The sequence below is a fragment of the Mytilus galloprovincialis genome, chromosome 4, assembly GCF_965363235.1.
Source record: "Mytilus galloprovincialis chromosome 4, xbMytGall1.hap1.1, whole genome shotgun sequence".
In the NCBI taxonomy this organism is placed as follows: domain Eukaryota; kingdom Metazoa; phylum Mollusca; class Bivalvia; order Mytilida; family Mytilidae; genus Mytilus; species Mytilus galloprovincialis.
Window position 1 is genome coordinate 47,684,107 of NC_134841.1, and position 103,737 is coordinate 47,787,843.

The 103,737-nt window shown below is 31.8% G+C and overlaps 1 protein-coding gene and 2 long non-coding RNA genes across 8 annotated transcripts; 2 read left to right on the forward strand and 1 right to left on the reverse strand.

Moving 5' to 3' along the window:
• Positions 1-31,066: 31,066 nt before the first annotated feature.
• On the forward strand, positions 31,067-41,775 carry LOC143070641 (uncharacterized). Its single transcript, XR_012976615.1, has 6 exons — positions 31,067-31,178; positions 37,517-37,625; positions 39,045-39,169; positions 39,673-39,784; positions 41,022-41,140; positions 41,512-41,775. It is a non-coding gene; the product is annotated as an uncharacterized LOC143070641 (long non-coding RNA).
• Positions 41,776-44,764: 2,989 nt separating this feature from the next.
• On the reverse strand, positions 44,765-72,368 carry LOC143072293 (uncharacterized). Of its 5 annotated transcripts, none has more exons than XM_076247158.1 (9): positions 72,037-72,368; positions 64,733-65,284; positions 62,128-62,691; positions 60,020-60,118; positions 56,259-56,561; positions 55,191-55,385; positions 49,947-50,219; positions 47,824-47,967; positions 44,765-47,201 (listed from the first exon to the last, which is right to left on the reverse strand). In XM_076247158.1, exons 2-9 carry the CDS (start codon positions 65,265-65,267, stop codon positions 46,387-46,389), a joined length of 2,928 nt encoding a protein of 975 aa, XP_076103273.1. In that variant the 5' UTR covers positions 65,268-65,284; positions 72,037-72,368; the 3' UTR covers positions 44,765-46,386. The 5 variants fall into 5 exon arrangements, with proteins under 5 accessions (XP_076103273.1, XP_076103270.1, XP_076103269.1 ...); XM_076247155.1 differs by having other exon boundaries at positions 64,733-71,067; XM_076247154.1 differs by lacking the exon at positions 72,037-72,368 and having other exon boundaries at positions 64,733-72,013.
• Positions 72,369-92,498: 20,130 nt separating this feature from the next.
• LOC143070642 (uncharacterized) lies at positions 92,499-101,433 on the forward strand. 2 transcript variants are annotated; one of them, XR_012976618.1, is made up of 6 exons: positions 92,499-92,587; positions 93,424-93,544; positions 94,308-94,435; positions 95,091-95,202; positions 96,548-96,670; positions 101,372-101,433. It is a non-coding gene; the product is annotated as an uncharacterized LOC143070642 (long non-coding RNA). The 2 variants fall into 2 exon arrangements; XR_012976617.1 differs by lacking the exon at positions 101,372-101,433 and adding an exon at positions 98,031-98,255.
• The last annotated feature ends 2,304 nt before the right edge of the window (positions 101,434-103,737 follow it).

Below are 103,737 nucleotides of genomic sequence, written 5' to 3' on the forward strand. Positions count from 1 at the left end.
TTGACCGGTGTGAGAAAAATATTTCTCCTCAGTAGTGAAAAAGCGGTTCTCGGCAATTGATTGGTTGAAATTTCATTGTGACGTTAAATTTTCTTGTTTTCTTTAGATTTTTTTTATTGTGACATCATGAAAAAGGCGACCATGCCTGATGACATCACATCAAAAGTACACAACTTTCCTCAAATCTTTGCAAAAGGAAGGACAAAAAGCATTAGAGAAACAGATTCCACCACTGTAACTCGTGTATTACGTTATTTCTCCACTCTCAACAGTTAAATTTTAAATAATAAAATTTAACTGTCTTGAGTGGAGAAATATCTCTATACACTTGTTGCAGTATTGGAATCTATATTTCTATTATGAATTCGCACCCTTGTAAATATGCTTTCTGAAGTTCTTACATTAGTGAGAGTCAGGCATTTGTATTGACACTTCTGCCTAAATTGTAAATAACTTGTGTCTTATTCTACCAGTGGAGTTAAAGCGAGTATTCTCAGTCAAGTGACTAGGTTCTAGTCTCTGTCTATCGTTAGCATCGCCATTTTCTGCAACCGGTCGACGATTGCAGCTCGTTATCATTGTTAATCCATTAGCCTGTCTCCCGGTTACGTTTAATGTTTGTAAAATTTGTTAACCTTATTATTATATAATCCTTATGCTTTGTCAACCTGTAAACATCGTCTATCTTTATGGTTTGTGGACTGAAGTCAAGTCTTAAGTCAGAGTCAGCCTTTTGAAATCACACCATACGTTCTTTTAAAGTGAACATCAAATTCCATATTTAAAGTCATCGTTAGTATTTGCTCAACAAGTCTGTTCCGCCAGTAGGTTTGTGTTTTATAGACAGAGAAGTAGTCGTCGATCACTTTTCTTTGTTTTTGTATCTTCGCCAGTTTCAGAACATGTTGCACAGTATCAAACATTCCAGTAACAACATCATTGTCACAAGTGCTCAACAAATGTATAACGTTAACAAAAAACTGCACCTTTTTACTCATTTATTATCACCGAAAAATATTTAATAACGATGTCTGTTCGTGCGCAATGTTAAACATTTGAGAGCAATACAAATCATAACAGCCATACTGGAATAGCCAAGTGTAGCTTCTTATTTCATCAAACAAGAGAATCGAACAGATTTGCCTGGTTTTCAAAAATCATGTTATCATTGAAAATATTCTTTTGGGAGTTACATTAGTGTTTCAAATTTTCAACTGAACACCAGTTAAGCAAAGCTCGCTTTGATATATATATATATATATATATATATATATATATATAGATCCTTGTGTCATGTCGTTAAAGTCACATACTAGTATTAACAAATGGGTAAGGCTATCCGAGGATTTCAAAAATGGCTCAGTATAAATAAGATGTGGTGTGATTGCTCTCTACCAGAGAGAAAATGACATGTATAGCAACGATGAAAAACCCATACCGCATAGTAAGCCATAAAAGGAACCGAAATTACAAATGTAAAACAATTCAAATGGCAAAATCTAACGAACTTATTAACATGAATGAACAAAACAATAATTTAAACGAAAAACAACCATAAATACTGATACAAACGACAACCACTGAACTACAATTAAGCTCCTAACTTTGGACAGGTATATTTAGAATGTGACGGGGTTAATCATGTTTTCTAACGCCAACATTGGACAGTGGTGTAACAGTACGACAGTAGCAAACCTAAACATTCAGTTGCAAAAGACTAAACTCACCATATCTATACAAAGCACATAAACACCATAACAAAGTAACAAAAGACACAAAGTACAGTCATACAAATACTCGCATTAACTGGAAGTTAGTTCAATGCCAGTACTCACTAATAAAAGTAGAAACATGTGTCTAAACGACTAAATATAGCATTCAGTACATATCCACCATCCAATAGATTTAGTAGCTCTTCAACGATTTTCGGTACTTATCCATCTTCGGATTTCAAATTTTTGGCTTTGGGCGTTCCTGATGAAGGTAATTTATATAAAATCCAGAAAAGCGCTTCGGACGCAATAAATTATTAAACGTGTTGTTTTCCATTTTTTATTGTAAAACGTATACTTCGTCTCGTTATAACGACATGCCATGGTTTGTCTAATACATAACATAAATATATAATTTTACGGTGGCACCAATCGGCTTCCATTTAAAATAGAAATTGCCTTGATTAAGAATTCATATATGAGCCAATTAGATTTTTATAATAATGACAAACAGTCTTTTCATTTCAATTATAATAACAAAATTTATTACAGTTTTGGGATTTGAGACCTTTACAACGAATATTAATTTAAATGTCACTTCAATAGTTTTGTTATTTGCTGTTCCCTTAGGGTGCAAATATTAATAAAATTCACACTTCCATGCAGAATAAATTAAATAAATATGTGTCTGTCTAAATATCAGAACTAATCAATTAAACAAATATGAGATACATTTCTGTTTTGAAATTTATAGAATTGCAGAACTTAAGTGATATAATATATTATTACACCATGACCACAGTTTAGTAATTAACTTAAAGGAATATGCTTTAATTTTGTCGAGGTTGTATTGTTGACACTACAATATATTCCATTGCAATACATTATTTACGTTTCATATAACTTATACAAATATACAAAACAATCACAAAAAAATGTAATATTTGTTATACAGATGCGAATATGTTCGGATTTATGAGTAAAATAACATTATACTTAGAGTTACAAAAATATACAAAATAAGAGTGATTTTATTTTAAATTTTAAACTACTTCGACTTTTAGACAGAATAGATTTCACGTTTTGTAACAGTTCCATGTGGTGAAGTTTAAATTACTCCTTCGAAAATTTAACGTACGCTATCCGAGTTGATTGACAATTATGGAACATTTGTTTCACAGAAGACGACGGATAATATGTTCAAAATTAATTGTCGTGTCCATAGTCCTGTCCTCAATTCATCGAATGTACCTTACAAAATTGGATTATCATTATTCTGGTACTTATATGAACAACACGACTGGTGCCATTGAGGATCTCCCCCCTGGTTTTGTGTTGTTCAGTCTTTGTTTTTTATGTGGTGTTTTGTGTTTTGCGCATTGTTGTTTGTCGTTTTGGCGGTTTCCGTTTTTTACAGGGAATTTCCGACTTATGGTTTTCATTCATCATTTGGTAAATTTCGTCTCTCTTGAAGCATACATATATACAGTCATACCACATCTTCCTATATCTATTAATCTAAAAATATTTTGATTCTCGAATACCACTACTTTATACTGATAGCTAGTCTGTAAGAATATTAAGCGTTTTATCAATTTAAGAGATTCTGTAAAACATTTTGTTAAAGATCATTAGAAACAGAATAATGAAAATACCTTTGTATTCATCTTCAACAACATTAAAACAAATAAACCAACAGTTCTCTTCAAATCGCAAAAATTTATACCTCCAAGTTCATAGATGAGAATTCAACCAATTTCAAGGTTGTAAGTTAGCTTTTTAATTTTTCAGCCTAGATTAAAACTTAAAATGTGTAACCAATGATAATTCAGATTTAATATGTTATTATTTCATGCGTGAAAAAAATTGTTATATAATTTGTTAATTAGCTAAATCAAATTATATAAGTTCATTAAGGTATTTATAAATGCGTGTGCGAAATTTTATGGAGATTAGGGAAGTAAAAATACAGACATCCTACACCACAAAATAAATCTAGAGGTAGCTATATTCAATATTTGTGTATCAGTCATCGAACGTGTTATCTAATGTCTTGTCTTTGTTCCGTTTCAAGTATAGTCGTCAATGCTTATATGGTGGTATTCATACATATTCCGAATCACGGATTAACTCCGTGCATACTAAGTGAAATAAACAAATGACGCACCATGTCATCTTTCCAAGTCCCCATTTGTCCATTTTAAAATACTTATACACTCTCAATGTAGTCCTAAAATATGTGTCTACATATCTCTCGAACAGTTTGATCTACCATCGACTGTTAAATGGGTTAGCAAATTTCAGAGTCATTTTATGTGTTTATAAATCTGTTGGATACGTTTTGTCTATTTTTTTGTTCTCTACAAATAGAAACTGTATCTATCGTGTATTCATTTCCCACGAAGAGAACAAACATTAGCTGTAAAAATGCATAACCTTTAAATAGACTTATTAAGAAGGGATATAGTTACGATACTGTTGTCAGGTCATTAAAGATTGCATATTTTGGCGTTAATATTGATTCACTTATAGGGTCTGTGCATCGGAACTAAACACATTTATTCTTAATAAACTAGTTGTTGGCATGACACGAGTTATGTTCTTCTCATATATGTTATGATGGTATGATACTAAACCCCTCACGGGGAGGATTGTGCCTGAAATTCATATGATGAAGACATAATTTTTCAATCAGTTTAATTGAGGTCCGGAGCTGGCATGTCAGTTAACTGCTAGTAGTCTGATGTTATTTATGTATTATTGTCATTTTGTTTATTTTCTTTGGTTACATCTTCTGACATCAGACTCGGACTTCTCTTGAACTGAATTTTAATGTGCGTATTGTTATGCGTTTACTTTTCTGCATTGGCTAGAGGTATAGGGGGAGGGTTGAGATCTCACAAACATGTTTAACCCCGCCGCATTTTTGCGCCTGTCCCAAGTCAGGAGCCTCTGGCCTTTGTTAGTCTTGTATCATTTCAACTTTTAGTTTCTTGTGTACAATTTGGAGTTTAGTATGGTGTTCATTATCACTGAACCAGTATATATTTGTTTAGGGGCCAGCTGAAGGACGCCTCCGGGTGCGAGAATTTCTCGTTGCATTGAAGACCTGTTGGTGACCTTCTGCTGTTGTCTGCTCTATGGTCGGGTTGTTGTCTCTTTGGCACATTCCCCATTTCCATTCTCAATTTTACTACGCTACGTTGACTTCTTGGTAATATCATTAGTCAGAATGGAAATTTTATTCATTCAGCACAAGAATTAGCCAAAAAATCTATGAAAGTAATGTATTCTATAAAAACATATTGTAATTCGATTCAACAGACTCTGTATAATCATTTATTTAACTCATGTGTTAGACTATTTACCGGATTTGTTATCACATAAGCAACACGACGAGTGCCGCATGTGGAGCAGGATCTGCTACCCTTCCGGAGCACCTGAGATCACCCCTAGTTTTTTGGTGGGGTTCGTGTTGTTTATTCTTTAGTTTTCTATGTTGTGTCGTGTGTGCTGTTGCTTGTTTGTCTTTTTCATTTTTAGCCATGGCGTTGTCAGTTTGTTTTAGATTTATGAGTTTGACTGTCCCTTTGGTATCTTTCGTCCCTCTTTTGTAAATATCGAATCAGTGACCACTGTTTATTAATAGAAACTGGTAGATACAGGAAAATTCCCAGAGATTTAAGACCATGTACACATTGTGATGTACTAGATGATGAGTTTCATTTCTTCTTTAAATGTAAAATAAATGAACAATTAAGAAAAGAATTTTTAAATGAAAATAAATATAATGACTTAAATGATATAGATAAACATATCCTCAATCCTGAAACAAAACAGGACACATGCAAATTAGGCTCCTTTTTAAAAAAGTCACTAAGACTGAGGGCAGGGAGTCCTTAACATGATTTAAATCTCTTGTATATATATATTGATTTAAACAAAAGGACAAGGATTATAGTTCAAAGTGTCTGCATTGTTAATTTTCATTGCTTTATATATGTAAACTGTATATTATGTATCATGTTTTAAGCCATTGGCCCATACGGGCATAAAGTGCTTTTTCAATAAAGTTTAAAATTTAGCGAAGCAACGTCACTATTGTTTCGGAGTTTATATCATTCAAAGTATAGTCGTCGGTATTTATATATCTTCCGAATTAAGCATAAACAGTTAGTACAATATCCATAAAAATAGATATTTATGCTTTTTATATTTCACCCAAGCTACCACTTACTTCCAAAATCGACTGACCCGGGATGATTATTTAAACAATTGTGAAATGCTGATTAGAAAACAAATAAATGGAAATGATTATTACAGTGTTATGTCTGATCAAAGCATATATTGCAAATATTTGTATTTGTTTAAAACGGAAATCGTATTTTGTTGTAATAAAAGGAAAAACCAGAATCATTACCATTTTGATATGTCATAATGTTTGAATTTTAATCTAAGTTCCATATTTGCCAATGATTAGGGATATTTAAGGACGTGTCTTTTACGAGCCGACAATGGTGTATAATGTGTAGGCATTATTCCAAAATAGATTTGTTTGGTATGAATTAAGATCAATATGACAATCCCCTAAAAAATCCAATTTTATTTGAAATGGTCATTTTGATTTTATGATTTTAACAGCCTTTACAAACTGAACATTACATTATAAACATGATAAAATCATGTTCAGACCTACGATTATTTTTCGTACTACGCTAAATTTACTCGAAAGTATTATTCATATATTTCGCTCGCAGTATACTTTTGAAAAAAAAACTATATGGAAAGCTTTTGAACAGAACTCAATTGACATTGAGCAAATTACAAAAATACTGAACTCCCAGGAAAATGCAAAATTAAGTGATAAAACACATCAAATGAATGGACAACAATTATCATATTCCTGACTTGGTACATGCAGTTTCAAATGTAGAAAATGGTGGAATGAACCTGGTTTTATAGCGCTAAACCTCTCACTTGTATGTCAGTCGTATGAAATTCTATTACATTTACAACGATGCATGGACAAAACAGACATTATAGGTAAAATTGTCAAAATATGGTTACAACAGTCATCACTGTGTCACAATCTCCAAACAAACAAATATTTAACAAAGAAGCACAAGAAACATCTATCAAATTTAACAACCACATTCATTGTTTCGCGTGTTTAACGTCATGTTCAAATAAAGACACCCGTCATGAAAATACTTTGTGTGCAACATAGTAGTGGAATCGTAAAGGGGTCTAGTGTATAATAGTTAAAAGACTGAATATGACGTAATATATCATCAGATGATGGAGATCAAAATAGGTAAAGTTAATGCCATCTGTACAAAAGTTTTACTTTCGCCCTTATTATGTGGGTTGATGTTAATGGTCAGATCAGCACAGATAGGTTTCATATATTTTTGGTCGAAACCATGCCGTCCTCCTTGCCTTGTGTGCTACATCAACATATGCAACTTATTGTAGAAATGTGTATTGTTATTAGCAATAAGTAAAGAAAGTACTATTAACAAAACACATTCGTAAATCCCTATTTTAGTTTTAAAGAGATTCGTGGTTCACTTAATTTGGATTCGTCTTTTGTATTTCGTTCGATTGTTTTTTTCAATTCATGTTCACGTGTTTTTAACAGTAGATAACCGTTAACTGTCTTGAATGTAAAAAAAAAAACCAAACTTTTCCTTCCAAATGTTCACATTCGGCAAAGTTTTAGGGTTAGTTAGAGTGCATTTCTTTCTAACCAAAATTTTGTAAACGTTGTGTGGCGTTTGTTGTTGTTTTCTAAACGCTACAAAAGTAGAAACAAATACACCGTTTAATCAGTGTTTATTAACCCTGTTTGGACTTTCAATAATGCATGCATATGGGCTATTTCAAAAAAAATGATGCCAAAGTGTGACAAACATGGTAAAAAATTAAGTCATTGCTAATCTTTTTTCTATCATTTTTCTTTAATCCAGAGACATTCAAGTTTACAAAACTACCAAGGGTTAATGCAAAATAATAAAAACAAAAATTTTAACAACATTTTACTCATAAGAATTCATCCACTTTTCAAAGGAAACAACAAAATAATAATATCAACTGACAAACATAAATAAGAATATAGATATCAATGTAATTTTTTTGTTTGTTGCAATAAAGGTACTAAATGATTTTCCTGCAATTTTTTTTTACTTATAAACAGTTTGTTTTTTTTTAAATATGTAAATTTCACCAATTTTTAGTGTATTCTTTAATATCTTATTTCAAAAGTTTTTATATCTCTTTGCAAAAGCTTTAATTTTATGTAAAAAGTATAAGGAAGCAAACACATATGATCTAATTACATCCTCTGAAAATTTCACAACAATTGCTTCAGTCAATTCTAAGTTTTCTTCATTTAAAAAATACAAACATGTGTTTTTTATCCTTTTGTTACACTCCTGACATATTTTTTCAGTAACTGTAAGACTGTTTTTTAATGGAATGTTTAGAAAATCAGTAATGATATCTATTTTAAATTTACAATCTCACAAATGAATAAATTTATTAGATATTTGATTACATATTTTTTTAATTTCAGAGCAAAGAGCAAACTTTTAACATGTTTAATGAGAATTACATTTTAATTTTTAAGAATCTTTGGTGAATAGTGAGCAGAAAAATCACTTTTACAAGACAGATCGGCTTTCTCATTACATTGTAAAGATGTTACAATTATTTTAATAAAGAATCATGTTGAATTTTGTTATAGATAAGCTACATCAGAAACTTGTCAGGAGTGTAACAAATGTTACACTCCTGACCATAATTTATTGCTACCATATTTTAACCTGAAACTGACCTGAAATCATGTAGAGTCTTTATATTTCACATATTATTTTAGTGCAAATTAAGAACAGGTTAAAAAAAATTATATACTTCTTACATATTTACAAATTTTGTTAATTGTCTATTTAAAAAAAAAGATGGCTTTCCTTTAAACCTTGTTCAGTCTCTTGTTTGATACTATATATATGCTGTTTTTATGTCAGATAATGTATTATGATAAGTTTGTTCGTACTACCAAAGATGGTAGCAGTATGTGCTCTGTATATTAAAAATTGTCCAAAAATGTACCCAAAAATGTCAGGAGTGTAACGCTTTAAAATGTTTAAGTGTAACATTCATGTTATTTTTTATAGAAACAATGTTGTTATTATTGGTTTTCTTTTCTGGAATTTGAGTGTGAACACCATCTGTTGCATATTTTCAGTAACAAACATGCCATTATTATGGCCTTTATTGCTTGTTTATGCTCAATACTTGTATGTCAGGACTGTAACACATTTAAACAAGCTAGTTCAATTGCAATTTTAGTTCAAAAATTTCAAAAGTAATGATGTAGACTGGTATTCTGTGTTAAGCTGAGGTGTAGTAATGTCATTTTATAATAATTGTCAGCTTGTTTTTCTTCCAATAACTTACCTTTGCTAATAAGATTGAAATAAGGCATTTTTTTGTGTTACACTCCTGACATTGAAGTATTGAGCATACAAAAGCAATGAAGGCCATAATAATGGCATGTTTGTTACTGATAAACTGTAACAGGTAATGTTCACTGAAATTCAAGAAAAAACAACAACTATAACAACATTGTTTCTAAAAAAAATACATCTTAACCCAGTTGTTACACTCCTGACAGACCTGGGTAGACATCTTATTGTAACCATAATATTCCAGTAGTAGAACTTCAGGGTCAACTAGATGCACCTGTGCCAAGCTATGATACTTACCAAAAAAAATAAACCGTGCAAGATGTACAGAAACATGTTATTTCACCAACAAAGACATTTTCTGGCAGCATATTGACTTTTACTAACATTTTTTTTTTTTACACAAACTTATTTGACTTACCTTACGAGGCTCATAAAAATGTAAATATATGGAAGAATTGAACAAAAATCATAGTCAAGATATAATAGTTGGATGAAAGATATTTTTTTGGTATTGTATCTGCCCTTATTTATTCTATATCATCAATGAATGCACATGCTTTCTTCTAAATGTCACACTAAAAGCGTTACACTCCTGACATTTTGAGGTACAATTTTGGACAATATTTTTTAAACAGAGCACATACTGCTATTATCTTTGGTAGTTAGGACCAACTAATCATAATACATTATCTGACCTAAAAACATTACAGATATAGTATCATACAAGAGACTGACAAAGGTTTAAAGGAAAGGCATCATTTTTTTTTGAAATAGCCCATATGTTGTTGGTAAACAGACTTTTTTTACAAACGTAGAAACAAATATATTGTTTAATCAGGGTGAAGTTAGAAACAAATGTAGCGTTTGTTCTTACAAAAGATGAGCGACAAACTGTAGACGCATATTTAGCGAGTGTATAGTTTATGTAATCTTTGCAAACGTATGTTAGAAACAAATGATCAAAACATGTGAGCTCTTCGCCGTTTGCATCGTTTGTGTTAGAAAGAAATGCACCCTTGATAAACATGTATCGATGGTTTATAAATTGTGTTATGTTTTAAGGTAAGACAAGACCAATTTATGATTCCACTACTATGTTGCACACGATGTGTATTAACCCGATATAACTCACGAAGTATTAACATGAAGGGTGTCTTTATTTGAAAATGAACTACTGAAAATTCAGATCACCTTGGCTCTCGGTTTTATTCAGTAGGAGTACAAAGTTTGATATCATAAACACCAAATCCAGTATTTTGATTGGTTGATTTAAGAGTCTGTGTATGGTAATCGAGCTCGTAATTCTGACGACCACAATGTATGATTTGTGTTGCTGAAATTTTTCTTCCCATGCAACATAAATTATTTTGCAAAAACATCTTTATTGAAGTAGGAATGGCGAATAACATTTGACAATATCAGTTAATCGACAGATAAAAAACCTCAATTGTGCGGCAAAGACAGAATACCTTGTCGATTTGGTATCTCTTTTCAACGCAAAACTATGTGTGACATTCTACAGATTATGCAAATTCAAGGTACAGAAAGTAAACAGGAAAATGTTATTATTATTCAGTTTCCAAACCAATTTACTTAAAAACATTTCGAAAGGTCGGTTAAATTAAATGGCCAATTAAAAAGAGTAATTTAGTTGTTAGTTTACGTCAAAATACTTATTTTAAGAGATTCAAATGTTGTTTGTTGCAATAAAAAGAAGAAGTGACATTTTTAACACTTTATGTGTCTATAAATGCTCAACTGTCTTATTAATGTTTCGTTATGAATATATATGAACTATTTGTCACAAAACATTAAGCACACAAAAACTAATCGTTGAACTATACTTGTTTTTCCATCTGGTCAATCAAGGCTCTGGAGTTGAAAAAACATGCCTTTCGGATGTGCATGGATAGAGTTTTTATTGAATTGCTCAGTCTTTTATTTTTTTCGTCTTGTCTAGACGTTATATATGCGAATGTTATTGTAATAAATGTCCACCAATAAATACAATGTTGTTGTAGATTTGTTTAGAGGTGATACATGTATGTTCTAAAATTAACCGCCAAATAAAACTAAATCTGATGATATCCGTTCTAGCAAACTTTGTATGATAATGAAAAACATAACATTTTCGTTTATTTCGACTATGAATTGTAGCACATATTTTTCGTACATGTCTTTGACAGCGTATGGAAAGGTAGAAAATAATTTATTAATTCTCCTTTTGACCATAGCTTGTATGTTAATAACGTCAAAAGATAAAAGATAGTCGATTAAATTATAGAACGTCGTCTTCGTGCATAGCGAGTGTTAATAGAAAGTAATATCACAAAAATACTGAACTCCAAGTACAATTCAAAACTGAATGTCCCTAATCAAAAGGCCAAATCAAAAGCACAAACACATCAAACGAATGGATATCAACTGTCATATTCCCGACTTCGTACAGGCATTTTCGTATGTAGAAAACGGTGGATTAAACCTTGTTTTATAGCTAGCTAAACCTCTCACTTGTATAAAAGTCGAATCAAATTCCATAATATTGACAACAACGTGTGAACAAAACAAACAGACATAATAGGTAAATAGGGGTGCAGCAGTCAACATTGTGTTATAATCTTAATTCTTAATCATTACAAAAACTCCCAAACGTGTCCATCCCCCATACGTGTCCGATTCCCCCAAACGTGTCCATAATATTCATTATTGCTATTTTGTGCATTTTTCCTTTGATCTTTTTTTGTGATAATTTTCATATCATGCTACTCGCTTGAAATGGAAAATTATTGGTAGATACTAAGCAGGCACGTAACGTTGCTATCAAAATTGACATGAAATTGACAACGTCGTCATAGGTAAAATAGCGATAAACAGATTATAATTGTTCATCTCAACTCGATTGCCTTTCTCGCTTTCGCCGTCCCGTCAATCAATCAATCTTTTAAGGTCAAGTAACAGTAAATGAACGCCGTCTAGCGGATTCCGCGAAATATTGCGATGTTTTGTACGAATTACGTCCCTTTGACCAGATTTTGCAATGTTAAAATTTCACCCGGCAACTTTTCGATGGGACAACGTCAACGGTAAATTTGACGGAAAGTATGTTACTTCTAGGAGAATGAACTTGTTTTTCTAAAATTAAAAATTGAAAATTAATATGAAAACAGTCATGAAGACGATCTTCAAAATGAAAATCAGGTGTTTGACTGGCGTCAGGGACGTACAATGTAGGGTGGTAGAGTTTGTATATCTGCCGACCAGTTAAAACAAGTGTGAAAACTGTTGCTCACTACTATTTCTACATAATTGTGATGAGAAAAAACAGTGTGGTCTCGGAAGTATTCTATATGTAGTATGTCAAAACTGTTCTTACAAAAACCCTATATTCACTGGGAAAAGACATCGTCTAGTAGAAAATAAGCAGAAGGGGGTGCAAGTTTGGGATAGTAATACTAAAGTTAAAACTTAGTATTGTACAGTAAGACTATATATATCCCGTATTTTGAAAATTATCACACCAGTCGGAACAAGTAAAAATATTTTCAAATTAGAGAAAAGAAAATGAACCACATAAACTAATACTGGTCATAAATTCGTCGCTGCTGTCAGTCAGTCATAGATGGCACTAAGTATAATAAACTTAAATTAATTAACCTTGTTCACGGTTGGAACGACAGTTTAATATTTATACACAGTTTTAAGACTATAACAAATTAAAAATAAACAAAAATGATATTTCACGATCATTAATCCATCGCTACATTTTGTATTCTAACGTTGTTGGTTTTTTTTTTTTTTGTAATGGTGCTTTCTTTCTAGTCCGCAATTTCGATGCTAAAAATAGAACACAAATCCTTGAATAGATGTATATATATGTATAAATAGTATATGGTTTGAAGATTTATACATGATTAGTATCCTAATAGTATTGATTCGTATGGTTGTCTCCTAAAAGGAAATTGTTATATATGGGTAAAAATTAACCGAATAAAAAAATGTACCCTAGCTGAAAGTAGCATCTCAAATATAAAATAAAACTGTTCTCAATTCTATTTCACTCATAAAACTTGAAGGTTGAGAACGAGATTATATCGATCATCTCTATATCATGCTACTACTATATATACACCTACTGAAAAATATGCACAGTGTCACAGACTTTCAGTACCTAAAGTAAAATGTAAAATCCCGTAAGTAGTCAGTACTTCAATAAGACAGCAACCAGACAACAACACAAGGCCAAAAGAAAATTAAAAAGGAAAAGACATCTTATGATATGCATTTGTAGGGGGAATGGGGGCGCAGGGGTCCTGATCCCGAAATCCCGGACTTGAAAACATGAAATCCCGAGGTCCCGAATTTGTAGACATTTAAATCCCGCCATCCCGAAATTCGAAAAAAGAATAGCCGGATCCAGAAAGGATCAATTCCAAAATCCCGTGCTTAAAAACACTCGATACCGGAGTCCCCCCTCATTTGTGTAGATGGACTTGATAACAAAACACAATATTTCCAGTCATGTCTCAGCCTGTTTGCGATTGTTTTTTTCTTGTTTTTTTTTTGGTTTTTTTGGTTTTTTTTGTTTTTTGTTTTGTGGTTTACTTTTTTTTTTTTTTGGGGGGGGGGGGTATTTTTGTAGACATATTGAACATAAATATGTACATGTTTTTATGTCATATCTCAACCTCCGTATGTTTGGTTTCCTTGGAGATGTTTTTACACGATGAATTTTCTGGAAATTATACTGTACTACAAAGACCGTGCAATGTCTTGAGAGAAAGCGAAATTCAGATAGAGAACAACATTAATTTATTGTCACATATAATTAGATCTCAAAGGGAGTTGCAGAATAACGGATACTGGCGAATGTCAAAATTGAACAAAAAAGTTTACAAAATTATAAAGAATAACAACGGAAAATAAAATAATTATTTAATACAATACTGTAGACCATGTACAGAATTAAGAAATCATGTAATGATAGAAGAATTTTACAAAATCGTTAATTGAAGATTTTACAGAATAAGCGTTATCTTTAAGGATAAAGAACATTTAGGTCCCCACTTAATATGGACCCTTAAAAATCATTGGATTATCTCGGTGTTGCTGGCCATGGTCAGTATTGAATAAAAAAATCACTGGTCAATTTAAAGGTTGTTGTAAGTGATGCAATATATTCTTATTTTCCTGTTCCCCTAATGTAACTTCCAGTTTTATTGAAGTTTACATCTATAAAAGCCTTAGTTTAATTTAGTTTCCTGTTATTACTACCCCCTTTATTTGTCGCATGTTGTGTATCATGTACTGATTCTATATATACTTCGAGCATACATATGTACACTTATGGAAGAATAACCATTTAGTAATCTTTTTAAAACGTTTTTGTAGACTTGTATACAATTACATTTTATACATAACAAAAAAGATATTAACAAAGATGTCAGTTTGTCTGCGTGTTTTACTTGTTAACTTGCAGATGTGTAAAGAACCACACGACACTCTTTCAAGAATTTGTAGAATCATTGATATAAAGTTTGTTTATATATGCGATGTTAAGCAGCAGTATATGGACAGAACACGTTCTGTAGTGATAGAGTACCAAAACACAAGCTATTACATGTTCCGCTGCTTAAGAAACCATTTTTTTCAAAAGTGGCCAAATCATATATCGGAACGGAGAAAAAGTGTAAACAGATGACTTACACGATAGTCTAAGAGATTTATGAATTGGTTACCCAAAAATGACAAAGTTCAACTATCTCTCATTAGAGCAAATATTAATAAAAATCAAAACCCTGACCACATGCAAACAGACAGCAAAGTGAAAACGTTCTAGGATTCAAACTGTAGATGTTTTGCGGAATAACTATAAAGGGGACGGACAGACGGAAGGACGGGCGGCCAGACGGCATGCCGGGAGGACAGACGTACAGGTGTAGTGGAAAGGGGGGGGGGGGGGGTTCATACAAAAAATAAAGCTTCAATTACATCTTTTATTGCGTCAACTTGTAGACAGTAACCCTGGTGATTTCTATTTTTAAGTTTTTAAATTTTTGCGTTCATGTACTAACAATGTATTTTTGTCTGAATTAGTAATGGTTTTAGATATGTATATTGATAATGAACATACATGTATCATATTTTTTAACAACGTATAATTTCTTTTTAAAATTTTCCATAAAAGAGGGTCTGATTGGGGTTTACGGAATACAGAATAATGGGCAAAAATTGCAGAATAAAATGCAAAAAAGAAAAAAAAGGAAAAAGAGTATAATGGGGTGCTAAAATATAAAGAATAAAGAATATTGGTTATACTAATAAAAAGTGATGATAATTATCCAGACTCTTATGATAAAAAGAATCTATCAATACGAAACACATAATCATCATGCATAATCAACACGAAGAACGTTGGAAATTATTAGCATGATAAACTTGACGTTATGTAATAAAAATTACGACGTCACGAATTTTGATGTTTTTTTTTGGGCAAAATGTTGGGTTTGCGTCGCTTCTACAGAGAAAACGAAGTCGGTGACCATATTTTTTTTTTAATATCATCGAATTCGGAAGACAAAAAGGAAGAAAATATTAATTTAAAAAAAAATTCTATGGAGCGGTTCACGTGATTTATACCGGAAACCGAAAATTGTAGAAGAAAAATATAGATTTCCCCTATATATTCAATGTAATTTAGTACCCTCTCGGACCATTTTAAAAATGGATTTTTCTTGAAAACGAAGTCGGTGACATATACTTTTTTTTACATTTTCTGATGTATATTTTCAATATCTAATTGAGTTCTAAATTTTTAAAAAATCTATGGACTAGTTCATTTACTGATCCTTGACCTTAACGCATACATGTATGTACAATATGACATCGATAACGTTAGATGGCAATTCTAAGATAGGGGACACAGTTGATGAAGTGGTCATTTATTAGCATTAGTTTGTTCAATGCCGGTTGTTAATGATTATCATAACTGAAAATTTAATCTGTAACATATGAATTAACTTTTGATTGAAATTGCTTATACCTTTGATAACTATTTACACCACTGGGTCGATGCCACTGCTGGTGGACGTTTCGTCCCCGAGGGTATCACCAACCCAGTAGTCAACACTTCGGTGTTGACATGAATATCAATAATATGGTCATTTTTATAAACTTCCTGTTTACAAAACTTTGAATTTTTGGAAAAAACTAAGGATTTTCGTATCCCAGTCATAGATTACCTTAGCATTATTTGGCACAACTTTTTGGAATTTTGGATCCTAATGCTCTTCAACTTTGTACTTGTTTGGCTTTATAAATATTTTGATATGAGCGTCACTGATGAGTCTTATGTAGACGAAACGCGCGTCTGGCGTACTAAATTATAATCTGGTACCTTTGATAACTATTATAGTACAGTTGCAAGTATGTCATGCTCCTTTAGAGCGAACATACAAGTAATTGTAGTACAGTTGAATTAATCGTTTATTATATAAATTATTTTATACTAATAAACTCCAATGATGCCTATTATATTAATCAGAATATTGCACGCCGTCATTCAGTCTTACTAAATTTAGTCCTGGTATCTATGATGAGTTAATTGACCTCCTTTTTTTAACTGTTCTGGTATTTTTAATTAATTTTAGGTAACGAGCATCACGAAACACACAAGAACAAGAGAAATAACGTCCAGTGCCAAATATTTCATTCGTTATTCGAACGACATCATCTTATCTTATCTTACCTTATGTTAACGATATATACTGTAAATGGATCCTTTTATGATACCGGAAATATAAGATAGGGCCTTACTTTTTACGGTTATTTATGATTAATTCTAGTTGGGATTTTAATATAAAAAAAAAAATAAGAGTAAAGACCGATTTGTTTATAACTTCAGTAAGAAGCTACTTCAATCTCTGTCATGTAATATAGAGGCCGTTTTTAATAAAATTAAAAACAAAGTTGCCTTCCAAAATACAAATGATGGCACATTATAAAAAGTGAAATGCTACAAAGATTTTAATGCGCAGAGAAAAACACCTAAAGTAATTAACCTTTATTTTAAATAGTAAAAATCGTAAAATGAGTATACAATAATAAAAAAAAATAACCAAATAACCTACGTATTTATAGTATGGACACGAATGAAAGTTCCAGTAAAAGAAAAAAGCTTGTTATGGACACGTTTTGGGAATCGGACACGTTTTGGTGTTTATACAAATGACACGCTTTGGCGCCCTTTAACAACTATACATGTTTTGCAGTTTATTGACGTCGATGTGAACACGTTTGGGGAATCGGACATGTTTTGGGGGAAGGACACGTTTCTGAATGTTACATATATGTAACAAAGAAGCACAAAAAAGCATATAGACCAAACACATTAGCAAAAAATAAAGACAAGAATACAAATATTTGCCATACCTTAATAACACAATGACGAGATGTATAAGTACAGAGACGCTTCAAATGGATTAAAGAATATTATAACATGTTTTTAAGATGTTAACAACGTTAGTACCGAGAATCTATACTTCAGGATCTAGGCCACCGTGTATTATTTGTGAAGTTGATATGGAATACGTATCAACAAGTTAAGCCTTAATACCTTCCTATGATTTTTGTTTTTTAGAAACAGGAGGAGACGCTCTTTGGCATACCCCTGGTTCATCAACTTAGTGCAATTCTTTATTGGAGGAGTAGTTAACCGAAAATGAGGATTATGCCATAACGTTGATGCAAGTTGAAAAATACAGTTTATAAATGATCATTAACTAACCCAACCGATATAAAGAAAGTACAACGAATAGCTCGGGAAAGCCAGTGACTCAAAGGTTTTTTCTTATTTGTGCCAATTAGCGTCTCCGAAACTTTGCAGTTAATATAGTATATATTGACTTGAATTATATATGACTATAACTTAAACAACGACTACTTCTTTGTGAAGAGTTTTTTGTATATTTTGAATTGTTCTATTTAACCAAATTTTCTATCTCCTTTATATAGACCATGTGCGCTGACACTAATTTATACATAATTTTGAATGTTCTCTTTAGTCATAAAGTTCTTTGACAGTATTGGCTTACAAATATTCTGCTCTGCGCGTTCCTGGTAGTGGTAAAATCGGAAGAGCGTTTTTGGTCGCAAGAAAACTATAAAAATGTTTCCCTAATTTTTCCAATTAATACAAATCCATTATAAAATCAAACAAATTATGAGCATTTTTACTCGCCAAACAAGTTCATGAACTGTTGTTTACGATATAGCTTGTTAGCCTTTGAACTGCAGCAAAAAACCTACTCGAAAAGATTAATAATTCCACCTTCGTCCGACGTCATTGATCTGAATCAAAAGAATAATTCATGAGTAAACTATCAGATTTGTACAAAATTAGATGATCATTTAAGCTATTGTAATGGCTCTGATTCTATTTTTGTTAAGATATCAATAGTTTGTTTTTGTTGTTGCAATATTAACGATTTTAAATCTATACAAAAATGACTTTATAATGAAAGAGTGATCAATGGTTGACAATGAGCGTACCTTTTCCGAAACAAACGGTGTCTAGAACGATTTTAAGTAATTACCTCAAATGATAGGTGTTGTATTGTTCTTTTGATGTACATATTGATTTCGAGTATAGATTTGATCTGTACTGTTAGTCATCGCATTGTTTTGTTGCATAGTCTGAAGTAATTACAAACAATGAATTATATTGGTGTTCTACACTTGATTCCGATAATCATTTCACAATCACAACAGTACTTCCGGCCACCATTGATCTATTAGCAAAAGTAACTCGAACATATCGGCTAAAGGCATTTACATGTCGATATTTGCATTTTTTTTTTTAAATAGACAGGTTTTATATGATTGTTTATTGGATGCATTAAGAAGTATGAAAAGGTTGCTGCATTTCTTCATATGCAATTATATAACTTTTTGGGAATTTTTTGTCAACTAATATTATTCTCAGATTTAACTTTTTAATATATCTGGTTATTTACAATAAGAAAAATTGTATGTATTATGAATAAAGATAATTGAACAAGTATTCCAAAAGGAGCAAGAATAATTAATTAGGGCAACCAACTTTCTTGCAAGTAATACCATAGTGTAGAGACACCTGTCTTACAGTTAGACGATTACTATTAGATAGTGTTTTTAACTTCAATTAACATCAATTGTATATACTGATAGTAAAAGACTTGGGAAAGACAAGACGTTGATATCAATTTGGCGAATATAAATCGAATGAAAATTCCGAATTGATTTATTTCATGTGGTTTTTGTAAAGAGATGTTCCAAAAAAATTGCATCACATAAATTCAAAACTTGGTTTGAAACAATATATATTCTTTAAGTTGATATAGTTAAAATTCCATAAGCCACCAACAGTACAAATCAGTCGTGTATAAATGTCAATGTCTTCATGATAATCACGTATTCGTATCATACAATAAGCAAATATCCAATACAAAATGAAAGCAGCGAAACAATCCAATAGAGATAATCGGAAATCTAAATGTCAACATTGAAAGGACAACCAAATTATGTAAATAATTATGCATGTTCAAATTAATGACTGCTTGCACTTATATTGTTACTGCATTAATTGTATCCATGTTAGTATTATCTGTTGACAAATAAACAGTACAGTCAGCTAGGATACCTTTTCAGATGAAATTATACGCACAATGTATTGTTTTTAAACTAGAGGCAGCAGTAGTTAACTGATGTTGAAATACCATCAATCCAATAAAAAAAAACATACAAAATAAAGACAAAGAAAACAAGAACTAAGCTGTTAATTTGACAGCAAACCAGGTTTACTGTATTTAAGGAATGCAATTGCTTTCAGGCTAGTTTGACCCTTCACGTTCTGTGCCTATATTTCAAATTATTAAGGATTTCTGGACGACAAAATATTTACCTTATGTTCAACTAAAGGAGTAGGTCTAGTAAGACCACCCCTTTTTGGCCCCCAAAAATGCAGTTTTACTAAATTGTTTAAATGTAAACTTTTAGTTATTCATTGGAAAGAAGAATGCTACTGCTACATAAATGTTGGCTGTTTTTGATAATACAATGCACATATATCGGGTACTAGCATCATTAAGTCATGCTACAAATTACTGAAATCTTCACAATTTTAGCATTTTAGTTAAATTTTAGACGGTTTTTGTCTTAAATGAAAGTGGCCGCATTTGTGTTTATTCTTAATATTGAAATTTAAGTTGCCATGTATTTGATGATAATACATAACATATATAAAGGTTGGGGATGAACACGGATGCGGTCACTTTCATTTCTGACAAAAAAAACATCTGAAAAGTGACATTTTTTGGCATATTTGATAGATTTTTCATATTTCAGCTTGCATCGGACCGTTTTTAATGACTAAATCAGTTAAAATCTTTCACATAAACTAATTGAATCAAGTGCAGTAGACACTTAAGTGTTTAAAAAGTGTCCAAAATCTTTCGTCAGATTAACCTGAAATTTTTGGCCAATTCCATTCCGCCCTTACACGACCTACTCCTTTGAAATTGTGTTCCATTTTATCATCTTTAAGAACATATTAGAATTTTAAAAGCATTGGCTCATAGAATATTACACAGAAGCGACATCGAGTGCAATTTCAAAATCTTTCAAGTACTTTAACTCACAAGTAGTAAAAGTTGAATTGAACGTTGTGAATGACCTACATTTTGTAACCATAAACAATAAATTAAAGTTTGAAAAGCATTATATGAAAATTTCATAAGTAAGGGTACGGAAACGACATGCAGATCCATTTTAAGATCAATCACGCACCATAACTAACGAAGAATAAAAGTGAAACTTTGAACATGACCTCCATTTTGAAATCGTTAACAACATATTAAAATTTCAAAATGCGTTGGTTGAATGGATTAGAAGTTATTGCATGGATATGACATAAAGTGTCGATTTCCAATATATCAAGGAGAACCAGAATTCTTGAACAATAACGGTAAAATTGTCAATATCAAACGTGACCTCATTTTGTCTTTACAAAGTGTAATAAAATTTGAAAAGCATGTTTTGTGAATTTGTTTGAACAGTTCATAAGGTAAATAATAAATGTACATATACTGTTTGCAACCTCCTGCTGTACTTCACCAGCTTAATAATCGAATGTTTCTTTAGCAAAACTGAATAAATATGTGTAAATCCCGCTTTTATGCACTCTCCAATACGCAGATACAAATAAACCAAAATTGATAACGTTTCATTCATGAAGAAAAAATAAAAATTGATACCGGTCGCTACAGACGTTCGTATACATCGAGTGGGATCACTTCTAGCTATCACCTTTCAAAAACGAGGGAATCCACCGGTGCTATACATGTATCAATTTCCATGAGAACGAATTTTGATTTCAAATATAGAAAATGCATTGTGTTACTGTAAAAATTCTCTGCCGGTTAAAAATCTGCATAATGACGTTTCAGATTTCGATTAAACGTAATATTTCAGTTCATAATTTCTAAATACTAAAAACGTTTCAACAGTGATCTAGATACTGATCACGACATTTTTTAAATGTTACTATAAATGTAATGATCTTTTTGTGAAAGTATATTTTTTTTTAATGTTTTTTATTTCTAGTTTCACTGATTAGTCTTTTGATGTGAAAACGCGGGCCTAGCGTACACAATTTTAATCCTGATATCTATGATGAGTGTATATCCTTACCAAAGAGAGACGTGGTGTTAAAATGTCATTAAATAACATTAGTAATTTTATTTTAAATTCAATCACTTTATGAATGAGATATCATAAAAGATAGTGAAAAGTAATAAAATTTGTTAAGATTGTCAATGAGACAATCAGCTATGCATACTGAAGGACAAGTATCTGAACAATAACATGTCATTGGCCTCCAACAATCAGCAACAATTGCAGTACCTGGATACCAATACAACTTACCAAATACAGTTTTTATTGCATACGGATGTAGTTATGTCACGAAATTACCTATTCTAATATGTTGATTGTCGATCGTCAACAAGTTATTCGCGATTTATTCTGGTAAGGTGTTGCCAGTTTGAACAACGCAAAGTGTTTTTCTCCTCCCACGTTTTAGATAAAATCATATTTTTAAAAAGGGGATAAATATATACGTGAATAATAAAAGAAAATAAAAAGTAAAAAACAAAAATCCAAAAACAAAACAACACAGATAAATGAACCTATTTTTGTTGTCGAAATTATTGAAACCTATAGAACTTTTTGTATGATTTCGTCTTTAAACCTATTCTAATGACGTCTCAAAAATCTTTTTTCTATATATGTTCCTAATGTCGACATAGTTTAGTAACTTTGGCAGTAGCATGGATACAGCTACTGAACAGCATTTGTGGTTAAGGAAATAATCACAAAATCGATATAAATAAATGTACATCAAGCAGGGATAATCTGATGCTAGTTTCTGCATATCACAAGAACCAATGACTCGTAAAAATGAGGAAGTTAGCATCAACTAAAATAATTAAAAAACGCCATAGGATATTGCATTTAATTTAGTTAAACTAGCAAAATATCAGATTTTGCAATCGTTCATTTGAAGTAGATTATTCCGTGATTTTGTCTGTGTGTTAAGAAATTGTCATTAATGAATTGGCTGCAAACATAAGACAAACATGCATTCAACACATGAACATAATTTCAATTGGACAATTTTACAGACGATATCTCGAGTTGGTTAACTGCTTTTGAATATCTGATTCACAGATGACAAAAAAACATGTTCTAATCATCGTTATCACAATCCCGTTATCCTTTTTCCCCGAATGTGACCTAATGAATATCAACAGGTTAATACTTACATGAGAAACACGTCGGATGACGCAGGATCTGCATTTCTATTCGGAGCACTTGGTATCAACCCAGGTTTTTGCCAAAAAAAGTGTGGTACTTGTAGTCTTTAGTTTTCTATGTTGTGTTTTGTATACTGGTTTTGGTCTTTTTCTTTTCATCATTGTGTTTAGGAGCTATCAGCGCATTATTTTCAAAATTGCGCATTTAAGGAAATTAAATGGAAGTATACTCCATTATTTTAGTAATGACATGGACGTGTTTGTTTTGAGCACTAAGTGTTCTAGCACTGTGACAAAATTGAAACTGTAGAAATGATATTAGATATAATAATAATAATAATAATAAGACAGATAATGAACTTCGACACATTTCCAATTATAGAAATATGTTTTTGTCCATTGAAATATTTTTTAAGTATTACACCAGTCTATACGAGTTATTAGGAAACTGATTGTACTGTACCGTCCATATTCTTTTTAAAAAATGAGAACAACACATGACAAAAATTTAATGCGTCCAATGTGCTTTGCGTGATTATCCTTTATGCATCATGTGGTGTCAATCAAAGGGGCACTAGCTACGAGAAATATAAAAAATCTGAAATATGATTTTTTATTTGGTTGAATTGCTAATGACAGTGAAATAGTGAAATAAATAATCGCTTTTATCAGCCAATATGGTTCGGTTTTGTCAAAATAAGCGAAGAAACATTGATATGTAAATTCACTAGCAATTGGATAATTCGATCTCATTAAATCCGTATTATTGTGAACTTCAATTTACCCCTTAGCTAAAGATGGATAACGAATGAAATGTGTGTGTGTAGTTGATCCCGGACAGTCTAATGTTCGGAGATGACCCCTGGTCAGTAAACTGTAGTGAATGTGGGTTAGGATATATGGTATTAAACGGTGTATTTGGTTGAACATTGACTCTAGTATATAAATATGTTCAGTCTTCTTCAACTGAAGTACATACTTTGTTTTTTTGTTTTCAAGCATTGGAAAATTGCTACTATGTTATCATAGAAACCTTCTACTTCTTCATCAAATGCCGGTCACCTTGTCATGCGGGCTGTTTTGCAATGGACAATGGCTCCTCTTGACGACTTTAGGTGATCACCACATTTGGCCAACTCAATCTTCTAGTATACACAGGTCTTGGCTAAGGTGATTGATCATTTCAGTGAGTCATAAAAACATTTCCAATAACATCTCAATATATATCTCTAACATTTTTTTATAATTCTACCTGTGTGACGTTTACATTCTGACGTCTTACGGGCGATTCAATGTTAGAGCAATGTTGATGTAGAAATTCGGTCCATATGCTTAAATCATTTTAAGTTATCCTTTAGGCATGGCGTTGTCAGTTTATTTTCTATCCACGAGTTTGACTGTCCCTCTGGTATCTTTTGTCCCTCTTTCAAACATTGGTGTGTTGATTTAACATACATAAATAAAATTAAAAAATAAGAGGCGTTGAGTGAGGTTACATTTGATATGTGCCGTTATGTGCATCTTTGTTATATATTTGTTTGTTTTTATTGGTATTAAGATACTATGGTAGTTGTACATTCTGTCAATATTGTTTATGATATTCTCGTATAATTGTCTATCGATTTGCTAATGTGCTTTGTCTATATATACCTTTTGATGTTACTTCGAAATCTTGTTTGTTACTCGTCTTTTGTTCTTGCTGTGCACTTTGTCTATATGCCTTTTTATAATTCGTCTTTATATATATGACGTGGCTGTGTACTTATACATCCCGTCATTGAGTTATTGTACTATCATGGTAAATTTGTGAATTCTTGTCTATAATTTTTACTAACATGCTTGGTCTGTATGTCATTCTTTGTTACATGTTTGTATGTTTGTTTAAGTGATTATGAATATAGCACAAAGTTGACTGCTGTATTATTTGCATTTTTACCTATTATGTCTGTTTGTGTTGGTCACGCATCGTTGTTGATAAGACTTTCATACAAGTAAGAGGTTTAGCTAGCAATAAAACCAGGTTCAACCCACCATTTTCTACATAAGAAAATATCTGTACATACCAAGTCGGGAATATGACAGTTGTCACAGGGGAAAACGACTGTTTGTCATTCCGTTACGTACAGCCCAATATGGCAGATGACAGTACCGGTAGATTTTATTTTTCCAAAACACTTTTGATCACAAGTATTGTTGGTAGAGCAAACTGGTAATTGTATGTATAATACGAGGGACAACAAGAATATAAAACCTTTCTGGAAATAGAATATCAAAATAATGGTTTCAACGGTAAAAAAACCAAGCCACTTTAAGAATGAAAATAGAAAAGTTGTTCGTAACGGAGTACACGACCCTGCGTGACTTACTTATAACTGTATTGATTTGTCGACTGTAAACATATATATTGTGCCTTTCCCTATATACATTGGGTTTAAAAAAAGAAGCAAGCTTTTCCAGAAATATTAGAATAGTGATATCGTGTATGTAGATCCGAAATTTAAGACGTTTTCTTTGTTACATTATATAAAATGCAGGATACCGTGTATCCCTCATTTATATTAACAAAAAAACTTCTGAAAAAAATTGACCTTGTTTACAAGTGAAGAAAACGTCATTACAAAAAACAAACCTGAGGCAGATTTTAAATTCTCATTAATATACACGTTTATCCTATGTATGTACAAAGACATATAATACAATTATTCTATTATATGTGTCTGGTATACACACATTTACGAGCATATAGCTTTTTTTATTTCACACAATGTTTCTTAAATCAAGACTGGGAATGTAATATTTATGCGAAATGGAGCATATTTATGTAATACGCAGAAACGTGTCTAATCATCCAAACGTATCCATATGCATCACTTATAAAAATATCAAATAAGGAAAATTCATTACGGACAGTTCCTTATCAGATGGCAAAATGAAAAGCCCAAACACCTCAAACGAATGGAAGAACAACTGCCATATTCCTGTCTTAGAACAGGCACTTCCTTATGTAGAAAATTGAGGATTAAACCTGATTTTATAGCTAGCTAAACCTCTCACTTGTATGACAGTCGAATAAATGTCATACACAGAGGCACAAATGCCAAAAATAAAGAGACTAGAATAAAAAAAAATGACCATAGCAAAACACCACATTAGCGGGATGCATAAGTACATAGCCACGCACAAAAGGATAATACCAATAATGGAATACACTTAAATATAAAGGTAAATTTTTACAAGACATATAAATGAACATGACTTTTGTACTGGAATACATGTCTAGTTGTTAAAGAGTGTCGTTTTCTTGAACTCAAATTCGTATCCATTAAAATATCGTCACTCAATAAAAAATTAAGCGGAATTTAGGTCTTTATCCAAATAGCAGTCCGTTTGGCTGTTCCGGTTGTGAAAGCACGGAGCCACTGCCTGTCAGAATGTGAAAATTAAATAACTGCTTCAGGGAGAGAGCCCCTCTCTCTGCAAGTTAAGAACATTTTGAACAATACTTGTGGTGTACGTCAGTGGCATGTTGGAAGGCAACATTTCTGCCCCTTTCCAATATACTCTCATTTTCCAGTTTGGTAACACGTGAATTTATATGAAATTAAAATATGTCATTTAACGCACTATTTTAACTGAATGTATGCTGATAATTTACCCTGTTAACTTGTCATTCACGGACATCACATACATGATCAAAATATGACTACATTTCTCATCACCGATCAAAACTGATAATTAACGCATGCACTACGCGCATTCGTAAGTTAATGTGTTGTTCGGTCACTCGTTGAATATTTTTCGATATTTTAATACGTCGATAAGTTATTCTATAAATATTCCATTCTGCTTCTGTGTAACGTTTCTTTTGTCCAAAGTATTTTAACTGAATGTATGCTGATAATTTACCCTGTTAACTTGTCATTCACGGACATCACATACATGATCAAAATATGACTACATTTCTCATCACCGATCAAAACTGATAATTAACGCATGCACTACGCGCATTCGTAAGTTAATGTGTTGTTCGGTCACTCGTTGAATATTTTTCGATATTTTAATACGTCGATAAGTTATTCTATAAATATTCCATTCTGCTTCTGTGTAACGTTTCTTTTGTCCAAAGTATTTTAACTGAATGTATGCTGATAATTTACCCTGTTAACTTGTCATTCACGGACATCACATACATGATCAAAATATGACTACATTTCTCATCACCGATCAAAACTGATAATTAACGCATACACTACACGCATCCGTACGTTAATGTGTTGTTCTGTCACTCGTTGAATATTTTTCGATATTTTAATACGTCGATAAGTTATTCTATAAATATTCCATTCTGTTTCTGAGTAACGTTTATTTTGTCCAATGTATGAGCATATTTGGGTTGTTTCTTGTCGGAGTTTTCTGGAATAAAAGAACGGCAGATGCACAATTATCGATAATTTATTTCTTAATGGGAAGAAAAATAAACAAATGATTTAATTGTGCTTCTTTATTTTTTTTAATTTTATTTGTATTTAACTTAATTCATTATCCGACTGCATACTACTTCAAAAAGTAAAGAATTTACATGACATATATAGCATCAAAATTTTTTTTTAAACTTTTGTATAATTTATTTATTTGAATTTTCAAGACGACTATTTAGACAGCAATGTTTTGTTAGATATGTATGTTTGTCATTTCATGTATCTGTCTGATCTTTTATACAAAGTGATCTACTGAATGTAATTCAGTAAAATGTCTTTTTTGTTACAAGTCATATAAAATTACAATAGGACATTTCGATGTGAACATTTTGTTTATGTAGCTGCAGTACAATTTAAAAAAATATTTGTTTTAAAATACATGTCATAAAGTCATATAGTGACGTACACATTGTGCCTAATTTTGTTCTTTTAATGTTACGAACGGCCGGTCTATCTACAAACTTTATGTTACGAACGACTTCCTTCAAAGTTACGTACGACTTCTTGATTTTTTGTACCGTCATATAAAACCATTATTTCGATATTTTATCTCCAGAACGCTTGGTAATCGTGTTGTCTTACATATTATTCTGATACTTACCAATTTTCACTACTAACAATGTTTCCGGTCAAAAGAATTAAAGAAATATATATCGGCACTGTCATCTGCCATATTGGGCTGTACGAAACGTTACGAACAGCCGCTTTTCTCAGTCGTTTGATGAATTTGAGCTTTTGATTTTGCCATTTGACTTATATCTAGTAATTGACTCTGAGGGTTTGTTGAAAATAAAAAAAATTACGACAAAAGAGATGATTTCTGCTTCCCTATTGTGACCTATTCATTCTTAAACAAAGAGTTTCAAATAATAAAATTAAAATCATCACTTCGTAAATTTTACCAAATTAAACTATTTACCGGCTTTGTAATAACATGAGCAACTCGACGGGTGCCACATATGGAGAAGGATCTACTTACCCTCCTGGAGCGCCCTCGATCACCCCCAGTGTTTTGGAGGGTTCGTGTTGCTGTTGTACCCCTTTTTGTGACATTTTACCTATTGTGTCTGTTTGTTTTCTTCACACATCGATGCTAATATAATGTAATTTAATGCGACTGTCATACAGAGGTTTAGCTAGCTTTAAAACCAGGTTTAATCCACCATTTTATACGTAAGAAAGTGTCTGTCTCAAGTCAGGAATAGGACAGTTGTTATCCATTCGTTTGAAATGTTTGAGCTTTTTATTTTGCCATTTGATTAGGGATTTTTTTTTTAATTTTGAGTGCAGTATTTTTGTGATTTTACTTGTTATCATTGAATAACCTGCAACACACACAATGACAGACACTTGACATTACTATTATTCTACTGAAGCATAAGATATATACTTTCAAGCGATTGTCGAAATGTTACCTGGCAAACGGCAGACAATCCAATTTGAACTTTGTTTTTGTTTTTTTTATTTTAAATATAACTTTATCGCATAAAGTGAAACCCTGACGGATCAAACACAATTATACCCAAATGAACATAGAATACATGAAAAAAACACAGTTAATATTAATAATATATGTATTCGTAACTATTGTATTCGATCTGCTTCGATTCGAGCTACATTGATGAATCGTATTAAGACGCGAAACACGCTACTGGTGAACTAAATAATAAACCTGGGTATCTTTGTTAAGTGTTTTTTTTTTCTATTGGTCATTACAAATGTGTTGTATGTCCCAACGCTTGTTATTACTTTAAATAAGCATAAATTACTTATCAAAGTCCGTATTAAAACATTTAGCCAAGTTTACCTAAATAAGTGTGTTACATGTATGTGTCTTGCGTGATTGCGGTTTGTTTTTCTGTACGCACATTTGTTTGCTTGTCTTGAATTCCTTGTTCACTAGAATATAGAAAATATAAAATAGATGCATGCATAGAATAATCTTCTTCGCCTTTGTTTTACAGCAAATTACATGCATTTACATTCAGGACAGTTTGTGCATTTGAAGCTGCTTTTGCGCAAAATATACAATATATGACATATAATTTAATGATATATTCAACATTGCCATAAAAGCGCGAGATTTGGCTAGCCGCAAAACCAGGTTCAACCCCCCATTGTTTTTCTTAAAATGTCCTGTACCAAGTCAGGAAGATTGCCATTGTTATATTATAGTTCGTTTCTGTGTGTGTTACATTTTAGTGTCGTGTTTCTGTTGTATCGTAGTTCTCTTATATTTTATGTGTTTCTTTCAGTCTTAGTTTGTAACCCGGATTTGTTTTCAATCGATTTATGGATATCGAACAGCAGTATACTACTGTTGCCTTTATATTTAGCATAGATGCTAAGATAACAATATCATTGATAACGTGGATATTATTTATTTCAATTTTGATGGGTTTTTTTTTTTGTGTATTTTTATGACTAAATCTGCTTCAACTCAGAAAAATAGTATTTAATGTTATTACTAAAGATATATTAGTTTTCATAACAGTGTGGACGAGACCATTTCTTGACGCGCTCAGGTTATCAAGTAACGAGGTCCGATAAGATAAACGTTCCTCTGTAACGCTGAATTATCACATGGTACGTGTTATAGGTTTATGTAAACTATGTGGTCGCCAAAGGTTAACTTCGTTCTTTATTTGGTCTTTTATAACATTTTTGATTCGAGCGTCACTGCTGAGTCTTTTGTAGACGAAACGCGAGTCTGGCGTAAATATTAAATTTATTCGTGGTATCTATGATGAGTTTATCTAAACACATAAATCAAATAATACAAATGACTAGCAGAGGACTAAACCTTTTGTAAAATTGAGAATGGAAATGGGGAATGTGTTAAAGAGACAACAACCCGACCATAGAACAGACAACAGCAGAAGTCACCAATAGGTCTTCAATGCAGCGAGAAACTCCCGCACCCGAAGGCTTCCTTCTTCTGGCCCCTAAACAAATATTTATACTAGTTCAGTGATAATGTGTTGGTTTTAATGTTGAATATTTAAACATTCTTTTTTTTCTTCTCATGCACATGCACGAACTTTAATCTTTTATTATAAATATATTTAAATCCCCCTGGAAGGCTTCTGACAAACTGAGTGAGCGTGGAATAATTGTAATCGATAACCGATGACAAATAAGTTAAAGGTAGATGATTCGGTATTATTACCAACAGAAGTATTGCAGTTGTCCACAATGTTATGGGAATACCTCTGTTATATCATGTTATTGTAAGAGCATCCATTGCATATCCTGTCTGAAAAAAAGAACGCTTGTCAGACTTGAAACTGACCATTCCAATGTTGCAATCGTTTGAACAACAGAATCACAGAATCGGCTGACATAGAATACTATTCACATTTTGATCTTTCACAGCTTTGATTTTTATTTGTTAATCAAACTAATTTAATGATTTGAAGGTAAGTATATAGATCCTCCTTTACATATGCTATATGACAAATATATATCATTTTAATATTATTTGGCAGGCGAACAAAACTAGAATAATGAAAGTTAACTGGAAATTGGTTATATCCTGTAATTTAATCGAACTGAAATGTTATACATACATGGACAAACGGTTACGCAGCTGTTTAACAACACGTCAATTTTGACGTGACTGTCTTCATCAACAATTATTTAATATCAAAACAGGACTTTCCATAGATAGAGGTGAGAAAAATGTTTGTAATAATATATTCGGGGTTCAGTTGAAGTTTGTCGATATTATAATAACGTACCATTCTATTCTCTTCAAATCTTAATTGTCAAGTACATATGCCGAAATTAAATTAAAACATAGTAATACAATAACATCTATAAATGAACAAAATGCATGTTTACTTGAACCGATTTATATATATATGTGCCCAATTAAGAATTTTATATAATCGATGCTTTTTTTAACTTCGTTATTGAATTTAATTGATTCCAGTGTCACGGATGAGTCGTATCTATCCCATTCCAAACAATTATGACTTCATGAAGGCTTTGTTTTTTTCTTTCTATGACTAGATACAATTCGACGTCATATTGCTGAAGCCATTTATTTGGGTCTGGACTTTTAGAGAGAAATTGTGGCGCAACTATGAGACCAAATTTCGCCATGAAATCTCCATTGTCGGCTTAAAGTTTACGATGTTTTACCTTGCAATAAGTGTTTGCAGATGACTTTGATTTTGATTTTAGATGATTTAAATATGTGCTTATAAAGTGTTTTACCATTGCCATATGCATACTAGTAATCTTATCAAACCGACCCCAATATCATTAGATAAAAAGAATAAAAACAACATATTCCAAGAATAAAGAATACTAGTAACTAGCTGTCATAAACTTGAAATCGAGAGAGGAATGTGTATTGGTATAAAATCTAGCGCTTAGACAGAAAGTGTACGCTATGAAAAGCCCCAGTCACAATAGATCGTACGATTTTATGTCGTGGAAGATCTATAAAATAGTTGTCGTGGCACTGACAAAAAATATTTCGAGTGGTCACTTCAGCTACGACATGCCCTCGATGATTCCACAACAGGTACAAGACAGAAAAAAAATGTAATTGTACGACAGTCGTGCGACGATTATTTTATTAAAATAGTTTATGTTAGTGCCCACGACAATGTGTTTATCACACAACCGTCGCAGGACTGTGGTAAGACCCTCTCAAGACAGCCACAAGACAGTGACACGACAACAAATTGTAAAGAGGTGCATGTACTATTGTCGTCCCACGACACTCGATGCTCAAAATATCATGCAACTGTCTTGCGCTTGTCGTACGACGATCACAAATGACCCGCGACTTGACCAAATTTCATGTCGTGGCGCTGCATAGATGTGTCGTGGGTTCATTGTGACAAGGGCTTAAGAACGCAGATAAACTTCGGATTTCTTTTCTTTACAAATGTCCTATTGGACGTGCTAAAAGAAACAAGATATCAGCATCGGTCTATCTTGAATTCTAAATCTAAAAAAATAATTCAAAGTTATCTGATGAAATAAAATTTGTTTGGATGCTTTGATCTGAAGATTTCTTTGTCACTTACAACTCATCTAAATCAATGCACTCCATTAATAAAGAACGTAAGAAACTCTTAAAAAAAATAGAAAAGAACGGAAGACACTGTTTGAAAATGTCTATGTAGTTCAAATTTTAAAAACAAAAAAGCGCATATTTGAAGGTGAAGGATGTATGAGCTAAAACGATCCAAATAAGGACAAATCAAACGCAAACTTTTCCGTACTTTCTTCGTACTTTATTATTTTAAAATTTATAAGCGGAATATCTGATAAAGGTTTGTTATTAATCATGACAGTACCGAAATACTGACTAATGAGCTGATGATACCTTTCGAGACTGATAGTCCACCATCGGAGGTATCGAACAAGCGACATTAAAGATAAGTAACATGAGGTGAGAAGAAAAAATATCACATAGATAATTTCATTCCAGTTGTACAATAAGCACTTTAAATGTTTGCCTTTATTATAATCTTTATTGCAAAATTACACCCATAAGGATCTAGCAATACAAACAAACATTTTAAATACAATGCAACACAATGAATTACAATACACAATACAATATAATTGAAAATATTTCAAAGTTAAAAGTTCAATAATAAATGTATGCATAAAACACAATCATGCACTTGTCTGACATGGGTCTGACCCCTCAGTTTTATTGACAATGGACATCGGTCGACACATTTTAGCTTGTTGTTATGCTTTTGCTTCATAGATACATTGTACATTATATATCCTTTAGCAATCTGCTTTAACACACATATGTGAATTATTGATGCAGGATAATTAATAATGTTGAAATGAACTAAGTATAAAAGTTCACTGATTTTCAATAAAAGTAATATTTCTAAATTAGAACAGGTAGAGGTAAGTCATATCTTAATTATTTAGATACGAAGCGTAACTTTCGTTAAGGATGTATTCTTCTGACTTTTCAGTCTTGTTCAGTCTCGTTGAAATCTCGTTCTTGAATTTTTTCCAAAACATGTGATACAAGTGGAAAATATCAATAAATTTTAAAACCATTATAATCAAACATAACTCTGTGAAAAAATTGTGTATTTAAAATGAATAGTTTTTGAGTAATCCAGTTTTCAAATTGTACGACCAATCAAGTCAATATTTTTAGCCAAAAGTTTGAGAAAATGGGTTAGGGATACAAAAAATGATTTTACAAGAATTATGTACATCCCATATCAGTTTGGTCTTTTCAGATTTCTTAGATATGTATTTTTTCAATCATTTATAACAAAAAAGTTGAAATAATATGCATTTTGTTCTTTAAAACTGAGAAAAATCACAAAAATACAAAATTGACAGCATGGTAAATTTTACACAAAAAAGCGTCAAAATATGATAAAACTTTCTTATATTAACACCTACCTATAGTTTTTATTAGTAAAATTTATTCAGATTGGTCCACTTCATCTTTATAGAAAGTATGAAAAAAAGTTTAATTGTGGAACTGTGATTTTTTTCTCGATAATAGCCCAAAAATAGGTAAAAATCGATGAAAAATGGGAAAATCATCAAAATTGAGCATTTTCAAAGGGCCGTAGCAAAAAAAGAAGTGCACCACCATATGATTTTTTCTTCACCAATTATTTTGTTACAGTCTTATAAACCCAAAAATCAGGTTAAGAAAAAAGGTTTAATTCTAGAAATGTTTGGCTTCTCAGAGGTGTACATCCTTAATTGTGTGCCATTGTTCAATATGCAGATTTGAAAAAGTTGTAAATTTCTATTAGTGTATCATAATGTCTAGATCTTATCGTTCTGGTTTTACCACTATAAACGTTGAAACGTATGTGCTCTTTAACCTCGTCTTTAAATCCGTTGATTCGAGCGCACTGATGAGTCTTTTATAGACAAAACGTGCCTCTGCCGATAATCGTTTTAAGCCATGGAACTACCTTTGATGATTTTGTCTAAATTGTTATAATAAATAATAGATTTCCGGTAAGAAACTTGAATATTTTTTAGTACACGAATTTGTTTGGATATCGTCAAGATTACTGAAACCGGCATTGCTTGTTTTACGTGAATGTATTTAGAATGTACATTGTTTTATAGTATAAAACTTATTTTTACATTGCTCACAACAGTTAGAATATAAGGATTTATAGTTTAATGGTATAGCATGTGTCGAGACGAGAATATATACTATAAAAGAATATTGTTAAAATAAAACAGCAACTTTTAACCATATTCAATTGAAATTTATTGTCAAATCTATTGTCAGCTTCCCATTTTCCAACCTTTACATAATATTGTCCTCTGTCCCGTAGCAGATTCAATGTTGAACGCATCACCGATCTCGCTCCTATTGGAGTTTCTGGTTTATTCCTTCAATTCTGGAAGTATAAAACAAAACTGGCGAAGGGCAGCAGGTTGACAATAGGAGACCGCCAAACGTTTCTATGCATTTATTTATCATGAACCGTTCAACCAATTCTTGTTTTTTTGATTTTTATATTTTCTTACTAAAGACAAGGTAGGGGTAAAGTGTATCATTTCAGTGTATCTCAAACTCTGTCTGACCGACAAAATGTCATTCAGACAGACAGAACTTTTAAGATTTTTTGGTTGAATAGATAGTATAAAAACTCATCATAGATACCAGGACTAAATTTTGTATATACGCCAGACGCGCGTTTCGTCTATAAAAGACTCATCAGTGACGCTCGAATCCAAAAAAGTTAAAAAAGCCAAATAAAGTACGAAGTTGAAGAGCATTGAGGACCAACATTGCTAAAAGTTTTGCCAAATACAGCTAAGGTAATCTATGCCTGAGGTAGAAAAGCCTTAGTATTTCAAAAAATTCAAAATTTTGTAAACAGTTAATTTATAAATATAAACATGTCAATGACAATTCGTGTCAGCACAAAAAGTGCTGACAACTGGGCTTGTGATACCCTCGTGGAATTTGATCTCCACCAGCAATGGCATCGACCCAGTGGTTGTAAATAATCTCATCATATATACCAGGACTAAATTATGTATATACGCCAGACGCGCGTTTCGTCTTCAAAAGACTCATCAGTGACGCTCGAATCCAAAAAAGTTTAAAAAGACAAATAAAGTACGAAGTTGAAGAGCACTGAGGACCAACATTGCTAAAAGTTTTGCCAAATACAGCTAAGGTAATCTATGCCTGAGGTAGAAAAGCCTTAGTATTTCAAAAAATTCAAAATTTTGTAAACAGTTAATTTATAAATATAAACATGTCAATGACAATTCGTGTCAGCACAAAAAGTGCTGACAACTGGGCTTGTGATACCCTCGGGGAATTTGATCTCCACCAGCAATGGCATCGACCCAGTGGTTGTAAATAATCTCATCATATATACCAGGACTAAATTATGTATATACGCCAGACGCGCGTTTCGTCTTCAAAAGACTCATCAGTGACGCTCGAATCCAAAAAAGTTTAAAAAGACAAATAAAGTACGAAGTTGAAGAGCACTGAGGACCAACATTCCTAAAAGTTTTGCCAAATACAGCTAAGGTAATCTATGCCTGAGGTAGAAAAGCCTCAGTATTTCAAAAAATTCAAAATTTTGTAAACAGTTAATTTATAAATATAAACATGTCAATGACAATTCGTGTCAGCACAAACAGTGCTGACTACTGGGCTTTTGATACCCTCGGGGAATTTGATCTCCACCAGCAGTGGCATCGACCCAGTGGTTGTAAATAATCTCATCATAGATACCAGGACTAAATTATGTATATACGCCAGACGCGCGTTTCGTCTTCAAAAGACTCATCAGTGACGCTCGAATCCAAAAAAGTTAAAAAGGCCATATAAAGTACGAAGTTGAAGAGCATTGAGGACCAACATTCCTAAAAGTTTTGCCAAATACACTAAGGTAATCTATGCCTGAGGTAGAAAAGCCTAAGTATTCCAAAAAATTCAAAATTTAAAAGATCAAATTTCTTATTCGGTCAGGCAAACAACAAAACAGTTTGGCACAGACTGTCATTTACGTATTTCACAATCGTCGTTCGGGAGTTATTGCTTTTGATAGGTTGAAAATTATATATATATATATTGAACGTGGTTTCTATGCGACTTCTTATTAACAATTCAACAAAATAAATGCTTTTCAAATTTTATTATTTCATTTATGATGAGAAAATGGCCGTCAAATTCTTAATATTGAGTTTTTGAAAATTTCCCGCTGAAGACATATATGATACTAATAGTTCATTATATGTATGAAGATAGACACAGAACGTGAAAGTCTGAAAGTGCTTGATATAAAAATTATTTTTAAAAAATCTCCCTCGCCCTGCTGAAAAACACAGATATTGGATTTGTTGCTCGCAGTAACATATTATTTTTTCTCTTGCGGCACAATATTTTATTTTACTTTATTGAACAGATTTCTTCGATTCAAACAAGATATTATTACAGGACATATATCATTGTTACTCTTTCGTATCTTTTCTTTTTCCTCGGGTGATACCTACAATGACTGTATGAACAATAAACATAGCTGCAAGTGTACAGTAAATATACCAATGTGACCAATTTCGATTCGACGAAACTGCGTGCACTTCCTAATACATTTTTAAAAATGTATATAGCATCATTAAACCACACCCTTAGAAACCGCAAAAACGGGGTAAACCTAATTTTAAACGAAATAAAATATATATATTAATTTATTCGTACTTCATAAAGCTATCTTTAATTATTTCAATTGTGACTGTAACAGAAAACTGTTGTTTATGATCCATGTGTACAGCTGTTAATTCAAAAAGCTGACAATTTAAACAGTTTGGTGGTATTTAAAGAATTGCGATTGGTTCGGGATTTTAAATGAACTACAATAGAAAGAAGAACTTAGTCTTATTATTATGTCAAAGTAAAATGAATTCATAATAATAATAGACAAAATATTCACAACTAATGTTTCGTGAAATATTAGAATTACAGATAGATTAATATTTCTTTCTTGTTTCTTCCTGTTTTTCAGATGATGAGGACATTAAGCTTGTTTTTACTATTTCTAACTATTGATGGGGGATACTGTTGTTCATGTTATCCAAATCATTCACAGACGGCCTTTTGTGGAAGTGAAGTTGGTGAGTTTGCTGCCGAAAAGTTTGTTTAACGGTTCTCTCTGAAATCGAAAAGCTTTTGTTCATTTGAAGTCTAAAGATTCATTTTAATGTTCCCTAATGACGCCTTAATTAATGCAGATTTGATAACACTCTTTCTGAAGAAAAAAATTAATTACAATGGACATACATTGTATGTCATAAAACAAGTTTTTTGTTGTTCGTTTCCCAATACTGTTCTAGCTGTTGTTATACAGATAAGTTAAACACGTGGTATAATTTTGAAATTTCAATGACTACACTATCATCATTGCAACAAAATAGAACGAATACAGCATGCAACCTTTAATGGTGAACATTGCTGTATGGTACGATTTCAAATGTCCGGGGGGTTGGCAAAAGAGGATGAATTTAAAGAGTTGCATAGTTGATGTCAATAACATGTCACAAGAAAATAGTATGACAGAAAACAGCCAACAACAATTGATATGAGCGCTCAACTTCCCCGCAAAATTTTTAATTGATTTTAACAAAACAAACAAGGGCTCGGGTCTTTTATTTTTTCTTCTGTTATTTATAAACTTTTCTATCAATTTGTAACAGTCTGTTTATAGAAGACTATTCGGTGTAGGTTTGTTCATAGTTAAGACCTAGAACTTTTGTTATTATTCGGTGTAGGTTTGTTCATGGTTAAGACCTAGAACTTTTGTTATTATTCGGTGTAGGTTTGTTCATGGTTAAGACCTAGAACTTTTGTTATTATTCGGTGTAGGTTTGTTCATGGTTAAGACCTAGAACTTTTGTTATTATTCGGTGTAGGTTTGTTCATGGTTAAGACCTAGAACTTTTGTTATTAGCTTAGACATTTGTAGAGAGTTGTCTCATTTGCAAACATACCACATATTATATTTTTACATTTTAATGGTTGTGATTTTGACAGAGAAAAAAAGATCGAACATCCGTAAGTTTACTACGGGTGCCACATGTGTAGCAGGATCTGCTTTCCGGGGCACCTGGGATCACCCCCAGTTTTTTGTGAGGTTCGTGTTGCTTAGTCTTTGGTTTTCTATGTTGTGTCTTGTGTTGCTTAGTCTTTGGTTTTCTATGTTGTGTCTTGTGAGCTATTGTTTGTCTTTTTATTTTTTAGTCATGGTGTTGTCAGTTTATTTTCAATGTATGAGTTTGACTGTCCGTCCGGTATCTTTCGTCCCTCTTTTACTACAATTCACATTGTCACAACATGAGTTATGTACTCCAGATAATTTATCTCAATTGTAAATTCCTTAACACATGACTAACTTTGTAGATAAAATGTAGTTGTCTCATTGGCAATCATACAACATCTCCTTATTTTAATATTAGAAATTCCTTTAAGATATAATTAAAAGTTTATATTAACATGTTACTTAATATTCTTCTTAGTAAATATCTGATTTTGTTTAGTTATCAGAGGCAAAGCAATCAACAGATATAGATCACCACCGAAAGATCTTCCGATAAACAACGATGGATTTCCGGGAATGTTTGACAACGTCATCTATGGAGTTGAAGTTATTGAGGTTTTTAAGGTTAGTGTAACAAATAACTTTTTGTTTCACATTAGTTTTATTGTAAACAAAGTTATTTCATACTGATCCCCATGTTCAACACACAAGTCTTTAAATTGTTTTGTAAATATTAATAATGGCCTATTTAGAATTGCGATTGCATTATGGGAACGTTATTTTTTAACGTTGAAAGTGGTGCAGACAATAAGTGGCTTTTAGTAAAATAAAGCTAGTCGTTTACCTTACTCTTACAGGTACATGTCTACAAATAAACCACCAGTTCACACACGCAACTGTACATTTAGAAATTATTGCGAGTTACTCATTTATGTGAATTATATTCAAATCTAGCGGGTTTTCTTTTATGTTTCACAAATCGTAAAAATAAATACAAAATAGTTACTGTATATACATCAAATTGGTGAAATATTTAATTTATTGCTTCCATGATTTAGTTTGAAGCTTAATTATCATCTATATTCCCTTATTTGACATTACTACAATTGATTTATTATGTGCCACAGCTTCCAACAGAAACAGATATAAAAATTGGCGATACTGTCAAAGCTGTTACGAGAGCCATCGGCGCAATGTGTGGTGGTAACCTGCCGTTAGATACTGACATTTTGATCACAGGTATATCTTTTTGTCATTTTTCTACGTTTATACAAACATGAGAAAATGTTGAATGATTACAAATTACACAACTGCAGACGATACCAAAACACGCACAAAACAATAAATGAAAAAAAATGTATGAAATACAGCAAAAAACGTCAACCACTTAATTAGAGCTAACGAATTGGGATAAGCACATGCAAAGTTACAAAATTTAGTAAACTGGTAGCAGTTGCTAAAGCATCTAACTTGATATAGCTAGAAATATCGTAGTATTATTATAGATCCTATTTAAGGTAAGGACCATATGATATTCTAGGGGAGGAGACGGAAGAACTTTTCAAGATTGATCATTCATTTAAGAATTGAATGCTTCTTTTTGTAACTTCATTTCGGTGTAAAAGCGTTGACCGAAGTACATTTTGTATGAAGCGGAAGCGCTTCATTCTAAAAATGTTCGCACGGTCAACGTTTTACAACGCCATTAAGTTACAAAAAGAAGCATTCAATACTTATAATTACAATTTTTTAGCTAGGATCAAGCAACCACGATTTTTATCAAGTTTTTATTTCATTCACCTGTGCACTTTTGTGGGACCTCGTGTCATCATGAATGATAAATTTTATTGTGTAATACAAATGATTAAGGAATAACGCGAGATGTGCAGTTAGCCATTCAGAATAACGTATTATAATGAAACATACATCTAATGCAATTATTTTCATTTGTTGCTATGCATGCTTACATTTGATAGTGTCACCTCTGTACACATTTTATATTGGCATTTTGTGTTTCAAAATATTTGTTTTCATTCTGTATTGTGTAAAGTTCATTTTATATTCAATTCTTAACTAGCGAAGTTACTCATTTAAAAAAAAAAAAACAAAAAAAAAAAAAAAACACATCATAGAATGTTTAAATTAAATTGCATAAATAGAAAAAAGATGTGGTTTGATTGCCAATGAGACAACTCTCCACAAGGGACCAAATGACAAAGCTCATACAGCATGCATGTAGTAAGCTATGAAAGGCCCAGAATTGACAAATGTAAAACAATCTAAACAAGAAAACTAACGGCCTAATTTATGCACAAAAAAATGATCGAAAAACAAATATGTAACACATCAACAAACGACAACCACTGAATTACAGGCTCCTGACTTGGAAGAGATACATACATATTTGTAAAAAGACATGGTTTTCACAAAGGCAATGAAGCAGTATTAACAAAATTAATACGAACTGTATTTGCAGGTCGACAAAATGCGAAAAGTGAGATTAAGTTTGATTTATGTAATTTCCAAGCAGCGTTCAGCTCTCTAACCAATGTTCAATTGGAAGGTATCAGAGGACAGTATGATTGCAAGTGTAAAGTAAGTTTGAATACGTGTATAATAAGCTGACTTTGCCATTTTAGTGATTTATTGTAAATTTTGACTAGTCGTGGTCAAACATCTGCTTGAATAGCTTGCAGTCGTTGTGGAGCTTGTCTTAATGACAAAGACAACAGTATATTACTTAAATTAGTATCAATGGTAACTCTAGATGCCTAATCTGGATCTGTTTTGCGTTTTGGGGTTGGGTTTTTTTCATGACGTATATCCTAAAAAGTTTTTTTTTTTTAATTTATATTTAAAAATTGAACCAATGGCGGGGAATTAGAAGAACATATTAGGACAGAGATATTAAGTAAATTGTATCAATCGTAACAAGAAAATAAGAAGTATATTTATTTCATTCGTAGATTTACCCCTGGCAAAGTGATCCCATTAAGAAAATAGACACATGTTATATGGACGAATTTCCAGGATATGATACTACATGCCTATGGAAATTCGGGCGATGTAGTCAAGGCGAATATGATGCATGCAACTGGGATGTTGAGCAGAATAACAGCTGCAGAAATCCTAAAAGAAACTAATTTCAAAAAGTAGCTTAATAAAATATTGAAAATTAGAACCATCGGTTGTGTTTGGGAAGTACATCAATCAAAACAAATTCTAACCTACAGATGACTGATTTTTTTCTGTTCTGTGAAAAAGTTAATAATGAGCTAAAATTAACTCTTCCAAAACTTTCATTCGAGTGTCTGTTTATGACGGGTATTCATAATATGATATTTATCATTTGGAATGTTCTTGGAAGTTAATAGATATTTATTACTATTGTTGCCGGAAGTATATTTTTTTGGTTCACAAACTTGTGTGTTAAATTACTTAGTATAGATACTATTACTGTGTTATATATGATGTATGCATATGTATATATGAGATTATTGTATTGAACTGAATTAAAAATTTTATTAAATGCTGGCTCCAGTCTGTCTGCACGGCAAAATGCATATTTTAGTTGAGTCTAATTTAGTGGCCTAAATTATTGTGTAGTTAGGACTTATCGTTTCAAACTCCATTGGAAATTTTAATTGAGATAATGACCATATCTTCAGGGAAGGATTTTTTTTTTTTGGAAAAAGGGAGAGGTGAAAAAATATTTGCGGGGGAGGGGGGGGGGTTACTCATTTCATATTCAGTAATTAAAAAGATTTTTTTTTGTGTCAATACGCAACAGCACAAAAGCAATTAATTGGATACAAATTTAAATCTAACCAATTCTAAGTTCTTTGACTACAGTTATTCTGTTACATTTACATCAAGTATAGACATCCAAAACAAATTAAAAGTTTGGTTTACCGAGAAGTCTTTCAAAAAGGGAACCTTCATTCTAGTGTTAAATTTATCAAGATATGCATTAGTTCTATCCTTTTATTACGGACGACACAAGGTAAACAATATGATGAAATATTTAAACAAATATCATGAACTCAATACATATCTATCCATTTCAATAGAAGAGGGGCGAATGATACCAGAGCGACAGTTAAACTCATAGATCGTAAATAAACTGACAACGCCATGGCTAACAAAGAAAAGACAAACAGACAAATAATAGTACACAATACACTACATAGAAAACTAAATACTAACCCCCTAAAAAATGGAGATTATCTCAGGTACTCCGGAGGGTACGCACTGTACATGTGGCACCCGTCGTGTTGCTTATGTTATTACAAACCCGGTAAATAGTCTAATTCGGTAGGTCACATTCGAGAAAAGGGAAGGGGATTGTAGTTACGACATAAGAAACATATTCGATATCATCTGTGAAACGGTTGTTTCATATCGGTCAACCAACTCGTGATGGCGTTTGTAAAATTGACGAAGGGATGATTAAAACTTCACCAATAAAACTCTAGCTTTAAAAGCTTCCTTGCGAGCAGCAATCATCTATCAAGGAAATAATGATAGGAAATACAACCCCGGGAATATATTATCAATTTATCAATTTGGAGATATATACTCCGTATGCAGGCGCTGCTGGAATGTTTCTACATAGAAATAGAAAGTTCACGATGAGGAAGCTTATATCATCTCTTTCGTCGTAAAGCTTTGTTTTTAAACGACCTCCATTGTCAATTTTTAAATGTAAGTCAAGATATGAGGCAGACTAAACTGTATCTATTTATCTCGATGACATAGATGCGTTCAACATAGTCAAATATTTTGAATAATTGAGTGAAAGAAAATCATCTATATAGCGGAAAGTAAAGTAAAAGGATATTGCTGACTTCTTATATTTCTTCCTGAGAAGTTCCTGTATGAAGTCAGCCTCAACATAAAAGAGGAACAAGTTGACAAGAAGAGGGGCACACGTAGTTCCCCATATCAACTAACTTGTATTTGGGTATTTTTTGCTTTGGTTTCTATTCCTATTAAATTCATTTTTAGTTTTTTTTATTTTGCCTTTATATTATAAAGTAACACAGTCGACCTGTCCGTCATAGATCATATAATTACTCTCCAATATGTCGGAGAGGGTTGGTGGGAGAGGAGCGGGACGGTGGAGCAGGCTTTTTCTATATGAAGGTATACACATATATTAGCATGTTTATCTATTGTCACAAAAATTCATGATATCTTAAAAAATTAAAAGCTTACAAAGTCCTTATATTTGAATAAAGTAAAATTAATTTTTATAGGAAAATTCGTCAAGAATACAGTACCCAACGATACAAAGGATAAAAAGGATGAGACATACGGATAATACACAATACAATACGGAATTAATTAGAAGAAAACAAACGTGGAATCCATATCAATAGGACAGTACCCTATCGAAACCAAAAACAAGTATTGGATATACGTTAAAGACACACAATTCCAAATCCAAAAATGATTAAAAAAGTGTGTCATATAAGTCAATGACACGGTAAAACAACGACACATATAATAAGACAATGTGTTGTACTATGGAATCATTTATATTTTGCGGGTACCGATTTACGTTTGACGCTTTACTAACCAAACAATGTCCAGTTTATCATAATATGTAACCAAACACAAAAGAAACAAAAACGAATATGCAATGAATATAAACATGTATCACAAATCTTACAATCAAATAAACTAAAATCCCAATGGTGAAAGAGAAATCCCAACAAAAAATAATCAATAAGTTTGGCCAGTTTTTTTTTTTTATTATTGCTCTTGTGCATCGATTTTATATTAATATGAGCAATATATGTAGTATTTGTGTCCACAAACCCATTCTTAACTTACTTAACAAATGAAATCGGGTTTTCTTGTTTCTCGTGTTTTTTATAGATTAGACCGTTGGTTTTCCCGTTTGAATGGTTTTACACTAGTAATTTTGGGGCCCTCTATAGCATGTTGTTCGGTGTGAGCCAAGGTTCCGTGTTGAAGGCCGTACATTGAACTATAATGGTTCACTTTTATAAATTGTTATTTGGATGGAGAGTTGTCTCATTGGCACTTACACCACATCTTCCTATATCTATGATACAAAGTGTCGAATAACTTAAATTCAGTGAATTAAAAGTTCTGACATAAGTTTGTGTTTTTTCTATAATTAGAACTATAATGAAATAAGGTAAGGCAGACGTCATTATACTATGTTTGATGTTAGGTACAGAACAATAATTCAGAACCTCTCAAAAATAATGTATAATAAGTTAGTATATATTTAACACATACGCATAGCTATAGCTTTGGAGTTGAGACATTTTTGGGGTAATTTTGAAATCATATGGTAGCTTAAGAAATTTCGTTCGCAGTAGAACCATGTTTGAATATGAAATTAAAATGAGAAGGCATAATTTTCCTGTTGCTGAGGTAAGAAGTGTCTGTTTATGTACCTTTTAACTTTCAGGTACAAGTACCGTATTATGTGCAGTTTGATGTATGTTCAGTTTATCAGCACAAGTCAGGCTAAAGTACATTTTATTTTACATAGAATGACAATTTATCTAAATCAAGACACAATATGTATGATTGCTTTAGCTCGCAAAATTTGACATAGAGAGGTATAAAGCTAAGAACAAGTGGGTTTATTCTTAATTAACCCATTTATATTTAAGAAGGCACAATCTTATGAATCTTTCATTATCATGAAAAAAAAAAAAACATTTTTTCCCTTTAAGAACCATTTTTGATTTAACAGAAAATATTGTTTATAAAAAATAAAGTGTAGAGTGGATATTCTCAGTATTAAGTAAAGAAACATATTAAAATAATTGAATGAACTGCATACACGATACACAGTAAATAGTCTATCATACAAGGTACTCGGCAGATATTAATAAAGGATGTTAGTGAACTGTGTGTTTCTTTTTCATTGTAAATTTTCCTAAATAATACGACTCGAGTTCTAATTGTAACATCATGAAAATCGTAAAGTTTAAATCAAAAACCGAAACTTTTAAATGTTAAAAAAGGTGTCTGACCTCGAACAGACATTAACTCTTAAAACTGTTTAAGTAACTATTACCAAAGAGGTGCGTTAGATACCTGAGGAACATTTAAACCTAAAATTTAGAATAAACTGACAACGCCATGACTAAAAAACAACACAAAAACACAACATAGAAAAAAAATCAGGCAACATGAACCCCATAAAAAATGGATGATAACATACTCAAGAATGGTAAGCAGATCCTGCTCCGGATGTTGCACCCGTCGTATCAAAAGATTGATAAGTAATATGCAGAGTAATCAGATCTAATATTCACATACTGACAACCTTAACTCCGTTAAATTTAAACACGAAACAAATCATACTGTTTCAATTAAAATCTAAACATTGTCGAAATAATTCACTCTGTACGTTTCAATTCAAATATTTCGCTTGATATTCGATAAAAAAAAACCTAATCAAAACTAGCCAATGTTGGTCAATAAATGTATGAATTAAATTGAAAGAGGATCTATAACCAGGATTAATCTAAAGCCTACTGTCAACCAAAAATCGTGGGAGATTCCTCACATAAACTACAAATTCCTATCGCAATGACTTGCATCTTTAATTGGTCGTAAGAGAAATAAATTGTCAATAATCGTGCGATGTTTGTTACATCACCAAGACTTTTGCACCAAAAAAATACTGAAATTAAAATTTAAATTTATATGTTGAATGATTACTTATAAAATAATTAAATGAGCAACTATGGGATACATATTTTCTTTGGTAAGTCTATTAATCCATTATGACAAATTCATTTTAATGAACTAAAACGCAACAAATTAAAAGAATAAGCTTTACAAGTTTACTTTTTGTTCTTGATGATGTCAAAAAGCCAAGCATCTCGGTCACTACAAATCATGAGAATGTTTTCATTTTTATCAAAATGAATTCCAGCTGGCATGTCCATCCCATCTGACTCCGTGAGAATTTCTTTACACTGCTTTCCGTCTTTAGATACAACTAATACAACGTTAGTATCTTCATTAGTGACATACACATTTCCTTCATTGTCTGTTGTCACACGACGTAAACGTTTATATATGTCTTCTTGAAACTCCCAAATAACTTTTCCGTCTAAAGAAAAACAGCGTATTAATTTATTGTCTTCTATACAAACCAGCATGTTTTTGTGCACTGTAATATGGCAGCTATGGACTGATTCTAAGGTACGTATTACTTTGCCAGCTAAGTCCATCACACAAAGTAATGACTTTTTGTTACTAGATCCAACCATTACATAGAGATAATCATTGTATGATATTCCAAAGCAGAAATCCTTTGTTCTAATTTTATCGTTGACAGAGCCTGTATCTATGTTTATTATCAATACAGTTTTAGCACTTGTACACGATACTGCCACAGTGTTTCTGTTGATCTCCGTTAAAAACCAAGGTTTATAATCCAGATGAAAAGTACGTTCCAAAGTTCCATCTGCATTATAAATAATGAGTTGATTTTTATCTTGCTCAGTAAACAGTAACATATTGCCTATTTTTATACAGTCTTTGATGTCCTGCGATTTATTCTCTTTGGATTTGATGTCTACGTGTTTGCGAAAAGTGGCAGAGACAGGTATGTCGTCTCCGACGGCTGCTTGAGCTTGAGTAAACGAAGCCCCTGCAAGACAAATATGAAAGTTCCAGTAAGAAAACTATACCCTAATTTCTAACAAAACATTTTCGAAAAACAAATATGCCAGACCTGTTTTTATTACTGTTACATTGTTGCATGAACCATCAATTCTCTTTTAGCTATTTTTAAAATAGAAATTCATTTATACTAGGTTTTTTAAGTCAATCTGTCCTTTTACTATTACGTCATGCTATTTAAGGATATTGTATCATCTGAAGATTTGGCATGTACTTACACTAGTGGAAAAATACATGTTTTATTTTCAAATGACCTGGAGTAATTGAAATTTAGGAACAGATTACCCAAGCTGTCTTAGTTAAACCTTTTTGATTTTTTTATCCTGAATGAACTTCAATCGTTCTTTATATGGTCCTTAATTGTTTTAATTCAGCGCCACTAATGAGTCTTTTGTATACAAAACACATGCCTGCCTTACAATATTAGAAGCCTGGTTTCTTTGAACAATTTTGTAAGCTCTTTTCATTTATTTGTTTTAATGCTAGAAACAGTAAGCAAACAAAAATCGTTTGTTATTTTAATGTAAACACCTGTTTATCTGTTAAATAATATCAAATAATAAGACTGAAAAGTTAGATTCATAAAATACCTGGTGCTGAAACATGAAGGGGTTGTGAACCCGGTTGGGGCTGGCCATAATGATCTGCCTCTGGTGCCTGTCCACCATATGAACCATAACTACTGTAGCCTGGGGCCCCAGGAGCTGAAGCTGGCTTACCTGGCTGTGGAGAACCTGAAAATAAAATACAGGCTTCAGGTATTACAACAAAACAGTTGACAAATGCAATAGAAATTTTAAAAACAAATAATAACAAAACAAAAGCAACTGAAACTAATAAAGCTATCCTTATCCTATGTACTTGAAATTGTTTTAGAGACTTTTCCATTTGATGTAACTTAGACAATGGAGAAATGGAGAAGAAATTTGATATTTGGAAGTAGGTAGGGGTTCTAAAAGTCACATATCTGGAATACACTAAATGGCTACAATAATGCATTAATTTATTAGAACGTTTGAAGGCAGACACCAACACTGTTTCAATAACAATTTTTAAATTTCATGTTAATTGATACTGTCAGATCAAACATTTCCCTATATTTAGACTTTTGGGAAGAATTGTATGAATTTTGTAATTTTATCTTTGATACAATAGGCATAACTCTAATATTTTGACATTATACAAATTTGAATACTTTCCAAAATTAAGGTGATTGATTGATTGCTGTTTTCGAAAGTTCCAGTGATAATGAAATACTTCGCCAAGCGCAGCCTGATACGACCAAGGTAACTGACACAAAATAGATGTGGTCTAAGATCGTAGATATCAATTGTGTAATTCTGTGTAATTAAAGATTTCTTTTTAAAAATTTCGAAGTAAACAATATGACACCCACCTCCCACCCCCCCCCCCCACCCCCCAATCCCCTTGGAGTAAATCCCCCAAACACAATCAGAGCATTCCCTTTGTGAAACGTTGTATATGGAACCTTGTAAAATTTTAGAGAGATCCATACACTTAAACACAAGTTATTGTCTGGAAGCTAGAAAAATGCTTATTTTGGTATCTTGTTTCTCAACTGTTGGTACCATAACCCCCAAAATCTATTCCAACCTTCTTTTTGTGATATTTAACCTTCTTGCTAGTTTCATTGAGATTCTTACATTGTAAATAAACTTATTGTCCAGAAGAAAATGTGTCTTCAGACGACAATGTTGCAAATTTTTTGTGGGGGTATAAAAATTGCAATGCATGTTCAGGGCAAAAACCAATAAACAATTTTTTACCTCAGGCATAGAATACCTTCGCTGGATTTGGCAAAACTTTAAGGAATTTTGATTCTCAATGCTCTTCAACTTCGTACTTTCTTTGGCCATTTTAACTTTTTTGGATTCGAGCGTCACTAATGAGTCTTTTGTAGACAAAAAGCGCGTCTGGCGTATGTACAAAATTTAGTCCTGGATCTATGATGAGTTTATTTACAACAATAAATAGTTCAAGCAATATGAGTCTTCTAGGATGAATAGTAGGAAATTTAGCATGCCACTAGAAAATGAGGTCATATTGGATAGGGAATATAAATTTGTTTTGTAAAAGGCAACCTACACTGTAACAAACTCTCAGAGTTGTTGGAAAGAACATGACATTTCTATACATTAGGCATTACATTTTACATCCTACTTCTGACTGCATATTTATACATCCAGAACAACCAAACAGACACCCATCTTGGCAATGATTTCACTGTCAGTGGAAAGAATACCACATTTCTCTTCCCCTAACACAATTGTGGTCATTACAGAAATGCAATTAATAAACTGTACATGGATTTACTTCAAGGATTTTCCCTTATATATTCCAACACTTTAAATTAAATATCAGTTCCAAATGCAATGATGTAAATATGTGACTTTCTGTTCTACGACTATATCTGTTTAATCATCAAGTAACATTCTATCTAAATTTCAATTGACTAGTATTTGCTAGTATATACAACCCACCTGGTCAATACCAGTATTGAACATTTTTTTTTGCCAAACTTGTACACTAATGTCCCAAAGATTAAACCATTATCTGCAGCCAAAACATTTGCCTGAAAAAAGCTGAATTTCAAATGAGAGAAAAATGGAAGGCTGGACAAACGTTCATGGATTGGTATCCTTATAAACCCCACCTATAAAATGGCAAGGCTATAAAAGACTGAATTCCTTACTATAATCTCCATAATGTCTTGGAGGTGCCCCCGTCTGGGGAGATGTAGGGTGTGGTGCCTGTCCCCCGGGAGCTGAGAACGCCAGAGACGATAGTAGGCCTGCTCGCGATTGTCTATATCCTTCATCATATGGTGCCTCAATTGATGGTGGCTGTCCTGGTCTCCCTGGTTGTCCTCCTGCAGATGGATGACCAGGTTGTGTTGTAGCTGGCCATGAACCATATGGGTTAGCACCTCCCTGCTGATAACTTTGTTGCTGGTATCCTTGATAACCTAATAATACGAAATCATTCTAACTTTTATTTTATAACAACAATTATCGTTTTATTCGTCTTATTAAACAAGCAATTTAGTTGTAACTTCTCAAAATTAACCAATATTTTGTGCAATGGTGTTCTGAAAACAAAACATTAATATTTTAATTTATCACAAACAAAGCCTCAATAACTCTTTATAAAAATAATAACTACCACTGCCGATCTTTTCACAAAAAAGACCTGAACTTACTATCAATTTTAATCGTCATAAGATTTTTAGAAAAGAGTCACAGGCTGTCAGCTCTTTTAAAAACAATCTTATCCAAACATGACTGAAAACTTCTATTACTAAAGAAAAAAAACACTCAAAAACTTCAGAAAATTTGTTTTCAAACATCTTTAAAATAAAATATTAAGGTCCTTTACCTTATAAAATTCAAAAACTTTTATAGCTACTTTGTATTTTATAGGCCAAATAAATAGTTTTAAACTATTAAAAGATAACGATAGCAACTTTAAAATATAACTTTTCTTTCAAGGAAATGACTCAAATTTAGGTATTAACATAAATTATTCAATACTTTGCCTTCTGTTCTCAAAAAAGAAACAGTTCAATGGACTTACGAGTTTTCCAGAAAATACAAGAAATGAAAAGATAATCAAATCAGTTTCACAGAATTTTCCTGTCTCGTTTTAAATATTAGAGTCCCTTATTTAAATATAGACATGAAAATGCAGACATTAATACTTCCCTCCCCCTATATATATGTATGGATTGAATAATACTACAAAAATCACATATGTTTAAAAATATAGCTCTTTGTTACACATTATATTGAAGTAAGATAAAGTCCTACCATTAATAGAGAAACCCCTTAAAATTACACAAAACTCATACAGCACATATTTACTAAAACTCTGATAAAAAAAATGTTCAGTCAGTAATGATTTGAATGTTGAAGAATTACAGAAATCACAGATTAAATTGGATATGCGATTCATTTATTGTTTGTTGTGTAACGTCTAGTGGCAACTACAATGGAGATCACTTCTAACTTTTCATTAGAACTGTCAGAATAATCTGTCATAGAACTGTTCTACCTAGAACAGTTCTACCCTAGAACTGTTCTAAGTAGAACTGTCAGAATCAGTTCTAGGTAGAACTGACTAAATCAGGTCTAGGTAGAACTGTCTAAAACTGTTCTAGGTAGAAATGTCCAAATCAGTTCTAACCGTAGAACTGTCCGCAGAACTGACTAAATCAGTCAGGACTGTAGAACAGTTCTAAATGATGTCACTGCAGTAAGGGCGCTTTATAATATAGAATAAAAAAATCACTTCCAATTACTTTGCTATATAATCATGATAATAGCAGATTTTCTATATTTTTTGCTGATCAAACGTTACATGTATAAATATCGAAGTGGATAGAGAGGTTATCCAACTCATCGGAGAAATATTTTTATAAGATTGCATATGAAACATCATTGTTTACGTTTCTTCGTTCCCCGTTTTTAACAGGCTCTTCCTAAATATAACTCTACATTTAATTCATGGAATTTTAATAGTTATTTACCTTGTTTGCCTTGGATTTACATTCATGATTTAAGATTCTGTTTTGACAAATGTTCAAACGAAAATTGTTCTGTGGATGAATTATGGGATATTAATGAAAAAGCTTTGTATATAACGTAAAAAACTACATTTGCACCATCTCGTCAATTAAGCCAGACTTATCCATAACGATTATAAATGATATCTGGGAGTCTGGAACGTCAGAAAAATATACTCGATCTGAACTTAAATGAAACATTTGCCCCTGGACGTTCGGCTACAAACAAAATCATGCATTTTTCTTTGCCTTCTTCAAATTATATTAACAGTATACTATTCAAAGAAGAGAACTTCCCATACATGTACTTTTTATTTTAAAATAAAGTATATGAATCAGTCGTGTGAGTGTTTGATGATGCCGTTAAAATTTTATTATTATTAGTGTTGTTTAAAAAAACCATCACAAACTACTGACTTAAAAAGTCACTTTAGTGACGGTTCATTATTATGGATACAGAGAGGAAATAACGGCGTGCTAAATCTTAGATATGGTATAAATACACCGTATCGCTATTTGTCCGCCATAACTGGATATCACACAGGTTCCCGTAAAATTTTGACATCATAAAACAAAATATCTGACGCCACAATGGAAAAGTGATTGTTGTATGCTTCAAAAGTTCAAGCGGCCTGGTCAGCACATGGTCAGCCGGGATTAGCAATAAGGTGTTTTGTGTTCCAAAGTTGGTGTCTTTTTTATCATACAATCCATCCTGACATAGAAATATTATTGGTTTACAATGAGGCCATATATATTTACATGATAAAGTGTAAATATGTTCAGTTTTGGTTGATGCGGTCAAATATTTTTGTTAACACGACTCAGTCTGATATATTGAAACTACTGAAATTTGTTTACAATTCAACATGTTCAATATTTTGAATAAAAAGAGGAATTGCTGGTACTCTAAATTGATGCGGATTTTTTTTTGTTGCCAATACATGTATGAATGTGTTCCAATATTGCTGTCATTTGAATTATACAATCCATCGTGATATGTATACGTAACTATAAGTGATTTACTATGCGGCTATATATATATTAAGATTTACATAATAAAGTGTAAACATGGTCAGTTTTGGTTGATGCTGTCACATATAGTCAGTTTTGGTTGATGCTGTCAAATATGGTCAGTTTTGGTTGATGCGGACAAATAATTTTGTTATATGAGTCAGTCTGAGATATCAAAACTACTGAAATTAGTCTACGATTCAAAATTTTGATTAAAAAGAGGACATGCTGGAACTATTAACTGATGCGACCATATTAATTTTGTTTTCCAATACTGCTTTCATTTATATTAAACAATCCATCCTAATATAAAAATATAAGTGATTTACTTTGTGACTATTAAGATTTACATCACGTACATAATAAAATGTAAATGTCGTCAGTTTTGGTTGATGCTGACAAATAATTTTGTTATACCAGTCAGTCTGAGGTACATGTATGAAAACTACTGATATTTGTTTCTGACGCGATATTTTAAATAAAAGTAGGAAATGCTGGCACTCAATGGATGCGAATTTATTTTTGGTGGTCGATGATTTCCAATATTGCAGTTATTTACATACTACAGTCCCTCTTGACCTAAAATTATAACTGAATTACTGTGCAGCTATATAGATTTACATAAAAAAAAGAGCAAATATGGTAAGTTTTGGTTGATGCGGTCAAAAGATTTTATTACACGACTCAGTCTGAAGTATTTAAACTACTGATATTTGTTTATGATTCAATATTTTGAATAAAAAGAGGACATGGAGGACATGCTCATTTGCGGATCCAGGGGGGGGGTCCCATTTTTTTGTAAGATCAATGCATTTGAATGGGAGCATATAGTTGGACCCCCACTTTTTTTACTCCTTGGTTGGGAACACCACCCCCTTTTTTAAAATGGCTGGATCCGCCACCGTATGCTGGCACTATACAATGTAAATTGATGCGAACAAAATTGTTTTCCAATATTCCTGTAACTTGTATATTACAGTCCCTCTAGACATAAAATTATAACTGAAGTACTGTGCATCTGTGGAGCTATATATATTTGCAGAAAGAAAAAGTAAATATAAATGTCAGTTTAGATTGATGCGGTCAAAAGATTTTTGTTAAACAGGTCCGTCCGAGGTATGAAAACTACTTGTAAACAGATAACTCATTTGTGGATTCGAAAACAAGTTATTACGTTTAGTTAATGAGGTCAGATAATTTTGTTATGTGATAACTAGCCATCCTGACTCCCGGAATGACAAATGTAAAACAATTCAAATATTAATGCCCCTCCCCCCTCCTAATACTAACGGCCTAATTTATGTACAAAAAATGAAAGAAAAACAAAAAATTTATGTAACACATCAACCAAAGAAAATCACTGAATTACAGGCTACTGACGTGGAACAGGCACATACATGCAGAATATGGCGAGGTTAAACATGTTCTTTTGCCGATTATAAATCTGAAATAAAACCGGCAACAATTTATAAATAGCAAAACTCTATATAATATTAATCGCTATTTTACTGAAACATTTATATATATAGACAAAGAGTTCTTAAAAAATATAAATTATTTATAAATCAATTTTAGCCGTAAAATTTATAAATCAATTCTAGCCGTAGAATTAATAAATCAATTCTAGCCGTAGAATTTGAAATCAATTCTAACCGTAGAACTGTTCTAGAAGTAGAACTGACCAAAGATTTGGTCAGTTCTAGCTGAAACTGTCTGAAACTGTTCTAGGGTAGAACTGTAAGGATCAGTTCTAGGTAGAACTGTCCAAATCAGTTCTAGGTAGAACTGACCAAATCAGTTTTAGGTTAGAACTGTTTTAGCTAGAACTGACTAAAAGGTGTCAAACTGACAGTTCTACGTACTGTCCTAGAACAGTTCTAACAGATTCTGACAGATTTAATGAGAGGTTAGAAGTGATCTCCACTGTAGTTCATACGTATTCTGGTAGAAACCAAAATCAAAATAAATACAAAAGATATGTTTGGTAAGAATGGTCGATCTTGATTCATTACGGGTTAACGTCTGCAACAGGAAAGTAATGGTATACTTAATTTTGATATGATAGTCCATGCAATATGAAGTACTCTCACAACACTGCATATGGCTTCACATTATTAATCAATGTGTTCCGAATTACTAGTTTTATAATCATCATCAGTCCGCAATGAATAATATCCACAGTATCGCAGTAATTCATATACACCGTTCAAACTTATTGTAAAAGTTGATAACGATTTTTTTTTTATTATTCCAAAATTTGACCAATATGCTTTAAGAAGACTACCCTTTACTTTTTCACCTGGTACTTACAAGAATACTATATATTTGTAAATAATAAACCAATACCAACAAACTAGTTACCAAGATTTATAGGAAGGAGTCTTGCAGAAATGTCGGAGTGTGTTGTCATTCCTTTGCCATTTTTAGAAATGGTTTCATATAGTTTGCTAAGGTGTTCTCTCAATTGATCATCGGTTTTAAGTAACCTAGCCTCAATATTAAAGTCAAGGTAAATTGGGTTTGCACTCTCTAGTGTTGTAGTCCATGTTGAAAACTCTGGAATACATCAATACTTGGAAAGTTGAATAAGTAAAACATCTAGTTTGGACGTTATAGTATAATTATCAGTTAAAATACGGAGTATTGTCATTCTAGATATAGTTCCTAAATACGCGTTTTCAGCATGTTGTGCTTAATAATCATGTCATGCATGCAGATTTTATTTATTTTCTGAAAGCTGGTACTGGAATATTTTTAATACCCTAAATATTATTAATGTATGCATTCTTCACAAAGATGATACTTTTATGTTTGAAATTTCCTTTATATGGTGATTTGTCTACATTCAAGGCCGTTCACTTGCCTGTATCACATCAGGAATATTACAGTTGTTGTCCATTCGTTTGATGTGTTTGAGTTTTTGATTTTTCCTCGGAGTTCATTTTTTTGTGTAACTTTATAATAACCCCTACATCACTTCCCATTATGTATTTGCATACACTGTCCTTATCCTTATTGCAATTACTCATCACATCCGTTATAATGAAAAAGCTAAGCTGGAGTATAGTTTACACAATATTAATTGTTTGACATGAATTAATACTTCAGTTCATTCCGGTAGGTGCACAGTTTTGTTCAAATGAAATGGTTAATACCCTTGCCTCGTGTTGTGTGATTGCACAACTCGTTTAGCTGGTCAGAAACCATTCAAACAACTCTTTGAAGGGTCAGTAGGTTACATTTTGTAGGCAAAATTGGCACCCCTCTTACACATATTTATTTACAAGTGGCAGTCCGAATTCCCATAAACTACCGTTTTCGACCTTTCATAATCTAAGCTGTATGATTGTAAACTATATATCGTCTTCAGTACACTGGACTTTATATAAGAATAAATCAATAACATATCAATTTTGGAAATAAAAATACCTTCAGTATGTGACAAAATAATATCGATCCTTTCAGTGGTTGAGAGCGTAATATGTTCCGAAATCTTTTCCACTAATGAAGCAATAGTAGATTGCAAATATTCATCTGTTTTCATCATTTCTAGCAATACATCTACATTCACAATTAAACTCCCCTGTGTTGCCGATATGAATTCTATCCCACTTAAACCTTCATTTATCTCGTCTTTAATGGCATTAAGTATATTTGTATTTTTCTCCCCATCAGATTGGTTCTCGAAGATTATCTGTATACGGATTTTCTCTCTTCCTGCAACAGAAGAATCTTTAAAAACTAAATAAACAAGAGGCTCTCAAGAGCCTGAATCGCTCACCTGTAATATTTTGCTTAAATCTTTCATCAATGATTATTTTTGCTCTTCAATATATATTAATGAGTGACTTAAAAAAACTCAATTTAAATGTTCTTTGTATCTGTCATATTTTCTTCAAAAGCAAAAAAAATGCATTTTTTCTCCTATGTTCCATTTTAGCCATAGTGGCTATGTTTCTTGACGTACAAGGAAATAAAGTATAAAATTTATACAAGATACTCTGAAACTCTTTCAGCCCAAATTTGTCTCAAATGATTCAGCAGTTTCAAAGGTGATATTTTTTTTTAAATAAAGCAAACTAGGTGAACAAATTGTGAAACATTGTCTTTAAAGGTCAATAACTCCTTAAGGGGTCAATTTAACAATTGCGGTCATTGAACCTATTTGTAGATCTTTGTTGAAAACATTTGCTGTTTACAGTTTATCTTTATCATTAATAATATTAAATATAATAACCAAAAACTGCAAATATTTCCTTAAAATTACCAATCTAGTGGCAGCATCCCAACAATGGGTTGCTATATTCATCTGAAAATTCCATGGCTGATAGAACTTGATCAAATCAACAATTTTACTTCACATCAGACTAACTCTTAATGCTTTAGTGTTGTAGATATAAGCCAAAAACTACATTTTACCCCTAGGTTCTATTTTTGGCCATGGCGGCTATGTTTTTTTTTGTTAATGAAACACAAAATAAAACACAAAATTTATTCTAAATACCCTAAGGATCATTCATCTTAAGTTTGGTTGGAATTGGTTTCGCAGTTTCAGAGAAGATTTTTTTTTAAGTTAGAAAACATGATAAACAAATTGTGTAAAATTGTCCTTAAAGTGCAATAATTTCTTAAGGGGTCAATTGACAATTTTGGTAATCGAACTCCTTTGTAGATCTTACTTTGATGATAATTTTTGCTGTTTACAGTTTATCTTTATAATTAAAAGTATTTAGAATAATAACTAAAAACTGCAAAATGTCCTTAAAATACCAAATTAGTAGCAGCAAGCCAATAATGGGTTATTAGATTCATCTGAAAATTTCAGGGCTGATAGAAATTCACATAATGAACACTTTTACCCCTGTCAGATTTACTCAAAATGCTTTGGTTTTTGAGATAAAAGCCAAAAATTACATTTCACCCCAATGTTCTTTTTTAGCCATAGCCGCCATTTTTTTTGGCGAAACAAAAATAAAACACAAACTTTATTCTAGATACCCTAAGAATCATTCGGCTTAAAATTGGTAGGAATTGGTTCAATAGTTTCAGAGGGGAAGGTGTTGAAATAGTTTACACCAGACGGATGACGACGTACGACGACAGCCGACGACGTACGCAAAGTGATGGCAAAAAAATTAAACGTAGGTCTCTCCTAAAATTCGCTGTATTTTATTCTAGATACCCTAAGAATCATTCGGCTTAAAAATGGTAGGAATTGGTTCAGTAATTTCAGAGGAGAAGGTGTTGAAATAGTTTACACCAGACGGATGACGACGGACGACGACAGGCGACGACGGACGCCAAGTGATGGCAAAAGAATTAAACGTAGGTCTCTCCTAAAATTCGCTGTATTTTATTCTAGATACCCTAACACTAGTAGCACGATTTCAGTCTGAAACGGTCATTTTGGTCTGATCACATCTTGATTGACTGGATTTACCGCTAGAAAAAATCGTCAAGATATTTAAGATAGTTCAGTCGCCGTTCAGATCGATAGCCTCATCAGGTAAATCAGTTCGTTAAGGCGTGTCAAGACGGAAAAGACTGAATCGTCTAGCGGGTTGTTTAGACCCGTTAAGACCGTGTCAGACCAAAACAGACCATGGATACAAAAGAACGTTCAAAATTTTCAGACCCTGTTTTGATCCGTTCAGTATACCGGTATGATACCATGAGTTGCGCCCCTTCTACTCGATAATGTATTTTAGATTAATACATGTATATATGTATTTTATTATTACAATTTGAAGTATATTCTGATTAATTAAAAAAAAAAGATTAAATCTTGTGTTAATTCTTTATTTCTTTTCTTGTTTTGTTGAGGAACTAATAAATTATTCGTCTATATATATATATGTTGTTTAGTTTTTAATAAATGTTTATTTATATAAATATATATTGATAATTAAATGCAAGGACGTACGTTAATTGTATACACACCAGAATGTATGCCATAAATTTAACCTTGAAATGTTGTGAACACCGGTAAAAATATTTTTTGTATTTGAAGATTAGTAACGGAAAGTCCTAAACGTAACCTAAAAAAGTTAAGAAGATGTGGTATGATTGCCAATGAGACAATCCACAGAAATGCAGCGGAGGCAAATTAACACAGTCATGCATATTTTTGTTTTATGCATGACAGTTTCTTTAATTCGTTTTCTGTTGATATATGTCCTAGTTTACCGTTGAAGCTGTTGCTTTTTTGGTATGTTTATTTTTTTTTTCGTGCGAGTTACTCTATTAAAGTTGGAAACAAATATTCCCGACATTCGGAAATTCGAAAAAAGACTTCCCGGATCCCGAAACCTGATCATATAATGCATTCAGTCTCTGTCGGGACGGTGTTAAAGTATCACCGTATAAAAATTTTCATTCAAACAATATATCCTTATAATATTTATTTTCTTATCCATATAATATGTATATAGTACTTTGTATATACTTTGTATATATATATATATGGCGTTGATTTAAAATAAAATCTGTTTTAGTTAAAACGGTCGAGTGCAATGGAGATTTGATATATTGGAATATGTTTTTTTATATAATAATTATAAATCATGTAGTACTCTCTTTTGTGTTATTGTATAATCAAAACTCCTATTACGAGCGGCAATCGGATACCGATTGTTATAAAATCGATAAATTGCAGTGTAATAATAAAAATTATTTTTATTAATAAAAAAAAAAAACAACCAAGCGATGTGATTTTTTACGAGCTTTTAGACCTATTTCTTTTATGATAACAATAATCTGTGAAATATTTTCGATGTTTCACTTTGCTTCGGTCCGCTTACGGTATTGTAAATATTGCATCATTGACACATACTACTGTTAACAACATACGTTCATAAGTTTTTTGTACGCCTAAAAGAGGAAACAAATTCGACAAAAAATTATGTTCAGTTGAAGCATGTGAATGTTTCGAATTTTATTGTAGAATATACAAATCCCAGTTATCGAGAGAAATATGTTTTTTAAAAGTCGTCATTAACCTAACAAATAGCCAATTGTAATGATGCAATTTTTTTGTAACATATTGCAGGATATCCTAATAGTTTTGAGTATCACTATTTAAATATCATATTTCGTTCGATTGGATACGAAAAATTTGTAGGAGGTCACAATCTTAATACTTTTACCTTTTCTTTAAGCAATTAGAACTAAAACAATATACAAAAAATTACCTTCTAACTTTTCGTTCTGTAAAAGTGATCTCAGATTTTCCAAACTTCTTTGAAAGCTGTCTCCCCAGAAAAATTTTATTGGCTTTTTTTCGTATCTCACTGTAAAATGGAAAAACTTTCATAGAACATTATAAAAATACATTAGAGTTTGTCGATATGATTTTCCAAAATACAATCGGTTAACAATTAAATGATCATCTTCAGCAACTTCGTCATAACTCGATATTTTATAGCATATCATATCGTGGAAAAATTTCAATCTATAACAAAATACCTGATATTTACCTTTGAGGATACATGAGGAAGGTAAATTCGGAAAAGCGCATCGAGGCAGGAAATTTATAAATCGTAGTTTTTATTTCACCTGAAGTTACCATTGTAACTTATTATCCTCTAGAAAAATATATTAGTTAATGATATAGAATATGGTACGCGGCTGTATTAAAGCAAATTTTTTCTGAAATATAAGGCATTGAAACATGAACAAATTACAAAACACCACGTAGTTCAAAATGAACAATAATAATTTGTCTAATGAACACTTTTGACTTTTTTAAATATTGATAAGCATATTAGCATTTTCAATCAGAAGTAACTTGTATAAAGTTGCCCTTGCATATCACTAAGAATGTTTTTGTCACGTTTATATAAATGTTGCGAGCACACTTAAAAGGGACAGATTTTTATCAGCAGACGAATAGAAAACTTTACTATTTTTTTCGATCGATGACGGTGAATGAGTCTAAATGGTATGTACTAACAATACAGATAACAATTTCCTGCATATTATGTGCATTTCGACTTTAAATCATCCTGCAACGATGCTCCGTCCCACATATTAGAAGAAAAAAAACTTATTAAATGTTTAAACCATGTGTATATTATTGATAAATCCTATGCATCATAAGTATTTGACGATTGCAACTGTTGTATTTTTTATTGATAATCAAGTGAGAAGTGATTCAGACACATATTGTACATAATACTTAACGTAATAAGCATTGGATTATACCTCTGAGCATATTTAAAAAAACACCAATCTATGAAGAGCTAACACTGACTATCAGAGTTAAACTTCTCTTATCTTATTGTTTTTTCTTGTAATAAGCCACGTAAAGAGAAAACTGAGTTCAATCGACATCTACCTTGTATAGTGATCATCTCATTGTTTTTACCCTCTACTATTAAAGTCATAAGAAACCTCAAATCAAAAAAATAAATAATGCATATGTTATTTTATAACTCAATGGATAGTTTTCATTATAAAACTTATGTACATATACTTTTTTCTTAAGAAAATTCTTTAATTTATTCATATTTAGAAGAAGTTTACTTTTTTTTAATTGCTTACTTCCAGGAAGCAATTCCCCCCGACATATTTGCCGTATGCAAAGTGACCTCAGTGTGACCCATCTCGTAAAAATCCGGTGATCACAATGCGCATGGATGTCCATTATCTGAATTTACATGTTAAACACGTGCTCAATTTCTATGCTTTTTTGTTGATTTTTTGTCGATTGTTGACAAATAGGTGACAATCGTTAAACTTCGGCTTCAAAACACGAACTTTAATTACTTTAATTTTTTCACAAAAAACACTGACCGATTGAAAAAAAAAATTACAATTATACGAAATTTACACGAAAAAAAATGATAAATTCGTGCACAAAAGACTAAGTTTATGATGTTTGTATGAATTGGTTCAAGGATTGGAAGAACATTATTTTTCACTGGTCACTCGTTTCTTATGACTTTAAGACATGAAAAAAGCTGCAATTACTGAGATATGAATAAATCATTCAAAATATAGACAGCTAAACTCTTCTCATAGCATAGCATTATCTGATATGTGAATGGAATCAAAGACTTAAAAGCAGTCTTTTTTTATTGTATTTTTATTCACGAGTACATGACTCAAACCAAACCATAAAATCACTTACTTGCCATTCGTTAGATGTGTTTGAGCTTTTCATTTTGCCATTTGTTTAAGGACTTTCCGTTTAGAATTTTCTTTTGAGTTCGGTATTCGGTTAATTTACTTTCTATTCAAATTAAGTAAAACACATTTTTACAATAGGGATTTTTTAAAAGTTAGATATATGACTCACATTTTATGTTCTCAAGCTCCTTCAATAAGTTCATGTATTTTATCTGCATTTGGGTATCCATATTGCACGTCTTATGTACAATAATGTCACTTTCAAAGTTTGTATTTTGGAAGTTTTTGTCCATTCTACGACCAATATCAAGAAACTGGTTGAAGTAATTATCGAATTCAACCTTCCCGATATTTGTGCTGCACATATGAGCTATTTTGTTTCTAAAATAGCGTATGCGTTCTACGTCATCTGCTACTTCTGTATCTTTTTCGCCTGGAACACCTCCCCAGTTATTTGTCGGAGACTTTATAAGCGAAAATTGTTTAAGCAATCTGTATATCATTGAAATATCCAACGAATCATAAGAATTTGATGAATTTAACTCTTGTAGTTTAGTTTGCTGATGAGACGTAAAGTCTTCCATAAAAGGTTTGCACATATTGTACATATCCCTTGCTGTTTTAACTAATTTGATTACAGTTCTGAGCATATTCGGAAAACTTTCAATGACAACCAGTGAAATTCTTGAATAATGTTCCTTATTCTCATCAACTTCATGAATATTGTGTGTCACTGCAAGTAAGTCAAAAGGTTATAGAGATGCATCAAAGGTAATTTCAGTTTTCCTTTTAATTTAATATCCCCCCTCTCTCTTTGGAAAATTGTAATGTCTCTGTCCGTTTGAAATACATAAGTACTCATAGACCGTTTACAAATTAATTTTCATAGTTTGATAATTTTTATAGGAGCTATTACATTATTTTTCTTCCATTTCTAATGTATTCAACTATGAGGACATTCTGGAACTGTGTAGCAATCTTGTTCAATTTATAAATAACCGATTTAAGTTAATATATTCCATAGCAATGGCTCTATGCTGGATGAAACCTATAGATAATATCTGGTAATGTTTTAACATAGTAGCAGTAAAAAAGTACAAAGTTCAGTTATCAAGACTATTTGTGTACTAGGTACATTTTAAAACAAACAAATGCCGTTTAACGTTCAAAAATTGCTGAACAAAAAAAGAGGTTCTGCTAGCAAACATCACTAAATAATTATAAAAGGTAAACACATTCAACAATTTAGATAAAAAAAAAAACAGGTGCAGAATTACATCGTGTGATGATGATTTATTATTTTTTATAAATTTGATTTAGGGTTCTGCAATAGAAAGGGATATCAATTTATACATTGTGTTTGCAAAATTTATGAAGAAAGCATCACAAATAATATCGATGATAAACAAAAACGTCTAAAAAGATTTACATAAACAAAAATATGCACCCTTTAAAAATAATGCAATAACATGGCTATGTTATTGTAAGTGAACTACCGAAAAATATAATGATTAGAAAACAAAATAGGGAATGCACAATTGCATTATAAGGTTAAGATTAAAAATGCCTACTGGGTTTAAGGAAGAAATGCAGAAACAAAGGGTGTATTCCCAAATAATGCAATATCACAGTCCATGCAATAGAAAAGTAAATTATAGCAATAACTGAGATATTAACGAGCTCTTAAGGGCCTATGTAGCTTACCTAGGTATACGGGCAATTAAAAAAATGGACACTCTGACGAAAACTATTGCTGCATGTGTAACTCCTTTCGCCTTTTTAAAATAGAATGATTTGTACTGGACAAATTATAAAAAAATTTAGAAAACTTCTGCCTTAATATTTCAATTTAACTATGATTTAACTTCTGTAATAGAATAAACTCGTGAAATAGTTTTGTTTGTAACAAGATTTATGTCTACAAATAGCTACAATTTGTAAGTTAGCAACTATTTCTATTTTGTGAGTTCCAAAGAACATCATTAATATATCTGAATGTGAATTAAACGACCTGGCTTCTTTGGTCCTCTTGTTTTTGACCACTGTCTGAAAGAAACACCAATGCATATGAAAATAAAAAGAGGGCGGCAAGAAGAGGCACACATTAAGTTGCCATAGGAATGCCGACAACTTGTTGAAAAAGTCTACCTCCAAATTCAAAAAATATGTTGTAAATTAGAAACTCCAGCATGCTGATCACTTGTTCCTCTTTAAAGCATGTTTTACCTTTTTGTTCACTATTAAAAAAAAACGCCGTTTGGAATCCAAAAGTAATAAATTTGTAGCGTATGCTACCATGTTTATGTTGAAAAGCATTGTGGATTATTTCCTTAAGACGTTTTGATAAAAGTAATTTAAAAAAAGGTCGAAATTTTAAATTATCCAGAAGCTCATACATCTTTTTTTATTAGGATTATAAATGAGACTTCAATTGACCAATCCGCCTATTGGGTGCCTATCACTGGATGTAAACACAATAAAATGACAAGTGTCTAAGTAGAGCAGGAGCTGCTGACCCTTTCTTCGTTTAACAATGTTTTTGTTAGGTTCGTGTAGCACAGTTTTTGTTTCACTACGCAATGCTTGTTATAGTTGTATGCCCTTTTGTCTCTACCTTTTCCTGAACTTATGCAACTGAGAATTATTTTTTTCTTTTTTTTACCTTCTTACGCTGATATATTTTAGGTATCGTAACGTATAGAAATATTGAAGCTTTTTTTTACAACAAAATTTGTTCTTGTGGAAGTACACGAGTATTATGTTAAAATACATACCATTGACCTGCTTGACTGCCCTTAGTTTTGAAACTATGTCAGTAGGATTTAATTTTGATTGGCAAATTGTGTGGTACAATTCTGCACAGGTATTCATATTAAGAAATTTATCTACCCTCTTTAGTACGTCATGTGTTGTAGTACACACTTCTTCATAGTAGTCTTCGGAAAAATCGTCGGACATCATTCTGATAATTTCATTCGTTCTATTTAATATTCGTTGAATATCATCGGTGATTTCAACGTCTTCATCGCTTGGAACATTCCCCCACTTACACTTTGGTTCAGGCAATAAATGTTCATAACGTAATATCTTATAGCATAATTCGATTGTAAAATCAACCATATCTGGAAGTTTGTCCATTAATGCTATTTCACTAGCCGTAAGAGCGGCACGTATGTCTTTCTGTTTATATTTCTCTGTCAGTCCTCTTGAAGTAATGTATTCTTTTATTATCCATTGCATAACTTGTGGAAATAGTCTAAGGACAAAACTGCCTAGCACCGCTTGTCTTTCTGCGGATGTCGCAGACATATTACGAGTTGTTGTGTCTAAAATATATACCCAAAAAATCATTCAAAAGAAAAAGACGTTTAATGTTTTATTTATTGAGTCAACGTATGCATAATTCGAAAGGCGAATACGGAATGAATGATGTGTTTGCTTAACGTTCAATGTCTAATATGAGGTTGTCTGGGATGAAGTTTGGGCAAAATTAAACTGCCACTAGAGAATGACGTTATATTCGATAGGTTCATATATTTAAACTTTCAACAGGCCAACTATATACCCCCCAAAAAAAGTTGCATGAAGTGAAACAGGTACAAGGACGAGTGCCACATGTAAAGCCTTCCAGAGCATCTGAGATCAGCAGTATTTTTTTTCTTCAAATATTTAAGTTGTCTTTTTTTAAACATGAATGCTATTTCAGGCTTGATTTCTATACTTGATTATTTCAGTGTCATTCGGTCTCTTTTGGAGATTTTTCTTATTGTCAATCACAACACCTTTTCTTATTTATAAATGGCTTTCAATTTCCGATCACCTACTGTGCACAACCAACATTTTGTATAACAAATATGGATAACCCATATCTTACGTACAGAAATATCTTAAGTATTTTGTGCCATAAAATATATTATCAGAAATCTAGTTATAAACCCATGCCTTACGTACAGATTGTTAAATAAACGAGGATCTGATTCATTAGAATAAAACAATGATTGAATTACATATATAATCTCTGCTATATGCCATAGAATTATTTATACTTCAAACTTTTGTGACGATTTGAAGATTCAATACAATTGACTAATATTTGTTACAGACCAACTTTGTTATTAAATTACATTTAAAGCTCTAAAGTATTTGTTCCATAAAAGAGTTTATTGGACATCTGATTGTATTATAAGTGCAATAAATACTGCCTTTAAAATTATGTAAAACGTGTGTAAACTTAAAATAAAAAGACATGAATAAGTGTTTATTAAAAAATTCATGGAACGGACGACAACTGCTACTTCTCCATATTTATTCTGCGATTTAGCAAATAAAACGTTGTTTGAATATATATTTCGGATTATATATCGCTTTCTAAAAAAATCATCAACTTCGTAAGCACGACATTTCACAGTTGTTATTTTCATTTACTAGTCCTGGGTGGAAACCGTTTCTGGTTGACTTGTTAATCCTTGAGTGTATCATCAGCTCAGTAGTAGGTCCTCAGCATTATCATGATTTATTATCTAAAGTTCCAACGCCCTTAGGCACAGTATACTTAAAACGAATTTGTCTATTCTTTTCAGGTTTCTTTCGATCACCAAGCTTTTGAAATTTAGCGTTTTAAACAGTCCTTGTTTTTAAATGTTTTGGTCTTTGAGTGTTTATGATGAACGTCAGTCCTGGAAAGTGCTTATAATGCCGCAAGAAATGTGTGAAGTATTATTTTTATTTTATCATTGAATGTAATGAACAGGCATGATGTTGAAGTTTATGCTTTTTATAAAAACAAAACCATGTATGTACATTTGCCATTGGCATTTAAGGAAAGAAAACAAGTGAGAGTGATGGATGCAGTCATAACCTGTACCGTACTTTAACATGATAACATGTTAGTTGGACTGGCATAAGTTAGCATACGACAGGCTGGACAACTGTTTAGACCGGTTCTTGTACAGAAAAAGGACGGAAAATATATACTGCCATCCAAACAAGAATCATATTTCAAAAATCCATTTCGTCAAATACTGCAAATATATTGTAATTAACTATTCGTATTTAAATTATTTGAATTACACAGAGATAAACAATGTGAGAAAAGAACGATAAGATATGTTAATTGGGTTTTATAAACTCAAAACGGAAATGAGTAATATATATTATTATCCAATAATGTATCGTGCGTGATATCCTGTCAAAATGAAACAAACAAAAAACAAGATTAATGTTTAAAACTTATCATTCAGATGTAAAAATGTGCAAGTTTTATACTTTCATTTAAAAGATTGTTTTTACAAAGATCAAATCAACAAATAATAGTTGATTAAAGTGTCTTATTTGTCAATAATTTCCAAATTCATTTGAATGGATTATTGTGACAAATTGTTCAAATTAAGTTTGTTAAAATAGAAACTGATGATTGATAAATAAGTATTGTTATCAAATATATATATCTTTCTTTGAGATAGTCAATCGGCATTCACACTTCTCTTCCACAGCCCTTGAATTCTATTTTATACAGTTTTAACTTGCGTATCATATTTTTGTACACACGCTTAATTTTAAAAATCGAATACATTTTCTTATCAAACAGTGATTATCACGTCATTCAATCTTTACTGAATGATTGCCTCATTGGCAATTATTATAGTTTACATAATTGTTTTTATATTATCTAAAAAGAATATAATCATAGATACAAATGTCTTAAAACTTTGTAAATAATATTTCTCCAACAACAAATACCCGAAATATTGATAAATCGATTGTTTGTACTGTTGCTATAGAGTGGCGTGCAATTATTATTGGCACAGTGCCCGATCACCAGCAACATGTCGCGACGACGTCGAATTTAAACATTTCAACAAAAGACTAAAGGCCTTTCTATTTATTAGATCTCATTAACTCATATACATATAAAACTTGGCAAACCGATTAAGTGATAAACCTTTAAAATCATTATATACTTATTCAACATATTTAAATTTTCAAATATTTTCCGATTTCTTATACAAATGAAACATTTTTTTAACAGGAATGATATTAAATAAATTATACAAACCAGTTACTTTAAAACAACTTTGATTATCCGGAAAATCAATACATTGACATATATAGATTAAGAAAAGTTTTGATCTTTTAACATGTTTAAAGGGGTCCTGCATTGAAAATAATTACGACTTAACGTATTTTCCACAGGAAGAAGGACCAAGCCAGAAGCGATACACATTACATAATTAGCGTTTGCTCTTATATGAATCTCAAGAACATGAAGATGCAAATTAATTCACGCATACTAAATAATAGTTCGATCTTTTAATAAATCCGGTTATCCGTTTCCCTGCAAAACTATTCTTAATCTATATATGCTGACAATAAGATACACACTGTTTACCCATTCGAACTTCAACGTATCCTGACAAGTTTTTATCGAAAATTGGGACGAAAGATACCAGAGGGACAATTAAACTCATAGATCGAAAACAAACTGACAAAGCCATGGCCAAAAATCAATAGACAAACAAACATATAATAGTACAGACGACACCAACATAGAAAACTAAAGACTAGGCAATACGAACCCCACCAAAAACTTGGGGTGATCTCAGGTGCTTCTGAATGGTTAGCAGATCCTGCTCCACATATGGCACCCGTCGTGTTGCTGATGTTATTTCAAATCAGGTAAATAGTCTAGTTCGGTAGGTCACATTCGTGAAAAGGGAAGGGTATTGTAGTAACGACATAAGGAACCTATCCGATATTATCTGTGAAACGGTTATTCCATAACGGTCAACCAACTCGTGATGGCGTCCGTAAAATTGACGAAGAGATGATTTCAACTTCACCATTTGAAACTCTTGGTTTAATAGCTCCCTTGTGAGCAGCAATTATCTTTCAAGTAAATCATGATAGGAAATACAAGCCTGGGATTTCGTATCAATTGGGAGATATATATTTCGTATGCAGGTGCTGCTGGAATGTTGCTACATAGCAATGAAAAGTTCACAATTGGGAAGCTGAAGTCATCTCTTTTGTCGTAAAGTTTTGTTTTCAACCGACCCTCATTGTCAATTTCTAGATGTAAGTCAAGATATGAGGCAGACGTAAGTAACTGTATCTGGTGTATTCTTTTTCTCTAGCTCGATGGGATAGATTAATTCAAGATAGTCACCAAACTTTGTATTATTTAGTGAGAGAACATCATCTTTATAGCGGAACGTAAAGTTAAAGCATATTGCTAACTTCTTGTCTTTCTTCCTAAGAAGTTCCTGTATGAAGTCGGCCTCATTAAAACAAAGAATAAGGGCACACTTGGTTCCCATTGGAATTCCGACAGTCTGTTAAAAACTCATCTTCCAAACTTAACAAATATGTTGTCAATCAAGAAATCTAGCATCTTGATAAGGTCAGTTTCAGAGAATCTTTTTTTGAATCAGAGTGATTCCAAACAGAGAAGGGTGTATCCCTCCCCAAGACAAGATACTTGTATCTACGTTTGTCATTTTTTTTAATGAACCAATTTTTCTTTTAGATTGGAACGGGGAATACTTGTGTTAAGTGTAGAAAAATCGAATGTTTTAATGCTAGAGTCTTAGATTGTATGTTCTCTAAAATATCTTTTGATTTTTTTAGTATCCACATCTGAATCACACCATCTCTAGAATAGGCAGTTTCACAATAACTTTGGAGCTCAGCTTTGATTGCTGATAAAATAGATGTTAATAATTTAGAAAAAGGTTTCGTGGAGCACTTGGAAGACCCAGCAATATACCGTTGTTTGTAAGGACTCTTGTGTAGTTTAGGTACTCCATACAGTGATGGAAGATCCAGTTCTTCTTCTTTGGTTGAAATTACAAAGGAACATTGAACAGACCTATGATTATCCAGGATTTCCTTTTTGGTAAGTGTCGTGAGGGTATATGTTGAGTTTCAAAGTGAATTGTCAATACCTAATTCATTTATCAAGCAGTTTATGTAATGATATTTACAATCAAACCTGATGTTGTTTGAGGCTTTATTTGTGGGGACAACAACATATTTGTGTTGGAGGTAGGACTAGGGTTTTGCAACATTTTGGTCTTTGAAAATTGACGTAGCGTGGGTATTGATAGACCAATTTAGTTTCTTAATTCGGATTTGTATCAACGACCTCACAGTCTTGATCCATTTGGAAAGAGTATCTACGCCTTTTTTCTCGCGTTTTTGCCCATTGCCTGGCATAATCCTCGACTGAATCCATCAGTATTTTTTTAAGTTGTATTTCCAATTGATGGATTTATGCTCACGATATTTCGGACCTTTGGATAACAAATGTCGCAGGGAAGGGTTATTGACAATGTTGAGGTTCCCGGTAATAACGTAGCCAGCCGGATTATATGTGAATTGACAACTAGCACAGGTGCAATCAGGAGGTTTAAACTTAAAGTCGTTAATGTTGCGAACCTGCAAAACGTGTTTGTAATTGAAAAGGTTAGTTGCAATTGGTTTGGTATAGGTTAAAAAAATTATTGGTACAGGCTGATCTTAAAAATATGGAGATTTATGCCAATGAACTAATTTGTGATGAAGGATACTGCCTTAGTTGACGCCATCGAGAACTTTGTTGGCAAAGGAAAGTTGAAGAAAAAATCTTTTCTCTTTTTCATCTTTTCCAATGCGAACTGGTTTGAAACGTCTGTGAGTTGCAATATCCGAAATGATAGCTGTTAGTTTGTATTTGTTTGAATGAGGGTTTGTAACAGTGGTTTCCAAACATAAATTGAACAGGGAATACAGTTTTGACAGGGGTAATGAATACAGTTTCGTGCGAATGTGATAAATACCGAACGGCTTTTGTATAAATGGCAGCAAGTCATTAATGGATACATCATGCAAAGTAGGTGATGTATAATGTCGATGACCATGACTGCGTCTACGTCGTGGAGTAGAGTTGAAAATATTCATCACATTTACCGAGCTACAGGAAGGACTAGATGGAATACCCAAACCATCAATTTTGTCATTGCACCTATATGGTGTCGCAGTTGTCGAATCCAGTAGTCCTCTTGTTTTCTACAGAGAGGCGTAGCAAGTTGAGGATTGTTAGTTTTATGGTTCAATTTTTCGATGATACGAACTGTAATAGAAACGATGGAATGATTAAAATGCTGGTACAGAATGTCGTTTGCATTGAGGTTTATATCTGATCTATGGCCGCACATACGTTTGTTTAGCCTTCCATTCGTATCATCGACGTAAACCAATCAGCAAAGGTTACACTAGTACTCTAATCCGTAGACGACATTTATAGATCATCGTAACTTCTAATAAAATAAGACTTTTTAGTTAAATTGCTAGTGAATTGAGCATCTTTTATCAAAATTTCACAAGTTTTGCAGCCATATAGTCAAAGCGCGGCTGTAATGAACGCATTGTAAATTCCAAAACAATTAGACAATACTTTTTCTCTTCATTATAACGATTTTTAATTATATGTTTGTTTATAAATATAATTATACAATTCAGTCATGATTGTTTGGTTATCAATTATTTAATGTCTTAAATTTGGTATATTGTAATGTGCTTTGCTTTATAATTGTATGCGTTAAACTGTTTGATACACTCCGCTTGACATTGGACTTGCTGATTATTCATATGTATAAAAATTATTTCAGTTACGCATTTTCTTTAATTTTTAGATTTGTATGATTAACACTACAGTAAGTATTTTGTTTGCCTCTGAAATATTTGTAATCATTTCTAAAATACTTTATCAAATAATATGCATTAGTATACCATGTTCAACAGTCCTATTTGATTTTTGTATTGGGTGTTCGTCCCCTTTTCACAAAATAACATTTCTGAACGAATGTCAATGTATGCTTGCTACTGCAGAACCATTTGTATTATTGTTTCTATACACGAGACCGCATGTAATGGCCATTAAAGTACAAAAATGACATCAAATGTCGACACACAAGAGAAGAAAAGAAATTTAATAGCTTTCAGAATGTTTGCATTCCTTATCTGTTCAACTGTTATACATGTTGATCAAGCATTTTAAACTGAAGGGTCTACATTTGAAATATTGAATGAATATGCATACTTAGCTTGAATTATCTGTTGAGACACTTCATGTATATTCATTATCCTGAGTTAAGTAGTTTATAAGCGCCTCACAATGTTAATACATTCATGATCTAGTGGTTCATTTTAAATCAGTAATCCTGTATAATTTCCACGTAAGGTTTGTGGGAACCTCGGTTTAGCCTGCAATACGATATCTTGTTTTTCTCATAGTTGAAAGCCATACGGATATCTTTAGTTGCCTACATCTACGTCATATGTCATTTAATGGATTGTTGTATTTCATACCACTTTTCGTTATTTAATATTCATTCCATTCAGGTAGACATTAGTTTGCAATATTCATTCCATTCAGGTAGACATTAGTTTGCAATAAACGTATTCTGGTAAAGTTGTCCCAAGGTAAAATCACATGAAATCATATGAATGTAACGTTAATTCGCGCATGACAGTGTATAAAAAAATATATTGAAACGTATTATAAATGCACCTAGTTTTTATCATGACACTGTTCTTTAAAAAGATTGACAATACTAAATGGGGATTTAAATATTTAAAAAGGTTAATTATAATTTTGTATACAAGTACAACTTAAATGAAAAGTGATAATAACCGGTCCGTTATAAACGACCAAGAACTCGACAATTAATCGAAATTAAAAAAAATAACCAATAACTTCGTATTTCCTTTCATGACTTATGTTTACAAAAAACTCAAAAACATCTGTCGGACTGTTAAAATATATGTTAAAAACTGTTGGACTGTTTAAATATATGTTAAAAACCAATCTTTATTTTAGAGTACTATTAGTCAGACTTTCAAGTATTTTATTTTTATTTTGAAAGAATGAATGTGTTATAGATAATGCATATGTTAAGGTTTTTCTTGTCGTAGAACACAAAATGTTACTTATATTTTCAAATCCAAATATAGCCAAGCACATAACCTCTATGACAAACATTTAGTTGTATGCAATGCCCCAAACATATATGTTGTGTGTGTGAATCGCATTTAATCCAAATAAGAAGAACGGAATCTTCATTTCCTTTACTGAAGTCCAATTTACACCAGTGTCCGTAACAATGTAATTTTACTATTTCTGATAAGTGCTCCACAAAACTATTTTAAAACAATAGATGTATGTTCCAGCAATTAAAATCGGGCTTTACTACAACCCTTAGGGAGGTGATACAGAAATATTTTATACAACTGTTCGAGAACTTACAAATGGGGTTCATTTAAGAAAAGAAAAAAACAACGAACAAACAAAAAAAAAATAAAATAGTCCAATTTCCTTTCATAAAAAGTAAAGCAATCGCAGATACTATAATATTGATTTATGATGAGACAAATGATACTATGAAAATAAGCCTGATTAAACAAAAACTTCACTTATACTGACAGCAAGAAACGGTTGGTTATTTTATTGACAAAAAACTTGGTATATTGAGATTGATAATATGATTGTTGACTGTTTAAATTGATTGATTGATTGTTGGTTGCTTTACGTCCAGTGGCAAATATTTTATTCATATTCAGGACGAATTAACAAATTAACAATAAATACTACAGAAAGGTTCTGTAAAGGAGGCGTTCGGGATTAGAGTCGGAGAAATTTAGACCGCTACGGGAAATAAGGATTTGTTGGATACGGAGCACTTGAAGAGTTGATGTAATGGTTCTTAACGTGCATACAGCGAAGCACTATCTTTACATGCGGCATCGGATTTAATGTCCACATTATAAGATAAAGATAAAGATATTTTATTTCTTATCATAGGGTTCATAACAAGCATGTAATCACATAAAGTAAAAATAAAAAAAACCTTTCTCTCCCACTCGCATACACTCACACATACAAATATCATTCTGATTAAGGATGATTGATTTAACAGTACAACATGTAAATGAAAAATAAAGAACAGATGAAAATAGATATACAAATGTATTTTTATGTTTTTATGAGGAGAGTCAGATGCCTACATTGTATATATGGAACGAAGGATAACTCTTACTGCCCAGAAAAGAAAAGAAAAAAACAATTCAAGTATAATGTGACAATGAACTGGTGAAGACTAGTAAGTTTTTTTAAGTTTCAGTTAAGCAAATATTTAGTTCTCAATGTGAAAAATGAGGATAGCAATTCACATAATTTAGAGCTAAAATGAAGGCTATCGTTTGACATGAACCAAATAAGCAGATTACTATCGGATATTTGGAATAAATATGGGTATCCGGAGCACTTGAGATCACCCCTAGTTTTTGCTGGGGTTCGTGTTGTTTATTCTTTAGTTTTCTATGTTGTGTCATGTGTACTATAGTTTTTCTGGTTTTCTTTTTCATTTTTAGCCATGGCGTTGTCAGTTTGTTTTAGATTTATGAGTTTGACTGTCCCTTTGGTATCTTTCTTCCATCTTTTGTAAAGAGTTCATCCAGAAAGGTTTTTCTTTCCTTATTATAAAGGGTACATTTAAATAAATAAAAATGTTCTTCGTCTTCAACCGAGTTCATTGAACAAAACTGGCATGTTCTCTCTGATCTTGGCAGTGTAATATTTTTTCCACTTTCATCAATTTTTCGTTCGTAACGGCCTCTCTCTATGCGGAGACAATGACTGTTTATCACATTATGACCAGACGTGGCTGCAAATCACGCAAAGCCAAACAGACGCCTCACTTTGGCGAGGGTTTTACTGCCGGTCGGAAGAAGACCAATGGTGACCATACTTCCATTACCAAGTCACCCTTTTGGATTGATTGTTAAACGACTAGTTGCAAATATTGAAACATGTTCAGGTCGACAACAAATAATAAATAAATACAATAGGTAGACCTGGGCTGCGTTCAATATCGTAGCAGCTACGTAGTGCTACGTAGATTTTTACTATTGAACGTGTAACTATAGACTAGTTGTTACATAAATATTGTTAGCAGCTACGTAGCTGCTACGTAGCTTGCTACGATATTGAACTCGACCCTTGTAATAGATGCCGTCCATATTTCTTTTCCCAAGTCACCCTTGAATTGGTTACAGAAGGATGTCCGGAAGTTGGCAAATACGTTTTTTTCCTGATTGTGATAAAATTCAATTGCACGAGACGTTCACCGTGTCGAGACAACCCGACTTTCTCCATTTTTGGTACATGCGATTCCTTAAAGTTTTTTTTTAGTTATTTTTATCTTAAATAGGATATTGTACATTGAAGCGTAAGAAACTAAGGAAAATTTACTTCATGTAAGTTGACCCGAATGTAACAAATTTAATGAAAAACTTACAAGGAATTAGTAAGAATGTTAATAACTGTTATCTAAACTAAACTTCTTTTAAACTGAGTTATACTGTGCGTATTGCTGTATGTTTCTTTTTTTTTCTACATTGGCTAGATGTATAGAGGGAGGGTTGAGATTTACAAAGCATGTGTAGTTTAACCCTGCCGCATTTTTGCCCCTGTCCCAAGTCAGGAGCCTCTGGCCTTTGTTAGTCTTGTATGTTTTTTTTTCATTTTAGTTCATTTATATGTTTTGGAGTTAAGTATGACGTCGATTTTCACTGAACTAGTACACATTTTTTTTTATAGGGGCCAGCTGAGGACCACCTCCTGGTGCGGGATTTCCTCGCTGCGTTGAAGACCCATTGTTGGAATTGTTTTGGTTTTGTTTTTTTCGCAAATATTCTGAAAAGTACAGATAGTTGGACTTGTAATTTGTTAAGAGATTATGGGTTGACCGGATATCTCCTTCTACAGTTTGGAGGTACAGCTTTAATATAGAAATGCTCTGCAAAGACTCTGATTCGTCCTGTTTCTAAGCCTTGTACAAATAGATTTTATATTTTGAGACAAGGAATGGTTATTTTGTATTTATCTGGTCAAGTACAATGTTAAAACAACTTAATAATTATTAACTGTTAATGTCACACCTGTTATAACATATCCATCTTTGTCGTTGACCATCTTGTCTATGGCAATGATTCATTTGTCATTATTCAACGATGCTTTGAAATCTTCTAATTTAAGCGCTGAACTAGAATTGTTTTTGCTTGAATACCATATTTCACACTGTGTCCTCATTAGACCCAACTCTTTTCTGACATTATCGATGCCTTCGCCTTCTAATATTTGTTCGTTATATCTGTTAGGCAAAGGTCACTCTTTCTTAATTTAATGTATATAACTTGCCTATGATAAGGCATTTTAAGCCCTTTTCGTTTTCAATTGTTTACACTTGTCCTTTACTCAAAAGAGTAGAAAAAACGTATTCTGCACTAATTTTGTAGTGACGTCAATGCGTAGCTTTCTCGTGTGATATGTTCAAACACAAATACCGAACGGGCCAACAAAATGACCGATTTTAGACAACGGTGGGATATTACATGAAAGACTCTTTATGTATTCAAGGTTAAGCATTGTCTTCCATTTGTAAAAACCAACCGGTATTTTAATTTCCTTCTGAATTAATATATTATAAATTTTCCTGGTATCTACATTTAATAAATTTTCTTTTTTATTACAATTAATAATAAAAAAATCTTATCAAAATTGTTTTTTTTTCTTTTCAAGTCGTGTCCAATATAGCTGTCCAAGATAGCTTCCGTATACTAAGGGCATACGATACAGTTTTGATCCTGTATTCACAGTTTGATGAAAATGTCCATATAGGCTAGTTTTTGCCTGCTTAAATCAAATATGTAATAAAAAATATACCTTCATGAGCTACTTTTTGAGTTAAATGAGGTCGAAATTTTGTATATTTGCTCAAAATTCGGATTTGTGGCCGTATTTTCTCTTTCGAAAGAAAGCCATAACTTTTTTGTTTTAAAAGATAAACACAAATTTTTTTTTGTTAGATAATTTGTAATTTTTGTATTTTATAAGTAATAACTCATATTTATCAAATGATCATGAATTTAGAAAAAAATATTTTGCTGTATATTTATCAAAATTAAAAAAAATCCTCTATTTACAGTTTAATAAAATTTGGTCCACATAATCTCCCTGCAAAATGAAACAAAATGTCGTTTTAAAAAATAGGGGTCTATGCACTCGTTTTCAAATGAAATCAGTTTGAATGATGAAAAATAGTCGAAAAATGCATCTTTCCCCGATATGTCATAGTTTGACGTCGCGAAAATAACATTTTACGTTAGCAACGTCTTTACCTGCCCTGTAACTGTATCGTATGCCCTTAAGCAAAATTCACAGCACAGTACAGCTCTGGTAAACGTAATATTATGTACAACAATATTAAATGTTCTAATATCCTGAGCTTTGTTGATCTCTGATAGTCTAGTATCGTTATAACCAAATTTTTGTTGACCAAAATATTTTGAGTGCACTTTTTTCTAATGTAATGCAATTTAAGATAACAGATTGAATAAAGTTATAGATGGGAAACTCAGTGAAAATCAGTTTGGTTATCGAGAAAACCAATCGGACTTCTAACAGCATTTTTGTATTAAAATCTTTAATAAATTAAATGCATTCAGAAAAAGGAAAAAAGGTTATATATTTGTTTTGTTGACCTCCGTAAAGCCTTTGATTCTATGTGGAGAATAGGTTTTGTATAAACTAGTGAAAACAGGTGTTGGAAAACAATTTTTCAATGTTATAAAAGAGCAATATAATAAAACAGAATCTTCAATGAAATATTAAAGTCAATTTTCTAAATATTTTAACATTTCAAGAGGGGTAAAACAAGGATCCAACATTATTTAACCATTTTATTAATGATGTAATCAAATAATTAGATAAAGAAAACAGCTAACTCATTTGCAACATACAAAGATATTCCAATATCAGGAACAAATGAGTATAAAATTTTTGGAATGTTGATTAAAAATAATGGAAATCTTTCGCACAGTACTATAGATCTAACAAAAAAAGCTAAAAAAGTTCTTTTTGCGATGAAGTCATATACTAGTCCATTGCATTATTTACCAGTTAAAGTTGCAAATAATCTCTTTGATTCATTCGTTAAACCTATAGCTTTATATAATTCAGAAGTAACATTTTTAGACTCCTATATAACATCTTTTAGGGCCAAAAAAAGAGCAAATAACTCTGGAATACAATTGGACCCCTGTTATTTCATTGATAAAACACCTATAGAAAAGTTACACCTACAGTTTTGTACACTTGGTATAAGGAAAACTTCATCAAATTTAGGTGCAAGCGCTGATCTGGGGAGACTTCCTCTGGAACTTAATATTAAATTTCAATCTATATTGTATCTTATTAGATTATATTCTGATGAAATTAATCCTCTCTTAAAAGAATCCTTTATTTTGTCTCAAAACTTAGACTCGGCAGGAATTTATCCTTGGTTCTCATATGTAAACATATAGTAGAAGAAACTGGTATGGATTTTAACATTTTGCAAACATATTCCTCACAAAAGATAACTAAAAATATATTAAGTCGGGAACTAGAAAAAAACCTGGAAGAGAAAAATAAGTTAAGAGATGCATTACCACAGGAAGATGCATATTTAGATGAAGAAATAAAAGATTTAGAACTAAAAATAGGTAAGATATACGAACAGAAAGCTAGAGGCGCACAGGTTAGGTCAAGGGAGAAATGGGTTGAATATGGGGAAAAAAATAATGCATATTTTTTAGGTTTAGAAAAACAAAGACAAGTAAAAAAGTCGATAAATAAACTAAGTGACGAGAATGGAAATATAACAACAGACCAGGCCGATTTATTTACAAAAATTAAGCAATACTATGAAAAACTGTACAGTTCTAAATGTCAAAAAAAAAAAGATTTAGTCGAAAATTATATTTGTGAAACTGAATTAGAAAATAATTCAAATAATGTTGACAAATCAGTTTGTGACGGAGAAGTAACAATTGAAGAATGTACTTCAGCTATTAATACAATGAAATTAAATAAAGCACCAGGGCTAGATGGTCTAACAGTTGAATTTTATCAGATGTTTTGGGAAAAAATAAGATATTTTCTAGTCAAAGTTTTAAACACTGGTAATGAAAAAGGAAGTCTATCACACTCACAACGTACTAGTATTTTGACATTATTATTCAAAAAGGGGGATCATTTATTATTAGATAATTATAGGCCAATTTCCTTACTAAATGTAGATTTAAAACTATTGTCATTTGTTCTAGCGCAACGTTTAAAAAAGATACTACCAAAAATTATTAATGAAGATCAAACAGGATATATTAAAAACAGATTTATTGGTTTTAATTTGAGACAAATTCAAGATATTATTGATTATGCGGATGCATATTCGATTGAAGGGGCAATAGTTTTTGTAGATTTTACTAAAGCTTTTGATTCTTTAGAATGGGATTTTATGTTAATCACTTTGAAACATTTTGGATTTAATGAATCTTTTATAAACTGGGTAAAAACATTATATACTGGGTTACAAACTTGTGTTATTAATAATGGATGGATTTCAGAAATATTTCATAACTCAAGAGGAATAAGGCAGGGGTGTCCCTTATCAGCTCTTCTTTTCGTTTTATCCGTGGAGATCATGGCTTTAAGACTTCGAAAAAACAGAGATATCAAAGGGTTCGTAGTTAAACTAGATAATAAAAATCATAGAATTAAAATTTCACAATTAGCTGATGATACTACTTTATTTCTCAGTAATAAGAAAGAAATCAAAGCTGCTATGAATGAAATAGAAATTTTTGGATCATTTTCTGGGTTAACTTTGAATAAAAATAAAACAGAGGGTATATGGATAGGAAAACTGAAAAATAGTAAAGATAAGGTAGCTGGGATTAATTGGACAAACAAACCAGTCAAAGCATTGGGAATATATTTTGTTCATAACAGAGAAGAATGTGAAAAATTAAACTGGGAGAATAAAATTGAGAAAATGAATAAACTATTTCATTTATGGGGGAAACGTAATTTAACTTTAATCGGGAAAATTCTTATTATAAAAACATTAGTTCTACCACTTTTTACATTTTTGGCAAGTGCCTGTACAGTTCCAGAGAAATTCAGAAAAGACATAGAAAGTAAATGTTATAAATACATCTGGGATGGTAAACCAGATAAGGTTAAAAGAAATACCATGATAAAGTCAAACGAAGAAGGGGGGTTACAAATGATCGACATACAAAGTTATTTTATGTCTCTAAAAGCATCTTGGGTAAGTAAACTAATTAGTAATGATATTTCAAACTGGAAGTTGATTCCATTAAAATATCTCAGCGTGGTTGGTATTAATTGGTTAATTTTTAAGATGAATTTTGAAAAGAAGAAAATTCTTGACTATATCAAACATATCCCTGAATTTTATAGAGAAGTATTTAAATGTTGGGTAATATCAGGCGGTGGACAAACAAAAAAACCTACCAACTTCACAGAAGTAAGGAAACAGGTAATTTGGGGGAACAAACAGATTAATTTCAAAAATAAAACTATTATTTTTGAAAATTGGATTAAGAGTAACTTGATATTTGTCAATGATATTATAGACGGCACTGGCAATATATCTCAACATTTTATTTTGGATAAATTAGAATGCAAGATTAATTGGATTGCAGAAATAAATATTTAACAAAAAGCCATTCCAAAAGACTGGCTTCAGATGTTACAGTCTGAGAGTTCTATTAAAAGTATTGTAAATATTCCTAGACAGAAACTAATCTGGAAAGGTAATTACATTGAGGCTTCAAATTTTTCAACAAATATATTATATAAGTCAATTTGTAAAGATAAAACTGAACCATCAATTGGTGTAAGCAAATGGATGCGTATTTTACAAACTAATGAAAACCTTAGTATTAACCAACTATATGTTTTCATGTTTCATTATTTAGAAGAAAATAAGTTAAAAATATATAGATGGAAACTTTTACAATTCATATTACCAACAAAACAATTATTGTTTAAATGGAAACAGACGAATGACAATCTATGCAATGTATGTAACGAAGAAGAAGATTACAACCACTTTTTTTATTTCTTGTCGATTTTTAGAAAAATTTTGGAAAAGTATTCATGAGGTAATGATAAAATCAAATTTAAATTTTAGAGTATCATTAAAGCAATTAGTCTTTGGATATAAAATTTTTGACAAAAATTATTTTGGTCTGAATTATTTCCTAACAATCTTAGGTTTTTCCATATACAAATCATATTATGTATCTAATCAGAAATTGACAAAGGTAAATGTTTATCAAATTTCGAGAATACATAAAAAGATACAACGAAAACAGAACAATGAAACTTAATCCATTACTAAAGTCACTAAAAAGAAGTTTAGACGATTGATAGAATAAAACATAATGTATTAAAATGTTGTATAATTGTATTTCAAGAAATTTATACATATTATTATAATATATATGTTCCAGACCATATGAGTATTTGGACCGTACGCGTACGGTCCGGACCGTATGCGTATACTCGTACGGTCCGACCATACGCGTACGGTCGGACCGTATGAGTATACGCGTACGGTCCAGCTGATCAGACATGTTTTGAGATCATATGGGTTAATCTTTAAACAAACATTTATCAAAATCTTTATTTTTAGTTATACAAATTGTTATTATTACAAATAGATGGATGAAGTAAATAAGCGAACAATTGACATTAAATATTTGTTTAATTGTATATCTGAATCCTATTTTGTTACTCTGGCCCAAGGTGACACTAGTCTTGCTACCACAAGGAACGTCATATTTTTTTTTTACATTAACATGTTTTGTTCATGCATGTTCCTTTGCATATGCATTTTTTTTGTAAAGTTCCTAAATATTCTATAACAATTGTCCTCCCACATTATGTTTACTTCCGATAACTTCAATTTCAATGAGCATACTGGGCTGCAATTAATGAATTACTGACATGCTAAATACAGGAGATTAACAGATTTTAATAAGCGTGATTTTTTTAAATAGTTAAAGTATTAAGTTTTTATTTCAATTACTATTGAACTTTTTATATTAGTTTGAGATATAAGTTATGTTGATCTGTTATATGCATTTGTATCTAATAAACTTGACCAACTTCTTGTCCGACCGTATACGTATTTTGAAAAAGTACGCATACGGTCCAGACCGTACGCGTACGGTCCAAATACTCATACGGTCTGGAACATATACTTATATACCAGCAGCTGATTGCTAACCTGGGCAATCGGTGGAATATTACAGGATGCACCAAGAAAAGCTTGGTTTCTTGGTGTAACAATGTAACAAGCATATTTGATGAATAAATATATAATGTTGTTAAAAAAAAAAAAAAAAAAAAATATATATATAAAAGAACAAATAAGATTAAAATTGAAGCTTTTTTATAAAAAACTAGTAAATGATAAACTATCAGATATAAAGGATAACAGCAAACTCACTATTTATAAACATGTTAAAATAAATAATGAAGAAGAATAATATTTAACTTGCTCAAAACTTGAATTCAGAAAACTGATAACAAAATTTAGTTTCAGTGATAATAATTTATTAATAGAAAAGGGAAGATACCTTAAAATACCAAAAGAAGATACCTTAAAATACCAAGAGAAGAAAGGTTATGCAAAAACTGTAAACAAATTGAAGATGAAATTCATTTCTTTTTACATTGTAAAAGAAACCATAATAATAGAAAGTTTATTTTTGTTTTTTTATTAAATGAGAATATCCACTTTATGAATTAAATGACATAGATAAAATAACAAATATACTCAACCCAATTTCACACATTCAGGTAAATAAGCTAGGATCCTTTTTAAAACAGTCTATTGAACTGAGGACAGGGAGCTCTTAAAGTATTTACTTTTATTGTGTATATTAATGATCTTGTTGGTATTTTTTATTTTCATTTTGTTGTGTTGTGTCACATACTATAAATATGTAGTTTTATGGCAATAAAGATTTGAATTGAATTGTATCTGCTTTATCTACATGCACTATACCTAAAATTGGGTTCATAACCTCTTTCATGCACCTTACAAAGTGTTTTATACCTGATACATTCAAATGAATCCCATCATACATATTTGAAAAATGCATATTATATCTAATAACGTTAAAACCCTTTTCTTCACAATAGTCTTTCAATAGTATATTATAAATTTGTCTTTTTTCATTAAAACATTTAGATTTTTCACTTTTATGATAGAAGCGGGGAAGTAATCCGATTGTAATGTTTGGTTTTTTAAATGTTATTAAACAAACATTGTTGGTAAATAGTTGTTCTTGTGGCTAGCTCTATTGTTTCAGTTTTGTTAAAATGCAAGCTATTTCATTTATATATATATATAGCCCCGTGAATTTCCGGTCTCAGTACGTGAACTTCGGCACGGGTTACATTAAAGTCTCTAGGTCTATAATTGACACTTTGGCTGCTTTAAACGCAAGACTGTTTACAATATATACAAATTGATTAACACATGTTTACAGCTTGAAAGCTAGGGGAAGACTGCCTCAGCAACAGTTTACAAAACATATTTATTAAGTCAAAGATAAGGGTATTAAAACATTATAAAAAGTTCTCATAAAATACAAATTTCATTGTTTAATCTTATTTATACTGCACTCGTTCTATTTGAGCAGTCAAAATGCGTTGACCGTATATTTCTATGTCATATACAGTCCAGACTTGGGGTCAATTACATTTGAATGAAATTAATTAAATAACACATTACATTGCAAAAATGACCAATTACACTAATTACACATTACACAATTTTTGAAATAGAATTAATTAAATTACAATTACTTTACTAAAGTAATTAATTAAATTACATATTACATTTCATCATATTTGTTAACAATATTATACATGTATCTATAATGCATGTGTAAAATATTCATGTAAGCATAGTTTAAGCGTTGCATTTGATAATCATTACTTATTGAATATATCATTGGATCAAACATACCACTTGGTGTAAATTACCAATTAACAGAATTGACGAACAGACGCCATTGATGCCTTGATTTGTATTTCAGTACAACAAATAACAAACTCTGATTTTGTTTGGATATTGAATTGTCATGGCAACATTTAATCAAAATTCATTCATAAAACAACAACAACTGTTACAACAACAGTACACAACCAAAATATTTGTCAATCAATAAAATGTTGATGACGATTGAACTAATCATTGTATCACAGCTGGGCGATCCAAAGCTGGTGTACTGAAGGGCGGTCCATTCAGCAATATGTCAGAATTAGCAGCTGGGCTATCCATAGTCTGCATAAAATGAAGTAAATTTCGCTCCGGTTGTGTGACTGCTTCAGCATGTTACCATGACTGATTTGTGTTTGAAGACTGGAGCATCTGAAAAATAAATAGAGCCAGCAGCAAACAAAGTTCAATTCTTAAGGGTGGGCGAGGAGGGTCTTAATTTTTTAACGTCCTCTCCGTTCAGTTTTCAAGGTAAAAGAGACCGTTAAATTGCACGGACTTTTACTACTCGGCTGTCACATGCTCAAATTAGCATAATAAGAGTAAAGGACGACTCGATTTGTCGAGTCTCAATACATGTATATATGTTAATTCAATAAATGAATTTAATTTTCATTTAATTAAATTCTATTATTGAATATATCATTGGATCAAACATACCACTTGGTGTAAATTACCAATTAACAGAATTGACGAACAGACGCCATTGATGCCTTGATTTGTATTTCAGTACAACAAATAACAAACTCTGATTTTGTTTGGATATTGAATTGTCATGGCAACATTTAATCAAAATTCATTCATAAAACAACAACAACTGTTACAACAACAGTACACAACCAAAATATTTGTCAATCAATAAAATGTTGATGACGATTGAACTAATCATTGTATCACAGCTGGGCGATCCAAAGCTGGTGTACTGAAGGGCGGTCCATTCAGCAATATTTCAGAATTAGCAGCTGGGCTATCCATAGTCTGCATAAAATGAAGTAAATTTCGCCAAAATTATCAATCGGACTTTAGTACAGAATGATAATCCGCCACAAAATTTACCCATGACAATTCAGTTATCTCCAATTCTACGAGCAACTTACAACTGATTTAAACAATCAAAATGATAAAAGATATTACGAATTCAACATTTATGTAACAACCAAATTCATAAAATACATGTATTTAATCCATTAGATTATGAACTGTTTATTTTAAATTAAAGATGATCGTTGGGAAATACAACACAATGTGGATACTTTATGAATGTTTCTAGTGCTGACTGAATTTGATTCAAGAAAATATCATTTCCAATAAAAGATAAATGTACTCCATCGTCAGAATATAGCGCTGGATGACGATCGTCAAAATCTGGATATTTGATAACGTATCCTCCATGTTTGAGTATATAAGATCTCACTCCCCTATTTATTCTCTTTCTTGTAACTTCCATGGCATGGTCATCACTTGAGTAACGCCATGATCGCCTGGGAAGAATGCTTGACCATATAAGAGAACAATTTGGGAGCATGCGAGACAGAATTGCTATTGTGAATTTAACATGATATAGCAGAGCACCACATGGTACATTTCCTATGTCATTCCCACCACAATGCAATATCAACGCATGTGGAATTTTGTTGCATAAATTAATGATGCTGTTAACTGTGCCAACAACATCGTCCCATTTCATACCAGATTTGCCTGCCCATCGCAAAAAACAATTATTATTTTTCAAAAGACCTAAATTACTACCTGAAGGTCTGTTCTCTGAGTGATCACGAGCACTGCATATTATTGAAGAACCAATAATCCATATTTCATTACTAAGACAAGCTGAAATTATAAGTTATTTGGTTAGCTCAATTCTTATATAACGTTTAAATGATGCAGATTTCCAACGACCTAAAGTCATAATTTCTTCATCAGTATGACCGTTCATAGCAAAATGTGTAGCTGCTCCTATTCGAAATGAATGTGTGTTGTACTCATTTGGATTACAATCAATAAATTTCATGGTTTTGCATAGTACACTAGAAAATTGATATCGTGTTACACCAGTTTTGTTAAAATGACAAAAAAATGGTCCCTTGTTTTGGTGTCTGATTGAAATAAAGTTTAATAACAATCTCACCGGGCAAATATCTACTTGATTAAAACTTTCAACTGTTAATGTTGTAGATAAACCTTTTTGGTCTGTTTTCGAAAAGGGAATTGTGATATATGCAGATTGTGAATGATGTGAAACATTGACATCGTCATTGTTAATGACATGTTGCGTATTTCTATTAATTGTAATTTCACCGATTCTCAAAAATGCAAAAAATGCTAATGAAAACATGGATCTAAATAAAGTACATTCATATACTGAAGAGCAGACAAATTGCAACGAGTTTATTAATCGAGCTAATATTTCTACAGTTATAGGTTTGCGACTATCCACTTCGCCATATAATTTGTCCATTCCTTTCAACATTTTTTGTATAATGAACGATGAAGTCAAATCAGTGAGCTCATTTATTCGTAAATAATAGCTTAAGCCTGACAAGTACACCTTAACCGTTGCAGGGGCATATCCTAATTTTGATAAATAAGCAACATAGTTAACTAAATGCGAAATACTGGGTGGCCATGTATTTCCTAAACCTTCTTTTAATCTAAATGAAACAAATGAAGTCAGTCCATTATTATACGTTTTCCATGTATTCTGAGAATTCGAGGCGTCCAATAACTTTGCTATTTCTGGTCTAAAATGTTCCAAAATTCCTCCGGAATTGTAGCTGGATGTGTATCTGCTGTTAGAGCCAGACTTTTGAATTTCTGAAATTTTTTACGAGAAATACAATCTGCAATTATATTTGTATAACCAGGAATGAACTGTGCCTTAATGTGAAAGTTGCCTAATAATGACCAATATACTATGTGTCTAACAAGGTTCATAATTCGTATAGATTTTGACGTCTTCTTATTTAAAATTTCAACTACGGCATTATTATCCGAATTAAATAAAATTTTCTTTTTTTGAAAAAGATTACCCCATAAGTAAACAGATAGTGCAATAGGTATCATTTCTAAATATGATATATCCCTGAGAACTTCAGTACCAGGCCACTCTACAGGCCATTTAAGAAAAGCCCATTTACCTTGGAAATAGCAGCCACACCCTTTTGTTGAACCACCAGCGCTGTCAGTAAATAGTTGTAAAACTGAATTTGAAGTCCAATCAATGTCGAGCATGTAACTAATACCGTTAAATTTTTCTAAAAACAATTCCCATACCAATAAGTCTTGATACATGCCTTCTGTGATTCTGACATAATGATGTGGTTTCTTTGCGTGACTACTTGCCAAATAAATTCGTCTGCTAAATGCTCTGCCTGCAGGTAGAGCTTTTGCACAAAAAGCTAATGACCCACACAAAGATTGTAGGTCCCTTAAAGTTATCTTTTTCCTACCTAATACCCACTTAATTTTTGACTTTAACTCCAATACTTTGTCCTCCGGAATTTGTATAAGCATTTTTTCTGTGTCTATAAGCAAACCTAAATAACTAAGTTTTGTTGTTGGGCCTTCTGTTTTTTCATGAGCAATTGGGACTCCAAGACGACAACATACCCTATCAAAACTATTCATCAAAATTTTACAATCCTCAGTATTGCTTTTACCAGCAAATAAAAAATCATCCAAATAATGATCAAGATTATCTGAATTGGACTCAGTCATGACAGCCCATTGAATAAAAGTTGAAAATTTTTCGAATAAGCAATTTGATTCTGAGTACCCCATAGGCAATGATTTATCTATGAAATAATATTCATTAAGTTTAAACCCTAATAGATCAAAGTCCCCCGGATAGATTTTTAACAATCTGAAGGCGGATTTAATGTCCTTTTTTCCAATTTCAACATTTGAACCCAATCTTTTAATCATATCAATAGCATTATCAAAAGACGAATACTTTACTGTAGTAAATTTTTCATCAATAAAGTCGTTTACACTCAAATTCGGCGGAAAAGATAAGTGCGTAATCAATCTAAATCCACCCGTTTTCTTAGGAATTACACCTATAGGCGAACACCTTAGATTAGATATAGGTCTAGTCAAAAAAGGACCAGCTATGCGACCATTTTTTACTTCACTCATGACTTTTTCCCATGCCACCCCAGGATTTTGGATGACTGAATGTAAATTTTTTGATTCAATCCTACATCGGGGTCCAAAATAATTTAACCTAAAACCTTCAGAAAATCCCTTGCATAATATCATTGCATCATATTGATTTGAGTAATTGAAAAGAAGTTTATTTAATTCTGTGATATTGATCGGAGTAAAGCCAAGACACCATATGTCCAACGGATTAATTACAGATTCTGAAAAATATAAAATTTAATTGTTAAATGTATGTGGTGCGACCATTCGAATGGCAGGGAATCTGCTTCCTCGAGGTCTAAATCCTTGATTCAAATTCGCTCCTCTTTGAAAATTTGTTTGACTTCTAGGTGCAAAATTTCTAGCACCTCTATTTTGATATGTACCTCGGGCTGCATTTTGAGAACGAGCATATGCCTGGTTGCTATTTACTTGTTGACAGCCAGCGAAAGGGTGGGCCATTCCGCATTTCATACATAAATGGGTGTAAAAACAATTTTGACGATTACAAGCTCCCTTGAAATTATAATCATAGCATGGTCGATTACCTACACTTGTCTGTTGAATTGTATTACCCTCCGGTTCCCCATTAGCTATGACGGTGTACCATAAAATGCCATCAATGGAAGACCAAGATCTTGTAGGATTATTTGCCATTCTTAATCTAAATTGCTGGTCATAACAATAAATCTTCTCAAAAGACACTTGTGTACCTCTAATGATTGACATATAAGTGGTCAATTCACTAGCTAAATTTGGAAAACGTTGAATAAATATTTTCATATAATTTATAAATGCATCAGTCCATGACTCAATGTTTTGAATAGATTTAACTTTGCTGTTTTTGTTTGATGTAATTACAAGTGAACCAGCTGCATTATCATAACTTATAACATTTTGAGGTCTGTCAACTTGGCTAATAAAATTTTGATAAAGAAGTAATGACAAATCTATAAATTCTCTATTCCAAATTTTTTCTTTCAAATTTTGGGATACGTAAACATCACATTCTGATTGATTAGGTATAAGCATAGGATCATTATTTATCTCACCATTTTGATTAGGCATTGGCACAGGAGCTGGTATTTCAACTTGCGCAAATGGCGCTTGTACGTTCATTGCTGGTGCTACAGGACCTTGCAAGGCAGGTTGTCTTTCAATTGGCAAAGGAGGAGCCTGGATTTGTAGAGGAAGAGGTGCTTGTACCTGTACTTCACCAACAATTGCCCCCACATCTTGATTTCTTGGTGCAGCAACTGCACGGTTTCTCCTTCCGCGTCGTCTCTCTGGTGGTTGCGCTTCAACAACGGGCACTCGTACGCGCCCATTCCCATTTCTTCGTCGACCAATTCTAGGCATTTGTATAAACAAAATAGGTTAAAAATTGAAGTACTTACTAACATCACATAGCTAGTATTCTGTCTTTTAATTTGATTTATTTTTGTAACAGTTTCAATGCATCGGCTTCAGTATTAATTTTATTCATATATATCAACTCTGTCATTTGAGCTTAATAAATTAATTCCTTAGATTGTCTCTTATCTAAACATATTTTTATTTATTTATTTTTTTTTTGTACATCACGAATTGTGATATGTAAAATATATAAATTATTTATGATCAACTTAACCTGTAAACATGCACCTACCTGTCTCTACGCATTATAACAGGTGTACTTTAACATTCTGCATCAAGGATGAATAAACTGTGAAATTAAACATGTCTAGGCAATGCATATACTAATAAATTTTTTTTTTTTTTTTCATTTAGAATTTCAATGCCACGTGGCTCAACCGCATATTTAATTCGACGAAGTAATAAGTTAATTTAAATATTAAAATAAAAACAAACATAAATAAAATCATTAAATCCGAATCAGATTTAAAATATGAATTCTTAAATAAACTTATTAAAACAATACTTATCTTGATAGTGTATGTAAAATCTTTCTCTTAATTTTTTAACGTCCTCTCCGTTCAGTTTTCAAGGTAAAAGAGACCGTTAAATTGCACGGACTTTTACTACTCGGCTGTCACATGCTCAAATTAGCATAATAAGAGTAAAGGACGACTCGATTTGTCGAGTCTCAATACATGTATATATGTTAATTCAATAAATGAATTTAATTTTCATTTAATTAAATTCTATTATTTTAATGTTTTGTCATTTAGTCTGAATACCTCTGGTCTGAACACTTTGACAGCAATTCTAAAAAGTCTTTCGACAGGAACGTATGAGGCAGATATTGCTTGATCAGAACATGGAAGTTCCATGATCATCATATTGATAGGAGAGGGAATTTGTTCCTATTAACTTGTCAATACATCAAGGGGTATTTTGACATCTCAAGTGAAGTCATTCAAATTAAACATAATTCAATAAACAAATTATAAATAAATTAAAAATATTTTGTTTTTACTTTAAAAATATTAAAAATAGTGCTTGTCACAATATTGAAAATGATTTTTAGTACAAGCAATGTATATAATGTCTAAATATTGGAAATAGTTTGCTAATTAGATGCAATGTATATAATAGTGGCCACTGGACATTTTATGCTGATTAGTTGCTGTTTGTTTTCACAGCTGTAAATTTTTATTTCTATAATCCTTTTGTGTATACTAATTTGACAAAATGATAGTGTGCAGTGATTTTAAATTCTAAATGAACTATCTAGGAAAGATTTTTCAAAGTGACACATTTTTTTGTTTTTGTTTTACAAGGTGGTTTATTTACTTATCAATCTATTTAGTTAAAAGATCTTTCTTAAAAACTGTACAACACAAATATTTGATCCTCACTTTTTTTTAATTATAAGACTATTCAAAATAATTCTGTCATGCATGTGGTCAAATAAATAATATAAACTTCAGAATGAATTACAGACTTCATATATTAAAAAAGTATGTGATATCAATATTTGAAACATAAATATAATTTTACAATTTATATGATTACACACAAATCCTTATCTATAACACCATAAAAGTACATGTAATTGAAATGTAATTCAAAAGTTATTGTGCACTACATGCTTTTTTCAATGTAATTGATTAAATTACCATTACATGTAATTAAAAACATGCTCTATTACACATTACATTCAATTACATGGAAAATTGTAATGCATTACACTTAATTACCATTACATTTTCAATTACCCCATTTCTCACACAGTCACTGACCTGATATCACTTTTCCTCATGAATATTTAAATGAAATTGTCGAAATTGTATTTAATTATTCATACGACCTCTTCAACCATTTCTTGTTTCCAATGTAAACAACGATGCGTTTAACGACTCAAACTTGTTTCTTTTACCATTTTTGGGAAAACATATTTCACTTATTAATATTTTTTGTTTGCAACCTACAAATCATTGTGTTTTATGTTTATTGTTGATATTTTAGTCTGAATACAAACGAATTCGTTCACCATTGATTGCGGTTTTCAACAGGTAATGATGTACATTTCATCGTGTTGTATATTTCTCCGCCTGTGTGATATGAGGCCTTTTTAAAGGGGGATTTTCCCCAATATTTAAATCAAATAAATAGCATTTACACACTAAACAACAATTGAAAATGTTTTTTTTTAGATTGCAGTATAAAGACAATAATAGTGCATTGACTTGACATATTAACGATATAAGGATTCGGCCCGAAACGAAGAAATGCTCACAGCCTCGTATTTTCCCGTTTCTAAGCCTCATCCTTATATCGTTGATATGTCAAGTCAATGCACTATTATTGTCTATGTAATTAGAAAAGGATTATTGTCCTCCGGCTTAACTTAAAACAGCGATAATTGCTTTTGTAGTTCGGATGTTAGATACATGTATTATCTCGCACTTTTGACAGCCATCGAAATAAGATACATTTATTTAAATATAAAATATTTAAGAATTAAGAAACATTTAAAACAAGAAATATTCAACTTAAAACTAAAAAGGAAAATATTCATTAAAAAATGGGTGTTCATATGAATATTCAAATCAAAACGGGAGTTCATATAAATATTCAAATTAAAACGAGAGTTCATATAAAAAACTTTGCGAATTATTGTAAAAGTTCCTGAAGTCACTTTTCTTCCGGTTATATATATGTTATTTTAGATTTATATTACGGAATGATTAGTTACATGCTAGAGGTGTACGATATATCAAGGGAATTACAGAGCAGCAACATTAGTGGCATTACGAACCGTAGGGTTATTTCATAGTGGAAATTAACCCTCAGACAAATTTCTAATATATAAAATTGTTGACATTATAATGGTTATAATCTTGCCTCCCGACACGGAATTTTTTAGTAAATGTTAAATAAAAATGATTAATATAATATCTATAAACATAAGGAACAGCTTGTCGTCGTTTGCATATGATATTTAACATATGTCGCATGTACATAGTCTAAAACAAAGGGAATCTCCACTGGCAATGTTCAGGACAACTTGTAACTCTATATAAACAAAATGTGCAAACGCAGTGTAAGCTGTTCGCTTTTAGTCAATCAAAAAAAGTAAGTGTTTGTATATAATTCTTTTTTTTTTTTATTTCTTATTGTATTTTCTGACAACACACATTGTATGTATCATATCGTCATCAGAATTAAATTATCAGATTTTTTTCACATGTTAACCAATATGATAATGTACGTTATTGCTGTGCTTGTATTTGTACTATTGTTTTCTCTTATACCAATATCGACATAAGCGTTTTTACTCTATGGTTTTTGATACTATTAGTTACACAGTGCGCTAGCTCGGACTAATAGATAAATGCATAAGTCCCATGTACAGGTAACCGAATACGATATAATCCGGGCCAGTAAATTCCATACGGAATGTACTGAACCCGTTTATGATCAACGAAATGCATTTTCAAAAGGATTGTATGCAGACTTTGACAAAACTAGAAAGTCAAATATCCATGATAAAACAATGTTCTTTTAATCCATGAAAATTGGTATCCACATTGATCGGCATTCCATTGTGCGGGTTGATATAAAAAAAAAACTAACAAGTTTAACCACGCTGTATATACACTTATAGATCAAAGTGGGAACATTATTGTATTCAGCGTTTAAATTGTTTATAGCTATACTTTAAAAGAGAGGCAAAATATACCTTAGGGACATTCAAACTTATAAGTCGAAAATAAACAGACAAACAAACGACAGCACACAAAACACAACATAGAAAACTAAGACTGAGCAACAAGAATCCCACCAGCAACTGGGGATGATCTCAGGTGCTTCATAGTTTTTTTCACTAAGGGACTGATGTTTTTTTTAAAGTTCTAATGGAATATTACCATTATAGATTCCTGACCTGAAATAACAGGAATTTTTTTCAGACACTGACGATGTGGTTTATTACTCTTTTGTTGGTGTTGTTTCTAACGGCGAACGGATGTTTTGGTTGCACATGTTTCCCGCAAAGGCCTCTACATGTGGCTTTTTGTAGAAGCAGTTTTGGTAAAGTATTTCATTTGATTCACGGTATAAACAGTAACACTGTATAGAAAGTGTGAAATGATAAAACGGGTAATTGTGAATTAAGCATACTAGAAATAACTGGGTATCCGAAATATAATTGAAAAAGATTTGCAATACAAATAAATGATGACGCAAATTGTGAAAGAACGATTTTGAATTACATCTAATTGTTTCTTGTCGTCTTTCAGCTAGTTTTTCAGAGAACGCAAGTGTTATGTTTTAAAAGGTTTTAAATATATATATAAGAATAAACTACAACTGCAGCATTATTAAATAGAGAAAATCTGTCATACGGTTCTACAATGTTATTATGGTAAATTCGAAAATGACTACTATTATGGATAAAGAAGTTATCTTTAAAATTAAAAAAAAATCCCCTGAATTTATGACAAAATAAAGGTACATGACATATCTTTTATATAACACATAAGTGTATGTCTTCAATCCTTAGTTGACTGCCCAGCCGTGATCTTCATATTTAGATCATTTGACTTGACTCGTTTGGGTGCCTCATTTTCTCATGGAATATTATATTTTTCTCTGTATAAAATCAAGTTCATATTTGATATTTTCAAAAAAATATTACATTTAAGATTGAACGGGTACTTGTTTGTAGTTAATTTATGTAAAATAAATGAGAAAATGATGATAACCAAAGAAAATATTTTTTATCGGATGTTCTTCTCATTTGATTTTTGCCAAGCTAATCTTTTTGTTGCTTATTTTTTTCTTCTTAATTTAGTTATAAAGGGGAAACCTGTGAAGGAGGAACTCAATCCCCCTATTGATGAAGGCGATTTGTACAGGAGCGACTTCAGGTATCGGAATGTCAAGAGAATATTTGACGTCAATGTAATAGAAGTGTTTAAGGTTAGTTCATAAACCTGTCATTTCAGAAAGGGCGTTCATGTTAACACATAAATCGAACAATTCTGCACCTTCTAGGGGCATATGGCATATGTAACAGATTAATTTACATTTGAAATAAATTGAGATTGGCACCTTGTGTATTTATTCTTTTGTCTTACATGTCTTATGTCAATAGTTTTTTTCTGCCTTTTACAAATCAGATTAGTCAGGTCATTTACAACTGATCAGGTCGTTCGTTTTTTGCTTGAATTTGACTTATAGTTTATCATACTGTATCAGTTTGTTCATTGTTAAAAGCCATACGGAGATCTTTATAGAATTAAATCAACTTCTTTAGGACTCTCTTGGATATTTGTCTTGTTGGCATTAATACCACATATCCGTAGTTTATATTAGATGTAGTAAGGAAAACGCAACGAAATCGCAATGACAAAATGCAAATTATTTCATTTTTCTTAATATATACTGCTCGGAGCAAAGACACACATATACAATTTAACTACAGAATTGTTTCATACACTACAAAAAATTGGTGTTCCCGAAAAAAAATTAGATATGAAAATGAAACACTTGTGCTTAAACATAATAAAAGAATAATGTTTTTTAAAACTATGTTGATATAATTTAATTGACCGGGTTTTTTTTCTTGTAAAAGGCACCTGACAACGTTCAAGTGAAACCAGGAGATGTTATCCAAGCTGTTACTGATGCTATGGGGTCACTGTGTGGTGGATATTTGGAATTAGATACCGAACAAATAATTATAGGTTGTATATTTATATGTACTGGTTTAAATATCAATTATATAATTTGCACTGTTATACATCTTGTATCACTATCCAGAAGCAATATGCGTAAATAAAATAAAATTGCGAATGAAAATTCGTTTCTCCTGTTACTGTTTATATATATATTTCTTTTTATTTTATCTGGATTGTCGATAATAAAACTGTAAGAAAATTAAATCGCTTAAAATCTGGTTTTTTAAAACATTTTTGACACAACTTGACAGGTTTACATTATAGAAACTAGGGCTTGAACTCCCTCAGGCAAAGCTGACATAAGCTGAATTTTGCAATTCTTTGGGTCCTTAATTTTTGGTCATATACAATGTAGCTCTTCGCGTGTTAATGTCTTGTAAATCATTTGCCTTCACATGTTTGAGTTTAAGCATTCCTGAATACGAAAGATCCAGAAAACCGCATTGGACACACGAAATAAATGTTGTAATTTTCGGTATCTGACATATAAGATATGAAACTATACAATACAATACAATAATACAAATAGTTTATTTACGTCCAACCATTAATATTACAAAACATAACATACTCACGAATACATATAATAATATACAACATTAATGCCATTCCAAAAGGAATTATGAGAGGCGGGATTTAAAAAAATTGAAATTAACTATACTAGACTTCGCCATTGATTGGGCTTTCATACTGTTTTGATTCTGGCACTACTGAGGAGTCGTATGTAAACAAAACACTTATCCTTCATATCATTATATAGGCCTTGTGTTTTTGATAAGGGTTACAACGACTAGGTGAATGTTACAGTTGGTGAAATTTTTGCCCATCAAGGTCTCACAACCTTGGTAGTTATCATTTCTGTGCGGACACGCAAAATCATTCAAGCTGTTATTTCAATACATTTTTTTTCCCCCAAATAAGATATTTATTACATTTGAAACGCTACCCTACAGAACAGATGGCCCTGGAACGTTCGTGCAGAACGTTTTGAGTTCTCTCCACTTGTTCAATTTATACTATATTTAAATTGTTTAAATTCTGGTGTCTCTGATTAGCCATATGTAAACTAAACGGGCTGATCTCGTATTACATTATAAGACATGTATTTTCGACTAGATTAGTGTAATCTGGCGTACTTTAGATAAATTATGCCATAATTTCAATTATCGTTAAAATGTTAACACCGGGCGAAACCACAATACAATTATTTTATACGCTATCCGGTTTAACATTTAAATGACATGCAGATACTTTTACCCAAACCTATTTTGTTCAGAACAATTTTTATGGTTCAAATTTCACATGTTGTTTAAATCTGTTTTTGTAGGTACTTTTGTTTTTTATGTTTCAGGCGGAGTAAATAAGGATGGTCAGATAACGTTTGGTTCGTGTTCCCACGAGGAACGAAATGGGGTTACACCTTTGCAGTTAAAAGGCTTGAGAGGAGACTACTCTTGCTAATAAATGTATTTTAGTAAGTCGCAAGTAATTAAACCTATTCGTCAAATATCGTTGTAGGATATAACAACTGAAAATTTCAAAAACAGTAATTTATTTAATTACTTACCAGGGGTTTTCGAATTAAAAAGAAGAATACATGTGTATATAAAATATTGATCTCAAATTCAATATGAATATTTACCTTTGCAAACATACAAATTATGAATTGGCAGAGTCTAAACTTGATAAAATCCAAAGAATTCCATTCATTATGCAAATAAATTTGATATAATTGAACTTATAACTAACTGTTAAACTGATCTCAAATACAAATAATCGTCCAATTGAATTTATAATAAACGTATTTCGTTGATCGCAATTTATATTCAAACAAGCAAATCATCACTCAGAAATAAAGCTCATTTTTTAAATAACAAAATTTATACAAGTGATGTAGGGGAGGAGGGGGAGATAACAAAAATACCAAATTTGAAGGAAAATTCAAAACGGAAAGTCCCTAATCAAATGGCAAAATCAAAAACTCAAACATATCAAACGAATGGATACATGCATTTTCTTATGTAGAAAATGGTGGATTAAACCTGTTTTTTTAGTTAGCTAAACCTCTCAATTTTACGACAGTCGCATAAAGTTCTATTATATTGACAAAGGTGTGTGAACAAAACAGACCGACAAAAATAGGGGTGCAGCAGTCAACATTGTTTTATAAACTTAATCACTATAAAACAAATGTGTTATAATCTTAATCACTATGAAAACAAATATGTCAACAAAGAAACACAAAAAGGCATACAGACACAGCACGCCAGCAAAAACGAAAGACAGGAATACAAAATTCACCATAGCAAAACAACACAATGACGGAATGTACAAGTACCGAGCCACGATAGATGGACATTACAAAAAATTGAATAAACAGTAAAAGTAATATTCACAAAGACAAAAAACAGAATACTATAAAACATTATTTTATATAGATGATAAACAACGTCAACACCTCAATTTTACACTTCAAGACCATCATGTATTATTTGTGCAGTTGATACAGAATATTATCAACAAGGTCTTGGTATCTTCCGATAAACTTTTGTACATAAAAAGGACGAGACGTTCTTTGACAGACCCCTGGTTCCTCAACTTTCTGCTCAGACCCTTGAATTTTCTTTACAAATTGTTATACTGATTAAAAATGTAAATATTTCATCATTTTCTGTTTCAAAAAAGGTTTGATTCTGTTATCACTTACACTATCCGTTGATGTTTTGTTTTTATCTAACAGTATTCTCATTTCTTATATATTTATTTCAGCATAAGATTATATTTATATTTACATAAACTAATCTAAAATATAATATTTCTCATGATATTTACAGAAAGTACGTCCTAATAACAAAGAATTAACGTGTCATCTATGTACATTTTTGAATACAAAACTGGTTGTCAACTGACATGCAAACGCAGTAAAGAATAAGAAAATTGTAAATGTGAATGAGACGTAGACGAAAAGATAAATTTGTCTATATACTTGAAGTTATATACAATTGTTGAATTTAAAAATAAAATATTGTATTTTTTTAAACTAAAGAAAAAATAAAGAACATATCTTATATAATAATTGATTTCTAAAGTTGCTTTCGTTGTTGTTTGCAATTTGTTTTTAATTTTCTTATCACCCCAGTGGTGTATATTTTTTATTTCAATATAAGAATAAGGAGATGTAGTATGATGCCCATGAGACAACTATCCACCAAAGTTCAAATGACGTGGATGTAAGCAATTGTAGGCAACCGATTGACTTTCAAAAATGAGAAAATCCTATTCCGTACAACAAAAAAGACACAAAGTACATATCTGAATGTACTCGCAGTTACTGACCGCTTATTCAAAGTCAATAACAACTAATAAAGAAAATCATGTATCGAAGACTAACATGTAAAATGGATGTAGCGTATAGACGCCATTAAAAGTTAGAGAAATACATGACCTTGTGAAATGTAAAAATTTAGGTATCGACAGATTGAAGTACCGTGAAAGTGCATATTTGTATAACAATAATATTCAGTATGGTTATTATATACTGATAACAAAATCAATATATATACCAATAAAAACAATATTCAAAAGATCTAATTACAGTGATGAATTGATACATATGTGACTTAAAGTGGGTATTCATTTTCGATTTTACCATTTTTATACCGGGAGCGAGAGAGGAGCTATTAGGTTCACTTTACATAATTGGTCTTTGATCAACTTTATTCTTGCAAGCTGTAATTTATGACACTTTCCATCATTTCTGTCTTTTTACGAGACAGTGATTGACCCTACTAGTGCATCTTACATATGAGATTTAATCTTTCTGAATGTGCATGGGATATTTACAACTAGACTTCAATTAGAAAAAAAAACCTAGTCAATCAGAAGAATTGATCTACAAACAAACAAAAATTGAGAAAGGAAATGGGGAATGTGTCAAAGCGACAACAACCCAACCATAGAGCAGATAACAGCCGAAGGCCACCAATGGGTCTTCAATGTAGCGAGAAACTCCCGCACCCGTAGGCGTCCTTCAGCTGGCCCCTTGAAAAATATGTATACTATTACAGTGATAATGGACGTCATACTAAACTCCGAATTATACACAAGAAACTAGAATTAAAAATTTTACAAGACTAACAAAGGCCAGAGGCTCCTGACTTGGGACAGGCGCAAAATTGCGGCGGGGTTAAACATGTCTATGAGATCTCAACCCTCCCCCTATACCTCTAGCCAATGTAGAAAAGTAAATGCATAACAATACGCACATTAAAACTCACTTCAAGAGGAGTCCGATGTCAGAAGATGTAACAAACGAAACTAAATAAAATGACAATAATCATGATAATACAAAAATAACAACAGACTACTAGCAGTTAAGTGACATGCCAGCTGCAGACCTCAATTAAACTGATTAAAAGATTATGTCTTCATCATATGAATATCAGGCACAATCCCTCCCGTTAGGGGTTAAGTATCATACTTTCATAAAATATATGAGAATAACATAACCCTTGTCATGCCAACAACTGTTTTTTTAAATAAATGTGTTTAGTTCCGAACAAGAAAACTTCTGAAAAGGGATCGACCCTATTTACATGTGAAGAAATTGTCGTTACAAGAAACAAAGCTGAGACAGATTTTTAATTCTCGGTAATATACACGTATATTCTATGTATGCACAAAGACATATAATACAATTAGTCTATTTATGTGTCTGGTATACACACATTTACGAATATATACCTTTTTTTTATTTTACACAATGTTTCGTAAATGAAAAAAACTGTATGTAATATTTATGCGAAATTTAGCATATTTATGTAACACGCAGATACGTGTCCAACCCTCCAAGCGTATCCATATGCATCATCTACAAAATTATCAAATAACAAGAAAAGGAAAATTCATTACTGACAGTCCCTTATCAGATGGCAAAATCAAAAGCTCAAACACCTCAAACGAATGGAATAACATCTGCAATATTGGGCCGTACGTAACGGAAGTGACGAACAGCCGCTTTCCCCTAGTGACAACTGCCATATTCCTATCTTAGACCGACGTCACATATCAGCGTATAGCTCCGACGTACGCCAGGCGTGTTAAAAAATCATGTACGCTGCCAATACGCTACGCAGTGATGTTAAGGTTGATCGCCAGACAAAATGAGCCAAAAAATGCCGTTTTTTCAGTGTCTTGCTTAATAAGAGGAAATTGGCATCGGTTCAACCTCATACTTGCATTTATGTATTCTGAATGTGTTTTTCCTTAAAAAAAAATATACAAACTATATTTAGACCATAAATGTTGGTCTCGTGATGTTTTTAAATTGAAAGTAGACACACTGCTAAAGAAACGGGACAGAACAAGGGCATACTGTTGATAAAATTTTATAAATAAGGTATCTATGTATTGGAAATCATCTATATTTTATTAAAAATACATGGCAAAGTTTTACATTACAGTATGTTTAAGTGAATAGATGAGTTGAAATGGCAAAAAGCTAAAAAAAGACGGATTTTCTCTCTTTCGTTTCAGTTTCTAGACTAAACCCGTATCGATGCATTCTTTGCCACTATGCAAGAAATTGTTAAAAACTACACTCTTTCAGACAGAAAAAGAATTTCTAAAGTAAAATGTTAGTATGCCCTGGTTCTAGTCCGTTTTCATTAATTAATTGACAATATAAAAGGTAAACATGAACTTTAAAACGTTTGGATGACGTGACGATATGTATCCAATGTTTGTTGTACTAGATGAATTAGAACTGAGAATGTTTTAATAAAATATTTGAAATATACCTATAAAACAAAACCTCTTACAAGGTTACAAGTCTCAAGAGAACCAATTTGAAGGCTCTTTAAGGGTTTACAATACCCTACTGTATAGTGTGTTATTGATATATTTTTTTACTGCATTGCTCATTTGTATTTTATACTATTTTAACTTACCTAAATGGATCCTTTAACAACGCATTAAAACTTTTCTATTGAATACTCATGAATAAGCTCTCTGGTTACAAATATATATATAACAACCCCCTGTTTGCCCCTTTTGACATTTGACGTTTTTTCCCAATTTTTCTTCTTCTTTTGTATGAATGATTTCCGATTTGTTTGATCAATAATAAGTGTTAACATACTAGTTCATTATTTTTAATTCTATTTTTTTTTTGTAGAACTCCAAGAGGCACCCATAAGGACATATGATGATGATGTTGATGGAATGGAAGTATGCAGACAATTTCTTTTCAAGCTTCGTCTTGAAAAAAATATGTTGAATGTTTATTGGTAAATTAAAATAAATATGTATATAATTCACAATTGTGTTGACTTTTTCACCAACATTTGAATTTGCATTTTCCTTCTCCTGTATTGTGCACCTCATATAAAAACAACATTTGAATCTTTTTTAATTTTTTTTTATTTATTTCAAATACATCATGACAAATTTATGAACAAAATAACAACTGCAGCAAACATTTCTTTTTACAAAATATTTGAAAAATGTAAAAACTTTCCATGAATATTCATTGGAATCAAGATTGCAGACAAGCAGACTACACATTCATTATGAATACATGCAACTTTGCTAAAATATTAATAACAAGATCTACAAAAGACAAAGAATCTATAAAATACTGGGATGACAAGTCTAAACCTCAATTACAAGAACATCTAAAAACGCCTGCAGCCCCTAAATATGATACCACCATCAGTCCAGCTCAAAGATTCCAGAACTACAATAATTATATTACTGGGTGTCCAAAAATGGCAATCCCATTTGATAAGTTAACAAGTATCTACTACGGCTAAAACATTACATGTCTGTTTATTTCATATCACACATGTAGTTAATGTTGAACTTAAAGTGAGGGGCTTGTATATTACCGGAATTGGACTGGGTGAACACATGATTTTTTTTTTTGCGGATACACATGCAAATGGAACCACACAATGGCATATGTTTAAAGGCCCCAATAATAATTAACTATGATTGGCATGAACCTATCACATGTATCATGTTTGTTAAAAAAAAGCCTACTATATATATGAGCAAACATCAAACCTTCACACTTCTAAAACACATCACACCTAATTTGCAGAATCAAAAACCAACCAGAAAGACAAATTCGAAGTACCTAAGAATATGCATCATGTGATCAGCAGAACCGATGTCAACAAAACTAGATCAACAGCAAGGAGAAGATTGTTTGGTAAAGGTAATTAGATGTTTATATCATTGTACCCGAGACTTTAAAAATGTCAAAGACCTAGCAGGAACTGCAATTTTCAATTAGGATATAACTGTATTGTATTTCAAGCTTGAACAGCATCAATTGGTTATTTTATGTTTGCAAATTTAGTTTACTGGCAACTTGTAAGCGGAGCCAATTAATAGGTATTTGCAACCACTAAATCACCAATTGATGATGTCGGACCTTAAAACATACATTTAGAATATTTTAATTTAACTGATAGAAAAAATCGATAAATGACGTTGAGAAACACCTATGGAAGCATGGTTCTTTTATTTCCTCGTTTAAGCTATCTAGAATGCAATATAACAGACATAAATATTTTTCAAACATTGTTAATAAATATTATTTAGACAATAGTTATTAAAAAATCCTTCATTTATACTTTCAGAAAACAGAGGAAGTCAGATGTTAATGGAATTGCCCAAGTCCAATAAATCAGAAATGGTCAATAAATATGTTGCATCAACAGTAGAAGGTATATATTAGATTAATAAAACATGTATGTGTCTAAAACAGTCAAGTTATATTTTTATGCAATTTGTTCGGTATAACTTCAGTGGACAATGAAAAACATTTTGAAGGATTTAGATTCGAGGTTCTACCAGACTAACTATTTAAGTAAAGGCCACCATTTTCATTCCAAATCATGATTCTATTTTAATATGTGGCATTGGAATGGAAATAAATGTATTGTATTTGAGCCTGGCCAATTAGTAAAACTTGATTTTACTGTCACAAATATCTATTTTTTAATGTTTAATACTAGATCCTGGAATATCCAAATTATTGACAAACAAAGCAGGTGTCGCAGAATCTTAAAATGCTCTGAGATCTCATAAACATGTTTAACCCCGCCGCAATTTTGCCCCTGTCCCAAGTCAGGAGCCTCTGGCCTTTGTTAGTATTGAATTTTAGTTTCTTGTGTATAATTCGGAGTTTAGTATGACGTCCATTATCACGGTACTAGTATACATATTTTTAAGGGGCCAGCTGAAGGATGCATAGGGGTGCGGGAGTTTCTCACTACATTGAAGACCCATTGGTGGCCTTCGGCTGTTGTCTGCTCTATGGTCGGGTTGTTGTCGCTTTGACACATTCCACATTTCCTTTCTTAATTTTATCTTATAATAAAACTCTCCACATTCAAGCTGCTAACAAAATAATAATTGTTTTATGATAATAGATACAAGAAGATGTGGTATGAGTTCCAATGAAACAACTCATATTAATGAGCATTAATATTCTTAGTTCATTTGACATATAAATATATTTATATTGGAAGA

What these genes read in the sequence shown, in the direction of transcription:
- LOC143072293 (XM_076247155.1), bottom strand. Translation starts at nt 65,309, where the DNA reads ATGATTTTTTGGGTATATATTTTAGACACAACAACTCGTAATATGTCT. An exon ending in AAGACATTATGGAGATTATA is followed by an intron (nt 47,968 to 49,946) that starts GTAAGGAATTCA and finishes TTTTATTTTCAG; the next exon opens with GTTCTCCACAGCCAGGTAAG. An exon ending in CCTTCATGTTTCAGCACCAG is followed by an intron (nt 47,202 to 47,823) that starts GTATTTTATGAA and finishes TTTGTCTTGCAG; the next exon opens with GGGCTTCGTTTACTCAAGCT.